Source organism: Crassostrea angulata, chromosome 4, assembly GCF_025612915.1.
Source record: "Crassostrea angulata isolate pt1a10 chromosome 4, ASM2561291v2, whole genome shotgun sequence".
Classification (NCBI taxonomy): Eukaryota; Metazoa; Mollusca; class Bivalvia; order Ostreida; family Ostreidae; genus Magallana; species Magallana angulata.
Window position 1 is genome coordinate 27,489,435 of NC_069114.1, and position 138,593 is coordinate 27,628,027.

The 138,593-nt window shown below is 34.8% G+C and overlaps 5 protein-coding genes across 12 annotated transcripts; 3 read left to right on the top strand and 2 right to left on the bottom strand.

Annotated features, from left to right (window-relative positions):
• Positions 1–1,654: 1,654 nt before the first annotated feature.
• Positions 1,655–44,552, bottom strand: LOC128179726 (disks large homolog 1-like). The gene is made up of 25 exons (XM_052847270.1): positions 44,312–44,552; positions 43,471–43,602; positions 40,240–40,376; positions 39,642–39,761; positions 33,748–33,780; positions 33,515–33,562; positions 32,320–32,444; positions 26,280–26,382; positions 24,263–24,329; positions 23,043–23,179; positions 22,629–22,770; positions 21,666–21,822; positions 11,972–12,128; positions 11,021–11,123; positions 10,379–10,481; positions 10,033–10,209; positions 9,676–9,739; positions 9,362–9,488; positions 7,789–7,815; positions 7,299–7,346; positions 7,113–7,214; positions 6,715–6,887; positions 5,945–6,054; positions 4,741–4,832; positions 1,655–4,047 (listed from the first exon to the last, which is right to left on the bottom strand). The coding sequence occupies exons 1-25, from the start codon at positions 44,328–44,330 to the stop codon at positions 3,941–3,943; spliced, it is 2,610 nt and encodes an 869-aa protein (XP_052703230.1). The 5' UTR covers positions 44,331–44,552; the 3' UTR covers positions 1,655–3,940.
• A 2,399-nt stretch (positions 44,553–46,951) lies between these two features.
• LOC128179952 (kinase non-catalytic C-lobe domain-containing protein 1-like) lies at positions 46,952–83,650 on the top strand. Of its 8 annotated transcripts, none has more exons than XM_052847655.1 (23): positions 46,952–47,012; positions 59,201–59,583; positions 66,641–66,696; positions 67,894–68,134; positions 68,849–69,621; positions 70,192–70,306; positions 70,609–70,745; positions 71,130–71,288; positions 71,653–71,736; positions 72,264–73,896; positions 74,172–74,319; positions 74,495–75,356; positions 75,671–75,803; positions 76,136–76,424; positions 76,723–76,833; positions 77,061–77,205; positions 77,501–77,644; positions 77,955–77,981; positions 79,028–79,341; positions 79,620–79,773; positions 80,054–80,236; positions 80,535–80,692; positions 81,856–83,650. In XM_052847655.1, exons 2-23 carry the CDS (start codon positions 59,283–59,285, stop codon positions 82,085–82,087), a joined length of 6,399 nt encoding a protein of 2,132 aa, XP_052703615.1. In that variant the 5' UTR covers positions 46,952–47,012; positions 59,201–59,282; the 3' UTR covers positions 82,088–83,650. The 8 variants fall into 8 exon arrangements, with proteins under 8 accessions (XP_052703615.1, XP_052703611.1, XP_052703613.1 ...); XM_052847651.1 differs by lacking the exon at positions 46,952–47,012 and adding an exon at positions 52,198–52,422; XM_052847653.1 differs by lacking the exon at positions 46,952–47,012 and adding an exon at positions 52,198–52,418.
• Positions 83,651–84,544: 894 nt separating this feature from the next.
• Positions 84,545–92,372, top strand: LOC128181751 (tetraspanin-33-like). The gene is made up of 7 exons (XM_052850267.1): positions 84,545–85,068; positions 87,358–87,546; positions 87,783–87,971; positions 88,756–88,890; positions 89,217–89,267; positions 90,723–90,839; positions 91,528–92,372. The coding sequence occupies exons 1-7, from the start codon at positions 84,985–84,987 to the stop codon at positions 91,603–91,605; spliced, it is 843 nt and encodes a 280-aa protein (XP_052706227.1). The 5' UTR covers positions 84,545–84,984; the 3' UTR covers positions 91,606–92,372.
• A 2,133-nt stretch (positions 92,373–94,505) lies between these two features.
• LOC128181254 (ceruloplasmin-like) lies at positions 94,506–105,453 on the top strand. Its single transcript, XM_052849588.1, has 16 exons — positions 94,506–94,762; positions 95,122–95,327; positions 95,997–96,185; positions 97,535–97,657; positions 97,824–99,203; positions 100,487–100,745; positions 100,927–101,030; positions 101,124–101,229; positions 101,502–101,731; positions 102,117–102,298; positions 102,554–102,821; positions 103,242–103,407; positions 103,760–103,920; positions 104,079–104,230; positions 104,417–104,651; positions 105,011–105,453. The coding sequence occupies exons 1-16, from the start codon at positions 94,638–94,640 to the stop codon at positions 105,319–105,321; spliced, it is 4,197 nt and encodes a 1,398-aa protein (XP_052705548.1). The 5' UTR covers positions 94,506–94,637; the 3' UTR covers positions 105,322–105,453.
• Positions 105,454–105,639: 186 nt separating this feature from the next.
• On the bottom strand, positions 105,640–121,516 carry LOC128181525 (nuclear pore complex protein Nup107-like). Its single transcript, XM_052849952.1, has 27 exons — positions 121,399–121,516; positions 121,144–121,199; positions 118,730–118,827; positions 118,224–118,298; positions 117,907–117,995; positions 117,551–117,613; positions 117,064–117,136; positions 116,621–116,780; positions 115,986–116,115; positions 115,622–115,705; positions 115,260–115,351; positions 114,870–114,945; positions 112,881–112,994; positions 112,477–112,647; positions 111,992–112,194; positions 111,636–111,678; positions 111,454–111,523; positions 111,196–111,314; positions 110,825–110,960; positions 110,342–110,505; positions 109,876–109,978; positions 109,267–109,355; positions 109,065–109,136; positions 108,561–108,734; positions 106,698–106,766; positions 106,249–106,413; positions 105,640–105,921 (listed from the first exon to the last, which is right to left on the bottom strand). The coding sequence occupies exons 1-27, from the start codon at positions 121,411–121,413 to the stop codon at positions 105,817–105,819; spliced, it is 2,808 nt and encodes a 935-aa protein (XP_052705912.1). The 5' UTR covers positions 121,414–121,516; the 3' UTR covers positions 105,640–105,816.
• Positions 121,517–138,593: the final 17,077 nt, after the last annotated feature.

Here is a 138,593-nt window from a genome sequence, read left to right on the forward strand (position 1 = left end):
CATGCACAATGGCTTTTGAATTTAATCTCCTCGCAAAGCATGATGCTTTGACAGGATGTTTGCAGGTGTACACATACACATATTTGTTTTCTGTGTGTACAAGTGACATATACTAGCATGTACCAGTTTATGATTTGAGAAACATGTTTCCATGCATTTATGCATATTGGGATAGTTAAACAAGATAAAGGGTGATACATGTAACTCAGTCTTTTTAATTGTTTTTAAATTCTCAAAACACACGTAGAGACAAGGCAGGGACGTATACATACTATTATGCTGTTCAATATATGTCTCTGGGTGAGGATGGGGGGGGGGGGGTGTCCATACCCCAAGTGGAACAAGTACCACTAAAAGTAGGCAGTCTGTTGTTGACCAGACACTGCATTGGTCGGAAGGAAATAGAAACTTATAAATAATACTGTAATAACAAAGTTAACGCTTACGTTCTTGAGGGATCATAGCTCATCAGAGACAATGCCACTGTCATTGCATCCTTGAACTTCAGTCCTTATTGGCTCGGGCTTGTAATTATAGAACCATTAATTTAACGCTAGGAGCTAGTTTCCATCAACTTATTTTTTTTTTTATTAAATAATTACTTAATCTACACATCATACGTGTACATTTCACACAATTACATAGTACACACGTCACAGTACCAGTGTCCTTGTGCTCATCAACTGGTAAAATATAGACTGGTTTTACTGTTGCTAAAGCAGCTAAACTGGCAGTTTACCATATTCAAGTAATATAAAATGATACTTTATAGTATATTCAAAACTAGAGTTAAACCATGCAGGTACTTTACATGATGGGTAGTGTTTAATAAAATTTCTGAAATCTTTAGATGGCCATTAATTTGATGCCTCTAAATTCCAGACAAGGTTATTTTGTTTTATAGATAAGAAAACAGTATGCATTTTTGCATAATGTTCTTTCAAAAAATTCCAATCGATGAAGCTGCTTTCAACTGGTATCGGGACATATTTATGCATAATCATTACAGAGTTATCTATATTGGTGAATTTAGAAAGGGTATAAAATGGACTTTTTTCCAAAAAATCTTCTATGGCTTCTGCAACACTTTGATCCATCTAAGGCAAACTGTTGTACAAACTCTTCCATCTTATTAATTTTATTTCGATCAAAAATTGGTGGGGAAAAAATTATTTTCAAATTCCCTTTAATCTGAGATGGGAGGTATGACTGCTCACCTCAACATTGCTACATCTATAAATTGCATGTCAAATTTAACCCAATTTGCTTTCACACACAAAGGCTTCCCAAATTTGTTCATGATGCTTTGATAGGATGTTCGCAGGTGTGCACTTATTTGTTTTCTTTTTCTGTGTGTACAAGTAACAAATACATGCATGTTCATGATTTGACCAAAATAATTCAAACCTTCCTCCTATAAAACCATGAAACTGTCAACTGGTATTCACAACAAAACTCATGTGCAATTCATCAGGAAATCAGCAGCTGTTACTAATGTGGAAATATATATATTCCTACATCCAAGAGATGACATTTCACCATGCCAATTTATAACTCCATTTTATGGACAAATCAAGTTGAAGGCCAAGCACAAGTACAATGGCCTCAAAGTCAGCCTTCTAGTTACCAGGCATGAAAGAATAACAAACTCTAGTTTTTTAACAAGTATTTTTTTTTTTAATTTATATTAATGATATACTATTTTTCCTTGGTAAATGACTCCTGAATTAAGTCAATCTTATCAATTGACAAGCATATTGTCTATTATCAATTTATCAAATATACATGCACAATGGAAAGCAAGCAAATCTTCATATCTTGTAAAAAATAAAATACAGATTTGTTTGTTTACAAGTTAAAATAAAAAAAAATTTAACAAGACAGTAGATCAACTTGGTGGTTGCATTGCTTATTCTATCAAAGTGGCTTAATTTCCTGTTATGTTACAATAAATCCAATTATCAATTCCAGATATGCAACTTTTGAAATACACAATACAATACTTATTATCTTTCTTAAAACCTCATTAGATTCGCCGTTTAATGAGATCTTTTGAGGAATTTATGTGATTTAAGTTAATTAAAATCGATAAAATTGAATCCCAAGTTCACTGAGGAGAACAGTATGTGCTATTATAAATTAATATAAGTTATGATAAATTGATTTTGAAAAATTGAGAAAACAAATCTACATCTAAATGTGATCAAAATGTTTCATAATGAGAGCATGACGTAGTTCAATGTACATTAAAAAAAAAAATGACCAACAGCAGAAGTTTGGAGTTATGGATGATAACGACAACAGACTTTTTTTTGGATAAAACTTGTCAGACACTTGTAGAATACTGCGATCTCACCAATGGGAAAATGAATGATTTTACAACACAGACAGATCCTAATGGCAAGACAAAATATTCACTCAAAATATTCTTCCAAATACCGTGTATTTTACTAAATTGAAATATATTTTGAAACCCTAGTCTAGTCTAAAATAAGAATATGGAAAACTAGTAAACTTTTTACAGTATTTCAGAATATCCCCCCTTCTAATTATAACAATATGGCAGCCAGCTGCGAAAAGGAATACATGGGTTACAGAATTGGATAGCTATAAAAAGAAACGGGAAAGATATAATATTTCCAGTGCATTTCTAGTTGTAACAGGATAACATAAAACCCCGACCCATTACTTTACATAAGAGGTGTGCTTGGGACTGGGTATTTTTTTCATTTTCATATAACCCCCTCCCCCTTTTAGAATCCGCAACAAACAGTTGGATGACCAAGATCTGACCATCCTTTGGTGGAAGGAGGCAAGCGAGGTAGAAAAATGAAGCTACAAAATTAAAAAAAAAAAAAAAAAAAAAAAAAAATAGCGAAAGAAAAAAAAAATAACAACAGGGCTGTGAGTGGTCTCCCCTCGACATTAAATGCCCAAGATATGCAAACATACATTGATTTGTTTAGAAAAAAAAAGAATTAATAGCTTTGCTCTTCTCGTACATAAACACCCCCAGCACTTTTGTTTATAGTTCATCCCCCTACTCCCAACAATAGATACAACAACGCTTTAATTATAAAATCATTCGAAATAACAGATAATTCAAAAGCTGCTACATTAAAAAAAACCAATAGCCTTTGTACAGAGGAGTGTGGTCTACCTTGGAATACTTGGGGAATGTTGATTTCAATAACCGTCTATTATAATCAGTTACAAGAAGCTCGCCTTGACAGGCCTGGGTACTGTACAGCTGATAACACTGGAAGCTAACACAAAGTACAGATATATACTGCATCGTGGTCAGTGCTACGGTACATATAAAATGTTGTCAGTAAAATATGTCTAAATCAACGGGGGTAACATGAACATCTTCACCATAAAATCACTTTATATATATTACAATATTAAAATTCTCCAAGGTATTATTCAATAATCAATCTTCCTATCATAATATGTATATATATATATACAAATTCTATCACAATTGGCAACACTTGATTATCAACATTCTGTTAAAAATTCAGTATCAATCAATACTTGATTAAGTTCCTGCAATATCTTTCCTTATATACCTGATTATTGAATTAACCACCCAAAAATTTGCTTGCTCAACCCTTTTGATTATTTCAAATAAGACCCTTTACAAGACATTTGGCTTTCGTTTCCATACAATCAATGGCCACTCTGACCTAATCGCACATGAACAAAGTCACACAGGTGAAATGCATGATCGAAGATGAAAAAATAATGATACATTCACAGTAAAAAACATAAACTCCAATAAATAAATCTATTGCCTGCCCAGGTTTGTAGATAAGTTCCCCTTGGCCTGCTTCGTCACACACGATTTGGTAAGAATGTCACAGTTCAATGGCAGTTAGACTATCACTGAGCAAGGGCTGATCTGCAACAGTTTCCACTCGACGATCCGCTTGACCGCTCATAACTTCTCCTTGGCTGGTACCCAGATGGTGGGACCAGACTGGTCACGGATCACTTCCTTCACCTTTGCATAGATCTCGTTCGCCGTATCCCCCTGCACAACAGCTGAAAAAGAAATCACTGCTCTCAAACCATGGCATTCAAGTATTTCTATGTAAAAATTTTTTTTGCTGTTTAGTTATTCTGTAGAATTAACGTACAACACTAGAAAATGTAGCCTTAACGCTGACATAATGTTATTTACTTGTGAAATATTAAGCAATATATCCCTGACAAAGATGATGTAATTAATAAGTTAATGATACAATTTTCCCCTCAAAATCCCTGACATTATAATTTGCAAGTCAAATAATAAATACATTGCAGCCTTCACCAAGTTGGTAGTGTTATTATCTTAAACCTTATATCTGGGGCATTTTTTATGTGTTGCAAATTTTGAAAAAAAAAAAAAAATGGTGAATTTTAACAGCACACAATCTCTAACATAATTTCTGCATAATTTTTTAATCTGCTTTATAAAAAAGATTGCACATAAAGTGAAAAATTGAACATTGCAGAAACAAAAAGATGTCATCTAAGGATGCATGACAATGTAATTTACCAGTAAGTACAGTTGAACTTTGATATCTCAAACACTGATACCTCGAATACAATGGATATATTGAAGTGATTTTTAAGTCCCAACAACTTATTTTTTAAAGTATTTTACCCTCAATATCTCAAATACTCGGATATCTCGAAGTTTTTAAACAGTCCCATCTAGTTCGAGATAACAAAGTTTGACTGTATTTAAATTACCAGTAAAGTATTCTCCGAACTCTTGCTCCAATTTCATGGTTCTTTCATATGTCAACCTTGCTTGTTCTTCTGTTATTCTCTTGTTCATATCCCTAAAATATACAAGTCCAAATTAATAAATAATGATGGTATAAAACGACACGAAAGTGAGAGAAAAAAAGAGGGAGAGAGAGAGCATCAATAAAAAGATATATAAAAGCATAATAAACATCATCCAAAATAAATCTCCATCCATACCATGTTAAGAAGTACATATTAATGAATGAAGCTCAAACTTCATGCAACACCCATACCAAGTTACAACCATTTAAGCCAAAAAAAACTCTAATAACAACAAAGATAATCTAATTTCTACAATTTGTTGTTCATTAACCAGTAAAAATAAGTCAGTTCAGAAATTTTCTTTACATCTAATCCCAACACAACAGGTTAGGCCATTTGTTTGGTTTTTTTTCTAGGAGTGAAGATTTTAAGAACCAACAGTGTTACATGAAGCCAAAACCATTATGTCGGCTTTTGTGGATAATGGTTTACCTATGATCACATTGATACAAATGGACTGACGTTAATACAAATGTTAAATGCATATTATTAATTTCATGGACTTTTAGAAAACACACAGAACATATACACTGGATAATGTGTATTTAGAAAATGATAATTCTGTGTATCAATATTGGATGCTATGAGAGTAAGCAGATCAAGACTGGATACCAAAGATGCTTTTTCAAAATTTCCAACATCTTTAAGATCTTCTTGGTAACAAAATTTGAACTTGAAAAATAATGAAAATGCATATGTACATGGCATTTAAAAGGTATGAAATATACCATTGAAAACTGTTTTTTTTAACTCCACTTTTTAAAAGCTTTACTCATGATTTGGAAAGAGTTTTACAGTGTGTTAAAAGTATCACTCCAAACAAAGGATCAACAGTGAGAGAAGTAAACTGCCATGCATACCAAATGTTTTCTTTCCTGTTGAAAATATGTACATATCCTCAATATTTACTCTCTTTTTTTTTTTACCATGAGAAATTCCGACACCACTGATTTAAATGTATAGAAAGCCAATGGAATACTTTTTAAGAAATATTTATTCTTCTTCCGTTCTTAGAGCTCAGAGAGTCTAAGCATGCAAGAGATGAGAGAGTCTAACATACAAACAAGTATATTGTATGATGTGGTATTGTTGAAGTACTTACATAATGGATTCTATGGACTTTGGTTTGATAAGTATGGCGACAGGGTATAGTCCTGCTACTTGTAGCCTCTTAATGGCATTGCCGCTCACATCGAGGATGCAGTGCTTTCCCTGTAAGAAAATCGACAAAAAGTTAATATTCATGACTCTAAATTGGAACAATTATTACAATTAAGTAACAAAAATTTTGGCTCATGAAACAGATTTATTCTAATGTAAGCATGGAGTATGTTAGAGTTGAAAATTCTGAACATTTTTTTTTAAAACCAAACTGGACTATCTAATTTTAAATCTAGTCAATGTGATGTAATTATCAATGTGAATGACCTGTGCCTCTTATTTCTGGAAAATAAAGTCAATTCTGAATTATCATATCCCATCTTTGGTTTTTCAACATTTTGGCACAGTGAACGTGTATTTCATTCTCTTTTTGTATAAAATATTCATAATGCTAGCTCCCATTGTCTGTACAGTTGCAGATCACACAACCTTTAAACCTAATACTGTGGAATCATTAATTTTCAAGGATTGCTGAATTTCACAGGTTGTGGGGACATAACTTCGTGTATTTTCTTATACATACAAAAGGAAGAATGACTTAATAACCAAAATCTAAAAATTCGTGGATGATGTTAATTAGTGGTTAAGAGGTACCCACAAATTCCACGAAAATTGAGCCACCATGAAATCTAATGATTCCACAGCACATGCCCAGATCATGACGTCAGACAACAATTCTACCTAAGACCAGCTCCCTTTTCCACCACCCACCTTCTCTGCAACTTCTTTGACAGAAGCTACACTGGTTCCGTACAAGTTCTCATTGTACTGTCCTGCTTCAATGAACAAGTGATTCTGGATGTCACGCTCCATTTGTTCCCGCGAGTCCACAAAGTGGTAGTCTCTGCCGTCTGCCTCATAGTCACGCCTGGGTCGTGTTGTATCTATACAATGGAAAATCACATTAAGACCTCAACTCCACTATTCAAACATATAACAATGCTCATAAGTCTTCTATTTTCCCTCATATTTAACACTTAGGTTTAAATTTTTTTTTTCTGGTTGAATCCTTAGTACTGTTAAATGCTTCTTAAATATAGGAAATTAACTGCTTATATTGTACATTTGGCTTCTTCGTTCGGAAAACCTTACAAAAACCCAATACTTACGAGGGACACAACTTCCGAATTTGTCTGGGAATTCTGAGATGAGGTCATCATTGATTCTGTCCTTCAGCGGTCCCAAGATGATGACTGGTCGGGTGTACTTTACTGTAAACACAAGGAAAAGCAGGTTATATATCTGACTGATAATAGCTTCAAATCGGAGATTAATCAAGAGGTAAAGTTACTTACATTCCTGTTGAACAACAGCTTCATAGGAAAGGATTGGTTCATCACCACCTAATAAAGTAAAATATTAATATTAATAATGACTTACAAACATAATGTTGTATTGTTGATGTTATTTGTATACTGTATATAAGGTTACTTTTGGGGGGTTTTGAAACAATGTGAAATTCACTATTTTCACAAAATGCTCCTTTTATCAAATTATTTTTCTTTTTTCAATGTCAAGAGAGAGCAAAAATTCCGAAAATGAATAAGCCAGTCTCATTTTAAATATGCCCACTAACAATAGCAGCAAATGGAATGACAAATTAACAGATGCAAACTTTCCCAATATACAGTATCTAGCATTTGAGATATAAATTTTCATTAAAAAAAAATTTATGTTTATCATAAATATGTTTGTTTTGCAGATTTATCAGGAAAATAGTTACAGTTGTTGATTAAAACAAAATCAATGGCTGTTAACAGACAGACAGACAACTGTTGTACTTACGATAGCTAGCCTCACTGTCGGCACCACCTGAGAACAAAATCAAACTAGGGTCAACACTCCATGCACAATATTACAGAACGACAGAAATAGCATGCAGGTTACCAGGCAACACATGGTTGCTAGGCAGCATTGAAATCAAATTAATGCTTGAAAAAATTCACAAACTTATTATTAATGAAAACTATCAATTCAAATACAAAAGAAAACTTAAATTATTAATGATTATCGTCTATACTGATGGAAAACTACAAACACATATATCATAAAAACTATTTTGAGCGAGTAAAAAAGCTTAAATCAATGAAGTATGAAGTGAACGCAGGGTTTTGATCTTTCTTAGTTTATCACCACTACGTGTGTGTGTGTGTGGCTAACTGATAAATTAAGAGCTATTTCCTTCCACAAGAGCTTCTTGCTTACAAAATAAAAATATCAAGACTTTTACTACTAACATCAACCTTTTGGAACTTTAACAAAAAAATTGTCAAACTTTTGTACATCTCAGAAATATCGATAACATGTCAAAGTATTTTAAAAGTGCGAGGCAGATAATTGAGAAAATGTATAATGATGACTTCTAGCCTAAAACATAATACATGTATAATACACTCCAATATGTTCTTTTGCAGTTAAAATATAGTCAAATAATATAAAATAAGTGGTATTTTCCATTGCACCATACTGATTTAAGGATGATAAGTGCTCATCATCCAATTCCCCATTCTAATACGAGTGATTATCATACGAGTTCCCCATACTTATGTAAGAGTAAATGATTGTTTATTGGTTAGTGTTTATCACTAGAGTTTCCCCATAATAATGTACGGTTAGTGCTTCTCATCTGAATAGCAGTTTTATTGAGTGTAGCATAGTTTTATCAAAGACAAACCTACAGAAGCTAACACAGCTACAACAAAATCATTGATGTAAATTGATTTCATTTTCGTATTCATTAATTTGTGGGTTTTTTTCAATTAAATGTTACTTTCTTTCATACATGTATAATTTTGGAAGAGTTCAAAAAGAAAAACATGAAAAGTGGATTTAAAAAGGACACATTATAATTAACATCAATGATTTTATAATAGATTAAAGTTCAACATAGATTTCCTGATACAGATCAGGAAATGACTCAAAATAGCAAAAAATTCACAACAGTGATGTAAAATGCACCAGAGATTGTCTGGAAATAGACAGTTGACTTGAGTACATTTTACACGTCTACTCAACACTGATAGTACTAAAGGCAGAACGTTTTACAGAAGCAAAGCAAGAAAACAGTAACTACACAAAAAAATTACCTTCAGCTACAATGAAAACAACAGAGAAACAAAATTACTGTCACTGCAAAAATCATCTATAATAATCTCTACATTTTTCTGACCATCACTAGAAAGAGGGAGGAAAAACAAATCCGTTATACACTAAAAGGTCTTCTATATTGAATTTTAAAAATCTATCATGGTTTAACACTGGGATAAAAAATCTTCAAATATTTGGGAGGATCGAGAGAAAAGTTGGTTGTGGGGTGGACCCCAGACATGCATTTGCTACCCTACGGTTAATTACTTACGCTCATCAGCACTGATATCCTCGCCCACTGCATGGTCCTTGCTCTTCATGAAGGGGAACCGTTTGGAGAATGAGAAATTCTTCTTTTTCTTCTCATTTGCATTCATATGTTGCACATTTCCATTTGTCTGTGAGCAAAAAATGGAAGATGATTGTACAGGCAATTTCCTTTTTTCTCTTTAAACTGAGACATTTAACATATACAGAATCCAGAGTTGTGGGATATGCATTCAATCATCTACTGTTAAATGTAATCTCATGGAGATTGCTTGATGATAATTGAAATTCTATGCCGTGAATATAAATATCCTTTACCTTTTCACTTGTTTTGCCAGTAAACTTGACATTTTTTAACCTTGCTCTTTCTTTTCGGTCTACCCTGTAAAAATATAATAAAACATGATTAATATCAAACTTTCATCCATGATAGAATATAAATGGAGCAGTGATTTATAGGAAAAAACAAATCCACAAAACTCAAATCTCAAGGCTTGACAATGGAAGAGTACTTTGTAATATAACAAAATTTGGTACATTTTTTCCAAAGTACAAAACCCCAAATTTATATCATGTGAAAAGTATGGCATTGGTATGATAACAACAAAGAAATTGAGGCAATGATGCACAGTCAGACCCAACCAATGAACTTGATGCTATGTGACTTGTACGTACCGTTTTTTGCTTGGAATGATTCCCATTCCCTCCTCCTCCCCGTCGGGCGTCACATATCGGGCCTGCCACCATTCATCGTCGCTTGCGTTTGTTACGTGAAGAATATCCCCATATTTAAAAGCTAAGCCTTTACTGGGCAAACCGCTGTCTTTTGTTGGTTCGTAATCGAACAATGCTCTGTAATAAAAATTAACTCAATTTTATAAGGGTTACTCAGATATACTAACATCTAATGTATTGTTTTTAATGTGGACATACGGGTAGCGGTAAATGTAGAAATAAAAAGCTTTCAGCTATCAATCTTTAAAATCAATCAATACTACAAGAGCTGACCTTTGGACCTTACCTGACATAGAGAGTCCTCTTTTGGGTGGTGCGTAAACTGCCTGTGCTTGTATTCATCATCTGCTCTCGCAGGTCCTGTATTTTGGCCTCAAATCTGTTGTATTCTGTGTAGAACAAATTCAAGCAACATCATGAACATTCTAAATATTCTGAATGTTTACAAATAGTGTTCAATAAATGATGTAGCGAAATTTGTAGCATTCTTCATTTGACTTCATATTTTCAACTAATTTGTTGAGCTGTGTTTTTTAGTATTCAAGGTAATAGTCAATGAATATAGGAACGAAATCTTGTAGTATTCTTCAGAGATTCACATTATCTGTTGGACTGTACTTGAAGTATCCAGTGGGATACTTTCTACACTGTTATTGAGACCGTAGGAAACAGTTTACCATCAGGTATTATCTGTTGTACTATACTTAAAGTATTCAGTAGGATAGTTTCTAATTGCTATTGAGACCGTAGGAGACAGCTTACCATCAGTTATCTATTTGACAGTACTTAAAGTATTCAGTAGGATAGTTTCTAATTGCTATTGAGACCGCAGGAAACAGTTTACCATCAGGTATTATCTGTTGTACTGTACTTAAAGTATTCAGTAGGATAGTTTCTAATTGCTATTGAGACCGTGGAAACAGTTTACCATCAGGTCTATATTGGACCACCAGTTCCACCGTGTCTCCCGCCGTCTTTAGGGCACCTGCTGCCTCCTCGTGGGTGGCCAGGAGCAGATCTTTCCCATTCACCTAAAACATAGTCCAAACAGTTAACCACTCACTGATACACAGTCAAAACAGCCTAAACAGAGAGTCTATTAAACAGTCAATACTGACTCACAGATAGCCTAAAAAGTCAACCACTGACATATAACATTAACTGTCAACAATCAACAGATGCTTTAACAGTCAATTACTGACTGACAGCCTAAACTGTCAACTACTGACAGAGAGTTTATGAAACAAGTCAATGACAGATAGCCTAAACAGTCAACAACTGACAGATAGTCTAACAGTCAACCACTGACAGATAGCCTAAACTGTCAACAATTCACATATAGCCATGAGAGTCAATTACTGACTGACAGCCTAAATTGTCAACTACTACCAAGTAATCTTAACAGTCAACCAAAGAGACAGTATAAACTGTCAACCACTGAAAGATAGTCTAAACTGTTAACTAAGCAAAATATAAATGTAGAATTTATCAAGATATATATGTTTGTTTTGAAGCAACACCTGTGATATTCATTAATCATTTCCAAATACATGCATATCATTTTATTGAAAAAACTGTCATGATCATGTGCTTCTTATCTAGGCTGCATATTTCAATACAGCTTTACACATTCATAAAATTGCCAAAGAATAAATGGTTTGAAATGTTCTGCTGAGAAATGCTTTCCTGTGCATTAAATTCGTAATGCCATGATAAAATTGCATTTAAATCACAACCAGTTACTGTGTCAAAGTATCTTATTTCAAAACTTGTTTTTGACCTCCTAATGCATTTGCATTATTTAACACCACAGAACTGGGCCATTTTATTTTCAGTCAACATTTTGACCAGCCCTGTGGGGTATATGGAGATGACCTACAGACAAGATCTGGTCGCCCCTCCGTAGTTCCCCGCTAAGGTCCGCTGGTGCACCAGCCAGGATGAAGGACACAAATATCCCCTCCCCATTCTCCCCTCCAACGATGTTGAAGCCAAGACCAGTTGACCCTTTCTTTAGAATTATTTTCCTTGGATCCCTGAAATATAAAGAAAAACAATTCAGATGAGTTTTCACCAAACCAAATATCAACCAAATGTGATGCTGCTGTGTGCATTGGACTTGTTTTGGGGTTTTTTCTGAACCATCTGACTTTACATGATTCCCTATCTTGGGGAACAACATGCGTTTCTGTGATACAACACATCTCTCCAGGAAATCGCCCCTAAAGATCTCGCATTACACTCACAACCCAAATCTTTCTAACAGGAGCTTCTTGTGGAGAAATGAATGAAAACAAAACTACAGCTGTACAGTTTGTAGTAACAAACTTGTGTACTGTACTACATCAAACACAGCTCTTTTTATGTGCTTTCTCAGCTAACAACTTGTTCGGTGGGTGCAACAAGTAGTGTTAGCTGGGAGGGTTGATATAAACTCTAGTGCAGCCTCCTCCCCCGTCCTGCACTTTCTACTCTGGGAAGTAGGTGACTCATTAATTAAGGGCTTCTTCTAAACATTAAAGATTTCTCTGATACAGAGTAGTTTACATGAGCAGATTGAGAGAGATCAGTCAGCATCAAAGCAATGGAAACACGAAAAACACTCCAAGTCACTGACCCACAGCTTCCACACACAGACAGGTGGGGGGATCAAGGGATCTCAGGGGTGTGAGAGAAACTGGGTGAAAACATACCAGGGGGTCTCTTCAACTGTCTAATTGGTTAAAATGGGAGAAGCAACTTCAGTCTTTAAATTGAAGTCATCTGCCAAAAAGAAATGGGCCATTATCAGGCGAATGTTAAGATTGTACGATTACAAATACCAGCAGAGTGTTCAAGATTGATTCAACATAGGTTAAGTACCTGACCTAAACTTGCCTGTGAACTCCACCTAATTTATGCATCCTTGTGTACAATTCATTAGCATCAGTTCAAGTGTTTACTTCTCAAGTTGTTCTTACTTATAGGAAAAAAAATTTAGTGCCCTTATACTACATCTAAACAAAAACTACCATATATCTATAGCTGCAGTTTACACAACACTCAAACAACAAAATAGACTGCCATTTATTAGCAAGGCCATTTCTAAATCTCCATGTGGAGGACTTGTTTTTCCGAAAGTACCACTATGAATGAAATTAAAAAAAAAAACACTGCAGGAAATGATGATAAATACTCCAAATAAAACCATCACAATAACAATTTCCTAGCATTTTTTTCCCTATTAAATTCAATTCCATTCCGTAATACATAATGTACCAATTAAACATAACCAATGTTGTGCTTTGCTCTGTCAGGAACTTGTGCTATCAACATAGGAACCAAACAGACTGAAGGACAGCTCTACCTTTGGGTTTGAGGTACCACCTATGGGTATCTGGAACAACCTTTTAGGTATTAGGTGCCACCTTTTGGGCATTTTTAGGCCCGGGTCTTTATCGGAACATCACAGTCAGAGTATACACAGCTCTGGCACTGTGAGGTGTTGCAAGCTGGCAATAGACATAGCTCCACAGAGAATACACTCATCAATAAGTAATACTCCCATTGGCTGATGAGTGGATAACGGCCAAAACAGTTTTACAATGATCAATGTAAATTACATTATCACGCAACCAAAATAGTCTAGTAAATTGTACTCTCTAACGGTTTTCCCTTTATTTAACATGAAGCATTCTGCCAAATAGAAGTAGTTGAAAGTCTTTACATTTGTAGGCAATATAGTAAAGATGACTTCCTTATTGGAAAGAATCTTGCAAATAAATAATAACAGACAGCTAGGCTTTGTAAGTGTCACTTCACAGTGTATTGTTATTTTACTGGCACATCAACTCTTTGATGTAGACATAGAATAAACATATTTATGGACCCCAGAGGCAACAACTGACATCAAATTATTGAAAAAGAAACACAGTTACTGTATAATTTAAGGCTTGTTCTTGATTTAGAAAAAAACCCTTAAATTTAACCCAAAACAGGCCCTTATACATTAAACACTCAAACAAATACAACTCTCTGCTTTGCATCAAGATCTATATTCATGTCAAGTATCTGGTGACCTCTCTCCTGCTAAATTACACTAAATTCCCACAATTTGCTACTTTCAGTTCCCACAGCAGTAATAAACATCTATAAATACCATCTGTTTCCATGTTCCTATATACAAACTGACTTCTAAATTCCCAGTGTTATGATCTAGGTTAATTTATATATAACTCTCTCCCTAGTTCCTTAACATGCAAGCAGGCAACACAACCTTATAAGAATATACCCTCTCTTTGTGTGCATTAATTAGCATAGTTCATGAATTAGTTCACTCTTAACTGGGGGGTAGTTTCGGCCATGTCTTATTTTACTCCCCTCAGCTGCCATCCCCCATGCCTACCTGCTGATGTGAGGATCATAGAAGTACGGGTCTTTACGCTGTCCTTTCTGCTTCAACATTCCGAAACTAAATAGGCACAAATTCACTTGGCGTTCAGTTCTCTCATGTTTGAAAATTTCACTTGGCACAAATCCTTCTATGTCACTACTTTCCCACCGTAAAAACTAGCTTCACACAGATGAATCTCTTTTTTTAAATGTAGAACATCCTTTTACATATCATTAGGAATGTGATGTATTCCATGACTTCAAACGCTCTGCTGACCAAGACATCACATCCTTTCGACTCCAGCAAGGTTAACAAAACACAAATATTCTGTGTGGAGTAAGATGCAGCCGAACAGTTTATCTGTCCAGTTTATTTACAAGACGGCCACTGTTAGCTGACCTAAATACCAGCTCAGACAACAATGCTTAATTCTGAAGATTTAAATTAAACACAGTCCTTGTTATATGGCACCCTAAGATTAAGTGTCTACACTGCACAGCTTAGATCAATACAGTTCCCATTCAAGTGGTTTTCTTTATCAGGCAAAAGCTTGAAATGGGGCTCCACAAAGGAGAAAGGATTTAAATTTCAATGAATAAATTCATTTGTTTACAATTTCTCACAGCCATTATACGGTTGAAGAACACTGATCCTTATCTTGACTCATGTGCACAACCACTTCCCAGTAAATGGGCATATACAATAACAATAAAAAAGTGCACACACTCTTACAGACATTTACATAATTTAAAAAAAAAAATTAGGGACCATCTCAAAAATGGTTTTGTAACATTTACAGGGAAAAATGCATGTCAAATTACATGATATATGGTGACAGATTACTGTTACACAAAAGTAATGGATATAAAACTATTTAAATATGTATTGGATGGTGGATTTTTTAAAGATGTTTCAAATTGTCGGGCATTTTATTTTTTAAATTAATCTAAAAATATACATTTTACCTTGCATATAAAAACACAATTCCAGGAGAAACCATGCAGTTCTAGTGACCATATGGTGCTTTTATTAAGTCATATTTAAAAAAAAAAAATTATGGATGTACTTTTTCTTTTATTGTATAAATGATCAAATTCTGATCAACTAGACCCTTGATGTGGAATGCAGTAAAACCGTATATAGATAACAGTGGTCAGAAGTGAGAGATAAATGTGTCACACAAATGGAAACCCAATCTGACTGAGACTGATCGACTGATTCAAAACCCAGTAAAGTCAGTGCCTTGTAAGCATGTCAAATCAAAATCAATAAGAGTCGGCTGGACTGATAGAGGCGGATGTATAAATGGATTCTGTCACCACTGGATATATGTCTCCATGGCGCTACGGTCTGGCTCTGTCAATTGTCACACCCTGGAAGCCGTAATAGTGGTAATCTTATACCTGTCATCTAGCAACAGAGAGAGAGAGAGAGAGAGAGAGAGAGAGAGAGAGAGAGAGATGGCCGTCTCCAGAATGTACCATACATCACCCAGATTACTGCATTCTGACACCTATATCAAAGCCAGCTAATGGTCACCACATGCAGCAAACAACTGATAACTGAATGTTTGAAAAAAGCCAACAATGAAGTAATCAATATGTTCAAAGTATTTCGCTGCCAGCTAGTGAAACTAGGGATATATTTCTTATCTGACAGAGAACAAAACTCCTAGTGCACCAAAGCTCTGGGTTATGAAGCATCTAAATTATTGATAAAGGTATAATTGTCAGGAGTTCTGTTGAGAGAATCTGAAGTTGTACTATATTTAGGGGGGGGTAGTAACTGATACTGAAGAGAGTGATCAGTGTCCAGCAAGATATCCATAAAACACAACTCACAGAATACAACACCTGATAAGTAGAAAGGAAATGGCAGTAAGTATAATTACTGTGAGAGTAATAGTAACTAAATGTAATTATTGAGAGTGGAATAGTAACTGATACTGAAGAAAGTGGTCAGTCTCCAGCAAGATACCAATAAAACACACAACTCACAGAATAAAACTGATACAGTCAGAAAGAAATGATAGTAAGTATATTAATTACTATGAAAGTGTCATAATAACTGTTGTTATACTTCATGTTAAATACTGAAATCTGATTGGTTAAGACGCAGTTAATAATATTTACTATTACCCTCAGCGTTAGCAACGCACTTGGCAACGGGTAACATTAAAACATAGGTAATCATAGATTACTAAGCTCACCGAGACGGAGCATCACCCTTATGAGACATCACCTTCATAAGACCACCTTTATCATTTTATATGAAAATCATACTTTATGATCTTGGATATTCATGGATTCTGTTTTGACAAAATATCGTATATCATCTGATAAATTTTTTTATGATAATCATATGTTAATATGTTAATCAATACAATAATATAAAATTAAATATTGCATCATGTCATATTTCTAATATAATATATATCATATAATAAATAAAATACCGTAATAAACAATAATAAGATTTGATATTGTAACGTATGATATGACATTGTATTGTGTTATACCTTATTGTATTTGATCACATAATACAATATCATAAAATATAATACAATATAGTATCATATTACAATACCATATTACATAATACATCATAACACTGAAACATGATATTATATTGTATAATATAGAATGATATTGTATTGAATGACACTGAAACATATTTGATACATTATATGATATTATATCATATAATACAATATAATTTGTTTCCAACATTGTATCTTATCAAATGATACAATATTATGTGATATGGTAAAATATTATAAAAAATATTTTTAAATTATACATATTGCATCATATGACACAATAAAATATATTACAATATCATATAATACAATTTCATGTGATATGATAATATATCATATAAACCAATATCATATCATACAATATCGTATGATACAATATTATATAATATTACAATATCATATAATACAATTTCATGTGATATAATTCTATATTACTGAAACCAATATCATATTATACAATATTGTATGATACAATATTATAGAATATACAATATTGTATCATAGGATACAATATAATATTTTGCAATATCTTATGTAATTGTATCATGTGATAAAATAATAAATTAAAAATACAATATAATATTATACAATATTGTATCATAATATACAATACTATACATAACAATATCATGATACATAATCATATCATAAAATATCAAAAAAATTGATACAATATCATATCGTATCGTATAACTTTTTATAATATAACATATGATATCATATTGTATCATATCAAACAGTATTGTTTCATATCATTCAATACTTTATCATAGGAATCATGTTATATCATTTATCAACAAACACATCTATCTATCGAGCTGGTTTGAGTGAGGTAGGAGATTTCTTTAGCATCCTTGATAATGGAGATGAGGCTCTGCTTCTGAAGCAACCTCTGCATTTAATTTATAATAAAGTTAAATCAACTATGCAAGCCATCATCTATAAAACATGTGACCTGTTCCAAAAAACTAAACCTCATCCAGCATCTGAAACCTATGGCTCAGATTCAGCATTCAAGCCCATCAGCTGCATTTGTATCATAAGACGCATCATCCATGCAATTTTGGTGAAGTTTGGACCAGTAATAACTAAGATATCATCATCAGAGGGCACTAGCAATTAAAACTTTAACTTCCTCCAGCATCCGCAACCTATGGCTCAGATTCAGCATCCATGCCTGTCAGGTGCATCTGTATCATAAGACAAACCATCCATTCAAGTTTGGTGAAGTTAGGACCAGTAATAACTAAGATTTATTTTTTAGCATCCTTGATAATGGAGAACAAGCTCTGCATCTGAAGCTACCTCTGCGATTCATTCATATTACAGTTAAATCAACTATGCAAGTTTGAAATAGTACTATCATCTATTAAACATGTGACCTGTTCCCAAAAACTTAACTTTATCCAGCATCCGAAACCAGACTATGCATTCAAGCCTGTCAGGTGCATCAGTATCATAAGACACACCATCCATGGAAGTCTGGTGAAGTAAGGACAAGTAATAACTAAGATATCATCATCAGAGGGCACCTGTTTCAAAAACTTTATCTAACTAGCTCTTAAAACCTTAACCTCCTCCAGCATCCGAAACCTATTGCTCAGATTCAGCATTCAAGCTTGTCAGGTGCATCAGTATCATAAGACACACCATCCATACAAGTTTGGTGAAGTTAGGACCAGTAGTAACTAAGATATAATCATCAGAGGGCACCTGCAACAAAAACTTAACCAGCTCTAAAAACCTTAACCTCTTCCAGCATTCGAAACCTATTGCTCAGATTCAGCATTCAAGCTTGTCAGGTGCATCAGTATCATAAGACGCACCATCCATACAAGTTTGGTGAAGTTAGGACCAGTAGTAACTAAGATTAATCATCAGAGGGCACCTGCAACAAAAACTTTAACCAGCTCTAAAAACCTTAACCTCTTCCAGCATCCGAAACCTATTGCTCAGATTCAGCATTCAAGCTTGTCAGGTGCATCAGTATCATAAGACGCACCATCCATACAAGTTTGGTGAAGTTAGGACCAGTAGTAACTAAGATTAATCATCAGAGGGCACCTGCAACAAAAACTTTTACCAGCTCTAAAAACCTTAACCTCTTCCAGCATCCGAAACCTATTGCTCAGATTCAGCATTCAAGCTTGTCAGGTTCATCAGTATCATAAGACGCATCATCCATACAAGTTTGGTGAAGTTAGGACCAGTAGTAACTTAGATATTGCTATCAATGGACACCAGCAACAAAAACTTTAACCTGCTCCAAAAACCTTAACCTCCTCCAGCATCCGAAACCTATAGCTCAGATTCAGCACTCAAGCCTGTCTGGTGCATCAGTATCATAAGGCACACCATCCATGCAAGTTTGGTGAAGTACAGACCAGCAGTAACTAAGATAGTGCTATCAAAGGGCACCTGCAACAAAAACTTTAACCTGGTCCAACAACCTTAACCTCCTCCAGCATCTGAAATTTAGGACCCAGATTCAGCATCCAAGTCTTTCAAGTCCATAAGTAGGTCCAGATGCATCATCCATGCAAGTTTGGTGAAGATAGGACAAGTAATAGCTTAGATACAGGACCTGCAACAAAAACTTTAACCAGGTCCGGACGCCGACGCCACCGCCGACGCCGACGCCGAGGGTATAGCATAAGCTCTCCTTGACTTCGTCTCGGTGAGCTAAAAATGTTACATGCGCGAAAATTATGCACGAACAGTTCGCTGTAGAATTCACGTTAATCCTATATAAAAGCAGTAAAATTTTCTTAAAAATTTTAAAAAAGACATTCAGTATAACAAAATAAATAGTGCCTGTTTGGGAGAATAACAGTTTAAATTGACACCCCTCGAAAACCATTGTCAACCTCCGCTTCGCGTCGGTTGACAATGGTTTTCTCGGGGTGTCAATTTCAACTGTTACCCTCCCAAACAGGCACTATTTATATAATACTGAAGAAAGTGATCAGTCTCCAGCAAGAGATATCAATAAACCACAAACAACTCACAGAATTCACCTGGATCAGTAAAAAGAAATAGCAGTAAGTAGTAAGAAACGAATGGTAGTAAGTGTATATTACTGTGAGATCGATCCAGCTTCAAGTCTGAATGAGCAGAGCCTGGTAAAACATCCACTCATCTCCCTGCTTATATGGTCTACTTTAGGATTTTCAAGAGCATGTTTATGATAGCTTCAGCTGAGATAGGATTTTGGTCGGCCACTATATAGAGTCACTACTGGTCTTTGGCTCATAGAATAGTGACATAGTAGCTGTACTAGATGTAATGTAACACCAGAAGTAGTTCAAGGAGGCTAGGATCAAATGTCAACAACAGGGAAATTTTTGTTTTCAATTGTCAAAAGAAAAACTCGTATCATTTTCATATTCTGCTTTAAATAACTAACAAAAGGTCAACTGTTTTTTTTTCCAAAAAAAAAAATCGCAAATACATGGGTATTCCCAGCTCCTAGCTCACAAAATACACAGAATACATTAACAAATGAAAGTTCGAGCACAATTTTATGAAATCCGCCTAAGTCAGTCTAGTGACTTGGAGTCAGTTTCAGGTCTCCATTGCTTAGAATCATATGCGTTAAGAAATCTATGAAGTTTTCTGAAAGTTTACAGAAGAAAACAGCTCAAACACCCATAAGCTTTGAGGTCTTAGTATACCAAGCTGTCTTGGTACCAATTTGAGCAGGTTACCTGTGGTTTAAAGGCATCCTGTCCCCCCAACTCTCCACAAACATGGGGGTAAGAACTCCAAGTAATCACTCACATCAGAAGCCCAATAACATTAAACATCAGATCAGAAAGAGTGAGCTACAATCGGGTGTAGAAGATATTGGAGCCCATTTTTTTTCTGTGCATATTTATAATATGTGACCTTTGTGATCTGAGGAAGATGGCTAGTATGTTATATAACAGGTCTATAAAGCGAGCAACATCCTGTTACTCTGTCAACCACCAAAGTTTTTCCTGTCTACAGGATATTGTGTGGAGAGTTCAGTATTCATTGAACTCTGATGAAACACAACTATTAATAGTACACCAGGTTTAATGAGACTGCATGAGTTGTCCTTCTTGCCATGAAAATTAGATAAACTATTAGAGCTTGTATTTTTCTTTCTCTTCTCTTTTATATACTGAACTTATCCTGATATTTTTCAGAGTCAACAGAACAATTTATATAATAAATGGTTTGCATAGCCATTACTTTCAACATTCAATTTCAAGAGAAGTACCAGATATTCTAATTGATTACAACTAGTACAATATCAGACTTTAAGACTTTTAATAGTTTTTTTGTTGAGACTATTTTGTTATTTTGTGGGTTAAAACGGCTGTGAACCCACTGTGTTGAGACTTTTGTCACTCTGTGTAATAAGACTATTGGCAGTAAATATTGCATGTAATGTTTGATACTCTTTACAAGGTTATTTTCGTCCATTGTAATTTTTGCACTTTTATACTTGCAAACAGTTTCGCCTCGTCTTGAATTCCCCAAGACACAGTTTAAAGAGAAATAATTTGAGACATTAGAATTTGCCCAGTCTCAAATTCGCCACTGACAACGAGGGTGAAAGGGGTGAAAATAAAACAAGGGCGAAAATTTCCCTGTATGCAGTAGTCTGATTGTTAATTCATTTAGAAGTCCTACCTCCCAGGGTCCTCATTAGCGTAGGTATTCTCTGAATGCAGGGAAACATTTGTGGGTTTGTCTGGACTTGAACGTCTGAAATCTGGACTTGAACGTATGAAAGTATCTGGACTTGAGGTTGGCGCAACCACAGCGACATTCTCTACTTTTCTAGCAGCTGAAAAATTAAATAACATGTCTGTTATCAATATCATTTCCATGAAAGAATAAGTACATTGCATGGCTGGTGGAAAAATTTGCTTACTTATAAATGAAAGGGGAATGGAGAACTACCTACCATTGGTTTTAGATCAGAGTCATTTGATACTTTGTATAAATGGTTGGCAAGCATTTCACCATGAAAATAGATCATATTTCATGAAACTACATTAGGCTGGTAATTACAAACCCATCAGCATTTATAATTAATATGCTTCTAGAGAATTTTAAAAAAAATATTGTATGAATATTCCATGCAATAACTGAGGTAGATAGATGTCAGTCAAAGTGATACAATGAGGCACTGCTTTATTTCACACTGTATTTTGTATCAAATCCTATCTCTATGGAAGTTGTTGGTGAGCAAATTTAGAGGGACAGAGGTTACAGTGGAGTCCCTGCTCAAAAGGCTTGCAGGGACAGTAAAAAAAGACTTAGGGTGGTGGAGAGACTTACAGGAGGGGGGATGGGGGAGAAACTTATAGAGGACAGAAAGTTACAAGAGGAAGAGAGACTTACATGAGAAACATACAAGAGTGGAGAGACATACAGGGGGGAGAGATTTACAGAGTGGTGAAGAAACTTACAGGGGTTCAAAGACTTACATAAAAAGAAATTTACAGGGGGTAGAAAAACTTACAAGGGGTAGAGACTAAAAGCCGACAGAAAAACTTAGAGTGAGAAAATAAGGGGAGAGCAGTCACTTACAGGGGTCACAGACCTTACAGAAGCTTACATGGTAAGGGGGTGAGTAGAGAGACTTACATGGGGGTGTTCCCTGATCCTGACTGACATTGTCTGGTATGTAGGATGGCTTGGCAATGGTCAAGTTCACAACCTCCTGTGTGGCCTTCAGTGCAGCCACAGCTTCCTCGTGTGTCACATTGTCAAGGTTTGCTTCATTCACCTGTAGCAGATTGGGTCATATTTATCTAATTATACATTTTTTGCTTGATTCAATGCAAATATTATTGTTTTATAGTTTTCATCTTGGTAAACAACTCTTAATGTTTTGAGAGTCTAGTTGGTTTAATGTTTTAATGGAATTTTTCTTTACTAAAGGATAGTTTATGGCAAAAAAATCATCTCTAAACTTTAAGGTAGATTTGACGGGTGATTTACTGATCACCTAGCCTCGTAATAATTATCATCTTTAAATGTCCCTCTGATTCCACTTACAGCAATAAGCCTGTCCCCCACGGCTAGCCGTCCGTCCTGTTCTGCAGCCCCTCCCTCAATGATTTTGGTGACAAAAATACCATTGTCACCTGGAATGTGTTGATTTCCGATACCCCCTGCTATGCTGAATCCAAGGCCTGCAGTAAAGACAAGAAAGTACCATGCAGTGTTGAGGCATGCAGAGAATGGTTAGGGGTAGTGAGTTGTGTTTACAGGGCTCTCAAATGTCCATGCCTGGGGTTGTTGAAGGCTTTATTCCTGATTACCACCTTCAAGTCACTTTTATTTTTTAAACCAAAGTAAATGGGTTCATTTAAGTTGGTATTGGACACCTTTATGTGGTTAAGAGTGGTACCTACGAATCTGTAAGTCATGAGTTTGAATCCTTCCTGGGGCTTTTATTATTTTCACCTTTCCAAGTTTTCAAAAACATATTTTTTAATCAAGTACTGTGGAATCATTAAAATTCGTGGTGGCTCAATTTTCGTGGAAATCGTGGGAAGCCCTCTCCCAGGAATTTAAATCTTCAACGAAAACAATTTTAGAAAGAGATATCTTTGTTACTGAAACAGTAGGCTACGCATCCACGAAATTACATCCCCTCGAATGAGCAAAAAAGTCATAATACACGAAAATTGGTCCCCACGTATTTAAATGATTCTACTGTATTGTAAATCTGAAAATTCTAAAAATTCTAAAATGGTGAGAGTATTTTGATTATTAAGTATTTTTACCCACATCAATATCGTCAGGTGTCCTTTACCACTCTAAACCCTAATCGTCACTAACCCCCTCCCTCCCCCTCCAAAAAAAACCCCCACTATCCCCTACCCAATTTTGAAAGACGTAACTGAAATAAAGTTACTAACAAAACTTCAACCTGCCAATAAAATAAATTTTCCAATGTTTACCAAAATGTTTCTAATATTTTTAAAATTGACAACTCTTGCCCAGTGTAGTGTGAGAGCCCTGGTTTATTTAACTTTCCATTGCATTCAAATAGGAAAAGTCTGAAAATCTGATAATGAGTGATTACCATTTGTACTGATGAAAGCATTCTGAAAAAACATGTATACAACAATTTACAGTTTTATCCAATGTACATGGAAATAGAAACAAAAATAGAGGTTGATTTTCCCTGACTTTAAATCAAAGATCAAATCTTACAAATCATGTGCATCTCCCTTAAACATTTATTCTAATTAACATACATTAATTACCTTTATTGGATTTAATGAGTTGAATTTCTAAAACATTCTCTGTTGGTGCTTTCAGCCTTTTCACATGCTGAAAAACATAAAAATATAACACTCAGTTTTAAACAGTTTGTCTACAGAGGTACAACTGATCCTTTTATCTATCCCCTAAAATAAAACAGTGGCTATGTCTCTGATCCATTAATAGCAAACTGTCGTGTATTTTATACCTTTTCAAGCCTGAAATCAATACGACAAAAGAAAAAACTTTAAACAAGAAAAAACAGAAACCTTTAAAGATTCAGTTGACATAAAAACAAAAAGAAAGTACTTTATATAACAAGAACCTGTATCAAATATTGGTAATGAAATCTGTGACAGATGGGTGTGCATCATAAGATGCAGACACGCTGGAGGCTGACAAACTAAACTACAGTATACCAAATACAGGTGGTACCAAACCTCACTTTGTATAAGGACTGTAACCATCGTTAATTACAAAGTTGATTACGATTGGTTGGTTCAATGAAAAGACCAACGAATTGAACCCCCTACAATAACCGTCCGGTAGGATATTAACATTGCACAATTTAATAAAACAGACCCGACTTAATTACACACCAAGCCCACATGTCCCTCTCTCACAGCAGTGGCAGATTGAGTTATCTTCCAATATGTTTTTTATTTTATTAGTATCCACAGTATCAATTATAAGATGACCTTATCTCTTCATATTTACTATCGATCATTCACGGAACCTCCCTTCAACCACAAACTTTGGAGATTTTTTTTTTTTTTTTTGGTTATTGTTGTTTCGGTTTTCCTCATTATCTGCACTTAAGTCATGGTTTAACACATCTTCATAATAGCAATGCCTGAATGGGTAGATTGACATCTGTCTTCTGTTTTGTTGTCACTTTCAACTTCTTTATTGCTTACAAAAATTGATAAGTTAAAAGACACTAACTTAAAAAGCAATAATTTGCTATTATGAAGATAATGAAATTGTCTCCGTGTTTTGAATTAATTTTTTTTTTATCTGACCTTGAGTGCAAATTGAATATTTGTCGTACTGATGATATTGTGTACTCGGTGCAGATCGGTTTGTTTGTCATTTTTCAAGCATAGCTGCCAAAACATGATGCATTATTAAGTGTGATATTTGTCTTTGTGCTGATAGCTCAGGGCACGGTCCTTTTGGTCTACTTAGGAAACCCAATAGATGATGATTTCTATGACTATCCCTACAAATGCCAGATACTCTTATTATAATGGTAAATGTCTGTTGATTTTGATAAAATGAGTGAGTAATTCATATGTTAACTTAGAACTTAATAATTTATTGTGATTTTGGTTTTTTATTTACTTCTCTCTTACTTTCTCTCCCCTCTGGGAGGAGGGGGTCCTGAAAATACCGGTAAATCCTTTTTGCCTCCTCTCAACAACAGATGTCACACATTAAATTTAGTCCCAATGAGCTTAATATTATCTGAGGAGACATCAGAACAGTAACAACATACATTTATTTTGACCTTGACCTTTCTCAATGACCTAGAACCTTACACACAAGTACTTGAAAGCTACAGGACCACCAAAGAAGCATTCTGTTTTTCATCTGGTTCAAAAGTTTGACACAAATGACAAAAATAGAGTTAAAAACACAATAACTCAGATCCCCATAAAAATCAACCATCATCAAAAAATGAACTATAAATGATTGTGTAAATCTAGGAAAGTATATTCTTGATAAAAGCAAGGATTTTCTGTCTCAAAAAAGTTTTAATTCTATGACTCTCTATCTATTACCAATGAGTCAACAAAGGTAGGAGTGGATGGGTGTCAAAGCATTAGAATTCTCAGATCCTGGGTAAAAACAAAGATAAGGAGTGTGTTTCTAGACCTACATTGGTCAGACCTGATGGTTGACATTGTAGAGGAGATCGCCGACTCTTGATAGGAGCAATTTCAGACTAATTTGACCTGAGAATTTGAAAAGGTGAGGTAATTACACCAGGGTTCTCAGTAGCAACTGAGTACGTACCAGCACTACCCGGGTACCAGCCTGCTTGAGCGCGTCCACTGCCTCGGAGTGTGTGGCCTCTGACACATCGACCTCATTGACCTTCACAATGATGTCATTGATTCTGAAATACAAACCAAGTTGATTAATTTACTAATCATGATTCCTATGAATAACATAATAATGCTAACACATACAATGTATTGGTTTTTGGGAGGTCTGAAATACTATTCTAGCCCATTACATATGATTACTTAAGAAGTACTGGTTCTGGGGTGGGGGTCCCAAATAGTTTATTCAATAACTTAAAACCATGATAATCTTATTAATAAGTAATGTAATATTGATATAGTAAAAAGTACTGGTTCTTGGAGAGAGAAAAAACAGTTTTCCCATTAAAAAGTTACTTTAAGCAAAGTCATTTCCATGATGTCAAAAATGGAAATTATTCTAGAAAAACAAATGGTCTGACATTAGGAAAATGGCCTTTCATCAAATGGTTTGTCACCTCATGGAATAGAAAACATTAAAAAAAAAAAGCTATCTAATTTTTTTCTTAACAACCAATCATCTATCTGTTCGAGCAATAGTGTTTTTCGGTCAACACCATCATCTTACAAAAACATGCAACCCAAGTCGAGAACTAACTTGTGAAAAACTCTTCACAACATTAATTTCGGTTCACAGAATGACAGACAACAAGAGATGTGTACCTGTGCATCTGTATTATATACAGCTCAGCAGAACTATTACAGGTAAAGATTTGATCTCCTGGAAAGATGTACATACTGTCCCCGAGAAATTCAGGTAAAAATCACAGAACGATCAGTTTGTCCCTCTGTCTATTCCCAGGTAAAAAAGTTTCATGACAAAGTCAGTTGCACAGCTACATCACCAAGCAAAAAGGCAAACAGCCGACAGCATGAACGAGACTGTTTGCGCTAAACTTCCTCCAAACTCCGGAAAATCTGGAAGTCCTTTGACACTTCTATCGTTTAATCATCACAGCATGTTCCATTGATTAATATCAATTCATATCCCCTTTTTTTATATTTCTGCACAATTGATACGAACAGCAAGATTCATACAGCGCAAAATAATGAAAAAAATTTGCCTATGTTGCATAATTCCATTAATATCTATACAGTTGACAATAAATCTCCTTTCACTTTACACAAAGTCCCTAATATATATCTGTCTATTGACTTAAATTACTAGGCCTCAACCTTTCTTGAAACCACTAGGTTGCAAAGGGAGGGAGCATCCATGCAGTCTGCTTGATTGACAAGCATTAGTGACTGTGTTTTTGCGTTGCCTGCAGAAGAGCTCTCAATAATTAATAAGAACTAAACAAATCCCTCGTCATTACGTTTGGCTACCTCTTTTGTAGTCCGCCATTGAACAATTAAATGACACCAATCAGTGTGAACAAGAGCAGCCACTTTCCTTTTTTTATGGAGAAGAAATCCGACCCATCTCTGTTGTTTTAACACCTTCCTCAACCGAGGCATCTACATCTAAAGTCAGCTTTACACCTCGCAGAAAAGATGGCACTAAAAGTAATGAGAGTTTATAGTCAGCCTTGGCACCAGAGTTTTTACAGATTTTGGTAGCTAGGTCATAAAAGTAAAACGTATCACCGACTCTGATGATTGTTGGGAGCAGTCAGTTTGTCACCACCAGGACGTCAGAATTACTCCATTGGATGCGGTTCCGTGTTGGGTGCAGGAAGATCGTCACCAAGAGACAGATTGATCTCCATAGCAAATAACAAGGTATACCATGTTCTGCATCCACATCAAAAAAACACTTTCTTCTGGCATTTCACTTGGATACTTAACTACACCGTTGAATGCCCTTCACAACATTGGATGAGAAAAAAAATTCTACTTTATCGTCACTGAAATGTCTTCCTGACAACTGAGCAAAAAAAAAAATGCAACTGAACAAGCAAGAAAAGCCTCAAAACATCCAACTGTCCTTGGACATCTAGATTGAGCAACTTCTGTGATTGTTTCATTGAAGCAATCTCAATATATTCAGCAGGCTTTAAAAAGGAAATGATTGCCATCCTTAACACACTTGATTTATCATTCTGGCTCTGCAAAATGTCCCAAAACTTCGTGGAAACTGACAATACATCAGTTTTTGGATCTTAAACATAATCATTTAGCTCTCAATGACTAAAATCATGGCCAAAAAATACTTTACACAAAGAAAACGAATCTGAGAATTTTTTTTTTTATATAATTGAAAAAGAAAAAATACTGGAGGAATATCTGTGGATAATTAAATTTCTCTGTTAAATGGATGATGATATTAGCATTGATTATTTGCAACTTCTTTGCATTGAAGTCATTAAAAGGACCGAATTCTCTGAAATCTTGATGTGGGTTGGAATTTCCTGATTCCAAAGTTATAGTCAAACTCCAAGAGAATTAGAGACACCGAATTGTAAGGAGCCAATGGCAATCTGGAGAGGCTCGCAATTCCCAAACCCGAAATCTGAGTCAACACAGCTTCAAACCAAAGTCAACAAGATGAAAGGGATGACAATTGGCTAGTTTTGGGGAATGGTACTCCTAGTTAATGGATTTGTTAAATAATTCATCCACAATCAATTATCTTGTGTAAATGGAGACTAACTTTTCTGCTTTGGAAAGCAGGAAAAATATAGATTTATTCGCCAACAAAAAAAAACTTTTAGATATGTTGATATTCATTTGACAACATCATACATAAACCAGGATAGTCCTCGCACAATGTCAATTTTGGGCAGAATTATCTCGTCAGCCAATGAAGGTGCTTTGCCCTGCTCAACAAGGAAAAGGCAGCCCAACAGTGTACTTAATTTTTTAATGTACAGATATGATTTATGAACTAATTGTAAAGCAAGTTAAATGGCTGTGCATCCCAACCCAATACAGTTAGAGCCTATCAGTGTGATTGGAACCCCCTATTGATTCTCCCCAGTTTCTCTCCAGTGTTCCATTAATTAGGTTATCTGTGCCACCAGAAAAAACAGTTTTTACATCGAAGACCTTTGCCTTGGAATCATGTTTGATAAAATAAAGAAGGCCAAAATACAATCATAGAGAGTTTGTAGATGTCTTAACAGTCTTATTTCCCCTGGGGGGCTCTGAGAACAAGATCACCAAAATGGGGAGGGGGGGGGTTCCAAATACAATGTTTTATGTTTATAGAAGAATAGAAGAGAGTGGGATTTATAAAAAAAATAATCAAATTTTCATATAACCCATGTATAAATTAAATTCTTTTAAAGGGGCATGGTCACCATTTTGGTCAAAAATTATGTTTTGGATTTTAATGTTTACAATGCTTCAGTAAGGCATTTTTAATAAGCAACCAAAATTCGAGTATCATTTGATGAGTTATAAGCTAGTTACAGAACTTACAATTCTTCGCTATGTAAATAAAGCTTTTGTTTACATTTTGAATGTTGAAGTGAAAATTCCAGTTTTACACCTAAAATGAATGTATTAATCGTTGGGAACTGTTTATTTATGCTTAAAATGAATAACAAGATAGACAAACTAGCTTGAAATTTTTTTTTTATCGGTATATTGAACCTATCAAAACAAAAACAGGGCACGAGCCTTGTTTACATTACGAAGAATTGTGAGCCCTGTATCTGGCTTAAAGGGGAAGGAAACTAAAAATATGTTGTACAATAAATCAATTAATTATCATCTACTTTAATTGTAAATCGTATTTATTTTCATTAAAAACCCCGGAACAATGAATAAATCAAGAAAATCGCCCGCTTAATTTAAATTTCCCGCCGCCATGAGGGCTGCCATTGAACTTTAATCTATGACGTCACACCATCTTTTCCAGTTTGTCTTATCAACATAACATCAGTATATTCGCTCTAAATGACAAGTTCTGGAAATTTGAAACAATATTGATTTGAGACCGTTCTTTTACCTTTGCAAACTACAAACTAGCGTAAAATAGAGCATGTTCGTTGAAATCTAAAAGCGGAGGTTAGTGTCGGAGAAATCTCCGTGTAAATGTGGAAATTGTCAACAGATGCCAAGTATCATAGGAAATGGCTGCCGTCGTTATTTCGACATGGTAAATTCCGACTTTAAAGAATGAATATTAAACATCCCGATTACAATTATAACATTTATTCAGTTAACGAAGAACTTGACTTGGAATAAAAAATTTAATCGAGGTCGTTTTCAACTTTGAATGATAGCAGATTAACAGCTGTCATTTACTTATGAAAATGCATATATTTATGCATACAATGATACAAGTATTTATTCTTTAGATTGACGTGTGAACTCAAACATTATCAATTTTGTTTAGTCGATTTTTTCAGTAACAGAAAGGCATCAACCAGCTTTCAGAGCACTGTGTACATTCATTTGTATATGTAAACCAAACCGGAATAGATGGTGTGACGTCAAAATAATTTTTTTTTTGGTTTTTAATACAAAAGAGTTCTACATCATGTCAGCCTCCAGTAAATACGATTTCTCCAACTTCAAACGTTCATTAAAGCTTAATTACGTATTTTATTTTCAAAAGAGCATGACCACATGTGATAATTTACACCACTTTATTAAAATAAATAAATTATGTTTTTGACTTTTCTTCCCCTTTAAAACTCAACGACTGGCACCCAAATTTCATTTGATCATTGGAAATGCATTCCTAAAGCATTACAAATAATAAAAACAGAAAAATAAAATTTGACCAAAATCGTGACCATGCCCCTTTAAAGGTTTTAAATCTAAAATGTGTTAGCTATTTTGATAATTTTAAGATTTTAAAAAATTCAATACTTGTCCAAAAATGTATAAGCTTGGTCAGAGAATGAATAATTTTTCAAAATAAATGTTATTAAAAAAAACCCTAACAACTTTCTTTTACATCATACAAATTAAGAAGTCTTGTTCTGGCATATTAAGTGTTATGAAATGACCCTATAATGTGCTGATTTAATGGAGTTTCCATCACATCATTTAAAATTGTTCTGCTTAACAAGAGACAAATTTTGTTTTTCAATTAGTCAACTTACAAACATGAACAGGCAGGGAAGAAATACAACATGGCTTTTAGTTATCTTAACTGACAAAGACATCAAAATCATACTGAAAATACCCCCCCCCCCCCCACCAAAAAAAAAAAATCTTGGAGCAAAGATCTGTCCCAGCTCATTGTTTAACATGTTCTCACTTCATAAAACTCGAATTCTTTAGTTCTCCTTGGAAGTATCAAATATGACATTTTACGACCTGCTGTTACATGGGGTTTCAAGGAATAAACTAATCAAATTGTGGCCTAACTTGATAGCAAGTGCATTGATCTAGTATCTGAGCCTGCAGCATGAAGATGTGCAGGCTTGCGGAGAATCTGTGTAGGATCGTGGCTTTATGAATGTTCCATCATCACAGATCTGTGTTCTATGCTTACAGTACCAGCACTTCTCTTGCATGATGCACTGTACTTTTGATCACAGAATTCATCAACCCTATTGCATGCTAAACATTGATACAGAAAAGTGATAAAAAAGGGGGCAACATATTCTGAAGTGTACTCTCACATTATTTCAAATAAGGTACAACGAAGACTAAATAAGTATATAAGCATTGGTATCAAATACTTATTCCTTTTTTTGGTTAGCCCAAAATTTCTAACATTCTGTAACATTTCTCTCCAAAATCTGGATTCTCTTCATCTCCATTGCATCATACTTAATTTGCTTACAATTTTTATAGGATCCAATCTTGTCACATAGCCCACTACACAAAACTTTGCAGAATTAGTGACAATATGAGATTCCTGTTTTATTTTATTTTTCTATTCAGAATAAAAATTAAAAAATTTAACGTTTCAATATATTGTAACCAATAAGAATTTTTTTCCTCCAATAGTTTATTGTTGCATAACAAGTTAGATAATCCAGACATTACCAAATCAGCTTCAACAAATCAAATAGAACTATCCTGGAATCTTCAAACACTGTTAGACTTCCTGCAAAATTGTTCACACATTTACTTCCCTGTAAGATGATGTATACACTTACTTCAGTCTCCCGTCCTCGGCAGCAGCACCCCCGGGGATGATCTTGGTGATGAAGATGCTAGGGTCCTCCCCAATATGAGGATTGTCTGCCCCTCCAGCAATGCTGAACCCAAGCCCTGTGTTCCCCTGAAAGACATGGTAAGGAGTCTAATGAATATGGGGATAAATTGGAATATGAGCTATGTTTGTGACTGACTCTCTGTGACCCCCCCCCCCCCTTTTCCCATGAGACTATAATGAAAAGGGTTAAACTGTTTAAAAAGAAACTGATCAGACAAACATAGAGGTCACTAGATACCTAGTATATCTTTCAATTTCAGGGCTGCTTAAACCTCTACGTTTGACCTTATTATCTATAATAGGGGAACCTATTTATCAATAGCTTAAAGTCTTTCAAGCAAGAGTTCTCAAAAAATTAACTCTGACATCCTCATTTGTCAAGAGTTATTTAACACATAACCTTTGACTCCAAAAATAAAATGAGTTATTCAACACATGACCTTTGACCCTACAAATAAAAGGGTACCAGTGAGCCAAGGTTGATGTCTGTTAAGCAAAGGATAGTAAATTAACTGAGTGAACGTTTTTTTAATTCAAAAGGGTTACATACCTTCTTCTTAGGGAATACAAATTAATTAGATTTTCTGCCTGTCAAGCAGGTGGTTAAGTTTTTAAATGAACAATACTTTGTCTTTTAATCAACATCCAGAGTACTTTGACCCTTTACTTTTGACCTTGAGACCTTAAAATTCTTGAGAGGTCATCTACTTCTTATGGAATACATGCACAAGTTTAGTGAAGGGTTAGAATAGGAAAATTGATCTCTCTTAAGCAAATGGTTTTCAAATGTTGAATGGACAAAGCTTAGACTATCATCTGATGTCCTGAGTAATTGGACCCATGACCTTGACCCTGGACCTTACATCAATTGGGGGGGGGGGGGGGGGGGGGTTGTAAAAAGAACCCTGAAATTGTGTACAGTGTAGAGAGTCTTTAGAAAAACTCATCTTTACAATTAAAAGGCTATTGAAAGACAAAGTGATATTGAATTGGAAGCTAATGTGAAGAAAATAATTCTGTTCTTTACAATCAGTTAGTGTAAATACATCAATAGAAAGAAATCAACTAAATACAGTAAAAGAGTTTGCCTTATCTGATCAACTAACCAAACATCTTTTACAGATGACAACACCTACCCTAAATAATGGAATGGTTTCAAACTCCCACTCTGGCTCTCCATTTATCTAAAAATAGAACAAAAATTGAAAATATCAACACTCAAACATTCAAAATTGGCTAATACGTTTTACAAACTTTAATCAGATAGAATATCTGCAATGATTTTCTGACAGCAAATTGAACAAAGAATCTGACAGAAATCAATATTGACACTTTTATTACAATACAAAAATCAAGAAAGCTGTCTTACATAATCGGATTCTCCACCCTCGGATCCTTGTGGCTGAAAGAACAACATAGCACGAGTTTATAAACACATCTACCGGTACAACCAGAAAAGTGGCATGCAATGCCAAGAGCCTGAAGACTTAACTCAGCACACAACAGTGAACTAAGATGAAGAAATCAGGCAAAATGATCTTATTTTTATGACTGAAGAAAGAAAAAAAACTTTAAGAAAAAAAACTTGCTACAGAATAGGGTGGATATGGATGAACTTGGTTTGAGCCCATGACTGTTGTCTCTACAATCTCAGAAGACAGCGAGTCTCTTATATAATATGCACATGTTGAGAATATATCATACAAATATGAAATACTATGTGCTATTTCGGGGGGAAGAGATACAAAACCTATGAATAATTAACAGGGAACCATTAGCTCTGGAGCCCTCTTTGACACCCAAGAGCTGGCTCATCCATAAAGCCTTTTGCAGATTTCTTCATTCCCTTGATAATGATGGAATTAAATACAACTCAAGATGTAGCTATATTTTTGGGTATCGTCACCTCGCTTTCTGTTTGCCACCTTCCCACATTTCAGAATTCCCCCGTGGTGACTTCTAATTCCAGTAAAAAGTCTGTTTACAGTTAGCATGAGTTGATTTCACATGACCTTGCATCAATGGTCCAAATACTTACCAAACAAGATATCAGTCTTGTTACACAATACATTGGTGTATACCATTTTTATAATACTAGCACATGTATACAAGATATTATCATAGACTAAGTTAATTTGATGGTGAAATTCAATATGGAGAATGTCAGTATACATTAAGGAGATGTTCCATAACTCCCTTAAGGTAGAAGTTTATTGTTAATATATGGCAAAGACAAAAGGGCAATCTAATCTACCGTAACTTGCAAAATATAATATGCAGTTGCATATAAAACCTAAAATTTAATGAAAATTGAAGTTTGGGTTCATAATATGCACTAAGACTTTTGACCACTATGTCATGGTAATTCTGGAAAAAGTCTATGAGGAAATTTTTTTGGTACTGAAAATTTCACATTCACAATGTGATGTTTCTGAGGCAGATTCTGCATAGCAGTAATCTTCAAACAGCTCAAATAGGGTGAACCATTGCAGACAACAGGTCTTCACTCGAGGTGTTACATTTCTTTGCTCCAAGGGTACATTTATGTCCGAGATAATCAACATGATAAGTGGCAAGCGCACCTGTGACACTGTACAACATTGGCTTCAATAGGGCCACACAGGTGTTAAAAATAACAGTAAAACAAATCTTCAAGAGTTGTTTTATTCTAGTAATTAGTGATTAATTATGTACTTAAATTACTTATTAACTTCAAAAAAATGTGGTAGCTAGGCTAAAAGGCCTGCAATCGGATTAATAACATCTGTAATGGCAGCGTACATCCGGATGGTGAATGCACTGCTTTGATTGGTGAATAAACAGTTTACATTTATTTTAAATAGCCATTTTCATACAATTTATTTATCAACAGATTAAGAGCAAAACATTTTCTGCGAAATATGCCCCCCCCCCCCCATCTAAATTTTTTAATTGCTAAAAAATGCAATAAACAAATAGAAGTAAAGTTTCAGTGGCATTTAACAGTGTAAAAGGCTAAGTACATATACTATTTACGATATCCAATATTTTACCTGTTAAAAATTCATTAGGGTGTATAATATGTACCCCTCTCTCACTTAGAAATTTTATAGAATAAAAGTGTGCATTACATTCTGCAAATTACGATAATTCAATTTAATATAATCTCTCTCTCTCTCCTCTCTCTCTCTCTCTCTCTCTCTCTCTCTCAACATTTCTCATATAAGCTAAGCTATTTGACGGAATTCTATAATCCTGTTTACATCCATTTTTCACCTGTGTTTACTTTCATGCATCTACATACAATAAATAGACCAATCCGTCGGTTTACATTTATCTAATTGAGTGGATGAAGATAATCCTAAACACATTTTCTGCCAATAGAAAAAATTTCTCACACGAATCTAAAAATATATGACAAGTTATTTTTTTTTATCAGTGTTTGACGAAGTCCTCAAGTCTACCAGTTTGCAATTGACAGTCAGATGACAAAGAATTACCATGTAATTATCTCCTACTTAAATCTCAACTCGATCATGTTTATGTCCCATCTAAAACTCTTTGAAAAGAAATGTGGTCTTTCCATTTTCTAATTGCTTTTGGTCCTACGCGTATCATATAAAGCAAAAAATATTGTGGAAACAAAGACATTTTACATTCAAGTCAGTTTGCCAAGGGGCAAAATTCATGAGTTCCTACTGAGAGTGCAAAGTGAAACTCAGAAAAATGTGTTCCGATTCGTTACAATGCCTGAATAATGTTCTGGACTAAGGGACACTAAACAGACACACGACAAAGAGTACCAGGAAAAGTGTATTCTGGGAACTGACGATGAGCAGTAATCACATTGACCAAATATTAATTGCTTTGCCCCTGAGTTTGAGCAGGTCATGATCAATAGCATGAACCTCTTCTGCCGAGAAAATGTCTTAATCAATACAATAAAGCATTGAAGGGTGCATGTTAACAAATTAATTTAATTCCAACTCTGAAACCAAAAATAGTTCCACAGATCAAGATTAATACCATAAATTCTGCAAGATTTATAGAAGGATTGGTTCGATCATCATCATGAAACCCGAATTAAGGTCAAATAGATATTTCAAATATATATTGCAAGATCAAAGCAGACGTTCTGCACCTTAAAAATCTACATAACATTTACCCAGATCTGTCCTTGTCCATCCTGCTCATACATAATCATATCCACATACTTCTTGAAACTGACCGATCGCACTCTATGACCACTGCGGAAATGCCACCAAGAGAACATGATGGGTGACCATGACCCCTCGCATCTACCACCATTCCCTGGTAACTCTTAGCAGTCCATCTCACACTTCTATCTCACCTCAGCAGACGTGATGTAAAACCCAACAGAGATACTACAACAACAGGCACCGCGTGAAGTAGGTAGTCGGAGGTTTTCATGAGGTGACACACATCAATATCATCTTATCCCTCCTCCAGCATTCCAGCACCACATTTACGCTGTCGACTGCTGTTATTTATGTCAACATGCACAAAAACCCTCTTTTTCAGAATCCCAGAAAATCTCATCAGCAGCTGCACACAAAATGACATCACATCTTTCACGGTCCTATTATTGTAGGCGATCACTAACAGCATCCCCCGAGCCTGTTTTGAGACCAACAATGACGGGGACACTGAATTATGAGCTCAATACCGAGAGAGAGAGAGAGTTAAGGTAGTCCACTTTTCCTTCTGGTTACCCCTGAAGTATCTGTCTGGTGCCTGATTCTGGCAAATATCCTGATTCATTCATTAAAGGAGCGACATCTTCAATGTTCTATCAAATAACTGATTGTCAGATGCCATGTATAATAAACCTTGTCTTTTTAATCTCCACGATGATCAAAGATGAAATTGTTTCAGACCCACATTTGCTTAACATTGATTTTTCTCTTTTACAAAAAAAAAAATAATAATAAATTATTATATCTTTGCTGGTATCAGTAAATTAATTGAATAAAACTCTGACAATTTTGATAAGAATACTTCATGTATTATAAGGCTCCATTTGCATGCTCGTTTCCATGACAACCACCATAAACTAATCGAATCGACTGCCATTGGTCCAGGAGGGGTCAGAACCTTAGGGAGGCACATCACGAGAGCACGGTGAAAATTCACAACCCATCCTGACAGACTCTTATGGACAATCATTGGGGAGGGAGCTAAGTTTGAAAGCAATCATCAAAGTCTGTCACCAAAAACTATCACCTGCCTGGGAGGGAAAATTTCCCCTAAGACAACCCTCAAGTATCACCTGCAAGGGAGGAAAGTTTGAGAAAATTTCCCCCAAGACAATGGAGGCGACTCATTACTACCAAAAACAAAATATCAAAAAATGACGGAGGTGAAATCTGACTCCTATGTTTCATGATTGTCACCTATTTAATATATCAGCAAGGCTGACTATATATAATTTACACAGAAGGCACACCACGAACTCCTACAGGTCTCAATAAAATCTTCAATAAATGCCACACTCAACCAGAAAAGTTTTCATCATAGCAAATCATATGTTCATCGTCAACTCCAAATTCTGTACCTAAATGAAAAAAACAACCCTGTTCCTCCTGAGGGTATTATCATAAAAGACACGAAAGTGCACATTTATTGCCTTCCTTAATTGTTTTCCATTGTAATAAAATCTCAGATACAGTGATCATAAAACATCATAAAAGAAAAAGAAGCTCATCAAAATAATGTATATAAATGAATTCAATGAACAATGGGCAATTTACACTCTTATATATATGTTCATTAAAAAAAGAATGGCTCTTGAAACTGAATTCTGGGTAAATATTCAGAGAGACAGCAGCCGGCAGTATTTTGGCTCCTCCTGTATTCATGCTATCTACTCATCCATCATGCTGGTAATCATAGTGTATCAAGAGAAGAGAAACTTTATATGACTACGAGAAAGACAACTGGCGGACATTAGTGCTGTATCAAAATCATGTAATATATTGTCAACTTTGTATAAGAGGACAGGATAAATAATTCCAACCCTTTTTCATCCTAAAATAAGTTTCCTAGTTCCACTATATGGTCTGATTTTGTGAGTTTGGGGAATTTAAGTCACACGAATGGCCTGCAAAACACATCCTCATGGTAAAAAGTAAGGGGGTGGTTGAATTTTGAAATATTGTGACAACGTCCATTAGCTGGGAAGGGGCGACATAAGCAATGGCTAGAAATCCGAGTCCTGATCAATACTCAGTGTCCACAGGACGACAATCCGAGCCCAACATTTGTGGCCATTAAGACACTCAGGGAAACAAGTCTTTTTACACTAATGGAATCCTGTGTACAAGCCTAATGAATTGTTAAAAGAGTTTCTGACCACTGATGACAAGTGTGAACCCGGTTTCTTGATCACTTTTATCACTTTTTGCTGTTTGCACTGAAGCATTGAATCTGAAATCATTTCCTTTCTTCCTAATCCTCAAGAGTCTTTATGGCTCTCACATTCAATAATCCAACAATGGATAACATTGCTGGAGTCAAATAATACAAAAAGTATTATTACTTTACCTCTTTATGCCAAGATTAAAACAGTCAATATGTAAAACACATTCTCTAGCATTAATTCAGATATTTAAAAATGTATCCATCTTACAAACAAAAGAAAATTAAGAGAAAAATATGTGCCGTATTATGTCCATCTTAAATTTTTTTTGATCTATGTATTGCAATTTTTAACTCAACTTAAATTTTCAACTTTATGTTCTAACAACTTAAACTCAATAACAATAATACGAAAAGAAATGCATTGTTTTTTTATACTTCAATTTGAAAGCGGCCCTTTTTTAACCTCCTCCCCATCTTCAAGCTGGCCCAGGAACCATCAGACCATGCTAGACAACAGACCCCCATGCTCTATGATATTGAGACACACACTTGTCCCATAAGATGGATGTTAATTACAAAATCAATGACCAGTTAGAGGCCTTAATCAATTATCCAGCATGTCTGCTTCTCTATAATGTGTAATAATACTTAATTCTGACTTAAGCACTCCCTTCTTCAACACAACCAAGAAGAAGCTCAGCTACTATGTGATATCAAGGCTTTTGACAGCAAAAATAACCCATAATTGTTAGAGGAAAAGGAAGATAATCCACAACTGATCAGATTTCAAAACTATAAAAATAATTTGATTTGAAGGTAATTAGTGCCCCTTCCCCTGTCCAAAACTAGTTATCAAAGTTATGTTGTTGAATGTGACCTGTGACAATTTTAGGGTAGACTTACTGGAGGGGGTAAAGTATCTACATCGTCGTCGGCACTGATAATGTGAGCTTTGGTGTGCGTGTCATTTCTGAGCTCTGGAGGAGGGGGAGGTAACTCTTCATCCACGGGAGCCACAGACTTCTATAAAACAACAGAAAAATTTAAAATCTCACAAATACAGTATACAGGGTTATTTTTGCCATGTGTTATGTTTGCCCTCCTACACTTGCAAACAGTTTCTTTCCATCTTAAATTCTCCCAGACATATTTGTGTTTAAAGATTGATAATTTGAAACATTGTAATTTTCCCAATCTTAAATTCGCCCGCTGACAACGAAGGCGAAAGGAGCGAAAATAAATCAGGGGTGCATATTTTCCCGTATATGGTACTGTATATACATTCAAAAACATCACTAAATGCTTTGTACTCACAAAATTTTATCTTGAATCCTCTTCATATATATAATTAATCATATATATAATTAATCATTTATATAATAAATCATTTAACAATAAATAATTCATGAAAGTCATGTTTTTCTCTACTGCAATATTTCTCATTAGAACGGCTTGTGTAGTTGGGTACACCGCCACTGTGTTGTGACTGTCTGATGATTACCTCTATTTTGGGCTGTGTCACGGTGGTGATAGGTGGCTCCCTCTCCCACTTACTGGCAATCTGTAGTGTCTCTAACGTTTTCTGTTGTGTGGATTTACTTTCATCTAGAAGTGTGAACTCATAGAATTCCTGTATGTCTGTTCGGAGAAAAAAATAAAAGCAGGGATGGAATTTTGGTTTACATCTTAGAATTAATACACAAAACCTTTTCTTTACCTATTCTATCAGCAAGTAAATATTAATGATAATTTTGTGTTATTATTGGTATCTTTAATCAATACATGATAATTTAAGCCAATGAAAGGCTAAGCTAGCAATATTATAACTACAATGTATGAACATCGATGGCCAGTTTGAAAGTTTTATGTCCACTTCCAATATGTATGACCATGCAGCATTTCAATCCACATATTAATCTTTTTCTCAATATGCCTAGTCTTTAGACCTTTCGAATGACTATGTAAACATTGGAGGGACAAATAAATGTATACAAATCCTGCATTGTGCAGTAATAGTGTAAGACACATCAGACAGGTCTGTCCCCCAGCCCCCCCCCCCCCCCCTCCTCCAACTTCCACTCACTACACTGATAAGATTTATGGCCTAGCTGAGAGAACTTGACAATCTGAACTGTCAACAGAGAATGTCCATGCACTTATCTGGGTCTCCTCAGGTCAGCTACACAGGTAAACACAGGTAGTGTCGTCAAATAAGACAATGATTTATTTTGTCCCCAGACCCCACCGCTAGAGATTACAGAGTTATCTCTCACTCACAGATCACAACCCAGTGTTTGGTGTGCATTAAAACATTGTAATATTGATTTCCTCAGGGGTAAAATGCTTGTCTATCAAATTTAGGCAGTGGGTTTTTTTTTTAAATCACCTCAACAAAAAAATAAATGTTCTGAAAAAAAGAGTATTTACTTCTACCTCTTAAAAAAATCCACAAAATAAAGTGTTTCTAATTTGACCCACACTATTATTTTCTCTGGCTGGCTGCACAGCCAACAGATAGAACACAGTTACCATGACCTTCATTCTGTCATTGAGGTAATACTAAACCTTCCAGTGTATGGGGCATACCTGAATAAACCTCAGTACAACTACAGGTAGCTTAAATCAAACCAAATTAAATTTAAATTCATGGTCAACAAACCAGCATCTTTGAACATTTTCAAAGATACATACCGGTAGTTTCTACACACAGAAAAGAATACACAACATGAACTGAAGAATCTTGGACCAAGCATATTTTTGTTAGCAATGAAATATGTGTAACCTGATTACTAATGTGTATAAACTATTAGGTTAAAAATTCCTGTTAATCAAGACTCTTGATCAATACAGCACATTCGATCTACCTCACTACCCAGCAAGCAGACATACAATTGTCGGGGTACCTAATCTTTTGTGTACAACTGTTTAGCCCACTTCATCATTCTTATCTCCCTTACATCTTTGAGCTTTGAATTTAGTTCGAAAAATGTATTTTTCATTTTGAAACTGAGATGTAATTTGCAGACCAGACTTAATCAGGCAAATCATGTTTGAAGCCTACGCACACACCATCTGCGTTCAATAACCTTATTCTAAATCTATGGTCCATTCCATATTCCACATACCATATACATGTACTTCTAAACTGCATATATACTTTAAGTGGCGTGTACTGTTAGTAAATGTACTAAGATCTTAACCCTTTAACCATGTAAAGAGATAAAGTACTAGAAATCTCTTAAAGCTTATTATCTGACAAATAACAAGAAAGCAATTATACAAAATGAAGCACAATATTCCAACTTCATTTTCAATTTACTGGTGGCGAGAACTTCACACGTCTGGTAAAAGGCCAGAAAGACAGACTGAGACAAATACTAATAAGATGTTCACCTCAAACAAACACCTGAAACCTTTGTACACCAAATAGTCAACAGCAGTGGAAATAATGCAAATATGGTCTTAAATCAGGACAGGTTACCGTTGAACAATTACATTCACAATAGAAATAATAGTAGGAAGAAAATTTGACGACACACAAAGGTAATACATCTTGAGTGCATGGTAATTTGTGCTCATTATATTTACACACATTCCTGAACAAAATAACCTGACATACCAACTCAACTTAAAACAAAAACAATTTTCGGAACTGGCCCACATCAAATCTTGTTGTAAATTTATCAATGCCTTTGCCAGGCTTACTCAATTATGAAAACTGTCTTAAGAAAATAAAGGGTAGTTCCTCTGTGTCATTTACTTCCTCTGATTTCACTATTTGAAGATCAAGCTATCTTAGCACCATAATTAGGACAAGGCCAATTTTTTTACAGTTGTGTTTTAAATCTAAATGAACAGATACCCATTACCCAGTTCTCTACCTTAATCTATGTAGATTTGAAAGGGAGGGTGTTGGTGCGTGTGTTGTGAACCATTAAATTGAATTATTGACATCATTTTATGATTATCATATTCAAATCTGAGTTTCCAATTTGTACTGGTCCACTAATCTATCCGTATGGTCTGTAGAGGAGCACTCTCAAGAAAAAGTCTCTTGCATAATTAATAATAACAAAATAATGTCAAGAATGTATGAATTCAGTTTTACAGTAGTACACTACCTCATTGGTATCAACTATATACATTTGATTTTATAGTTTTTAGCTGTGAAAGTTGCTTTTATATATAGACAGAACAAACACCAAGAGCCTACATATTGCATTTTGCTTTTCAGATATTGTATCATATCAATTTTATTTGTTCAATGCACAGCCCTACGTTGTCAATCAATCATAAAACTGAATCATATTTTGCAAAAATTTACACCGGAAATCTGGGTAGTTTAGCAAATCTTAGATACAATAGAAATAATTAGGAGAAATGATGTATATGTGTTTCAAAAGATTTGATCATTACATATCACTACAAGAATTCAATATAACATCCAACTGAAATTCAATCCCACATTTAAGCAATTTAGGGGGTCGACAATTCAATATGAACAGAATCAAAAGCTTCCTGGACTTGACTCTCAGTTTCACAAGGAATGTGAATAATGAATGACAAATAACTCCTTCCTATAAGAAAGCTGGCAATTCATGTAGACCTACTGAGTAAAGCCTGGAATAGCTTTGTACACCCAAAGCTGAAAATTCATCTAAGCCTACCAAATAAAGTGCCAAGACAATTCAACATTTGTACACCCCGAAGCTGAAAAATTAAATCTACTTACCAAGTAAAGCCTGGAAGAGCTTGCTTTTGAATATTTTGATGACACGTTCTATGGCTATCTTGAGCTGTTTGTCCTGTGGCTGGGTGAGTCTGGAGTGGTAGTCCTCCAACAGCTCCAAGGCCCGATGAGCATCTGAAGAAGAATATGCCATATACACTACATATTGTGGAATAATATATCTAATATTATCATAATAGACATGATTTATAATGAAGGATGTAGTAGGCATGTAAAACTAGGAAAAAATACACCAAATATAATCTTGAAAATAATGTGTTAGAAAATTACTCTGATGATTTTAATCAAGAGTGTGTTTTTCTATGGAAGAAATGGAAATAGAAAGAGATTTTCAAATACTACCCAAGTTGAAAAATGTACACAAATACGAGCACTCACTGATGATCTTGAATGAATGAAATTGAATACTGCCGACTAATTCTAATCACCACATAATATAATGCAAATGTGCTTTTTACATGGTGGGACCCCAACATGGTCTCAAATTTCCTTTGACATAGCTCATATGGCATTTTTGCTGGGTTAATAAATTGGCTGTAATGTTGTTAATTTATTTCAACCATTAATAAATACTTTTGTGCCACATAGATAGGCTAATATATTTTTACCAATGAGTCAACCACTGTCAACAGTCGTTTAGCAATTAGTACCCACACCTTATAAATTCTAAGCGATTCTAAAGTGGTTCAAGTTGTTTCAATAGTACATTTAACCACTTAAGGAATGAAGTAGCATTTAAGCACGTGCTAGCTGTGGGTTCTAGTGGCTAGTTACACGAACGCTGTAGATGTAAACAACAACAGTGTGACAACATTGTACAAACCTTGTTTTCGGACCGGCATGGTGTTTTGGAGGGGTTGTCCTCGAAGCCTGGCCTTGCAAAGCACCTGTTTTCGGATCTAAAAGGCTTGGTGAATCTGGGAGTCGTGCAGAATGATTTGGCGATGTGCAACGAGCGCGGGAAATGAGTTAAACATCCAAGGAAGTCACACAGGAAACGATGAGATGCGTATTTACCATAAAGATGGCGGATTACTCGAAATAATTGTCACGTGACACAGGGAGACGTCATTATTTCAAATATATCTTACATTTAGAAACTCTCTCGGATTTTTCCTAGAAGATGTAATAAGTTATGAATTTTCAGATTCTGAGTACAAAAATATGCCCATTTACCAATAAATGATAAACATGTGGTCATTGTTACAAAGATGATATTTACATACCCATTGAGCACTCCCTTTAAATTTTGAATAGGTGTGACAGGTGGCATTTGACCTGCTGATAAATTCCTGTCATAGCTGATGACAATGTTGCAAAAACTCATATGATACTGTAAATATTTTTTAACGAAACACACAGATAATGGAGAAACATGAATTTTATTTTATGAATTATATTTTAATTTGCTTCAAAAATCGTATTTAAACACGTGTTATTTTCGGCACAGTTGATTTATATTCAAAATAATTTTTCTGTTTTAAAAGGGAAATGAACATCCGTGCAATGCACATACCAACCATGCATGGAGTTATTTTTTTTCTGGAGGGGAAGTCCGGTTGATAATTTTGCTCTCCCTCACCCCCGGGATGGGTGGGGGTGCGGGGGGGGGGGGGGTATGTGCCGCGTCTATCATTGGTACTTTTACCACCAGATTAGATGCGCACATGCAAAGTCTTTTAATTAAGCGTTAAATTTTCCTCAAATTTATTCTACCAATAAAAAAATTAAGCATTTTGGATACATATTTAAAAAATGTAGCTGCTGTATTAATTTACACGTACTTGCCGTCAAATGCAGAGAATTAAAAATCTATAAAAAGACACTGAATATAAAGACAAATGATATAGTAATTTTGGCAAAATGAAACATAAATCTCCAATAATGCGAAATTTATAATTCGTTTGGGGGGGGGGGGGGGATAGGGATGGTGGTGGACGGGTAAGTATAACAAATAGCACTGTCGGAAACCTACGGTCAGTCTCACGTAAGCGTATGTGAGACTTGCCGTGGGTTTCTGACGATGAACAAATAGGGCTCATCACAACTTTTTACTGCGTACACAATGTCTTTTTAGCATTTGTACATATGTATAGATATATTCTGACAAAAATATTAACAAATGGAGAATTTAACGGAGAAGGGGTGGGGGGGGGGGTGGTGGTAAAAATTTCAACGTCTCATCAAAAGTTTCTCGGATTCGCAGAGCATCATATTTCTTCCCTGTTTTTTTTTTAATATTTGTTTTGTTTAAAAAAGATATTAAAGCACTTTTGTCCGCCTAGTTACCTTCACTGGTGAACATTGTACTTTTACAGTACTAATGACCACAATAGGTTCGTTCTAGATGTGCAAATAAACTTCATCAAAGTCCAGTCTTAGTACAAGAGAGGGGGGGGGGGGGCTTATTATAATATAGCAAAATTAACTTTTAATACAATTTATTATGTGATTTTTTAGGTTTGTCTCAAATATGGGAGTGGGGTTACTAATTCAATTCAATGGTTTATTGACATCACCATGTTGGCATACAGTCAAAATAAAATCAAATGACAGACAAAAGAAAATTATAACATAAAAGCTACAGCATGCAAGACAGTTTTATACAATAGTTCATAGTCCTTGAAACTGTTTTCTCTGCATAAAACATTTATCTAAATAGATACATAGACGTTTTGTAGTATTATAATCACATGGAATAACAATTTTTTTTATGGGATTAATACCACAGTACAATTTATCATTGAAAATATCACAATAATGAAATCAAAGATTGTCATACACAGGACAGTAAAGTACAAAATGTTTTTCATTTTCGACATATAATTTACAAGCATAGCATAAACGTTTTTCCTTTGGGATAATTGGTTTACAATATCTACCTGTTTCAATGAAGTTTCAATGAATAGTGAATGTGCACTTCATCTTGTTAGCTGGGATCATTCATGCTTTTCCAAGGAAAACTCTGCTATTACATGTAAGAAAAAGGTCGGTTGTCAAATTTTGAGACCATGCAGAGGTTTTTTTTATTTTTCCAAAAAAAAAAGTATGTTAAATCCGAATTAGAATAGATGAAATGTAACAACTTTTGGTTTGGTAAACAACTTTTTTTTTATAACCATACTATAACGGAGATCAATCCCTCAGTATATCCAAAACTTTGGGGGGGGGGGGGGGTCAATCTAACATAGGAAAATCTGTTAACCAAAAGTTGTTGCATTTAAAATATAATCGACATGAATGCGTATGCATATCACCCCCCCCCCCCATTTTTCGCACTTTAAATTTATATCTCATTTAGGCTATTTTAGCCCATACGGGATGTTATATCCCATTTGGGCGATTGGTGCCTACTACATGTAATAAGAATTCCGCAAAAATATTCCGGATATTTCGTGTTTGGTTCTTCATTTTCTCTTCAGAATCTTTGAAAGATGGCGGCAAATGGGTACAACAGATTGTTAAATTTGTTGGTTTTATGCATTCCTTCAAATTGGCATGATTTGCATAATTAAGCTAAGCAGGTATCGGATACCATGATATCTTATTGCATAATGTAAACTGTTTTTCTTGAATTTACACCATCTCTCTTCCTCTGAGGATGAATTTTGAAAAAAGAAGAAATTTAACGTTGGTGCCATCAGTCATTTGGTTGTTCGGGTTATACTATAGGTGGCCAAACGCCTGTATTTTGCGTACAAAACAGGAGTAATTTTTGTTCCTTTCGGGTAAAGATTTTAAGGGGAAAACTCGCATCATGTTAACCCGCCTTCCTGAGTACTGCACAGGCGCTTGTATCGTACAGGAGGCCTATTAAGTAATAACTGTGGTACTCTGGAGTCTGAGTTTTATGAATAATGCAGCTAAAGTAAAAAATTAACACACCTCCAAAACTAGTAGAGGATTCATTATTTTTATTTTTGCTCTATTAGACCCTTTTGATAATGATACGATATTGTTTACTCCAAGCTTCGTACATAAACTTTTTTTGAAAATTCTAGATGTTGTGCAATTATTGTGGTCATAAATGTGCAGTCTTTAAAAAAACTGATAAAAGGTGAGAATCAAATGCATCCATCTGATCTTTTATTTCGTAAAATTGAACAACGCCCTATTTCAATACCAAAGATGATCATTTTTATTATAGTCTGTCCCAAGATATTTTTGCCGCATATTTTCTTAAATTATTCAATACTTATAAATACCTCTTGGTTCAGACAATGTTTATTCAATAGTATGAAAAAATCCCAAGATTTCCCCTTTGAAACGCCCCCTCTAGCTTGTCGGGTATCAGTACACGGCTAAAAATAAAAAGTCTACGAGGTTTTTCCATTGCCAAGGAGATGAAGACGCCCGGATGATAACGTTGAAAAATTGCGCGAGGTGTCCCGAGTATTTCCGAATGGAGAAAAGATGTCAACATTCCCCATTATAAATCTCCGTAGGAAATCTGTTTTCGTTCCTGTGAATTTTTACGAGGGAAAAATGATAATGTGTGAATGAAGTTATCTTGGGAATTTTCCCTTTCATCGATTTTAATTGCACTTTAGTCACAGGTATGTGTATTTTTATTAAAAACCGTTCAAATATGCAGCATAAATATCTTGGGACAGACTATAGGATTGGTATTGTATTATTTATTACTTAGAACCATATGGTTCATAGGTTTAACTAAGCAACTACAATCATGTACATCAAAATCATTTTAGGGGGCAGTGGTGGTTATTGAAACTTGATTATGTACATTTTAAACTTATTCTGCATTGTGCATCTCCATACAATTCTTTTTGAATTCAGAAACCTTGCTTAAAATATATATATTTAATACTGTAGCCAGTTCGATTTTCAGTGTAAATAGAAACATATTGTGTGCAACAGGCTTAGCCTGAATTATAGCTGCATATGGTAAAGCAATTAAATATATTGATTGAAACCTTTGCCAAATGATAAGTATAAGCAGTGCCTTCCCACAACCCCCCTCCCCTTAGCAATAAATGTCTCACTTGTTAATTCTTTGTTGATTAATTACATCAAAGAAAATAAAAATCCTCTTTTTATACATAAAAAAATAAATTAAAATATTACACTTGCAAAATGAATTCAAAATACATGTATGGATGATTATGAATTTCTTCTCCGTTTCTCTAGTTGTTATTAGAGTTGCCTCCCTTTTGTCATTTGTTGGATAAGCAGATCAGGAATGAAAATGTGAAAATCAAATTGAAATAGTGAGACTTCATGTAAATTTGAATTAAAAAGATATATTTATATTTTGGGTGTGGATCATACACTTGAAGGATTATGTAGCAGTGATTGGTTGAGAAAAAAAAGTCTAATATTTAATTTATAAGTATTAAATCATAACTTAGATTCTAGTCTATAGTGTGTGGAATGAATGAATTTATAGGGAGGGTACAGACCTATATCAATCTAATTGGATATTTGCAGTTTACATAATTATATATTTAAAGGTTACCAGAGTCACTCATGTGACCTTTTGCTATCTGTCCATCTTTGTATGTTGTTTTTCGGTCGTAAACTTTTGGACATATTCTTCTCTGGAACCACTGAACCAATTTCAACCAACTTTGGCATGTAACATCTATGGGTAAAGGAGAGTAAAAATAACAATCATGTCCCCTGTCTCCCCAGGCCGGAGGGATGGGGCTAAAAATATCAAATTTGATGCTGTCTTTAAAAAATCTTCTTCTTTTCTCGTGGACATCATTGAGCAGTCAAACTGCTGGGATGATTGTAATAAGCATTGAGCTCTCTACAAAATTGTGAAATTCATGGCCCTGGGGCCATGTGTTCTGGCGCTAGATTCGGGCCAATGATTATGTAGTGGAAATCAGGCTTGAGGTAATGCTAAATGTAATGCATTGCAATGCATTACATGTTTTCAAAGTAATGCTAGTAATGTGTAATGCCACAAAATTAGCATTACAAGTACGTGTAATGGTAATGTAATTCATTACTTTCCAAAATCTAGTGTAATGCTGGCATTACATGGCATTACTTTGCATTATTATGCTTATTTATGCATGTTCACTTTAAAAAATGTGATGAATAAATGAATAGTTGAAATAGAATTTGATTAAATTTATTTTTAAAGAAGAAAGAAATAATTATTGAGATAAAAATGTTTTAATTGTATTATTAAAAAGATTTTTAAAGATTTATTTTTGAATTGTTATAATTTTACTAAATATATCAGCACAATTTCATTACATTTTCAAGAGTTTTGTTATTAAGAGTTTTAATCGTTTAAACAATTTACTCTAATTAGTCTGCACTTCAATAAGAAATGTATGAACAACACACTATGCCCCCCAGGATAATCTAAGTATCAAAACAACCTATTGTTATAAGAAGTGCACCCCAATCCCCTTCCCTTCACTATGTCCCAATAGAATAGGAGACAGACATGCACCTTTAAAAGCAAAATAAATGCACTGTCCATCCATGATGAAAATCAATATCACTTCCAGTATCATAACCCATTTGAAAATATTTTTACTTACTTATTCTCTCTCTCTCTCTCTCTCTCTCTCTCTCTCTCTCTCTCTCTCTCTCTTTCGTATATTTAGTACATTGTACATTAGTTTGGACTGATAGAAAATACAAGATTCATGTATTTTTTCTATTATTGCACTTAATATATCCTAAGAAAGAGATCGTCAAACAGTACTTTTCAGTCCAAGCTTCGACTGCTCCTGTAAAACATTTATTTAGTATAGCTGGGAAGATTTTCAAACTAACAGGATGCAGTTAAAAGATGAACCCTTTAAAACTTCGATCAAAAAGTGCAACAACAATCTTTTGTCTTAAAGTGTCCTCAGAAGAAAGAAATATGATTAAAATACCGTATCTTAAGATATATAACTGGGAAAAACCATCTGTTTATGAATTTATACAATTAAGTGTCCAAAATTATAAAGATTTGTTTAATCTGGGGAAATATCTCTATTTAGCTTTTGATACCGCAACATTATTCCATAAATTGTTTTTTGTTATGCATGTAATTCTGTGTCTCTATTTCGTATCCTACATTGTATCATGCCAAATGTCTATAAATATCATTTTACTAATGTAATATGTTGTTCATAATGCCACAAGATGATTATATATTGAGCAAATAAAGAATAACTCTTGTATAGTCATTGAATTTGAACCTGATACTGATTGAACATGAACTTGTAGATATTTTAAAGAGTGTTTTATATTTGAAACATTTGCAAAAACTCTTTATTAGCTTTACTTTTTAAAACAAAGTAATGGTAATGGTAATGCATTACTTTACTCATGAAATGATAATGTAATGCATTACTTCAAGAAAATCATGTAATGGTAATGGTAATTTAATGCCCAAATTCATGAAGTAATGGTAATGTAATGCATTACTTTACAATGTAATTCGCCCCAAGCCTGGTGGAAATGCATGTTTTCTTTAAAAATCTTCTCTTCTGCTCCTTGGTATTTAGCCAATGAACATACTTATATGTACATACTTATGATGAGGAAGAATGCTTCTTCCAAAGTTATGAATTTCATGGCCCCTGGGTTAAGGTTCAGGTGTTAGGACAGAGCTCTAATTAATTATAAAAAAAAATGCATTAAATTTCAAAAATCTTCTCCTCAGCTCTGGGATATTAAGCAGATGAAATAAGTACCGCTACATAGTAATGATGATGAAGAATGCCTCTTCCAAAATTGTGAATTTCATGGCCCCTCTATAAGGGTTAGGGGTTCTTGTGCTATGGTGGGGCTCTAATAATTATATGCTAGTAAAAATGCATTAATTCTGTGAAAATCTTCTCCCTTGCTCCTGAATATTAAGCAAATGATTAAAAAGTACACAGTTATCATGAGGAAGAGTGCCTTTTTCAAAATTGTGAAAGTCATGGCCCCTGGGTCAGGTGTTCTGGTGTTATGGTGTGGCTATAAATAAATGCAGTGATATTTTGAAAATCTTCTCTGCTCTTTGGTATTAATCCCATAAACTAAATACATTGTTATGATGAGGAATTGTGCCTCTTCCAAAATTAAGAATTTTATGGCCCCTGGGTCAGGGTTTCTAATGATTAATAGGGTAGGATGGTGTAAATTTTACGGAATATATATTTGTGCTTAATATTTGTTCAATTCTGTCAGTGTATGTTATGCTACAATTTTGAAAGAATTTAGAAAGATTATTGGATGAAACACTCCAGCAAATTAAAAAAAATGATTTCATGAGCCATGTAATTATGATGCACATGAGTAAACATTGCAAAAGCCACACTGCAGTTACTCAGGTGACCGATTAGGCCCTTGGGCCTCTTGTTTATTTTAAGGTTGATATTTTAATAAGGGGTTAATAAGGTATGATTGAAGCTTCTTTTCTGCCACAATACATTGGAAATCATTGATATGATTCTTATATTTTTTTATTTCAGAAACAAGACAGGTGACCAAGATTTCTTCAGAAATAGAAAAACAGCCATAATAATTTAAAGAAAATATTCTTGAAATTATATCATTTTTTTTTTATGTTATTTTATGCTTGAATTGAACTTAAATGGTCATTAAGAAATGCCTCTAGGGGTATCATATTGTATGCAATAATTTGATGTATTTACTTTATCCTCATATAAATTTTTCAAATGTTTAGTACATGTATTCTGAAAAAAATTAACAAATTCATGAAATTGAATTTTATTACAGTAATTCAATCTTGTGTAGCAAGGTTAATGGATATACTTAATAAAATTTCTGAATAGGAATATTCATTACAAAATGTTATTTAATACAAATAGGTTCTGTGTTGTTATCTTTTAATTTAATTATTTACTTTCAGAAGCACACAATACAAGCATGGAGGTGGTATCTTATTGACATAAGCTTAGGGCATTAGTCTGAAATAAATTGCACAATGAAGTGGAGAATGTGTAAGTAAGTAAAATACCCAATAGGTTTTTGTTGATGATTTGTAAATGGCTTTCCCTGCCCGTAATGCCAATTTGAATTGTCGATCTATCAGCTGCCTTCCAAATCATATTCACCAAAGACATTTAAATCTTGCCATGACTTGCATTCACATAAGCGTGTACTGAACAGGTAAAAGGCTTTTTTTTAAATTCAATTCAGCCCAGTAGTGTGTGCTACGTTTAAAGTATTTTAAACCCAGGATATGCCCTTACCACTAATTATGACTACCTGTTCCACATAAACACCGGGTATATCCTAAACTTGGACGGCTGTCAACTTACGACATACGGGTAATTATTTTGGAAGGATTCTATGTATAGGACGACGTTTTACGTGTAGTTTGTAAGCATTCTTCAGACTGCTGTTTCTTTGTAGTGAAATTTCTTCCTCGGATTTATAAGCGAAAACTCCGCAGGTAAATGGGAACGAAATTTTCTATCACTCCATCTTTTGATTATCTGTTAAGATTTGATCCCCGTGTATTATTAATGTAATTAAGAAGGCTATAGCTATCTTTTCCTTTAGGGGAACCCATGTTTCTGGACATGGGAATTTGATAGGTAATCAATATTTCATAGAGTTGATTGTATTCGGCATAACACTTTTGTTACCTCGGCTCTATTTGTCTGTGCCATCGTTTGAATGGATTCTGCTGAGCATTGGTTCTGCTTGGAGATATTCTCCAATGGAGAATATATTTTTTTTCATAATGGTGTGTAAAGTTTTCCAGCTGATTGCAGCTATTGTTTGTGAGGATTTATAACCCATTTGTGTACCTGTGTTTTTTAATTGATTGTCCCTCTGAAGAGGAATGAAATTGATTCATTAAGTGTAATTATTTTTAATTGTGTCTGTACTGGAAGGTGTGTAAATCAGCATGTCTCCATTTAAAGCAAAATTTCTGTTTGAACAGGTTGGGTAACACAACAAAATTTTTGGTATAATGTTTTCCCATTGAATTTCGAACCTGTCAATAGGTGAACTCAAGTAATCCTTTAAATATTGAGGGATGTTTTGAATAATTTAAGGCAGAACAATAATAATACCCCCATCCCCAGCGGATTCAAGAAAAAAAATGCTAACTCTGAGGATCACCCCCATTGTAACTTAAGTACCCAGTTTGCTGAATCCAAGGTAAATCTTCTGAACAAATGTGGCCATGCTCTGTAAGAAAACACAAGATAGATTTGTCAATATAAGTAAATTCCTGGAGTTTCAGTCACTTTAAAGGCCTGTCGTTATCTTTGGGGACTGTCTGAACACATGGACCTCTATCTGGCATTATGCCTTTTTTTAAGGCAGGGTAATGGTTAGAACACTGTCTGACAGTGTTGGTGTTGATTATTGGTGTATTATCACTCCTGCATGTGTCACTTTCTGTTCCTTTAGATAGTTAATCTCCAAAATGACAAATTTTCAGAGATAAATATAATAACTTATTAACTAATCCTCTGATATTTTTCATTATATGGTATAACTTTAGGGTATTCTGAATCAGTGCTGTATGTCTTACTTTATATTTCATTTCTAATAAGTTTTCTGCAAAAGATTAATTTATGGCTTTAATTTATTCTATTCCTTCACATAGCCTGTTATAATGCAATCTATGCTTCTAAGTTGCTGGTTTTTTCCTGGTAATTTTCATGGAGAAAAAGTCATAGTTTTTGTCCCAAAAATTTCATATTTTGGACATTGTCTTTATTAATACCTGGTATATAATTTTTTCGGTTAATTAATATCTTACTTTGATGAAAATTTCATTTTGTGGATGATCACAGCAGAAAATGTTTTTGTTATTTTTATCCTTGACCCTAGATCTGTCTATTTTTTTCGGTAATTAAACTTCAAGAGAATTTTTTTTCATGGTTTTATTACCTCTTTAGGTTTGTTGAATTATTTTATATTATATTTTTTTCTGTAATTAAACTTCAAGAGAATTTTTTTTATGGTTTTATTACCTCTTTAGGTGTTGTTGAATAATTTGTACCTCTTAAAATCCTGGACCGATTTAATTGTTTGATTTCTGATTCATTGCATTAATGATGGATCGTGAAGTGTGTGTTCAAAGTGTTCTAAACAAAAACCTGTATATGTAATTGCATACACATAGCTACTTGAAACTTTTTGATGAAGCTAGATTTATTTCATAAGACAGATTGAAGGTTATCAATCACTACCGGAAAATCTCACTTTATAGAGTTTGAATATTGAAGATTAAAAACATGTAAAATTAGTTAAGTTCTATTATAATTCATGTATTGTATGCTTGACCTGAAATGAGTTGTTTATCTATAAGAGGGATATATATTATGATACCTGAAGACAAAAATCCTTTTACCTGTTAATTAAGTCAGTCTAGCAATGATTTAGTAAGGCAAGTTTGATGTAAATGTTGTTTTGGTCAATATATGTGTAAGTAATGTATACTCATGTCCGTCTTTTCCAATCCGTCAAGCAAATAAATAAACACATACATAGCTGGACATTCTGACTCACAGACTGAATGACCTGAAGAAATTCATGAGATACAAGAGGTTGTTTGTTAGTGTAATGACAGGCTTCATTACACACTGATTGTGAATTCACTGTACAGACTACAGAATGCTGACCGGGTGATTCAGCATCATGTGAGATTCTCCTATTAATTAAGAATATCATTGGAATCTCATAATTTTGATGTGTTAGAATTTTTATTGGTGGGAAGATTATTGTTAATATCGATATACTTGTGAATGTTGTTATCAATAATTATGCTGAGACGGGTGAAAATCATTAATTTTATAGTACAATCTGATCTTTTAGAAGTAATTTATATGTAAATTAGTCAGCAGGTGACTATTTTTTTGATTACATGTATTTTCTTAAATTCTCTTCTGTTCAGCATAACTTACCCTGTTATGCATAGAACCTATTTCACATCATTTTGAAAAGTTGAACTAGAAATAAGACTTGTATTTACTGTTTACAAATATTTAGCAAACCAATATATGTATAATAATGACTGTGTAAATCCATGGACTGATTTTATACGACATATTTTAGACTCATGTGGGTTCTCTAATATCTGGACAGAACAATGTACTGCAATAGTTAATGATAAGTGGATTTCTGCCGCCATCAAACAAAGATTGCAGGACCAGTTCATTCAGAAATGGGCAAAAGATATAGATAATTCATCTAAAGGTCAAATATATAAAATTTATAAACAAAAGTTTGGTTTTGAAAAATACTTAGGCATTCTTACTAAAAAAATTTGGAAACCACTTATTAAATTCAGAACAGCAAATCACCGTTTACCGATTGAAACCGGTAGATGGTATGGAATTCCTGTAAATGACAGAAGCTGCACACTCTGTAATAGTGGTAAATTAGCGGACGAATACCATTTTATTCTTGAATGTAAATTTTTCTTAACTTTACGTAAGCAATTTCTATGTACCAAGTATTTTCAAAAACCAAGTACATTAAAATTTAGGGAACTGCTGATGACAACGAACATCAAAACATTGAAAAAATTAAGCTCTTTTATATTGAATATCCAAGAGCAATTCTGCTGTCCAGCCTAAACTATATTAGCATTTATTATTATTATTACTCTCCGCGTATTGAACACCAATGAAACATTGTATTAAATTTTTATATGATGATCTATTTTTTTTTTCTACCACTTTTTGTATTATTACTATTTTTTTTTTCTCTTACTTACTTATGCTTACTAACACATGTAATACTATGTTGTATTATAATTTATATATAATTTATTAGACCCTTGACATCACAATTTAATGTAAATATGTTATTGTACCTCATGTACCATTGTATGATAATGGTTTGAGAGAATAAATTGAATTGAATTGAATTGAAAATGTTGTTAGAGGATAGCTTTATATACGATGAATGGTATTCTAGCTGAATGTAATTACTCTTAGCTAGGTGGCTTTGAATCAAGATATGTTCATTTAATATAAGATGTACTGGTATCAAGCTTTGAAAAGAACTTCAATTAGATTTGACTGCATGGTGAAAATATCATGACGGCATGCAATAAATGTTAATATCTTTTATGGCAGGACTTTGAAATCGTCCAACAATTAACTTTTTATCAGAAATAGCAGGGAGTCATCTAACAACAAGGGTTTTCAGATAGATATGGCATGGAAATGCACTTTGTATGAATAATTGACGTACATGTATTGCAGGATATATAACAGCCTATATAAAAAGCCCCTTGCATCACTTAGCTACTAGGTACCCAATGAGGGACTAGCATAAAACAGGAGAGCCTTGCTGACAAATGATATATATCTCTATCAGTCCAAGTAGTACTTGAGAATGGTGTGATTGGACCGTCAGTACCAGAACTGTAGGTACCCTAGCAGTGGAGTCGAAGTTACCCGGGCACTTGTCACGAGGGTTATATCTTGATCGCTGCGCTCCTCTCGTGATGAAGTAGGCTTGTATGGGACTCTCTCTCACATCAATGAGTCTGATATAATGTTGCATTGTTCTCATTGTTTAACGTACAGATAGTCAACAAAGGTGTTTATGGGAAGGTCAAGTTAAGGTACTCTGTGCGCATTATGTAATTTTTTTCGGTGTTGTAACTCCAGGTTATTTTTTTGCATCATAATTTCAAGTTATTTATTTTAAGTGATATGACTGACAATCTGCTGTTAAAGTACTTCGAGTTTTCTTGAGATTTCTCATGGTCATTCTCTTTACAAGGGATAGCAGCTAGCTAGGAAGAAGCTGGGGGAGAGGGTTGGGGATCAAGATATTGGATATCATTTGAAATATTCATAAAAGGAAATAGTATAAGAATATACGGTAGTTGTCTCTAGAAATTTACTGCTGTACTTAAAAATTTAGAGGTCTCGCATTGTATTTATATGGCAAATAAAGTGACATTTACACACCATTGTGATGTTTGGTATTATGTGTTTGTTTTGGTTGTGTATTTGAACAACAGTCCTTTTTGACAATTTGTACTTTAAGTGGTATATACATGCTTAGTACTCTTAGGAATTATTCTATCAAAATACAAGAATTTAAAACTTTATGGATTATCATATACATGTGAAATGTGTTGTATCAATTAAAACATCGGACTGAACATGTACCTTTAAAGAAAAAATTCAGAAATAGTTTTTGAATTAGTGTGTCATAAACCAAATGGATGGAGATTGCCAAATTTAGGTATTTAGTACAATGCACAAGCACCTTGGTTGACTGTGGACAAATTCTGACCAGGATTATTTCTTGCTGTGTGATTTGGCACCGTAATGGAGTGAAGTTGGTGCAAACTGGATTGACTTATCAAAGTAGATTTTCTGGCGTGTCATGGTTTAATCTTGTTTTTAAACATGAGAATCTTTGACATTGTAGAATAACATAACCTATTCTTGTTTGCTTTGATTATATTAGGGTGAAGCAAGGCTGTAGTATGTTTCAGTACAGTATCATTCTCTTGTATACAAAGTTTTGAATGTATTGCAATTACCTTGTCAGGTAAACAGTTGGGAATAGCTACCCCCAGAGATACTACTAAATATAGGGAAATATTTGCCCCCGTTTTATTTTCGCTCCTTTTACCCTTGTTGTCAGCGGGCAAATTTAAGACTCGGCGAATCCCAAAGTCTCAAATTATTTCAGAGTAGTGATTTTTAATTAATAGCAATGTAAGCAGTTGTCTGTAAACATTTTCATTCAATCTGTTGACCCCTCGTCCCCTTTTGAGTATAGCGTGGTCATTGAGCAATGGTTTGTCTTGATGTCATTATTTCCCCTAGAAAATTAGGAGACATCTTGGGGACAGTGTGTTGTCATTGTGTACTTGACAATGCAAAGAACCTGCTTGTTGTGAAAAGATTATCACCAATCAGGGTTAGGCAAGGCTGCGGTATGTTTCAGGACAGTATCTCTTGTGTACTAAGTCGGGAATACACAATTGCCTTGTCAGGTAAACAGTTGGGGATATAGCTACCCCGAGAGATATACTTTTACGGTCAATTAACATCAGTTTGACATAAATGCGGTGCTTTTCTACGGCAGTGAATTACCAGGCGTTGCTGATATATGACTCCAACAATGTTCATGTTTTTATGAGGAGGAATCGTAGTGGAAGTCTTTTCATCCTTATAGTATGCCTTGTCATAAATTTTAATTCTGCAGGCTTTTAGTTGCATGTTGATAATGGGATTTAACTTTCCATAGGAGATATTCGAAGCACAAAAGATTGCATTTCAATTTCTATTTCAGCTAGAAATTGGTTTTGATATTGGAAGTGCCCGGATATTTTGTTTGACTTGGTGAAGATTAAGTGATAGGTATATATTTGTCAGGTAGATAGATTGCAGAGATCTCTTTTCTTTAGAGTCCAAACAACTTTGTGGAAGATTAAGTTTCTAACTTCTGTGTGTTTTGAAAATAAACATTTGTTTAAAAGCTATTCACAAAATGTTTTATTTTCGTTTAAAAGATTTTGTAAAGAGTAAGGATACACAATAAGCACTTACTATGTGCACTTTAAAAAGCTCGATTTAACATTTTCTTCTAACTCCTTAAGAGAATTCTATTTACAGTACTATTATTACTTGAGAGGACTGTTTTCTACCTTAAGGTTACACATGGATCTGCGCGACTGCCCAAAAACCTGTAATACTCTTAAAACCACTCTAATCTGTTGTTCTTTAATTGGCAAGTTTTTCTCATACGTTTTTTTTGGGGTCTGATTTTTTTTTAGGTGTGACAAAACTGTGAGGATGTCTTCCTGTCGTGTGAGGAATGGATAGACACAGTCTGGATTCAGGACCGCCAGCCTCACTATGGATGTGATGGAGGAGGAGGAGGAATACACCCCCCAGGAATACAGGGACTATCTGGATGAGGAAGAGGAAGAGTTGCCTCCCCTGAATGAGGGGGATGAAGCGATAAGCTTGTATGACATCTTGGTGGAGCGAGATAAGTCCCTGACAGAGGAGGAGTTATGGGCCCTTTGTCGCGAGTGCTGCCTTGTTCTGGAAGTGGTCAACAATTCTCCAGAGATGTTTCAGACCCTGTGTGTGACTCCGGACACAGTGGCCTTTGATGGAGCTGGGAATGTGTGCTTTCTGGATCTGGATAGAGGTTTGTGTACTTTGTATAAAAATAATTGTGTAAATGTCTATGTCTGTTTTCTTGATTCATGATCGAAACATTTTCCCTCTTGTGTAAGCGCATATTGTGTATCCTCTTTATTTACACGAATATACCTCAACTTCTTGTTGCCCCTTGAGGGTCTTTGATTGATTATTGAAAGTTTAATTAAACATAAACCCCACCCTATTCCACCCCCCCCCCAAAAAAAATTAACCCATAAAACAAAAAAAAACCCTACCCTACCTGAATCTGGATAGAGGTTTGTAAATATCTCAACACAAACCCCATCCCATCCTATTCCCCCATCCCCAGCACATACTTATATAAACTTTTCTTTTGACCCTTAAATTTTTGTTCTTTCTAGAATTCTTAGAGGATTGGTCAGTGTACCGTAGGTTTGCCTGTCAAAGCATTGGTCACTGAATGGGGTGGTGGTGTTAGTTTGGTCTGATATGATAATGCCATCGATGCCTCCTACAGGGCCTCTTAGTTCCCCAAACAGAGCAGGCAGCCCCTCATTGTCCGGAGTTGTTTACGGACATTTATATAGTGACTAGTTTACACGCTGTGTTCATCAATCAGAATTAAGTTGTATAGATCCATTCTTGTTCCAGATAAGATTTTTAAATGTAGACTCATTGTTATCAGATTGCTTAAAAGGTTCTGAGGACCCCACAAAATGTTAAGTAGTAAGCTCGAATCAGTCTCAAGTGCTTCAAAGACTATGTAGGGGATTATGGAAAGAGAACTGTACTCATTTGCATTGCCAAACACAACGTTCATATTTACAAATTTGATATTTTAGAGGTCATGTCAATATCCAGGCAAGGCTGATATTCGATTATCAAATCTTATATTTTTTGGTCCCCTCAAGAGATCATTTCAATATCCAAGGCTGGTACTTACTTTTTTAAGTTTCATATTTTTTTGTCCGGCCCATGCAAGATATGTATTTGGAGGTATGGTTTTTTCTTGGTCAATCTGTCCTAGTAAATTGTTCCTTGAACTCTTCCTGTGGATGGTGCTTTATGGTTATGAAATGTTCTTTATGAATGGCAATAAGGGATCCAAAAGGTCACCCTTGTAAACACTGATAATGTGTAAAATTTTGTAAAGATGAGTGAGAAAGTGTGTTTCTGCAAATATTGGAAATTCAAACAATTCCTACAAAATGTTTTAAGTTTTTTTTGGGGGGGGGGGGACAAAAGAAAAAAAGAAAGAGCTATCATTGTGTCCACCAAAGCACTATATTTCTCCAGTTTCGGCAATGAGTTTATTTACAGCCGGATTGTCATTTTGTATAGACTGAAATCTAAGACAATGTTTCAAATGCACTATCATATAACAATGCAGTGTTTTTGTAGAATTTCAAAAAAAGTATTTGTGCATCATATTGTAACTTTATTTTTGTGGAAATGTAGAATCATTTGCAGCAAAGTGATCTGCTGAAAATATATGAAATTTAACATCTATAATGATAAAATGATGACAAGTAACTCCTAAGTGTTTCGAATTTTCAATTATCCTCAGACTGTTGGGTAATTATATCAAATTATCTTCCTGCAAATTCTAGGATGGGCTGAATTTTCCCTTGGATTATCAATTGCATTTCCCATAAAAAAAGCAGCAACAGATCAGGAATTCTGGTTCTGATTTTCTTTGGTTAGAGGGTCCTTCTGAAAACAATGGTATATTGAACTGAATTGTAGGCAACTGTCTCTTAACTTAATTGTCTCTGCAGGTATTTCTGTTTTAATGGCAGGTGACATTGATTTTGGTTTTATGTCAATGTGACAATCACGCAATATAGCTTTTACACCATGTTCAAGATCATTTCTCATTATGTATCTAATATATATCATCTTGTCTCATGTAGTCATGATGTATGTAAAATATATCATGTCTCATTATGTGTTTAAAATATATCATCATTTCTCATTTTGTATCTAAAATATATCATTTCTCATGATATATATCTGGAAATATATCATCATGTTTCATGATGTATCTAAAATATATCATCATGTCTCATGATGAATCTAAAATATATCATCATGTCTCATTATATATCTAAAATATATCTTAAGTCACTTACTTCATACCACTAGCACTAAATATACATGCATACTCATTTGAAAAGTGAGTTACTTGTATAACCTACCGAAACAATCTCATGTTATACTTAAAGGAAACATGAATTTGTAATTATTTTCTTTAGAAGCATACAAGTAAAGTTCATGTATTGTACAGTGAGATTATTTCACAAACATATGTTGTTCATATTTCAAGCAATTCAAGTTTGAATAAAGAAAAAGAGAATGAAAGTTTTTTGGGTCTATATGTTTGTGAAATAAAGTTTTACAATCTCTTCTCAAGAGACGCATATATTTCACACTGGCTTTTCAGAGAATGAGATTAAAGTATCCGCTTAATTGAAAATTCCTGTAGAATTTCAGATTTAGGGAACAGTCATTTAATTATTTTCTTTTCTTCGACAAATAGCAAATTCTCATTTAAGGAATTTTCAGAAAGGTCCAAAGCAAACACCTTGTCAGATATCCCGATTAAAAGACCAAGTCAAAAACATATTATTCAAATGAACCTTCAGAAAAAATCACTATTGATATTTATATATCGGAAATTAAATTCTAAGGGTGACGCGTTGTATATTTAATGTGTTCCGTTTGATGAAAAATAGTATGGAGTCTGTTTAAATAGACCTTGCCTTAATCATTGAAGTCAGTCCTGAGTGATAAATTGTAACTTGATAGATAGGTCTTGAAGTGCCTTTAACTGTTTATTGCAAAGAAATACTTGTGAAACGGGACCAAGAAATGAACTACATGTAAATTGTATCTTTTTCCAACTTAACCTTTTGAATTCAAAAGCGTTTGTTTACACAAGTTTTTATTTCAAAAGCAATTGACAGCTAAAATGAAAAGGGGAAGATCAGAATTAGATATAAGTTATTTAGTCAACATGCTCTGCTATATACAAAAAGACACCTGTTTTCCAAATCCTGCTAAAAACCTAGTAACTTTTAGCTTAAGTGCTCAATTTTACACAAACACATTTTAGGCACAATGGTAAATATATAATCTTACATCAATTTCCAATGAACATGTAAGGTACTGTAGCACTAAATTGAAGATTATATGGTTGTCTAACAAATTTTGGGCTTTAATTGTCAATTTTAACACTGAACAATTTCATGTCATGTCTATAGGTATCTTAGTTAATCAGATATTTCCTACACATACTTAGTCTGTTAGCTTAATGATCTTGATTTGTTTGTTGTATACTCTTGGAACATGTACTGCAAGGCTGCAAAAATTGCATAGCAGACAAGTTTTTTTTATCAAAGATATAATCATAATGGCATTCATTGATTTATCAACAATATATTTCCAATATTAAGCACATTCAATGAATTGTTAACTACCAAAGTACCTTGAAACATGGAAGAAATTTGATCAAATAGATAACAATGCTTAACTTATCCCCATGAAAAAAATCAATGATTCCAGAAGTCAACTGACCAAGTTTTAAGATAAGACTTCTCTTGAAAAGTCTTTTGCAAAGTTACACATGGGGTATCTTGGTTTTGTCAGACACTGAGGGCCATTAAATATTAATGTTATTCAAGAAAGAATTGAATGATGCTGGCAAAAATATGCTAAATATGCAAATGTTTAAAAATGTACTGGGTTCATCTTTTAAAAAAAATTTACAATTGTGTAGAAGTCCACATTGTCTTGCATGACTCGGTATCATTTGGTACCTTGGCATCTGAGATATTCCTGCAGAATTATGGTTTGTGTAGCAAACAAAAGCAAGATGATCGAGTGTAATGTCTATAAATAATTCATGGAAATTCTTAATAGACGTTATATCTACCAACCAGTGTAGCATGTCATTGTTTATAGACCTAATTTTACCTATTTATGCATGGGCGACTCTTTTGCAAGTATATTATATACATTTTTTCCCCTCACATATATCAGTAAATAAAAGCCAGTCAATTAAAAAAAAAAAAAAACATTTTCATAACAACTATTGAATACTTGATAATCATTTTAATTTAGGTTTATACTAATGTTTTGCCCAGTCTGTTTCATCCTTTATGTGCATGCTTGCAGATTGAGTACTGTGGTTTCATCAATATTCGTTGAATACCAATTTTCGTGGATTTCGTTGTTAAGTTGATCCACGAAATTAAGTGTTCATTGAAGTTCAATATCAACTAACATTTTGTATTGATAGGATCATTGGCAACGAAATTACGTATCCTTGAAACTGTGGTTTTCAGAAAATCCACGAAAATTGATACCCACGAAAATTAATGAAACCACAGTAGTCTGTCAAATACCCAAATTCATATTTTACATGGACTGGTATATATTTTCCTCACTAGCATCTGTCCCAAATATGCAAGTAAAGAAGTAGTTAATATGATGACAAATGTTTTTCACCCTGTCCATTCAAGCGTGACAATTAATTCAGTTCTTTTCTGTGATTATTAAACCCTCAATATTTGGATTAATGATTCTGTTATTGTGTGCGTGAAATCTGATAAAGAATGCCTGATGACTGTAAAATTATTTTATTGTTGATTTTAATCGCCTGAAAATTAGGCCATTGCATTGATTGCCTACGCGAGATAGGACTGGTCGGGAAGCTTATTAAATGCTTCTGTTGTAGAAGTGACTTACAAAACTATATAATAATAAACGTTGAGAAATATCAAGCAATTCTAGACTGGTGAATTTTGACAAGAGAAATCAGTAGCAAGTTCTTGAAAAGACTATTTTATTTCATGCCAATAATGAACTTTATGTTGTATTAAATGTTGATTAGATCCCAATGCATTATATAGACAATGGCTGCATGTTGAGCATCAAGAATCGGCCTTGGTCAGTTGCCATGCCTTGACAGTGCAGATCTGAGAATCTTTTCAGATCTTAGATCTTGCTAATGCAGTAATAAAATAGCAGAACATTCAAATGATTGATATAAACCTTATGGCAAAAATATGAACGAAAATGATAATGTCACAAGACAAGCCAGATAATGTAGAAAACATTGAGACATTAACAATTACCTCAAGCAAAAAGTGCATGCAATCAATGTTAAGAAAGTTTTTGAGAAATGCAGGGAAACAATTGAGTTAATTTATTTTGATTTTTTTTGTGTGTGCACCCTCTCACCATTTATTTCATTTATCATTTGAAACAGAGTTATCTTTCTTGAAATGAATGTTTGTGATTTAAAAGAATTAAAGTGGTATGGGACACCTCCATATTTTGACATACCAATACTCCCTATCGAAATCAAGAATAAAATCAAGCATAATTTTGTATAAAAAAATGTTCTCTAATTATAAATGTTATCTTTTGGCAAAGCTCAATGGGTTATAGTGTTAACTACAAAACTGTATTAATTAAGTAATGAGTTCAAATCTTGCTGGGCCTTTCCAAAATTTAAAAAACTGGGTTTTTTTCCCCCCAAATATTGTAAAATTTGAAAACTGTAAAACGGTGAAAGTATTTTGATTGTAATGTACTTTTATCCCCAATAACGATAGATGTACTACCTAACCACCTTAATATTTGAAATTGTTTTTGATTTCTTTACTAGCTGTAAATTTGAAATTTTTCACTTGTTTTAATAACAACATTGTGCAAGTACTTTAGTTGATAAATCAGATATGAGGTAGCATATCAGGTTTTCCTTCTTTTCTTGAATCACAATATGGGTGGCGTCAGCTCTTTACAGATATCGCCTTCATTTAGAAAGACATTTTGCCCGGAAAGAACACAGGTACAATGTAAAGAGTTCATGCGAATATGATGACCGGGAGGATTTTCCTTAAGTCTGTCTATTCAGATTCAAATTGAATATATCTTTGAAAGTTTTGTTTAAAAACTTTTGTCCATTGTTGGGCCAGTTAATACAGACTCTTTTTACCTCGCGTTTACACGAACAGAAGGGGGTCAACGTTGAGCTATCTTTTCATGTAGATCCTGGCACGCCTCCATGCAAAATGGAAAAATAAAAGGTTTTTTTGTTTTATTATAAGAGAATGCGTATTAAAACAGTAGGGGTGAAATTGTGGAGCGTCTTTGTTTGGAGGCACTGGTGTGAGGATAGGACAATATTGGTATATCCCTTAAGCTGATTGTAGTCGTCTGTAGATATCACTCGCAGTATGACCCAAACTGTATGTTTTTGTACACCTGACTGGTATATATATACCTGATTATTAAACGTTGTACCAAAACAACCGTTAGTTGTGAAAACTTTGGTAAAGGATTTCTGACATAAGACTCACTTACAAAGGTAATTATTTGGGCAATTTTGTTCTAGCAGAGTGCCTCTACTTATGTACCATATAGTTCACTTGAAAGATTCACATATTGATTTCTTGCAAATGGAAATGTTTTTGTTTTAAGTCTGCAATGCCGTGAATACTGCAATATCTAATGACCTTTGGTGAAATCTATAATTTTTCATTGGAGGTCTGTAATACATGTAATTAAAATTACTGACTTTTAATGACTGTATAATGTATATTTGATATTTAAAAACACATAAGATCTTCAACAATTTTTAAAAGTTTTGTTTTCCTAGCTAGGATCTACTTGAAAACTGCATTCATTTTGTATTCTCTCAAAATCATTGTCTACCAATTGAATTAATGGCTACATGAAAACTTAATTTAAATTTATCTTGACCTGCCGCCTTTCTGTTATCAAAATCCTTAACCCTTTAATTGTTGTATAAGACATTTTATACGACTTGCTTACAATGTTAGACAACATCTTGAAACAAAAATTACAACCATTTTGACACTGTTTGTACATTTGTGACCCCCCTAAATGAAGACATTGATCAGTTTGGAGTATCTTTAAGGATCACAGAAGGGGGCAATATATGACACTAAGCCATGCACAAGTTCAGCCAGATCACTTCAAGTAGAATTACTCCATATTTTGTTTGATATTTTTTGCAGGTATCATTTATAGATTGTTGTTTCTGATTACAGATCCAGAGCCCCTATATATACCGCCAGAGTACGACAATGTTGGGAACTCAATTAAGGTAATTCTCTACCGTTACTGATATTAGGAAATCTTTGTGCATTGGTAAGTTCCTATTCTTAATAGGGAATATAAAATATAGCAGAAAAAATGGATTTTTAAATATTTTGAGAAACGGATCAATTTTTTACCAATACCTCGAGAGGATTTTTTTTGTGCATCAATAATGTTAGGTAAATTTTAAGTATTTCACGTATCAAAGCAATAAGGTATATAATTTTCGTAGAAGTTAAATTGTAAGATGAGATATACCAATTTTCTGAGCTTATAATTTTGTAAATAGTTATTCATTAAATTAACCAAAATAATCCTCTGTGAAAATATTTCTACATATATACATACAGTATGTAGGGGAAAATAAAAGTTATTTTTTTATGTGAAGTTCCTATAAAAAGAAAACTCAGCAGTTCTTGTCTAGGCAATGGGTTTTTGGGGAGAATCAATGATTGGTACTTTAAAATTTTGACTTCTAAGCATTTCAAACTTTAAAACTCCACACCAAGAATATTGACTAAAGTTGTTCTCCCAATGGGAATGTACAATAATTACAACACGCCTATGTGTGCTAAAATTTGTCATATAAAAATATTTTTGTTGCCTTTTATTCCTGAACAAATATCCGATAGGAAACACTTTTCGGTACAGCTCAATGTGAATTGTTTGCCCAGTATGGAATAGAAACAGTGATTAGTAGAAGAAAGGTATTTCTGTGAAGTCTGGACAAAGTGAATCAATTTTGATGATCCTGGGATTTAGATATTGATTAAAATATCATCAGACATTGGTGAAAGTAGATAAATCTTGTGGGCAGGTTGGTAGGTTGGTATTTTCTTCATCTCTCTTTTATGAAGTAAATTCAGGAATTTCTAGATTAAAACATTGTGAAACATTCATTTGATAAACATTGAAAGGAAAGAGTGAACTTACATGCTTAACTACAAAGGTTTTATGTTTTGCTATGATAAGGTTAGATACATGGGATAGTTTTTAACAGTAAGGATGTGATATACCTTAAGGTTTTCCCCATGCTTAGGATTTGAATCCATGCAACAGTTAAGTTTTATATGGCTTTTATAAGGTATTTAGCTCCTGTACATGCAACTTCTGTCAGCTAATATAGTGAAACAATGCTATTACCAGTAGATAAAGATTATAAATTTTTGCCACTAGTTTCTAGTCTTCTCTGATTTCTTGACAGTCCCACTTGTTTTCCCTTGGGATGACCCTGCTCTATGCTGCAGAATACAATGGAGAACCCAACCAGGAGATTTGTCTGGAACTGCGGGAACTGTTCGGATGTATGACATCGGAGCACCTGGACACTCGTCCAGACTTGGAGTCCATCATCACTCAATGTGAGGAAGAGTTGTGCGGGAAATCGTCTCAGGAGATCTGCTGTGGGATTGGAGGATTTGCTGCACCATTCACTCCAGCTCCTGGTGGGTGTCTTCTAATTAATCTTTTTAAAAAATACTGTAAACCGAGAAATTTTCGCCCCCATTTTATTTCCGCCCTTTTTGCCCTCGTCATCGTACAAATTTAAGACTAGCAAATTCCGATATCTCAAATTATCTTTCTTTTATTACAATTGTGTCTGGGCAAATTCAAGAGTCGGCCAAACTGTTTGCAAGTGTAAAGGGGAAAAAATTACAATTACTTTGTAGACAGATTTCATCAATGAGGAACATTTTTGTAAAATTGAGCATTAATATATTCAGTTTTGAATAAGGAGTTTTGAATGAAAATCCAGTTAGACTTTTTCGTACTAATATATGAAGGGGCATTGAAAGTATTGTCATTCACATACCGGTATCTATGGACATATCAGTATTTTAATTTAAAGAATTAACACCTTTGTAATGTGGCGATTAGAAATAACTTCTTGGATTGCCTTTATGTAATTGATGTAATTAATGGACAATGAAATTAAACGATTTAAAACCCTCCTCCATTAAAACCTGTACCGGTACTTCCAAGAGATGGAGTATAAGTGGTTTTTTCTGGTAGCATGACACAATTCTTATACTGATAGCCAGTATTTTAACTCTTCAAAAATGGTATTAGAAATTGAATGGGTCAAGTAGTGAATGTTCATAAAATTGAGCTTTGTTTGAATTTTTTTTTAACCATATGTGCATTTTTTTTTTTGGCAGATGTATCATCTGTTGTGAACTATACAGATATAACTGAGGGTCTCAACAGCTACTTAAATACCCAGTCTCTGATCATACCAAGCACAGACCCAGAACAACAGGAAGAACCCCAGCAACACTCCACCCCTACTGGATCTCCCTCAGGGAAACAGGAAGAAACTGGATCCGTGGATGACCCGGAGGAAGATATCGAGAACTCAGAAGACGTAGAAAACGAAGAAGACATGCCAGTCCGTGGAATGTTGACGGGAATGCCCCTCCCCACAGGGAACAGGGAGAGGAAAAATCCACCCCGGGGCTCCAATAAACAAGCATTTAATTTTAGTTCAAATTTAATTTCAAATAGTACCAGTGATAAGTTGTCCAAGGATGTTAACTTAAATGTGAATGAACCAGAGGAGATGTTGAGTGATTCTAGATTAAGTGAGGATGAACCCAAAGTGACAGTAACAGCTGAAATCAAATCTTCTGTGTCGCCCGACAAACCAAAGCCACCACTGCCAAGGAAACCTAGCCTAAAAGACCCGCCTGTTGTAAAGGCGGAGAGTGTCCTAGAATTGATGGATGTTGGGATGCCAACTGACATTAACAAGATGAAAAGTGGGGCTAGTTCCTCTACCCCTAAGACGGGTCCAGTGGAGGCCTTTACTGAAAACAAGGAACCCCAGGGTGAATCCTTGATGGATGTTTCTAGTTCATCCTCTGTGAAGCGGACCGAATCGTCCGAGACAAGTGGTTCTGAAACAAAGCCAAAGCGGTCAAAGAAAAAACAGGTATGTTTTCATTTGGTGTTTTGAGGCTAATGTTCATTACACTGTGCAAGTATTATTTCAATGATTCAGCGACCGTTTGTCTGACAGTTGGCATATAGATATTAAGTTTACCCAGCATTAGTTGTGTTTATAGAAGTCTTTAGCTGGATATCAATTGATCAGCAGTGGGATTAAATATAAATGTACATATTGCTGTGTGTTCACCGAGTTTGAAGAAGGGTTAGCATTTATGTGTAAAACTCCAGACCTCCATTGTCACACAACACTTGTGGACCCATTTTCTTGTTAAGCATTTACTAGCCTAAAAAATGATAAATGATCTCACTATAGACTGTAATTACAAATAAATAGCACATTACCTCTGATAAGGAAGGGATCAAGGCGACTGATTTATTCTGTTTTATACAGAATTCATGGTTTTCCTTTTTTTCCCTTTTTTTGACCCTTGAACTGTTTTTATGTGAATTTTACCATTTTGTATGATACAAAGGAACTTGCATTAAATGAATTAATTGGTCATATGATCAAATTATATCTTGGCTGATTTACCCTTATTGTTGATTTGATCAGGGTCTGACTATAAATGAGGTTCTTGACTCCCTCAATCGAGAGCTGACAGAGGAGGAATTGTGGGCCGTGTGTCGGGAGGGAATGATAGCGCTACAGCGCAAAAAGAAGCACTTACGTGAGTATAGAAAACCCAGCAGAAACTCACCTCGACCTTTAAAATTAAGAGATTTTCCCCAAATGCTAGAATGAATCCACAAAGAGTCACGAAATACCAAATATTCAGTAAAACTTAATTGGGTATGACAATAATAGATATGCAAGCATTTGGATCTGTTGTTAAAAAATGCTAATATGATTTTTCAGCAATAAAATCATGAACCTAATCTGAACTAAACAGGGGAACTCAAAGTTTCACCGATTTGCTGAAAATGTATAATACTTGATGTAGAATACAGTATGGTTTCTTTCATTTTTTAGCGGCATACATCTCACCAGATACATTGGTCCTCAGAGAAAATGGTAACTTGTCCTTCAAAGCAATTCCTGAGGATAAACCACTGGAGGTTATCTTCATGGCACCGGAACTACAGCAAAAGGGGAAGCTCTCGGACAAGGTAGCACTAACATTGGAAATAGCTGTCAGAACATCACAGTGATGCAATTTCATGGATTTTATAGATAGCTTTCACCCATGAATAAACATCCTCTGCAAATTATGACACATAGTCTTTATTTATAACACATGCAAGCGAATCAATAAAATTTCAACCCAACGAACATTTAAAAACATTAACAATTCACAAACATCAATTGTCCCGAACAATTTTAAATGATTGACAGCATCTAAAGCTGTAAATTGATTTAGACAGTTTGACATAGCCAAACCAAAAGATGTCTTAATGGCTTCAGTTAATCTAGATTTACAAATTACACATGTAAATTTTAAAAATGAAATAAGATGGGAATGCAAATTTTTCTATATGTTTATTTATTTGTAGACCTGTCTATATGGACTTGGAGTAACTCTTCGATGCGCAGGAGGTAAAAAGTACTCACCCATATCAGCAATGACTGTGTCGGAGGAGTTCAAATCCCTTCTGGAGGAGTTGGTTAAATCAGATCCTGCTGAGAGGCCTTCTCTTGAGACTGCCCGACTTGTAAGAGACAACATTGCTCTCAAGACTCATTAAAAATATATCTCATAAATTACCGTATCTCATAGTTTATTATCTATGAGATAAAGCAAGTCTCTGTAGTACTACCTAGTATTTAAAATTTACTTTTAAAAGGATATCAGTTAATAATAGTTGATATTTATTTTTAAAAAATTGAAAGGAATATAATGCCCCAAGTAAATAACCAAAAAAAAAAACCTGAAAATTTATTATTTCATTTTGCGTATATATAATCTTTGATATGTGTACCCTCATAGAATATATTTCCTTCTTTTTGATTTTACTTCATTAAATGTAAAAGAGCCGCTGACATGTTTTAAGGGATCCCATCCTTTCTTCATTTCAGAAATGTGATAATAATGAAGGGGGAAACAGTCTTCCATCGAACATTACCTGCAAAAATCTCTTCCATGAATCCTTCACCAAAATGGTTTGTAATACTTTATTTCCATTCTGTATATAGATATCCACTTATTTATTTGTTTAATAGTACATGTATTCTTCTTTGTCCAATGAGTTGCTGTAGCGAATGCTTTTGATGTTTTAGATGAGTAAGATCATGTGGTATATGTATGTAAATCGGCTTGTTGACCAGGTGAGCCGAGTGGATCTCAAGGCACTGAGTGACCACAGCTTCACAAGACTTCACTTGCGTTGTCAATCACATAACTCAATAATGACTATATTCCTCTAACAATTGACCAGAAAGCAGCCCAAACTATCTATATTAGATATTAAGACATCTCCAACATTGCACTTATTTTTCTTTTAAAATCCACATGATTGTGTCTTTTGAAATTCACTGTCAAAGCATAATCCACTTAATGTATAAGTCTTTGCAAATGTGTCACAGATTTGTATATAACAGCCTTTCTCATGAAATGAATGTAGCATTTGTAAATGCACAAGTAAACCATGAACAGTACCTGGATACCTAATTGAATGTTATTGTTACAGATGAATCTAACAAATAATGGAACAAAAGAGCTGGAGGCAGCGGAAGAATCAGTACCTGAGAAACCAATGGAAATGCCAAAACCCAAACCTAAACCTCCCCCCAAACCACCAAGTCCCATGTTGTCTGCCTTCCGCCCAATCAAAGGCCCTGTTATAAAACCTCAGATTGGGTCCTCCTCATCAGTATTTGCTCCTGTGGCGGTGAAACCCGAGGGTAAAGTTGGAATGCCTTCAGCCTTTACCTCATCGGCGACTCACTTCAAGCCCATCATCCTCCATAAGACTGGAACCTCGCCACCAGTGGAAGAGAAGAAGGTGGAAGAGAAGAAGGTGGAAGAGAAGAGAGTGGAAGATGTGAAGGAACAGGATGGAGATAATGACAAAGAAGTCGTCAGGAAACTGAAAGAACTGAAGAAGAATCTAATGAAACATAGGCAGCCTGTGAAAGAATCGGAGGTGGAAGAAAAAGAGAACCAAAAGGAACCACAAGTTACATCTGTAAAGTCTTCCAGTGATATTAAGAAGGATTTGGCAGAGGAGACTGTCAAAACAAAAGCTGGTAACACAGGTTCCTTGGACAATCTGCTTTCAGAACTCCAGAAACAGGGAGGTGTATCTGACACACAGTCATTAGCTGCAGCTATTGCACAACATCTGGCCAAAAGTTTACATGGAGGGCAGCAGCAGACAAATGATCAACAAGGGCAGGGACAAATGTTAGGAAGGCAAAGCCATATGGCAACAGCAACAGCTCCCAACATGAATCAAATGTTTAACATGCAATTAAATCAACAGATGTCAAATTTCCCACCCCAGTACCAGCAGCAGTTGATGGGTCAGACCATGACCCTGCCTCCTATGGGTCAGTTTGGGGGAGCAATGATGCCAGGGTACCCAATGCAAGTCCAGCTTCAACAGGACCCAAGGACTGGATTGTTCCAGATTGTTCCAGTTAGCATGGTAACTGTGAGCTCAGCTCCAGGTAGTCAAGCCAACTCGGATGAGTTCACCAATATGGAGGATACTACTCGGATGAGTGATCCTGGCAGGAGTCCAAAGCCTAGACCAAGGCGGTCTGGTAACGATGCATCCAACAGTCCCACTACTTTGCCAAAACAGAAACAAGGCAGACATGGAAGAACTGCCAAAGATCTAGTGCAAAAGACAGCAAACATTAGGTCTAAGAACCTCCAACAACAAAACATGCCAAGTATTTCTAGTCTTTCAGGTCCAAAGGATTACGACTCAAAGCAATGGTCTTCCAACCAAGACTCAGAAAAACTTTCTAGTCAAAACAAGGCATTTAACGGGGAGGGCGAGCTTCCCTCTGGTCAGTATAACTCCCTCCCCAGGCGGCAAAGTGTTCCACACAACTCGGCGGACTATCTCTTGCACCCCCAGTCCCAGAGAATCAGGTCCAACACCTCCTCCCCCTCCCCTTCCAAGGACAGTGGGGTGAGTGGGGTGAACGGTGTGTATAAACCCCCAGACCCGGGCAGCCTGATGGAGCGACTGCTGAACAGTAACACCAGCCTGACCCAGCAGCAGAAGATGGGGCGCCTAGTTCACCTGCTGAGGGAGGAGTTTGCTTTTGATGGCTACATGGAGAATGGAGTGGAGGACATCAACATGGGTAGGTCCCCTATGTTCAATATCTAATTGATCAGAAATACTGTTTGCAAGGTTACCATTATGATTTGGAGGTTGTTTTAACTTTCACCAAATGGTATTGAAAAATTATTAATTTGTCTAAAGTACATAGTTCATTACAATATATGGCTGCCTTCTTTGAGGGGAAATCCATGAAAATAACCATACATGCAGTGATAGTATCTGATTAAAACTTTAGGTAAAATATGGGTATATGCTACCTATATGCTTGATAAAAATTGGATGTTTTATTTTTAGCTGAGTATGTTATGTCCCTTGGGAGCCTGAAGTGGGAGACATTTTCGAGTGCCATTACTGAGAAATATTCAGATATGTACTGGAAAGTGGACCTGTTGGTGTCTTTGTTTGAGGCAGTCAACGGAATCAAACCAGCCATCCTCAATCAGTAAGTTTTCTTTTTTGAGATATTGCTCATTTATGAGACAGCTTAATTTGTTTATAGATTTATAAAAATTAAAGATGCTTGTTAATGTTAAAACTTTGATTTCCAATAAATACTAATGAAAGAATCAATGCAATTGAGATGTAAAATTCATGAATATTAATTTCTATCTTTTCAGGTCCAGCATGCCAAACAGGAATTCCATGCCACCACCTGACACAAGATTCAAACATGCTGATGACCCAGATGGCTCATCCTCAAGCATGTCTGAAGCCAATCAGGAGCACCCTTACAGAAAAAACAGGACCGACAAAGCTTTCAGTAACAGGGCTGGTGATAGGCTGGGAAGTCGACCACAGTCTGTGAATGTTTTACAAGCAAACTACGATACCTCAGATTCTACGGACAACGAGAAGATGGAAAGTAGACGAAGGCATCGTAGGAAACATATGGAAAAAGCAAAAAGTTCTTCCATGCACAACCTTGCCTCACATGCTAAAGGCTTCTCTGTTGCTTCAGATGGTGACAACGGTTTCCCTGGAGGAGATACATGTATTCCCAATATTAATGCTCAAACTGCCACTGCTGAAGATCAAAATACTCAAGACGTTAACCGACGCTTATCCTTACCTCATAACGGACTCTCCCCACGTGATTCATTTCAGTCCAGTTCTGGTGCAAGTCCTCGCGGATCTCATGTTCAGCCAAATCATTTAAATGACACTCCCACAAAAGATAGGTCCTCAGATGGTGGCCAAGACAGCCCTCACTTAATTCATGTTCAGAGCCAGAAATCGGACATTTCTCAACACTACCGCAAGAACCGGAATGCTGCGGTGGAGGGTAGTTTGTCATCTCGCAGTAGCAGCATATCAGATGTTCGCGGCCCCACTAAACTCACCCGCCACCTGTCTCAACTCTCGCTGAGCGAGGAGAAGCAAGAGACACTGACCCCATTCAAGCGGAACCACATCCTGTTTCATTACGCCATGATGCAGCTCAACATGTCTAAGGACCTGGAGAAATTCCTCCAAGATATTGTAAGTCTGATGAAATGAAATTTGTGATAAACACAAATAGCAAGTTTGAAAATTTTAAGATATTGAATGGTTTTTATGGGATTCTTTGACTATTTTGTGAAGGGTTATTTTTGCTGATTTTTTTTCTATTAACAAATAACACAGGTTTAAGGTTTTTTTCTATTCACCAAAGGAGTATAAAGAAATGTATTGTTTTTAATATAAATTTGCCCATGGACAGTAAGGGTAAATGATGCAATAATTACCAGTAAATAAGGTAGGAAATATTTTTCTCTATGTGGTAAAACTATTTTATTTATTTGACTTTATGGCAGGATGAGGAAAATGCGGAACGTCTCCAAATACAGCTTGCAAGCCTAGACCAGCAAATCATGATGGAAAGAAGAACAAAGAGAAAAACACAAGTCTTCTTCAATAAAATATCAGACAGTCACAAAAATGCAAAAGGTGAAGAATATTTAAATACACATGTATGTACCTGTATAATCTGTTAGATCTCGAATATTTCTTAAGAATTAATTTTCCATTTATTTCCCTGTATTGAAAAAATTCTTGGTTCTCATGTACCGTACATTGAATGGAATGATGTGGTACATTACATTTAATTGTTCTTGAATAAGATGTGTACCATGAATCTTTCATTGTGAATCACAAAAATTTTATATCACTAAAATTGATAAGATAATAGTAGGCTCTATTGTGTACCAATAGAGCATAAGTTGTGAGTTTTAGAGCTGACATTGTTTACTAATAAGGCTTATGTTTTGCATAATTAACAGACCAGAAAACAACAGTGTCCAAGGACCTGGAGGAGATGAGTCAGAAGATCCGGTACCTACAGCTGTGTAGGAGCCACATTGAGATGCTACAGACAGAGCTGGCCAGCATCAACCCCACCTTCCTCTTCTCTCTCAGTGCCGGGGTGGGGGAGGCCCCTCTCAGGCTGAAGCCCCAGTGTGACAACCCCCTGCTACAGTTCCAGACCTTCAGGGAGCCGCAGACGGGCTGTGAGATCCAGGTGGTGCAGGCTGGGACAGTGGAGGGCCTCATATCTTACCTGTTTGCTTCGTAAGTACCGGGTATAGGTCTTCCGATGTTAATGAATGCTTGATATCTCATATCTTACTTGTTTGCTTGGTAAGTACAGCCTTATTGGGCCTTTACATTAAGACAAGCTTACTTTTGATCTCATTCTTAAAATCACTTTTCCTCTAAATATTCCTTTAATAAAAGTGAGACTTTATGAAATTTGAGCCCATTTTAGCCTGAAAGCCATATCATTTTCCTGGCCACAGTATAATGTGTATCTTTTCAGTATTTCTCTGTTATGATTGGCCTTTGTCTATTAGTAAATTTGTTTTTACAGGACTGCATTAAGTTTTGGATATGTCCACCAGTTCTTTTTTGGTTTCCGATACTTTGTCAGCCCAGCTTCTCTCATGGACTTCTTGACGTCAAGATTTGCTGCCATCTCCAGGTATAAAACAGAGTTAGGCTTTATATTGTTCACATAAATCAAAGAGAAGGTCTTCCAATTTGTTAGGATAACAAAGTACTCAAATCCTTTCCGTGTTAAATATCAATTTTATCACAAAGATTTTCAGAATGATAAGAATTTAGAATAATAGTTGTTGAAAAATTGCAACAGTATGGTTTGTAAACAACAAAATCTTTGGGAAAAAACTATGAGAATTTTTTTTACAGGAGCAAAGCCCGAGAGACAAATTTACAGAGGTTACAGAGAAGGGTGGTGGATCTACTCCATTTCTGGGTGGAGGGCTTTTATCCTGTAGACTTTGAGGACAACGAGGACCTGATTAATTCCCTGCAGTTCTTCTTGGAGGAACAAGTAAAATATTGAGGGGTTTTTGTGGGGCCGTAGACTTCATTCTCAGTGTTGTATAAATCATCTTACAATTCTTCTTAGAGCAATTACAAATAAAATTGAAAACATATCAGATCCATACATATTAATATCTTGCAAATTTTTTTTCTGAGGAATGTACCATATTAACATATGAAAACATATCTAAACGAACTAGTTTAGATCTGTCAAAATTTTATATCTATCCTAGTTTTTGTTCACCAATTTAATACATTGTACTAAAATTGCAATAGGTCAGCTTAGTCTTGTCTTGTTTTAGGACATTGCGACATTTTCTGAAGAAGGCAAGAAACTGCAGGAGTTACTTGGCCTGTGTATGGAGGGCAATAGTCGTGACCTGCTGACCAGCGGTATTGTGGGAGAAAACGTCCACGTTTATAAACAGAATGGATCTACAAAGAAGGTTAGAAAAGATCTCCTCTTATATTGTAATAATCAGAAGATTCATTTATGTGGAGAAAAATATTAAACTAGAGTAATTATAAACATTTATATACACTACATGTATATTACAGACTTATATATTGTAATACATGTATTTGGCATCTTTCTGTTTATAATCTTCATAAATTCTGCAGATTTTTTTTTCTTCTCGTTAGCAATACGAGAACATATATATAGCACACATTCTCATAAAAAATGTTATTTCATTCATTGAAACTTGAGCAACATTTTTTTTTTTAATTTTGTGTTGTGACGTGCTCTCTTGATAGATCTCACTGGCTGACAAAATCCGCGAGGTAATCATATCCCATCATGCTTCTTCCATGTCATTGTTTGTAATCCATCATTCTGTATGCCTCATCATTCTTTACAGTAGATAGGCCGGTTATCCTTTTGTTGGCATTTCATTTATTATTAAACCTACTCCATTACAAAGTTGTCAATTTTACACTGCATGACTTCATGTTTTAACGTAATACTTTCCAACGTAATACGTTCTTTGCAACGAATAAAGGTACTTGTACATGAAAACCACTACATCATTTTTTTAAGAATTAAACAAAATCCCAAGTTTTGTTTTTTTCATTTGAATGAATTTCTGTTATTTTTATATGATTTCCCATTGTTTGCCACGTTGTGTGTCACATAATTTTAAAGAAAAAAAACTTCTCCTTCCTCTGATTTAATAAAACAATTCAATAATATTGAATACTAGTATTCTTGCAAATTTTTTAAGAAATCCCAAATGTTTATCATGTATAATGTAATTAAAGCTAGAAAGCCAGTTGAAAGTAATTTTTTTTATGATTAAATATTCCATCATTTTTTTATTATTAAATCTGTTGGTAGACATACTGAGATTACTGTACTAAATATTTAACATTTACATATTTTTTATAACATTAAAATTTCTAATCTATAGTATAGAAATAATGAAATTTACCATAGAAGTGGTTTTCTTTTTAGAAACTTCATACTTCTAAACTAATTAATTTTTTCTGGAAAAAAAATCAAGGTTGCTCCGGAATTTTCATTTCATTTTAATGTTAACTCATTTAAAGATGCTGCATATATTACATGTACATCAATTACTTGAGAATCGAAGGTAATCAATTTTGCAATGTATACAGTACATATACCTATGGCTAGAACTCATTTATCAGGTATGGTACCAGGGACTCCCCGTATCTAGATCTTACAGGTGCAGGATTAGAGTTTTCTCTCCTCTCTATTTGTACTTTTGATGTTCAAGAGATCCATGCTTTGTAATACACAAAGATCCATTTGAACAACATAAAGAACAGCTTGATTCATTCAAAATAATCAATTTATGGTATTTCAGTGGGACACTCTAAAAACTGTGACGAACAAAGGCACTCGCAAAGACCCTGCATGCATGAAGTCCGGGTTTTCTGTGTGTTTGGAGAAACGCAGAAACAGTCACCACATGGAGGAGGTGTACTTTCCGAAAACGGCGCGACGGACGGATGCCTTCACACTGGCGGACTACACCTCACAGTGTGTAGCTGAACAGCTGACCCTGATAGAACAGGGCATCTTCCAGATGACCCACCCCGTTCACTACCTGAACTCCAAGGCCTTGGGGGTCAGTGTGGCCCTCACCATGTCAGGGGCTCGCACCCCCTCCATCATGAGGTCAGCGATTTGTGTGCCGCTAGCGATTTTATATTACCGTATTTAATACAAAACGGCAAAATGAAGTACCGGTATTTGTGTAACATAAGAAATCTACATTACAATTAGATTATTAATATTTGGAATGCTGTTTAATACAATGAATGTGACACATGTTCTGCATATTTATAGTTGTGAATGAATTGATCAGCTAAACTTCAAAAATTTGGTTTATCGCGAATTTGGTTTGCTTTTGCCTTTGCATTTCTAAATTACAATGATGTTTTTGATATTTTTAGGTTAAATAACATGGAGGAAGCTGCTGCACCAAATGGAAACAGCTTATTTGTGTCAGAGATCTCAGACGATCCTGCTATAGAGAGGATGATTGACCACTCGCGAGATATCTCACACTGGGTAGCTGCCGAGATAGTCAGCTGTAGCTCATCCAAGGTAATAGAAATCTCAGTATTTTAAAATTGGTGTCTCAGCATTAAAGTAATTTGTCATTTAAGACTATAAAGAATAAAAAAAATTGTTACACTTGAATACTCATATCAATTACAAATTGAACAATTCAATCAAAAATAACATGCACCAAATCATGCTATATTTACAGTTGGTTCATTAACCTAAAAATCAGCTAGAATTTCAATAACATTTACAAACATGTATATGCAAGCTGTTGCATTTGCAAAAAATGAACTGCAATTAAAAACATTGTTTTTTGCAGAGCCAGGTTGCTGTTCTTAGCAAGTTCCTGCATGCTGCTCAGCTGTGTAAGGAAATGAGGAACTATGCGACCTGTCTGGCTATAGCTGATGGTCTGGAGAATATCATCATCAAGCAACTCCCTGCCTGGAAGAATCTTCCCACTAAGTCCTATGCTGTCATGGAGGATCTCAAATCTGTCCGGGTATGAATTAATTAAGACTCTAAGAGTGGAAAGTGGTGGAAAGAGAAAGAGAAGGGGAGGGGGTCTTGTATTTGTCATAGATAAAAAAAAAAATCCTAGCACTAAATTGTGTCTTGAAGGCTCTAGGCAAAACATTTGTATTCTTGTCTAAGGTTTTCAAACTTAATGGGATTCATTTGAGTTAAGGTCCTAGAAGTATCATACTACCGGTAAATAAATGGAATACTACCGGTTAATAAAATGGAGTACACGGCTGTTAAAGTTTTAATTCTTGACATCATTGCAATGTGTTTTTCAGATGTTTCTCAAGAATGATGCCATGTCTTTGATGAAGCATGCAGACAGCCATTTGTATCCCACAATTCCCTCTGCTCTGTTGTTCCTGTTACATGTTCAGCAGCAGGAAATTGGCAGCTTCAAGCTGGCCAATGACATGGTCAAATGGAGCAAAATCAGGTAGGTGCAACTCCAAATCCCACTTTCAGATTCATGGAAATATCTGTCATATGTCACTTACCGTATCTGGTAAATTCCAAGATAAATTGATCCTGATGTGTGTCCTTTCATTAATGATTGCATATTAAGTGAGTAATGACTTAACTTTGCTATTAATCAGTGACAAACTGGTTCATGTTAACTAATTATAACCCCGCTCTGAAGGAAAGGGGGGAGGCGGTACAGTAAAACACGCTTATAACAAAGTCCCAGGGACGGCCAATTTAACTTCGTTATAAGCGTAATTCGTTATATCCGTGAAGTTTACAACATGAAATAGAGACTTGGGGAATGAAATTCACTTCGCTGTAAGCGTCAATTCATTATATGCGTGTTCGCTATAACCGTGTTTTACTGTATATTGTTTTACCCTTGTGTGTCTGTCCATCCATCTATTTGTCCGTAACAAATTTCTGTCACATTTTTCTCGGAATCTATGAGTCCCAGATGCTTGAAATTTAACACACTCTTTGTTTAGGTATGCCATATGGTGGGATTCATTTTTTTTTACCAATCAGACATCAACTTCCTGTCAAATGATTTTTTATAATAAATTATGATTATTTTTATTCCAAATTTTTTAACAAATTTAACAAGATTTTTCAGCAACTACAAGTGCAGAGGCTTTAAATTTTAATACACTCTTTATTAAGACATGCCATTTTGTAGGATTCATTTTTGTACAGATGAGATGTCAACTTCCTGTCAATAACAACTTTGTTTCTTTTAAGCTTGAATTTTTTAACATATTATTATCATCAAAGTTTTATCGCAACTAGAAGTTGCAGAGGCTCGAAATTTTAACACACTCTTTATTTAGGCATGCCATATTGTAGGATTCATTTTTGTACAAATTAGATGTCAACTTCCTGTTAATAACAATTTTGTTTACTCTTAGCTTAAATTTTTAAACATAATTTTGTCAAAGTTTCTCGGCAACTATTAATAGCAGATACTTGGAATTTTGAACACATTCTTTTTTAAGCAATTTTTAAATGTCTTACAGTGGGTTAACTTTCTGTTGACGACTTCGTTATCTTGCTCATATGATATCTTGTTTTGTCTCATAGCAAATGATATTATGAATGTGCTCATTTTTTATGATCACAACATCTCCTTTTCAGGTCCATTGCCCAGACAGTAGACCAGATTCGCATCTTCAAGGACCAGATGTACGGGTTTGAAGCCGACTATGAAATGCAGGACACGCTGATGCAGAGGGTGCGAGAGTTCAGTTCTCAGGATATCCAGTCCATCGCTGCCCAACACGACACCAACTACCACAAGATGCCCAGCGGCGGTGGCGGTATTACTGCCGCCTTCCGCAAAATGAAGGGAAAGTTTCAGTCCAAGTAGACTAGGAGAGATAATATAGCTGTACTGGTAGAACCTGGGAAGGGTATATTTAGGGCAAGAGTGTGTAGTTTGAGCTGTACCGTAGACCAGTCCACCTTATAATGTGGCCCTCCATTGATTGTGGAACTTGACAAAGACCAGGAACTTGTTTGAACTTTTATATCGCTGTTTTATGTAAATTGGTAACACCTTAAGGAAATGATTTGGATGTCTGGTGACGAGAGACAAGATTAGGAGACAGATTTAAACATTTAAAAGTGCAGCGTTAGTCAGATCTTATAGAAATGTACAATTTCAATCAAATGGAAATTTTCTTTGTATATTGTAGTGATATTACAAATTTTGACTTTTACACAGTTAGTGTTGATGTAAATAAAAATTTATGTTGTAGAATTTACTAATTAATTGATGTATAGATCTGAGTGAATATTAGTTAACGACTGCTATTATGTCTTGCCCTATTTTATTCACCATAAATGTATACACTTTTGTGCCAAAGTAATTTTGTGACTTAATTTTGCAATAACTGCTTTTCATTCCAATTTCATGTCAGTAGAATTAATGCAATAATTTCATTCTTATTCAGTGGAAAAAAAATCAAAATGATATTGCATCAAATTAAAACACATAGCTGAAATAGAATATTTTTTTTAATCTCTAGTTTACTATTAAGGAATAATTTTTCAATTTAATTTATTTTAAAAAAAAAAACGTTATTGACACACTTTACCAAAGAGTAAAGGAGATATGTTTAAAGGAGTAAGATTGTTTTATTTTTACTCTTGGATACTAGCACTTACAATAGCAACTCCTTACTGGGGAAAAGAAAAACAAAAAAATACAAAGTGCCTTGTATGGAGAGAATATAAATGTTTGTTCATCAAATTTTTTACAATGTCATTTTTTTTTATCTTCATGAAAATCACATTCTACAGGGTTTTTTCTTCTTCCAAAGTCGGGATTTTTTTTTTATTGATAAGTGCTTTCCTGTAGGTTAGACACATTTACGCCCATATAGGTAATTATATGTTGTTATACAAGGCACAAAAAAAGAGTTCATTTATGTGTCTGTTGTCAGTGTCAACTCCCGTCCACTGAATGTTAATTACGCCTACACGGACACTGATGTCCTTGAAATATGTATTCTATAGCCATCTGTGATAACAAACTGAGTGACTATTTATACCATGTACTTATATCCATACATTTCATTTTTTATTTTTTTGTAGAAACATACACCTTATTTATATATCTGTTTACATGATTTTTTGTTTGCATATTTTAATGATGGTTCGATTGTGATATTGCATATATCTGTATTAATACGTTGAATTCCAGGATATATACGTGTACATATCATTTTTATTATAATTTTGTTTCCTTTCTAACTGTGTACTCCAAAATATATATTACAATGTTCTTATCGGAAAAATGTTTGTATGTGGTTGAGTTATGTAAAGTTTAAACTTTTATACATAATATATACACGTAATATATGAGCATTTATATCATCACTCATGTTGAAACTGAAAATAACAGTAAAAATAAATGTGATTAAATGTGCTTAGAAAATTATTTTTTCTCTTTAAACATAATGCACGGTTCAAAACGAGGGGGGGGGGGTTGTTCCAACATTTTTAATTCACACAGTTATCAAAAGTGGTACGGTATTTATCCCTTTGACAACCCCCACCCCCACCCCCGGAAAAATTTTCTGGTTCTGTGCATGTTGAACAGAGCATCAATGATTGAGGGCCAAATTGTTTATCTATTACATGAATAAGTAACGTAACATTTGGAAGGTCCTGGTGTGATTCATGACACATTCATGTGTCAATGTGGTGAGTTAGCCAGAGATGTACATCGAGTTAATTGTGTACAAACAGCTGATCAGCATGTGTTGATGATATGTTTCTGAACAATTTCTGTTCGGACCCCCCCCCCCCCCCCCCAGCGCAGGGGAAAAGAGGGGGTAAAAAAAACAAAGTCATATCTACGGGTCCTTCGTCGCGTGAATTATATAACCATTCTTCATGGAGATAATTGTTTTCTTAAGAATTCTTGGAAACTGGTTTAAAATCCTATGACGTATTTTTTTTTTTGTAGTTCACATGACATATCGCTTTTGATTGGGCTTCAATTCCCTGTGCTCGTTAGATTAATTTACTTCATAATGATTATACAAAGGATCTTTGGGAAAATGTCGATCCGCCCCCTATATATATAATCATAAGATAATTGATAAGGCTAATCTTGGCTTCTTGTAATGAAGGACTCCTGTGTAAAATGACCGGCGTGAACCAGTGCATGCACTTCTCGCGATGATTAATTAATGTACATAATACTTTAAGACCACAATCTGGGCGAGTAGCACAGGATTGACACATCCGTCTATACTGTGTAGAAAGACAGTCTATTGATCTATAAACTCGTCCTTTTTTTGCTATTAAAAAAGAAATGAGCATCATTTCGGAGGATATATCCTTCTGTGTGTGTGGTTTTTTTTTACTGATTAATCAATAATTTGCCAAGAGTGAAAATTTATGGAGAAGATAAACCCCTATGGATAGATATAGATCTCTACAGATGTACGTGAGCTATTGGCCCTCAGGCTTGTGAAAGTATCCTTATCAATAAAACACGCGTGTGTGTTGGGGTCTGTGTCATTTTGTGTTACAATAACAGAGTGTGTGTAGTAGCAGAAAAACACAGTTTTAAAAGCACTTACTCTCGCAAAAACGGAGAAATTAATTTCGTGATGGAAGTGGCAACTACACTCGAGTAATCGGTATTCAGTATGTGTAATGTATATGTACACCGTACAGTGTTTGTTTTAGGATCTGGCTTCGTGTGTATGGAAGTAAGGATTTAAACATAAGGATATTTTTAACTTTAAAATGGCGCCGGGTAGAAGAAGGGATCGAAGCTCCGTGAACCCGTGTCTGAAATACTTCATTTTCTTGTTTAATTTCGTCTTCCTGGTAAGTTGACCGCGGGAAATCATGGTATTTGTTTTGACTGTTAGTGTTTTCTGTTCCGTTAGAATAACTCTAGTATTCAGTGAATTTAGCAAGTTATTGTGTTGTAACGATAGGCATTGTGATTGTGAAAGTAGCTCGACTCTGTATAGCCAAACTGGGGTCGTAGATCTAATCCATGGTTGGTCCCAGCAGCAAATCTTCACGTTTCGTATCAATGTTATTTTATCTCTCTGGCTTTGAAAATAGGTTCACTCATCATGTTTACGATAAGGAAAGATATATTGATGTTCATTCAAACTTAGTCTCTTCCCTATTTTATAATTACCCTTCAATAAAATTTCAATATTGCAATGAGAGAGAGAGAGAGAGAGAGAGAGAGAGAGAGGGAGGGGTATGCATTAGTGGTTGTGTTGTATACAAAACGGTGGAAATTGTGTGAACGTATTGAAGAACCACGCCCTGATAACAAACGTTATAAATCGATATTTCTATCCCCACGTAGACTGCTATAGCTAGAATACATACTACATATATATACTAATACTGTTTTGTAACTTGACTGCATGATGAAGGATTTATGTGACTAATATTACCACTATCTAACATTGCTAACTAAACTTAGTGTATAATCTTCTTATACATGATTTTATTTTGTGAAAATATCTTTTTATCCGTGCATGTATATGTTTATATTAAGATGGTATGTAGGTACAAGTTTACTTCCTTTTCTATTTCTAGTCACGTGACGGCGTCTAAATTGTTATAAAAGTCACGACTGTGTAAATTTACCTGGCCCGAGGGATATACCCCTATATTGTTACAACGCAAGTTCATCATCACCTGACGCGGCATTTAACCATAAAAACCGACCTACCATCCGTAATAAAACTTTATACCATTAGGCCCAGTTATTTATATCATCAACAGTGATTATTGTAATACAAGAAGTCTTCTAAAAGACCCACACCCCAAGTTGATACCATTTAGTGGCTTTACCGTGCAACATCTAGTCTAGATATTTCAAAATTAATGTCCTGCGGGTTTTAAAAATATACAGCTATATATTCAGTTACTACTTTTTTTTTATCAAGCATATTCAAGTAAGAAAAAGATGAAATCGGGAAGGGGGAAGGGGGAGGGCTCTTGAAGATTGTTACTTATGATATAACAGTTAACTTTAGTACACAGTTAAAAAAATTATGTTCAGATTTAACAAAAATTACTTCCTAGATATGTCTCTGCAGATATGTTTATTTTACTTAAAAGTGGATGAAGTATTAACTCATATTGTGAATGTTAAGAGAGAAAAATCAAGACGCTTATCTAAATTTTAGTGAGTTGGATAAATGGAAAGATTATTATATCGTATATGAAATCAGCAACGCTACAATGCACATGCCATAAATTATTCATTAAACAATCAATGATCATCATGTGATATTAACAATATTGTAATTCTTTAAAAAAATACGTTATTAACAATAGAGGGTCTGGGAACTATTGAAAACGAAACAGCGAGAAATTCAAGAAGAAAAAATGTGGCATGCAATAAACACAGAGAGTACCGCGGGAGGGTGCGTGTGCATAGTCGATAAAAAAGGAGGGACTCTAAGTAGTAAATCCAATTTATTATAGAGTACGTAAACATTTTTCAACAGATTGTAAAATTGCATATTATAAGGTTTGCAAAAGCAATAGAACAATGATACAGGCTGTTTAGCTTTCGGTCAATGTCCACGCAATTACATTTTTTTACTTGATTTATTTGCGAATTGATAAGGAACACCAATTTCTCCTCTGTCTCTTTAGTTCGGTTACATAAAAACATAGAAAATGTTTTCATACATCATAAACTGATTTGCTGCCACGTTTTGTGTATTGAAAAACATGTTGATGTTATTATGCATCTTTTAATATTTTATGAATGGAGAAAGGCGAAACACATATGTTAGTAAGGTTTTTACAGTGGAGGATTTTCTATAGAAGTATTGAGCATGAAATCCATCTACAAATTATAGCCTTTTTTGACGAATGACTTGGTATTGTTTTTGCGAGTCGGTTAAATACAGTTTAAGCAATTCCTTAAGCAAGTATATATGCATTTTATTGACCCGAGTAAGAAAAATTGGATTCGAACATGTCAGTTTCGTCTAATTGCCTGTGATTTTTCCTGTAATAAAAAAAAGGAATTATTATAACATAATTTAAAATCAATAGCTATGTTTACGAATGTTTCAAAAACCACCAATACACAATTTCTGAAATTTTCTTGAATTTTTCCTGTTTTAGTTGATTGGAGTGGCCACGGTCGGATTAACGTCCTGGATTATCCACGAGAAGGATAAAAAGATTACCTCCTTTATCGATGTAGTGCTGGACCCTTCTCTCTTACTTCTCATCGCAGGATGTATCGCAACCCTCATCTCTTTCCTGGGGGCCATAGGGGCCCTCAGAGAGCACCAATCCATGCTCACAGCGGTAAGATTTTATGGGAACGCGCCTGCGCTCTTGACAGCGCTTATATCTGTCCAAAAACGAGAATACTGTTAATATTACATGATATTGTTTTCTCTACATATATATCGTATTATCAAAACTTTGATACGTAATAAAACTCATAGAATTGAATTAATAAAACCAGCATCGAAGTAATTAAAAACTGGTAATTAAAAAATGACGCTTGGTTTGAAATAACAAAAAAATTTCTTCTGCAGTACTCCCATTTGGTGACACTTTTTATCTTCATCCAAGTTATCGGTGTGGTGTTCGTTTTCCTGTTTTATTACGACAAAAGTATATTCATCAGCCTTAAAATATATCCAGACGACCTCTTTAAGGACGCCATAGTCAGGTATCGGGATGACCCGGATCAACAAGACTTTATAGACGGCTGGCAAAAAGAGGTACTGTAAGGTTTCATTTGATAGCGAACAAAAAAAATGTTCTTTCTGTAGGGATTCTATGAACTGTTCTGGTTGTAACATTTTTCACTGAAATGATAAGCCTTATGTTGTACAGTGATTGTGCTACAGTTTTTGTACATTTCATTTGATAGATAAATTGCCGTAATTTGTACCTTGATTCTATACAAATTGTTGCCCGTTACAAAAATGTTCCTCCTTTAGGGATTCTATAAACTGTTCAGATTGTAACATTTTTCATTGAAATGATAAGCCTTTTGTTCTACAATGATTGTGCTAGAGTTTTTGTACATTTCATTTGATAGATAAATTGCTGTAATTTGTACCTTGATCCTACACAAAGTGTTTCCCGTCCGTAACAAACCGATATTAAGGCTTCGTTCCCCTTATGGCTTCATTACTTTCTTTACGCTTCTTAAAGTAACTGAATAATTCTAGTTATTTCACCGACTAGATTCTCTAGAATTTTGATAAATCAATAATGTATAAGTATTTACCGTTTTGGTACACCGATGGCCTTGCAAATACCGGAGTTTTAGTTTTAGTGAATTGTGTACAACGTTACTTCTTGTACACAATATTGTTAGTCCGAAAACTTATTAAATACACTGTACTCTTCTTGTTGAAATGATTCATTGTATATATATAATATAGACGAACCGCAATGACGATTTTTTTGTTGTTTGATTTTTTGTGTGTTTTGACTGTTAATTGAGATAACGCTTTCTTTTGTGTGGTACATAGGATGATTTCCGTTGTTTTGCAGATGGACTGTTGCGGCTTTAGCGATGACGACGAAGGTTACAAAGCCTGGAATAACAACATTTACTATAACTGCACAGACGAAAATAAGAGCGCCGAGAAGTGCGCAGTGCCCTGGTCATGTTGTGTCCTCAAAGACGTAAGGGGCCTTCATTCAATATATGCTGTGTCCTCTAAGACTTAAGGGACCACATATAAGATTTATATGAATTGCAATTGGAAAGATAATTTTTTTAGCAGTTTATTTGGTTATAAACCAGCGTCATTTTAAACTTGTTTTGATGCAGGAAAAAAGATAGTTACACCTTACCGAAAGTCCAAGGTCTTGTTTAAAAAAATGATTCTATTACCATAAACTTTAAAAACATTACCCGTTGAACATGTACGTTATATTTAGCTAAGTGCGTGAATTTGGTACAAATCTACATCATGTACATTAAGTGTGGCAATGTTTTTCTCTTCTAGGGGGACCGGCTTAATTTACTTTGTGGCAACGGGGCGTTGGAACAAACAAGTGTAAGTAGATGCTTGTAAAGGCAAGTGATTATGGCTCATATAGTGTAGTATTAATGCAAAAATAGCTAACTAAGTTTAAAAAGAAATTCGTTAAGCGTATACCATGTTTGACGGAAATTATTATTATTCTAAAGGGGCATGGTCACGATTTTGGTCAAAAATTATTTTTTCGATTTTAATGTTTACAATGCATCAGTAAAGCATTTGTAATAGGTAATCAAAATTTGAGTGTCATTTGTTGAGTTATAAGCGAGTTACAAAGATCACAATTCTTCGCTAATGTAAACAAAGCTTTTGTTTACATTTGGGACGTTTAAGTAAAAATACCAGTTTTAGACCTAAAATGAATGTGTTAATCATTAGGAACTGTTTATTTATGCTTAAAATGAATAAGAAGATAGATAAATCAGCTTGAAAAAGATTTTTTACTGGTATATTGAACCTACGTAAACAAAAATAGGGCACGAGCCTTGTTTACATGATGAAGAATTGTGAGCCCTGTATCTTGCTTAAAACTCACTGACTGGCACCCAAATTAGATTTGATTATTAGGAATACATTTCTAGAGCATTGTATATAATAAAAACAGATAAATAAAATTTGATCGAAATCGTGACCATGCCCCTTTAAAATAACTTAGGGTATATTATGTTTAACGCATTTCTTATAGTATTAATTCAAAAATAGCTTACTACTAAAGCTTGAGAAGAAATTCGTTCAGCGTATAAATACTTTGTTTGACGGAAATTTAAGTGTATATTATGTTTAACACATCTCTTAGAAAATCCGTTTAGCTTAAAGTTAAAACCGTACCATGTTTGACGGAAATAATTATTTTCTAAAATAACTAAGCCTATATCATATTTATCTCTTAGAATTTAAAATTTGATAAACTTTGATTTAAATGGACGTGTTCACTTTTGATTTCGGTCTCACTTGAACAGAAAGAACGCATAGCGGAGGACTGAGATTAAGATCAGGGATGAACCCATCTGAATTTTATGACAATAAGAGCTTTATATACATGTATATATATATATATATATATATATATATATATATATATATATATATATATATATATATATATATATATATATATATATATATTTTTTTACATTTTCCAGTGTCTTTGCCTGTGATAACACTACGTATCGATTTTGTACTATAAAACCCATAACTTCAAATGACGCCAAATTGAGGCGCCAGCGGGGTTTGCTTATATATATTTAAATATTTCATCGTACAATGGCACACAATTATATAAATATAAGTAATAAGGAATCATTCTTTGAATATTATGAGGTGATAATTTCGGTCGGTGCGTGATCAAATCTATCATAAAGCCCTTCGGGCTTTATTGGATTTGATCACACCCCGACCAAAATTATCGCCTCATAATTCTCAAAGAATGATTCCTTATTACTTATATAAATCTCTCTCTTTCGTCCACAGTCTACTCTACTGAACAACCAGATCTACACGAGGGGGTGTCTGAAGGCGGTCAGGGAGTGGGTGGGCTCCAACCTGTTTGTGTTCGGCTGTATTGTCATAGGTGTACTCATTCCACAGGTGGGTTGATTTAACAGGTGCTGTATTCCATAGGTAGTGTCGTAATTTTGATTATACAGGTAGAACCGTTTTAACATGAGCTTGGACTTTGTGTAGTTGTGTCAAACAGCAATGTGACGTAGGCCTGTCTATTTCATTGCTGGCCACTCAGCCAAAGCTCAGTGAAATCAACAAGATTTGTCTGGCTTTTGAGATAAGATTACGCAATCGGTGTATATTTCGCTTGAAACCGCGTCATATTTAACTTGTTTTGACGCAAGAAATAGATAGCTACGTCCAACCGAAAGTCCAAGGTCTTGTTAAAATGGTTCTATTTTGTATATATCAGTATTTTACATAGAAGGAATTGCCAATCTTTCGATATATGGAAGTTACAACCAGGATTTTGAAGTTTGAGGTCAACCTGAGCGTTTAGTGTCTCAATCAATTTAATAATTTTAATATAGATCGTTATAGAATAGGTTGCATTATTCTTAAACAGCTTAGATTTGTCAGTAATAACATGAAAATCAACAGGTTTTCTCAGGAAATAGCAAACAATGCTCATTTGATGTACATGTATTTAATGTATGTATGTGATTAAATCTCGTTGTTTATTGATTTCGCAGATGAGTTATTTGAATTAAAACGTACATTTACCAAAAAAATGAAAACTTTATCTAACGTGAGGTATTTATTGATTTCGCAGATGATGTCCATTTGTTTTGCTAGAAACCTCAACGATCAAATTGCTATACAGATATCCAAATGGCAGTACCAGCGGTGATTAATATGTGACGTAACCTTAGCTACCGGAAACATACATTCATCGGAAGAATCAGACAATGTGATGATTACCAAAAAGTCCCAAACTTCTCGCTATTGAGATTTTTAAACTCATTATTATACATTGTACATGATGTATTACCCATATATACAGTGTTTATGCATTAACCCCGACGATCCAATGCGGCCATTTTAACGAAGAGTTGCATAGATATTCTCTTTTGAGAAGTGGACAGACACGGATGTAGGCTATGCCTGTCCAATTCTCGAAAGAGAATATTGCATAGAGACTGTGATGATGCGATTTTTGTTCTACAATCAAACCAATTCACGTGTTTGCTCATGGTGTGCAATATTTTGTGACTATATAGGCTAGAAATAAACAGATTTTCGTGTGTATACAGATACTGTGGCATACTAGTAAAGCATAGTTACGAAACACACACAAAAAAAAGTATTGCGTTCATAGAAATTTCAGAGGTTGAATATCATTTCTTTGACTTTCATTAAATTTCTCTTGCAAGATCACAGAAGCTAGAATATTTCATTATTTATTTACGAATGGCTTAATTGTTTTTTTGTCCATCAGCATTTAAATCACTGCTTACAGGATTATAGGTTATAATTTTAAAAGCCATTGGAGGTGTTTTTTTTTTATTTTGTGTGCGTAATGTCAAAATTTACACCATTATATACGCATTTACACATATCAGTAAATTTTGAAATGTATTTTCTTTGCTTTTTATTAAAATAAATGTTTTAAATACATGTGTTTGATTCATTGATTTATGATATTTCTAAATAATCGATAATGAATAGTGGATGTAGAGCCACTGGGCTACTAGTATGTTTTTTTTCTTCTCCGGGTGCAGAGATGTGAAAAAATTATTTTCTAAATAATAAATGAGTTAATATAAAAAGTTTGCTTTATTTGCTCCCTGGACTCTTAATTTCGGCATCGATCTTAGGTTTCAACAGACCTATTTTCGCGGATTTTTTACCCTATTGGATAAATTGCGGAAACTGTCATGTGGCAGTAAATACAACATGACAATGACATGTAAATTTTATATTTACTGCCACCCGGTAAATTCAAAAATTACAGCTTAACAAATCTGTGCCTGGACTTCACAGGATGTAGCAGATTTCGCATCCAGCACACTTTGTTCGTTGAATTTGATGGGTTCCATAAAGTAGAAAATATTAATTTAAAAAGAACCCCTACCGGGTTGCAACGTTCCTACAGGTTTGACCCGAGTTTTTGATATATTCCTCCTCTCGGTCAAACTCGGGGATTTGAGAATTTTTGAGGTAAATTTGTACATGTAGCTGCAATATAATTGGTAATAGATACAACTATACTTGTCAAACTCAATACATGTAGCTACTTTTCAAACTCAATACATGTAACTACTTGTCAAACTCAATACATGCAACTTCTTTCCAAACTCAATACATGTAACTACTTGCCAAACTCAATACATGTAAGTACTTGTCAAACTCAATACATGTAACTACTTGTCAAACTCAATACATGTAACTACTTGTCAAACTCAATACATGTAACTACTTGCCAAACTCAATACATGTAACTACTTGTCAAACTCAATACATGCACATTGTAACTACTTGCCAAACTCAATACATGTAACTACTGTTGTTATGCATGGTCACTTGCTGATAAATTTTACTTTGATCCTTTGAACATGACATTTTTAGTAAGTATAAGGTTGCTGTAATGGATTCTAATTATAGTGAATCTTCATGTCCTGGTTTGCATTGATAACCTTAAAATTGCTGCCGACCACAGCCAAGTGTTGTGTTACATCCATTGATGGTAGTTCCTAGCAGTCAACAACATAAATACCACCATTTACCACATCCCGAAAATAAGGAAACGCAATCTAGATGGAATCGCAGAATTTAATGAAAAACTGATAAAACTGTATAAGACAGTATAAATGTACATACACAATATTTCAACATTTTTTACCTGGCAAGGTAATACTTTCTTTGCATATTTCAATAGGCTGTATAATGAATTACAGATGTATTAATTTTGAGTGGGTTTGAACCATTATTTAAAAAGTTATAGGCATTTTTTAAAAGGTGCTAAACTGCATTTTCGAGATTTGAAAGTTTGAATCAACATGTACTGTAAATGCTTGCAAGTTTTAATGGCCTTGAATTGTTAGTAAAAACATGAAAAAGGGGATTGTGATTAATTTCAGGAAAGATTTGCTTTTATATATGAAATCAGAAGAGGATTTATGTGATGTATGATTGGGGAGCAGTCGTCGGTATGTGTTAGCTCATGAATACGGCAAGAAAAATATATTCGCAACATATCTAGATTTTAGTTCAGTTTGATCGTGTACATATTGATCTTCAAATTCAAACAACAATTACATTAATTAAACATTAAATGAATCAAGAGTGGAAAAACCTTAGAAGTAGTCTACTCGCGTCTGCAAAAAATTACCGCTCTTGACCACACGGAGAGATTGCTCAAAATAAAGGATAAATGTACACAACAAAATCTTCGAATTATGTGTAACTACAGCTTCAGCAACAGTAAAGCAGAAACCTTAGAATGAAAAACTCAAATATAACTATTTATGATGTCAAAAAGGATGGAGTCAGGTTTTGCTTGCAGTTAATAAAAAAAAAAAAACAAGATTTCTTTTGATTTTTTTAAAAACATTCTTTGTAAGTAAAGCCAATAGTGGTATCTGCATATCGTCTACATTTGAGTTTACATGCATGTAAGCATTCTAAAATATTTTTCTTCAAATAATTATGTTTTCGCAGGAAGTTAATTCTTTAAAGGGCTTACACCAGCGGATATCCTCACAGCAATGTTGAGGAAGATAATTGTATTTTGTTGAACAGACTCTGCACCCTCCTCGATAAGTAAATATTTTGTTTATCTTGGAGGAAACTTTCTCTCACTTCACTCGCTTCCTGAGACCGACTTTAAGTATAGGGGTGAGCCATAATAAAGGTCCATGTCCATTGTTAAATAAATAAAATATGGATATTGTTTGGAGCAGTGTTCTGTGTTTATCGGCCATCATAACAATCTCTCAAGGTAAAGAGGTAGATCTCTATGTAGGTATAGATGAGGTGGAGTGGACATACAAACAGACGGACAATAGGTAAGTGTATCCAACCTATTTCTAAAAATTAAAAAAGGCTCTGTAAGAATTTTGTAAATTTTGACATTTTCATAAGTAATCAATCAAGTTGGCGAATCCCCTTTAAAAAGATGGCACAATATTTAAAAAAAAAACTGAAATAAAAAAAGGAGAAAGAGTTTAATTCTTAGAATGTAGTTCAATTTCCAAAGGCTGGTTTAGTTGAAGCTTTACGAGAAAAATCTGTTGGGTGGTTAAAAAATGTAAAACGTGATTCAAGATTTCTCCATGATATGGCAATGCCTGGTAGAATAAATACATGTATACTGCATACATAAGTACTTGATATAAGCTTTAACACATCTGAATCTGTTTTTCAGTGATGTCGTGTTTAGGAAAGCAGTCTATCAAGAATACACAGACCAATCATTCTCGAACAGAAAACCCGTGACGTCACAACAAGGACTTCTTGGTCCTGTGTTGAGGGCATCTGTTGGGGAAACCTTAAAGATACACGTCAGGAACAACGCTAAACGCCCGTTCTCTTTCTACACTGACGGTCTCAAAACCCAAAAGAATATAACAGGTACAGATACCCGAAGGGGGGGGGGGGGTGTGGGGGAGTGAGGGTAGTGTGGTGTGGGGGTAGATACTAGTATGTAACTTTTGTTTTATGATGATCATGTCTCACTGGAAACTAAAGTTGTCATTCAAAACTGGCGTATAGTCAGTAATGTACATTGAGCAAGAAGCGTTTTCATGTATTTCTTTTCTGCTATATTTTTTTGGTCATAATATATATATTTATGCATTATTGAAACGTTAAATTAAGCCTGACGCACGCCTTAATTACAACAAGCAATAGTGCTTTTTCAAAGTTAAACAATAATCACTACACATACAAAAACTCAAAACAACCAAGTTGCGATTACATAACAATGAAATGAAAAATGCACAATGACAACCTTGTTACTTGTATTCAGAAATGACACCCATATATGATATGTATATCTATTTGACGGTTTTGTTTAAATCAAATGACAAAATAATTCAATGAGCAAATTATAGAAAGGATTGGGGTGATTCAAGAAATCCAGCTTTGAATGTCGTACCTGGTCTTATTTAGGAAAAATTATGTCCAAATAAAATAGAATTTTGTCAGATAAATTATGAAACATAACTTTGGTATCGAAACAATAAAATCCTTTGCTCTATACTACATGCATATTAACATCCCATCTTTTATATGACCCAGGTTCCGCCACTTTGGGTAGTCCTGTGAACCCTGGTTCCACCTTGACCTACATCTACATCGTGACCGACAATGGTCCTAGGTCAGGGTCATCCGCTGGGGATTGTGTGACGTCACTGTATTATTCTGATGTCAACTTCCTGCAGGACACCAACTCTGGGTTGGTGGGGATGCTGATCGTCTGTCAGCCAGGTATAGATAATTAGTAGATGTAATAATTATGAATGAATCTCTGTAACTATATAATTTATTGCATTTTTAGGTTATTGACTGTACCCCGTATTCTTAATGTTTAATTTTTAAAAGAATTTTTGTATGTAAAGAGAAACTAAAGGGGGAATCGAATTAAGGGTCACCGACACCCCGTGACTTTTACTTTTTAAGACAGTACGTCACAACATAGCAATATTAACCCATTGTGAAACTGGTTGTGTCACCAGAGGTTGGTGTCCATCTTTGTAGCGCTTTGGGTATATATTAAGGTCCCGACTTCGAATATGAATAGCAGATTTATGATTTTATAAACAGCAATATATTTTAAAAAGGTGACCCCCCCCCCAAAAAAAAAATTCATTTTTTCTGTAATTTTCTATTATAATGCACTGGTATGCCCGAATTCCATATGTATGCGAGACCTTTGTAGGGGAAATGCATGGAGGACCCTTAATGAATGGGGTGTTGGTCGTTTGTAATCAGTGTATAGGTAATTAATGAGTACATTGTACTTTATCTAGTTAGAAAGAAAAATACAGACATTAAACAGTTCATCTACTGCCTGCTTTAATACATGTATACAATCTTATCATAATGCAGTTATAGGAGTCATAAGATACACAATATAGATAGATATGAATTGGAATTACTAATATTTCTTTTATCTTGTGTATATTTTTTTTTACTTTATTGTCTCGAAATATTTCTTATATTCAAGATTGTCGTGTTTTTAATAAAATGATTATAATAGGAAATGTTAACATTTTTATTAATCCTTCTTGTGTGTGTAGTGATTGTATACAAATTGATAAAAACAATCATGTGAATAGTTTGATCATGAATGAACCAAACGGGCGACAACTTGTTTTTCTGTTGTGTACACCGTCGGACGAGCAATGCTATTTTTAGAGAAATACGTCAGATGACAACACGGGTATTGCATCACGGATTGAAAGAGAAAATAGCCGTGGTATATAAACAAAACCCGATGAGAGGTCTCCATACCTTGAACTTATAACTGAGGGTGTCAGAGGTAAGAATGCACAACAACACGATATATCGTTATATAGAATTTATTTTGAATATTGATCAGATTGAGAAAGAGGGGTGGGAAGGGGCGGGACCGCCATCATTAATATTTTAGCATACTCTTAATAATAAATTACGCATTCTATGATATATTGATATGCTAGTATTTTGCAATCTATTGTGAATGATATTGTTTATTTCTTGTCTTCAGACTCGTCTCTGCACGAATTTTATTTGTACTTCCGGGCGAACTTCTCTGTCGACTATGGCGGGAAATACAAAGGTCCAAGAAATTGAAGTTAGTGCCATAAAAGCCGAGTTCGATGGAACTTGTCGGATTATAAAGGATTTAGGCGAGTTCACTCACGTTCTTACCCTACAACCTAGCGGAAAGGACATCATTTACAAGTTTCAAATGACAGGTACTTAATTATGTTGATAGCATCCTCATATTTTTCAAATTAAATAAATCATTTATGTACCCTCTTGCGATAATGCTTTGTATTTTAAAATGCTCTAAAAATTAGAATACTCAATATACCTTTGAATGTGTAATAAAATTTACACAACTGCTGTTGTGTCTTACAGGGAAATACCCTAACGCCAAACCAAACGTGATAATCCGGTGTCCGGCCCTAACAGAGGGGGAGATTGAGGAGATGGTTAAATGCATGGACACTGAGGCGGACGGAACACCAATGATACAGACAATGCTAACCAAAGCTGAACAGTACCTCAGTGCCAACAACATAAACTCTAGCAGCAAACCCAAATCAGGATCGGGCGGGAACCACGAAAATAATGGCCGCAAGAACAAAGAGAAGCGGAAGAAACGGAAAGAGAAACAAGAGGAAGAGGAAGTGAAGGATGAAAAGAAAGCTTCCATGAAGACAGCTGATGACGTCATCAAGCGCATCCAATGGGACGCTGAGCTGCCTCAAGACGAGTTTTTGGTGGGCTATATAGATAGGTTCCTTGGAATCCAGGAAAAATACTTCACTTCTTTCAGCTGGGAAGACATTGCTAGTGTTGATTATAGCGTGTTGGCTGTACCTAAACATAGAATCGAGTATTTTAAGTATAAGGATATCAAAGTTTGGGATAAGCCCCGAAGAATTGATAACGTATTTGGCTCGACTGGGAGTAAGACTACAATTTATGACGTAATCGCTAATTACGAGAAAAATAATCCTGGCAGTACTAAACAAGACAATGGAAATTATGAAGATTCCGATGATGATAGCGATGATGGAATATCGGTAACTATTGATGGCGGCGCATCGAATTCGCAGATGTACAATGATGATGAGGACGATGATGATGATGACCAAGCAGCTGGCTTTGATAAGGAATTGTGTGATGATGGCTATGATAAATATTGGAGAAACAAAGAAAGACCAAACTATTTCTTGGCTGTCCGAATAACGGACCCGGACGTAGCTCAAACAACAGAGGGTATTCAGGATACCATATTGGAACACGAGCCTCGTTTTGAGAGTTGCTGCATGCCTCTTCATTGCCTTCACATGACTCTGTGCACGATAGGTTTAGACACACCTGAACAAGTGGAACATTGCGTTTCAGTTCTGAATCGCTTAAAACCGGAACTGGCTTCCATGGCACCAAAGAATATTCCTATAATTTTGAAAGGAATCAGTCATTTTTTCAACCGGGCTCTGTACGCTAAAATCGAAGGTGCTAAGGAATTGTATGAATTTGTGGACCACATAAAACTGTGTTTCAAGAACGAGGGCATTGAGATAAGAGACAATCACGAATTTGTCCCACACATGACAATTATTAAAGTGACTCGGCCGGTGGGCAATTCCACGGGACAGAAATATATCCCGCCTTGGCTCTACTCCCACAAAACGGATGTGGACTTTGGCCAGCAGGTGCTAGACAATATCTACCTGTGTAAGATGACGCACGAACGGAGAGAGGACGGGTTCTACGTGACGCCAGCTTGTTTAACTTTCTAAGTCAAACAAAAAATATGAGATTAACTAAATTTAATTTATTGTCGATAATTTGATGTTATTGAATTTCAATATATTTTTAATAAATTAAATCAAATAAAATATGTTCCTTTTTGTTTTTTGTACATTCAAGGTTTTTACCCATAAATAGATTACTTTTGAACACTTTGTTCTCGCTTTATTGTTACAATTTAATATTTCCGTGTTTTACAAAATTTACCATCACGAGAACTGTTGTATTAAGATCCCTTGAGAATATTTACAGAATATTTACAGAATAGATTCTTAAATTAGTTTAATAAGTCCAAAATCATGTTCAACTGTTTGTGCGCAAATGCGGCAATAAACAAACAGGTTTTTTTGTTCGGAACTGTAGCACCGCTGGCCGTCAACACGAATTCCCGTTGAGCTACTGATCTCCAATTACTGAAAGACGAAATATGTCTCGGGTAAGTTCAGTAATACCCCATATCATTGGCTCCAAGGTGGGGGGATTTCGGTGGTCGGAGCCCCCCTCCCTTTTCTCTAAGACGTGATTTAAAAAAAAATTGTAATGCTTATTTAATGCCGATTTTTACCAACTTTTATCTTAATACTATAATTATCCCAAATAAATACATGTACCTTAAAAATCACGTATTTAAAGAATTTTGTACAACGAATCGTAATTTGTTTGTAATGAAAAAAAAGCTATCGATTTTTTTTTACCGAAGTAAAGTACTCCCCTTCACCAAAGCAAAAACGCTCAACAATGGGTAAATAAAAATTGGCAGGACTTAATGCAGTGCACTGTGATGTTGAAAAAGATACTGACAAGATGAAATGTTTGTTAATTAATTATATGTATCGCATGAAAAACGTTAAAAAAAAGTCCTTGTTTTTTTTAAAAATACTCAATTTTTAATAACTGTTGGCCACCTAATTTCTAGAACTTTTCTCGTTTTCATGAATGTTTATTGCTATCAACTAACGAATGTGAAAATAAATTTCTAGTTTTTATGGCATGAAAATAGCTCTGAATGAATATAGGCTCACATTCGTAAACTGTAACGCAATATTGGTAAGGTAACTTCTCAAGAGTGTGAATTTAAGGAACCAATCAGAATAGGACACAGGTTATTTTCAAGGTCAAGAAAAATTCAGGGAGTTGGCCAACGCTCACGTTTGAGTAAGCGAAACTGACAGTGGGTTTCCGACAATGACAGCAAAACTGTCTCTGTACACATGAATACGAAAGCATAGAGTTAAAACGTTTATTTTTACTACATTTAGATGAAAAGGTCAAGAGTACTATTTTCCTCCACTTCGGAACATTTTACGAGGAGGAGAGTTGGTACAGTTCCGCCAATCTTAGTGCAAGTCTTCGCCAGACGACATTTTCAACCATTAATGGCTACACAGGTGGAAATCTGCCAGATATTGAAGTCTGTTTGGACAGAAATGTTCGTCTGCATATGACGTCACTTGGAGGTCAAAACGACATACATACAGTGGTTCTATATGGACACCAATTTGAAGTCAAAAGTCAACGGTAAATATTGGAAGCATGTACTGAGTACTGTACATATATTGTCTCTTCTTTCTAGCTGCAAAACTGTAGCTCCATGCATTTGACATTAGGGTTGACGGACCGTATAACCGAATTTTCAGTGGAGCTACCGTTCTGCAGCTAACTTCTTTCCCGCTGATGACCAATGTTTTATCACCTACAGATTCGATTCTTTGAGTCTCTATCCTGGTGCGGCGGTCCAGGCAAACTTTAAGACATTAGAGGAAGGAACATGGCAACTGACCACTCAACACACATCGGATAATCGTAAGCATAATCAAACAATAAAGTTCAATATAAACTATGTAAAAAAAAATAATGATGTGAATGTTGATACCACTCACTTTTCTATTGTTACAGTTCATGGGCGTGTAATTGTGTCACCATGCAACTCTACACGTCCGGCCCAGCAACTCTCGGGCAACATCCGGTACTACTACATAGCAGCAGAGAGAGAACAGGGCGGGTAATGAACGATTTAATACATATTTTATCCCACTATACATAATCTACACAAGTAAGACTAATAGGGATACATGTGTATATAATAGGATAGTTCCATGTGTTTGAACCCTTTTGAAAATGGAAGTTGTGATTGAATTCTAATGCTCTTCTCTTTTATCTTACTTTTTCTACTTATTTATACAGCACTTGTATTATTCATACCTGTACCTCTTAATCATAATGGAACAACACACATATGTTAATCTTTCATTTGGTTAAACCCCCCTTTTGTAGAAGCACGCCAGGACCAATCGTATTTCAAGAGTACACAGGTCCAACGTTCAAAACAAAGAAACCAAGCAACCTCCAAATCAACGGGAGACTGGGCCCTCTGATCTACGCAGAAACCAAAGACATGGTCAAGGTGGTGTTCTATAACCGGGCGGACCGGAACCTGACGCTGTATCCCCACGGACTCCGGGTCGGCAAGATGTTTGAGGGGGTTCTGTATGATGACGTCGCAGGTTGGTTCCGGTGTTGGAACTCTTCCGTGTAGTAAAAGTTTCCTATGTATAGGAAAGATCAATAATCGATGCTATACCGAATTGCAATTATCTCACTTAAATAGAGATTTTTTCACATATGGTACTTGAGATTGGAATTTTCGTAATTTGTATTTCGTCCTTAAAAAAAAACAACAAAGTCAGAACATGCAGAATAATTAAAACCATTGTCATTCTAAAATGGATTGCTTTTATTATGCATGGATAGTAATTTCCTTGATTAAAGTTATTTAGTCTGCTTGAGTGAAAATCATCTCTTAAAAATTGAAATGACTTAGTCACTGACGATTTTTCCTCATCATTTTTTGTTCCATGCTGTAGTTCAACCAAACTCAATTTTCCCAAGGTAAAGGCGCCGTACCACCAAACAGGATCAAGACCTACTTCTGGAGTGTACCGGAAGAGGTGTCCGTCTCCCTGTTTGACGACGACTGTTTGGTCCGCCATTACACCTCTGGCATTGGCCATGGCGACGATTCTTTCCTGTTTGGCCCTTTGAAAATCTGCTTTGATGGGTTTTCCCAAATAGTTTAGTAATAATATTCTGAGTAGCTATTTCTTTATTGTATTGGCAAATGAATTCTAAATGAATTAAGTGAGTACATGCATGTAAGTAAATAAGTTATTAAGTTAATATCTGAACTAAGTAAATTAACGAATTTGCATAGATATTTTAAAATGATTTTTAATGTCTTAATTAAATAGGTGAAAACATCAAATGGCTTTGGAAAGTCTTTTTCGTAGAATATTAAACTCTTGCATATCGTGGTCTTTATAATTAAGGTATCAACGGAGAAGGAGCTATTCGTCATACACACTAAAACTTCTACCGACATCGAAAGCATAAATGGCGTCCCCTCGGAATCCCTGATCCCCGGCCCCGTGTGTCTGAAAGAGCGCCTGACCTTTCACCTGATGACGTATGGTACAAGAGAACCCCAGAGCTTCGTCGTTGGAGGCGGCGTCATCAGACAGAAAGGTCACGTGCTCAATGTGTTGGCAGCAGAAGAGAATTCCATGTCATCTTACAAAGTGACTTTTGTGAAAACAGGTACAAAGAGGTCATCATTTAAAAGGCATTTTACCTTACAACACAATGAATTTTTGTAATAACGTATGTGGTGTTATTTAGCGCAACATGTCGCATATCATGCGCGGATTTAGAAGGGGGCGGGGCAGATACCCCTCCATTTGCAAAATTCAAATTTCTTTAAATTACAATATAAAATTACCATATATATGCCTAAGACACCCCATGGCAAACTTAAATTAACGTCGGACACCCCCCCCCCCCCCCGGGGGAAAAAGTTCTATATCCGCGTATATAATTATTCCATGTATTAGAATTCACTCCACACATAAACTACGGGCTTTAAGATGAAGATTAAAATGTTCAAAAGATTTTTCAGTAGCTTTTTTCTGTAAAATAATCCATGGCAATATATGACGATGTAACACTCTTTTCAAACAGGTAACTGGTCTGTGAGAAGTTTCCGGAATGAAAATGTTTCTTTCATTTTCTCCGTTGACGATTGTGGGGAGACCATAGATTTTGTATACAGTAGCAAGGAATACTCTAGTTTTATTGCAATCGGAGCCGACAAATGGAGCTATTCCAAAGTCACAGATTGGGCAAGGTAATTCACCAAAGATATTCAGTCAAACTTTATTATCTCAAACTAGATAGGACTGTTTAAAAACTTCGAGATATCCGAGTATCCGAGATATCGAGGGTAAAATACTTACAAACGAGTGGTTTGGTTAACAAATCACTTCGACTTATCCAATATATTTGGGATATTAGTGTTCGAAATATCGCAATTCAACTGTATCTATATTCCTTGTATCAACCTTTCTTTTGCATCGGACTAAAATGCCTTTTTAATTATTAATTTAACAGCCCGACATATTTCTGTAGACAGTCAGTGGAATAATAATAATGTCTTTCTCTTTGACATAACAATATCTGCTTATTTGCGTGTATTTCAGCAAATTGCCCGGATTTCAAATGGGACCAGCCTTCCAGAAGGCGATGTTTCAAGAATATTATAGTAACTTCTTTTATTTCCCGAAGACTCCACCAAATGCTGCTGACAAGATGCTACATGGACCACAGCTATATGCTAAAGTGGGAGACAAGATCAAATTAGGTACTAGTAAAGAAAATTTTAAAACCCCACCCAGTAAACCTCTAATTGTCCACGAAAGAGAGAGAGGGAGAGAGAGAGAGAGAGAGAGAGAGAGAGAGAGAGAGAGAGACTATATATAGCCAGTAAAATAAACAGGTTTCTCTCTATCACATTTTCAGACATAAAGAATAAAGAAAAGCGACAACATTCTCTACACGTGGATGGACTCAGTGACCAAACAAACATCGCTCCTGATGGCTCTCTGCAGATTACTTGGGAGATAAATGAAGCCATTGGGCCAGGGAGCGCAGACCCATCATGTATAATGAAGGTATAAAACAATATATGGAGCAGTTGCTCAGATTCATTCATGTAACCTTCAAATTCCATGGGAAACAGTTTTTAAAACTTCTACAATATTATAACATAAGTGAATCATTTTTTCGAATGCCTCTTGAGTTTGGAAGGAAGGTATCTCTCTCTGTCTCTATGTGAATCTGATATTTCCTATTCTCAGCCCTATTACTCAAGGACCAGCCAACGAGACATTCCGTCCGGACTGTTTGGGCCCCTGATCATCTGTTCCCCCACGGTGCCCAATGATGTGGTGGGGTCCAACCTTCAGCAAAAGGTGTTCATTGTAGGCAGTGTGGACGAGACTCAGAGCTGGTACCTGGAGGATAATCTGAAGACATACACTGGGATTGTCGACACCGATGATCCGAGATTTGCGGAAGCCAACGCCATTAGAGGCAAGTGTAGCTACATCAGTTTTCCACAATTTTTTAAGTGATTTTTAAAAAATCCTTGAAAAATAATTTTGGCACATTCTTCCTGATATTTTTTTTTCATTTTCTAACCACATTTTCAAAAAGAAGGAAGACTTGAGTACTCCCCAACTCCCCATTGTTTACATTAGTTACAAAGCTGGAGTTCTGAATACATTCATTGCAAGTCATGATGGTGAAAAACGCCATCTTCTCTGCGTGTACTCCCTTTTAGTGGTCTCAACCAGACTACATGTAGTACCGATAATATTCATGCACATCTAGATAAAATGAATGTTGGAGGAAAAACTATCTATTAAACACTGATTTTATTATACTTTCAGCTGTCAACGGATATTCAGACGGTTCGATGAAGAATATGACAGTCCCTATGGGTGAAGATGTGTACTTCCACTTCCTCAATGTCGGCAATGACCTCCTCACCATCCACATGTACGGACTTAACACCAGCGTCTCACCTCAGACCAGGGTGGGGCTAAGCACCGTCACCCTGTATCCCTGGGACTCCAAGTCGATAGTGACCCGGTTTGACACCCCAGGGTCGTTCCAGTATGAGGAGCTGACCAGTCAAGGACACACCACCCGAATCTACGGCTTCTACACGGTGCTGAGCAACACCAAAACAACAGAGTAGACCTGTGCCTTTATTTTTTTTTCCCCTCCAGATTCATGAAGTTTTTTTAATCTGATGCGTCATTATTAGTATCATTTTAATAGTATAAACTATAGAAAATATTAATTTAATAAATGAAACGAAAAATTGAAATTGTATTTGTTTTCTATATGAAACCCACTTGAATGGTGAAGCCCATCACAAAATCAGAGAAGCTGAGCAGGCTGCATTTTGAAATAAAAATTAATTTCAAGTATTTAAACTCATTCTTATCGGAAGAATTCTATCTACAGGTAATCCCATTCCTGATGTCATTTCAATACAATACCAATACAAAACTTATGTTTTAACCTGTTTTATTTTCTTACATTCATGTATCAAAACTATAACTTGACAACACACTTATGGCCTTCCTCCTCTCAGTTTATGTTACAAAACACTAATGATCCATGATTGAATGACAACATACTCCCAATGCATATTTCCCAGTCTATTTCATGTCACTGCCCACGTGGCTCATTCTATTTCGTAGCCCAGTGGGTCTTTGTTCTGATTCAGAACAGCCACAGAAGATTCCCGCAATAGATGAAGCAGATGCTGCAACTCGTCCTGGCGGAAAACCTGCAACACAGAGCATGATTTACTCTTCACTTCTACAGCACTTTAACAACATCCATTGCAGCATCATAAAGATTTCCCATCATCTTTCATTGTATTTTTAACATTTAGACTCTATCAGTCAACACATCAATTACATTGTGTCGATTGTCATATAATGTTCATCTAACAGATTTTTTTCAACAACTTTCTATTTTACCATTTTATATCCATGAATCAGAAAATTTTGACAGATGAAAAATTCAACAACAATTCAATTAGAAAGAAGCAACATGACCCTCCCATCTTGTAAAAGGTGCATCAAGACATTGTTAAATGGAGCACACCCACCTTGTACAGTGTGAACTGCTCGGACGCCACGTGGTCAGCGATCTGTAGACACGCCCCATACTGCTCCGTCTTGTGCAGAATGTCGTGTAACAGGAAACACAGTCGCGGGATCGTCAGCTGTCGTAACGATTCCAGCTGCTGCTTCCTACCAGAGTCTGAGTCGTCCTACAAAATAATGGAAGACTTACCATACTTCACATTCATTAAACACATTTTCAGTTCAAAATACATGCACTGGTATTAGGGACTTCAGAATTTCCATGGTTGGTTGATTTAATATTCAACAAATACCTTAAATAATCTTAATCTTCAATCATTGGAAAACAATTTGCACACTGACTTGAAGCTCTTGAAAAGTTCTTTGTCCGGTGAAATCAAAACTGCTTTGTATTTTTCATTTGAAATTTACATTATTCCAAAGAATTAATGAACATCAAATAAATGGCTACCTCTCTCTGGTCAACCATCCATCCTCCATTGGCAAACAACAGGACATTGTATATCAGTTTGGTTGTGTTCTGAAAAAGATATTTATCTGTATGCAATTATTTGAAAACTAGAACTGTCCTAATGGGACTAATACCCCCGCTAGGCTAATTTCAAATGGGACAAATAATTGAATTGAATAATAATTAAGGTTTGGAACACATACAAAAAAAAAATTCTAGAATTGTAAAAAAAAAAAAAAATAGTTAACAAAGAAAAATTAAAATCAAAATTGTCAGATTTTTAATGTAAATACATATCTATAACAGTAATACATTTACAAATGTATGTATTTGATGATATATTTTTTTAATTTAATTGATTTAAAGAAAAACCAACAAAATGACAATAACCCCTCCCTTTGCAGTGAATAGAAATACCGGTAGCCAAGCAATGCTCTTCTGTTGATAAAACTTTCAATATCTTTCTAATAAGAGTCTTGACAGATGCAATTAGTTGTTTCAAATTTTCCTCACTTTCTCCTATGGCACAATTGAACTCCATATCAGAAAATTGATCCCATAGGACTATGACTTTCTTTGATGAGCTTGTTAAATTTAATAAACTCCCAAAACATTACCATAATTACCATACTATGTAAAAATATGTAAAAAAGAAAATTTAATATTACAAACAATTTTAAAATTGCCAAAACACTACAATCATATCAGTAATTTTGAATTTCATTTAAATTAATGCCCAATAGGGTCACTTCATCAAATTACTTGACAAATAAATTTAAACAACCTCTAAAAATAGTTTAACTTCTTTATTAATAATTATATTATTTATTTATAATGATAGACCTTTTGGTTTACATGAAACAGTTTTAAAATAGCCCCAAAACCATCACCCATTTTACAGATTATCAATTTCCCCTAAACACATGCTCCATCTGAGCCATGGCTCAGATAATGGCTCCCTTGGGACAAATGAATTCAGCCACACTTGTCTTTGATGTTCTCATTAGCTCCTAAGAATTTATCATTGACAAACAAAAACTTTGCATTGTCAGTTGATAGAATACTTATAAAAAATAATTTTTTTTTATTAATTAAGACATAAAGACAAAAAACTCCATCTGGATGTATTTATATAAATATATTTTAGAGTGTTTTCTATTAATTAATTATTAAAATCTGTAAGGATTACCTCCCTTACTTTTCAACATTAGTGTACAATATATAGAATAAGGAAAATGAATACTGTCATAAAATCATTAAATCTTGTCTGATCTTAAAAAAAATTGCAGGTGCACATCTTCAGATGGTGTTCAACATATGTACAAATTTTCAAACTGTTCCATGCAGTAATAAAAAATTCTATAGGGGGGACAAAGTTGCGTCTACAGACAGACGGACAGACAGACAGACGGACAGACAGACAGACGGACAGACGGACAGGGTGAAACCAATATACCCCCCTAAACTTCGTTTGCGGGGGTATAATGATTGGTGGGTATCAATTGAGTGAGACAGATTAGCATACAAAGTACTCTAAATTCCTATTAAATGTGAGGAATTTATATCTTCGTAAAATTGCGAGAAGCAACCATTGCGGTTTAAAGCTCTGCCTTTACTTTCGGAGAGTTGAGAACTATAAAAAATTTGGATAAATGTTCCTCTTTCATGATTTTATATTCTTGCAATTTGATACAAAACCGCTGGATCACGGAATAAAGTACTCACATAATATAAGGAATTTACAGTATAAGGCATTAATGAACAAATCACAACTGCTCATATATGGTAAACCAACTTATATTGCCATGTCCTTAAACTAATGACTGTCTGGAGTACCCCACCACCACTACACTTGGTACAGACCTCAGTTTGAGCCAGAAGGCCGCGCTGCCACCGCTCCAGTTCCTGGTCGTACTGCTTCAGGCGGTGCTCGAACGCCACTTTCTCTGTGAAGGATGCAGCATGGGGAGCTGATGGTTCCGCCGGCTTTGTGTGGTGGAACTTGTTGAACCATTCATTGAAACCATCCATGGCATCCTGAAAGAAATCAAAACATCTTTTTGTACATATCATATCAAACTAATTACACAGTCACACTCAAACTTAGTATGTTTATAAATAAAAAATTTCCTTAATGCATCTATATTTTTTTCTCCTTTTAGCAGACAAACTCCTTCATTTATTTGTTTTGTGGTTGTATAATTGTATTGTACCTCACGTACCATCTTCTAGTATAGCACGGTGTGAGTGGTGTGAATTTTCAAATATGGAATCATATTTTTTTTATGAATGAAGGGTTACTTACATGTGTCAGCTAACTAAAAAGATTTTTCTTACCAATTTGGGTTGAGAGACAGAGGAACTTACCAGGTAGGCCTTTGTACACAGGTATTCACGAATGGCATTCTCATCATCTGCTGAAAGCTCATCTGTTCCAGTCTACAAACGATAAGAATGGAGGAATCAATAAACTGGCATGTTGTACACTTCCTAATTTGTTAATATATGTGTACATGTATTTCACTTAATGTGTCTGTAGTAGTATTTTTATAGCTTCATGTGACCCTACCTGTAGATGCCAGTTTCTGTAGATGATGTCTATTGAATCTACTGGCAGTTTGTTGAACACTTCTCTGGCGGCTGTCAATTTCTGAACAGCTGAAAAAAATTCAAATATTGGTCAATATATATATATTTCAAAGGATTCACAGAACTATATACAAGTTTTGTAACCTTATCTGCCAGTATTGTTGTATGTCTAATAGATGTAAATTCATTTTCATAGAACATGCATTCAAAGTAGGTACTTGCTTTTTAGTAGCCTATAAATTTAAAACAGTCAGCAGAACAAAATGTTCATAAAAAAATTTCAGCAATGTTAGAAAGGAATTTAATTTACTTAGTGCACAAGAACTTCTTGTTTTCTTCCATAAACATATAATGAAAAACAGTTTAACTTTATGCATTTTGACTCATTTTGCAGGTATCAAAATTGCCAAAATTAAAGTTACTGTCAAGCTTGTGTACAGGGTATACATGCATAGTGGAAAATTTTATAATCATCAAAATTAAATGCCAAAATAAGTTAACCTTACTCTTCTCAATTTGTTCAGTTTTTCGCATTCAAAAAATAACCTGTTTTATGTTATAAAGATACATTCACAAGATTGCTACTCACCAATGAAAGTCCGCATGACAGCGTTGGCCTGTTTCATTGCCTCAGCCCTCTGAGCTGTATCAAACACCAGCCAATCAATGGCTGCAATCTTCGTCTTGTCCTCCTGAATGAAAAAATCAGTATACACATACCTAAATAAAAATGCCTACCCTTCTAAAAAATTGCAGGTCTGTGCCAGGTCAACTCATATCTGAATCATGAGAACTTCTTATGTGTGTACAGTACAGTTATTGTATACATTTCTTATAGATAACTTTTTATAAATTGCTGATTAGATGATTGACTTTTATTGTACAAGGGAAAAATTTATTCACAAGAACTTGTGCAATGCAATATCTGTAATATTCTCCTTTATAAAAATTGATTGAACAAGTACATCAGCACTCATCAACCATGTTACTTTTTCTCCGCGGAAGTCAGGCAGGTTCCTACATTGACCTTGACCTCAGTGTGACCTTTGACCTACCTCTGTCACCGTGACATCCAGACTAAGCCCCTCCCCCGCTGCCAGCCCTCCGCCACTCTTGTTGCGGATGTTCTCCACCACGGTCTTGGTGATTTGTGGGATATCCAGACACACCTCCTCCGCCAGCTGGAGACACATCTGCTTCTCATCCACATCCGTGATTCCTGCAATTCAGATGGTATCAGAAGCGATAGTTATTCAATTCATTTCTACACTACCTCTACTGTATTATAAAATTTTTCCTCACTTTCTAAAAGAGTTAATAAATCTTTTTAATATTTGCTAGACAATAGAATTATTCCAATTCTTGTAAGTTTCATTGATTTAATACAGAAACTGAATTGCAACAATGGACATATTTATGGACAACAATGCAAAGATGAACATTGGATACATTTCATAATAAATTTAACTGATGAATAGAGATATTTCATACTAGGCTAATCATGTATAGAAAGTGATATAAATTTTCGGCGGCCTTACCTTCCAGGAAGAGTGCGTACCAGTGAACCTGTGCGGCAGGCGGTAGTTTGGACACGTAGAAGGAGACCAGTTCCTTGTGGTCCTCCTCTATCAGATATTTAACATAGGCCTCCAATACCACATTACACTTATCCTCCTGCAACAAATTTTTAGGGTCAGTGAATAAGATGAATTCCAAAAAAATTACTTGCAAGTTACACCAAATACTTCATTCGAACAACAGGCCTAAAACCTGAAATTTTTATCTTGCACAATTGGTTATCTTAATCTTGGTCTGGTTATTAATAGATTTATCACTGCAAGTTAAAGCTCTACTTCCAAATATTAACACCCCATTCTTGACTTGTGAAATCTTACAAAAGAACACTCACATTCACTCGATGCTGCGTGCTTCTGAGGAATAGTACCACATGAGCCATGAAGCGGATTAAATGCTGCGGTAAGGTGTTTTCCTGTCCTCTTATCCATTGGGCCATCACATCTAGAAGTTCTGTATGAAAAAACACCAGAAACCATGTAATTACAAAGACTGTAATAAAATTAAATTAAATACTTATCTGTGATTATAAAGCTTTCCATATGATTTCAATGCTATGTAAAGCAGTTCAGCAGGTCACAATGCTACTCACTTTCCACATCACCTAGAATGACCCACTTCTGGATCACATGGTAGAAATCTTGAGACTCTCTCTGAACATTCTGAAAATGATGTAAACTAGCATTAATAACCTATAGTTGTTTATCAACATGAATCAAAATGTAATGTTCATGTATACTGAAAACATTAAGAAATTTTTTAAGTACAACCTACCTCATTGGCTTCGATGCGATTAAAGATGGATTCTGGGTCAGACCTTCAATTGTTTAAACAAGAAAATAAAATAAGTTAACATTCAGTCAGTATCTTTCATACAATTTCTGCTTAAGAAACCTGTACAAGAACTTCATGAACTAAACAAGTTTTGTGAAATGGTATTTATATGGTGGCTATGTGTATTTAGGTAAATTTCAATACATAAATTCTGAAGAGTTGTTTGTAGATAGGCATAAATGTGATATGATTCCAGTTTAGGCAAAAATGTACTAACAAACTTTTCGTATTAACAAACTGTTATTGGCTTCAATGTTATTGACATACGGATGTAGACTTCAATGAAAATGACATACGGTTGATCCCAGTACTCCTGAGAAATGTCCAGACTTTTGTCCACTGCACACATGGTCCTGATCTCCGTCTCGGCCCGGATGTCCACCAGGACCTTGTAATGGGCCCACACGTGGTCCGACCATGACTTACAGACGGGTAACATCGCCCGCAGGTTCCCACTCAGAGCACCGTACAGACTCTTCTCATACACATCGTACTTTGTCTAAAGATCCAAAAGTACCACATAATGCAAGTGTTGAGGTGTCTGTCCGTAAGATTTGAATTGTTCTCATTGACATACATGCATTCATATTGCTATTTTTATCAATTGTAAATAAAGACAATAATTCTTCAAAGACAGGTACAGTTTCTCCAAGTTGATGTATAAAATTGACAAATTTTTTAAAGATATGAACACTAAAGAGTTACCAGCAAACAAATTCTTAACAGTTTAACATTGTGTCAATCATCAGCCCTTCTTAGGAGACACTGCTGGAAGACTTACATCAGAGGCCATGGCCCAACACATGCTCTTCCAGACCACTCGGTACGGGTTCCCCACCACAGGGTCAATCTGTCCATTGGGTCCCTCAAAGTTTGGGTCATGGTACAGTCTCCACCCCTCCAGGGTAGCGGCTCTCCAGGCCTGACCGTGGCTCTTGCACACTTCCTGGGCCTATAACAGAGTTGGACAGTATCAATTATACTGACACTGTAAGTGTTTTATTTGCAGCAAAAAAATACTCAATATAATTTTTTTTTTTACACTAAGCTGTTTCAAAAATCAGATAAGTTTTTAGTAATATGCACAGAATGCTTTTGTCAGCATCTTACACAACAAATTATTATTCATGTAATATCAGTAAGTTCACAGAAAAGTCATGACAGTAACTTTTGAATCATCCTGACCTTCTCTATCTGTCCAGCTCGCAGACAGATGAACAAGTACTGTAGAAGCCGCCCCTCATCCTCCTGATCTAGGTCATCCAGCATCTTCTTCTGACGGAACGGGGCATCTGGGTCCTGTAACATCAAATATGATCGACTAAATAAATATATTTTCTCTTTTTAATGCCCTATTTTATCGGCTAAGAGCATTACTTTATAAAATAAATTATCAAACTTTTTTTTATTAATGTTACAATTACTTGCACTTAAAACGTATCAATTTGTATGATATTGTGTTATTTTGTCTTTTATTATTTAGTAGCATAATTTGTCATCTATTCAGTACAAATACTTATTAAAAAAGAAATTGTAGTTTGAGAATTTTTAACCAAACAATGTTTATTTCAGGGTTGGAAATAAGAGCCCACCCGACCGCCTGAGACGGTCTGTTTCTTAGGCGGGCGGGGGCGAAACTTCAAAAGACAGCCCGGCGGTCGGGCTAATTTTAATAGCCAGTTCCTAGTTTAAAACCGACAATTTCTATTTTTAAGTTTATTTGCCTCATTCACAAAAAGTACAGACAATGTCGGTTGTTAGGTTTCGTTGAGAATTAGGTAAGCTCTACAAGTTGTAATCTATTCGCTCATTGGTCAGAATGATTGTTATAGCCAACCAGTGTATCGCAATACAATTTTGTTCGGCACTATTGCATTAGACGTAACATGCTAGATGATGCGCAATTTTTGAGTTTGTCGATTCCCAAAAAGCGTTCCTTGATTGGCGATAAGGGAAAAAAAAAGTATACAACCAAAACAAAAGACCCCGATGTACAGTTCCGGGATGGAAAGTAGAATTTGAATGGCTGATAAGTAATGAAACAAATGGGAAGCTCTATTGTAAACAATGTCGGCATGTCGAGGGTGGATAGGTTGTACACCACTATTATTTTTTACGATATATTCTTACCAAAATTACGCATATTTAGATGTGGGTAGTTGATTTTAAACAATCTTCTGGCGAAATCTCCCTTTACAACTTTTAAAACAATAATTCATAAACGATTTAGTAGCAAATAAACACAAAGACTCAAGAGTTTACTCGGAGATATCGAAGTTACTCATGTGGTTGAAAATCAAGTACAAGCATTTTCATCACATGTGCAAGTAACTGGCATACGAAAATCAAGTTACCTCGAATTTTTACAAAAGCGGAAAAATTATGTGTTTTAACCGGTTTTATCTCATTGACAATAGAGCCCTGTCACTGGCGGAAAACCCCTCAAAACAAACGAGAAATCTAGAATTACATGTATTTTGCTTTGACCATATTTTGAACCTACAGAAAAATAGTGTTGTGAGACCAAAACACAATTAGCAGTTAAATGGAGTGCATCTGACCGAATAAATAAATTTTTATCACATTTATTTACAGTTGTTTTAATTTAATCCCTTTCAATATTTGATATCATATTATTGTCAATCTTTGAAATTGTTTAGAAAGTTCATGATTATGACATTGTTAGCTGGCTTCTAAAAGAGGGTTTATAATTATATACATGTAGATGAATAGTTCATTTTTTAAGCATGTTAAACTTACCGGTAATAATAAGCATTCTTTGGGTTATGTTTAGATATGGTACTTGTTAAAGTTAAAGATTTCGAGGGGCCTGTGTTACAGATGTAAATATTAAGCTTTATGTATAGTTCATTCATAATAATGAACATTTTTATCAGGACTGGCAGATTTTGGGCAGGGCTGGTAACTTTTTAAAGTAGCCAGCCCTGTGGCTGGCTGCTATTTTTGGTGAATTTCCGACCCTGTTTATTTATGCATAAATTTGGTAGCTTTGCAATTCATTCTAAAAATTTTATAAAGAAGAGACAAATTATCTTCTCTTAGTCTATTAACTGCATAGGTAAAAAAACCATATGGTTTTATTATGACTTAAAACAGGTAGGTAATCAAATATTATAAGCCATTTTCTTGAAGCCTTCCATAAATGATACACACCATTTCAGTGACCAGGGGTCTCTCATTTCCATACGTCACCCCTCCTGACTTCTTCAGTTTGTGAAGTGTATTCTCCCTGCAAAATGGTGACCACAATGTATAGAACATAAAAATGAAGTTTTCGTCTTATCAAAAGATATCTTGGTTTAAGTTAAAAACCTAAATCTCTAAAAACATACAATTTGCCCTACAAAACATATTTCTTTAACACAATGATCAATTTGCCCCTGAACTCTACAAGTTATTACCTTTGACCTTTTAATCTATTGAGTTTTCATGTTGTTAAAATTCAAGAAAAAGACCAAAGATTAAACTTTACAAAAAAAAATACAAAAGAAACTGAACACTGAACAAATATATTTTGAATAATGTGGATGTATTTTGGCTTACCATGCAACTGCCCAGTCTGAGAAGAATTTCACATTGTCTCCATAGTTATCCATCACGTCATGGGCACATTTCTCTAACCAGTCTATCACCAACTGTAACAGATATATAGAGGGTCTCTGACAGTATATCTACACATTTACGATCAAAATGGCAAGAATGCTTTACGACTACAAATACTACAGCTTTCACATCCTCCCATCTTTTCTGATGCTGTAGTTTATCACATGATTCTATCAATATGGTCCATGTATATTTTCCTAGCTTTTATCAGATATAGTATGCATGAAGTTTAGCAACTGGCTCTTAATGATACAGTATATATCACCTGGCTCACACATTTAACGGAGCATACATGTATTTACCTGACTCTCCCTGATGGTGCTGTCTTTATCGAACAGCTTGGTGACTGCCTGCTGTTCACTCTGCTTCATGCTGGTCAGAGGACTCTGGTAACAATAAGAACAATATTGAAGATCATATTTCGAAATCTAAATGACTTACATTGTAAATAGTTAATTCATTCACTTTTTACATAAACCATTTAGATCGTCTTTTTTAACCCGTTAAATTAGCTATATACATCCAAAATGTTCTATGCATGTATTGTGAATCTTTATTTTAAAATTTTTAAAGATTACATTCCATAGTTCTTACAAGATTACATTCTATAGTTCTTACAAGATTACATTCCATAGTTCTTACAAGATTACATTCCATAGTTCTTACAATATCATCTACAGCCATCTGCATGTCCTGTAACTCTTTCTCCAAGCGATCATGAAACAAAACATTTATCAGCTGCCATGTATGTTTCTCCATTTCTAGCATGTGAAGCATGTTAAATGTTTTCTGGTATCTACAAAAGAAAAGGATGATGCTTACCACAAAAAGTTTATTTGTAAGATTTATAATAAATTTTCTGAATTGGAACTAGTTTTCTCAAAAGAACTTTAAAATTAAACCCTTTAATCTTTCTATAAAGCTCTGTAGATTAGTAATAATGATGTTTGAAACAACTGGACATGATACATGTACTAAACACTTGAAATAAAATCTCCCTAAGGAATTAAGATGCTTAGTAAATGTTTTTGATACTGCTAAATTTAATACTGTAAATTCCTTATTTTACGCGAGTACTTAATTCCGCAATTCCCTTGTTTTGTATCAAATAGTAAGAATATGAAATGGCGATGACCAATTTTTTGTTATAATTTCCTTTAGTTCAAAACTGGTTGAAAAATTAAAGCAAAATTTTAAAATCTGCGAGGGTTTTAATTCTTCGCGTTTAATTAGCAAACTGCAGTGCATTAGGTCTGCAGCTTAACTTCTCTGTGCGTATCTCTCTCTCAATTAAGACTTACTTGGGTTCGCTGCGGCTGGCGGCCCTGTTGACAAGCTTATACATGTAGACCACCTGTTCCTGACATACCCGCTCGTAGTCGGACAACAAATCAAACACCTGGGTCTCCGAGGGTCGGTCCTTCATACACTGCAGGAAGTCTCGGTACATCCCACGACAAGCTACAACGACGCAGCGTCAAGTTATTAAAATGATATATGACAAATTGTAACCATGGTACATGGAAAGATCAAATAACACAGTGTCAAATCAATGTCATGATATAAGACAAAGTGGCTACAATTACATTGCTTCAAATCATTGCGATATATAATATGCTACGACAACAACTTAAAATAATGCCACGATAAAAGCACTGCAAAATCAGATACAAAGACTTCTACTTTGATTAGGAAAAGTATAATAGAATAGGTTTTGAATATCTCTCTCTGTATATATACATACCAGATATTCCTGGATCCTCATCTAGAAGCAGAGCTACATTTGTTGTTGTGATTTCTTCTGTAAATTCTTCTCCCTGAAAACATATGACATCTTATTTAGCAAGTTGAGCCACATCTACAGTACCATGTATGCATAAGTAGAGCAATGTCATGCATGTATTGACTATTAGTAAAAAAGTATAACCTTATTGAGAAGACTACTTCATGCTTTACAAAGCTACATGTATGTCCAAACTTTTAATAATTATGATGCAAAAAAGAACACAACAGTTTAACACACTGACATGTGAGAAAGGAATTTTTTTAATGTCTGACATCATACTGACAAATAAATACAATTTTTTAAAAATCTAGTAATCAAATTTGCACTTACGGTACTAGTACACATATTTTGATGCTTTGACTTTTTTCATGAGAAATTCCTGTTAAGCACAATTGACTGTAAATTATTCTAATTGAAATGTGAGACAAAAAATCTCCAGACCTACCATGTTTGTTAGCATGGACTGCCCATACATCGTAGAACTTGCCATTTGTCTCCCAATTTGTGACTGAAAAAATTTGTATAGGCTTTAGTAAAATTTTCATTGTAACCGAAGAAATGAGGAAAAAAAAAAAGAATTATCTAGTGATGTACTGCATTCATTACTCCTGTATCATTTTTGCTCCTTTTTGCCCTGACTGACAATATACAAATTAAAAATGGCATGTTACTTCTCTTTATTAACCACTGTGTTACGACAAAGTCAGTACAAGGCAAAATCTTTGGTGAAAATAACATAAGGCAAAACTTACCCTGTCTACAGTTTTTTAGAAGTCTGAATTTCAAAAATTATGTGTTTACCTCATTCTGTGAGAACTGTTGCGTCCTTGATGGAGTAAACTGTACAGAGGTGTCATATTTGGAGCTTGGTGTGAGAGATTTTGGAGCATCTAATGAAAAATTTCAAATTGTTTTAATACGAAAATCATAATCAAGTAAGAGAATACATTAAAATCTATTGTCATAGGTTTGATCTAAATATTGTTTTTTTTAAATGAACCATACAATTAAAATTATCAATTAAATATTTAAATAACATTCACTTTATTTAAAAGTTTACGGTATACCATTAATTTACTCTTCAAATTCAAAAGGAATATATCTAAAAATCAACTCACAAGACGCCCGTCGTAGACCTCCCGTCCTTGACCGTAGGGACGGTGATGAGACGCTGTCATCAAGAATCTGTAAGGCTGTCAGGAAAATAACAAAATGCAAATAAATCCAAAGGCCACTTTGTTTGAACATTTTTAGGGTATATTTTAGAAATCTTAATTTGCATGATGTCACATGCAAATGATGAAATTCAATTTGATTTCAGAATCTACGACATGCACAGAAGTAAATGCAATATAATGTAGGTTTTACTTCAACCTGTTAAAAAACTTGAATATCAAATCAAGTCAAAGTTTTTCAATCAATTATGCACATGATTTTATGGTTCATTTATCAAAAATATTATTATACATTCAAATATACTACAATTTATCACTCTTACACATTAAACTTAAATAAAAGACTATGAATACATTTTTCATTACAAATTAAATTGAAATATAACATCAATGTTAATATACACCGTAATTTATTTGTATTAGTTGCAATGAATACAAACCAAACTTACATTTTTGTATATTAAGACTTCGTCTTTCAGAGTGCTTTCTTTTGTCATCACCTCGTAATGAGGAAACCTCTCTGCTGTCAAACTGCGATCTAATCCCCCTGTAATATGAAGAGCATTACATTTATGCTTGTTATAACATAGGAACTTACCGTAGTTTTAATCGATACATGTAATGATAATTAGCAAAGGTGAAAATGTAAAGCATGACAGTTTATTCCCCCTCGTTCAATTTGACAAAATATCCACTTTGTGCTCTTTGTGTTCAACAACAGACTTGGATAACAAAATCAATCTACTTTTGCAATGCATTGAATCTTGTTCATTGCATCAATTTTGGGTTCAATTGGTGATCAAACCAAACAGAGCTGATCTGTTTTATCAAGAAATGAACTGTAATATTATAGTGAAATTGGGTTTTATAATGTTTATGTTCCCCTCAAAACCTCTATATTCCTAACCTCTGACCCTGGTCTACCCCTTTACGGGGCATGCCACATGGCACCCAATATTTTTGCAGTCCATACCCATAATGTACTTTAGTGAAGACGCTTCTATATGTACTGTTCTATTATACATATGTGTTCATTGCTGGGACTAGCTCACTTTGCTGTCGTCTATGTAAAGTAGGACGCCAGCTATATTGTTATTTAATTGCACACTATTTTGTGTATCCTGCTTACTATAGTTACATTAATCTCAGCGAGATTCAGGCTATTTGTGACCTTAACTGGAACTCTTCAGCACTGGAGATGTGAATGAGTGTGTGGAAATGAATTGAAAAATAAATAAGTTCATATTTTGTGGGATATAAATCTTTTAACGGTAGGAACCTAACATTTTATGTTGATAGGGAGTTAAAGGGATGTTCAAAGTAAAAAGTTTAAGCTAGCAGATGATTTAATTCAGCGTATTTGTATCGTAACAACCGGCCGAAGTTCGGGCAAATTTTCCCGAATCACTTTATGTTGCACTGGTCTGAGATTCGGAAGAGACGTCCGTCAAAAAAATTTCAGTCTCGACGAATCTCGCTGAGATTATAGTTACATGACAGTATTGAATCCACTATGGTATTCAGAACCCATCAGCTTATTAGCAACTGGTAAAATCACTACCAATGTTAATTAAATGAATTTAATTTGAAAGAAAAAATTATTTATACATGCAAGCATATGGTTTTCTTTGAAAAACAAGTTAAGATCACAACCCCAAAGGACTAAGTGCGGTTTTATGCAATTTTTGCCCCCCAAAATCAAAGTTTTAGAAAGAGCTTAAAAATAAGATGAAAGATAGTTAAAATCATATTGGAAATAAAGGTGTAAAAGGTTATCACCACAGTGACGTCATAACGTAGAAATGACGTCATGAATATTGCATTATTTTGATAAATTGATGTTTTGTAGCAAAATATGGGTGTTTTCCGATGGTTTTTCGACTGGGAAACATCGGGCGCAGGCTTGCCCAAGTACCATATTTTAGTAAAATATGTATAACTATCTGAAGTAAAACATATGTTAAAATTGCACTTGAGCAGACCTGCGCTCTATACTTCCGAATGCAAAATATAGAGCAAAAATGAGAATATCTTCATTTGTTTGCAACTTTGCGGGAATTAGGTCATTTAGATGACGTCATAGATAAAAAGCGAGTGAGCAATAATGACTAAAATCAAGATTAAAGTTATAGGCATCCTCTTTACAATGATTTGCGAAGATTTCATTCTTATACGATACTATTTAAAAATTGGTTGAAATCGGGGGCAGATATTTGACCAAACCGCACATAGTCCTTTGTTTGACTATTAATAAGCTCTCATGTAGCTGCAGAACTGTAGCTCTCCGGGAAAAAAAATATTGACAGACCGGAGAGCTACAGGGCCACCCATTGAAAAAATTGTATATTTATTGCGCAGAAAAACGTGCACTAGTTTTCAATTGATTTACCTTATTTATAAGCAAATTCTGTAAAACAATTAGTACAATACCATTAAATTCTTCATGCAATTTACTATTGATATCGCCTTTTTATTTGCCTCAGACTTTCTCTGAAACACGCTACCGACCTCAGAAAATCAAGTATGTTGAATTTACATCGAGATCTCGAGTCGCCATTTTTACATGTAAACAAAGTACACCACATGAATTTACGGGACTGGTGATGGTGTTTAAAAGACTATCTGAGGCAAGTGAAGAGACGATATCAGTAGTAAATTTCATGAAGAATTTAATGGTACTAATTGTTTTTACAGAATTTGCGTATAAATAAGGTAAATTAGTCGAACACTAGCGCACGTTTTTTCTGCGCAATAAATATACAATTTTTTCAATGGGTGGCCCTGTAGCTCTCCGGTCTGTCAATATTTTTTTTCCCGGAGAGCTACAGTTCTGCAGCTAGCTCTCATGACATGTTATACGTACCCATTGAAAGAGAAACTTGCATCCGTAGCATTTGTAGAGGTGTCCCCAAGAAAACTCTGAAAAATATTTTAAACATAAAATAATGATAATTACGTTAGTTCAAAACGACAATTTCGTTGGGATCAGAGGGTTTTATTTTGAGGAAATTCGGTAAACTACAATTATTATTGATCAGCACATTTTAACATTAGCAGAGGTTAAAATGTAAAAAATAGAAACATTTCATGATAACATTCTTTTTTCAACAATTCATACCCTTCTTTGATCCATTTTTTAATTGATTATACTACTAATTAAACATATCTAATGATCCATTCCCGCGACTTCTCATGGTTGTGCTGGTTCTCTTTTTCTTCAGGACTAGCAAAGAGGTGGTGAATCAAATCGTCTCTATACAAGTTGGCTCCCCCGGGTAAAAAATCGCTTCTTTCAAGGAACTTCAGAACGAGTAACTAAGTTTGGTACAGTTTTACATCAATATGGTTATACATGATAGATCAAATTCAGGGAGATTTATAAAACAGTAACTTTAATATTACACTGTAAGACAGTATCCAAGGATCAATAAAAAAAAAAATCAACATCTTTAATTGTTTTTCATAAAATAGTTTCAATTGTGGTATTTAAGCTCCCTAGTGCAACTTACTGTACGTTATGTTTCTTTTGTATAAGCACAGACATAGATAACATGTTAATTATTTATGTCTCTGGTATAACATAAAAAAGAGTTTTGAGTAAATGCGTGTAACTTTATCTGGAAACCATGCAGTCTCAATATTTTGTGATTTTGTTGACAACTTTCACAGCACTTGTCAGTGGGTAAGCCACTAAGACATCACTATCTTGTATGTCAACATATTTGATAGAAAAACAACTTGCACACAAGGACATATACATGTATACGCCACTATAATTATTAGATTAGCATTCAAAAACTATAGTTCACAACCGTTAATATATGGTTTATGGTTTAAATAGAAAAATAGTCTATTTTCAAATCTAAATATATTAGGATTTTTTCTTGATTAAATAATGGTATGGTGGTCGCCCGCTTGGACACGTGGGTTTTCTCCGGGCACTCCGGCTTCCTCCCACATTAATGACCCCCTTGAGCTAACATCCGTGCCAACGAAAGATATTAATATAAGTTGTAGAACTTGTTTATCAATCGTTGTAAAATAAATAAAGCCCAGCTGTTTTTTTTTATTATTAAATAATAGGTAAAGGCTATATAAAGAAATCATGTCTATAATTTTAAGGCAGATCTGATGGGTAATTTGTTGACCATCCAGCCTCCTTAATTTTATAGAACAATAGATGCCATCCCTACATGTACTAGTATAACAACAACATCTCAAAGATCGGAAGTTCTCAACGACTACCCTGCACCAACCTCTCGGAGTTCTCATTTTAGGTTTTGAAATTATTTAGTTACAACAATGTTTACCATCTTCGTCATCCAGAATCTAGCGATATCTATACTTGATCAACACAGTTCCAAGTTGACATGTTCTTGCTTTATTGACTTTAGAAGCAACAAGTTAAGCGACGAAAGTAATCGAAAATGTCTATTGATATCGTGGTGGTTTTTTTCGGGGGGGGGGGGGGGGGGGCTTGTTTTGCAATAAAGTACATGTAATTACACTTTTGCATAATATTCGAATTTCTCTTTTGCGCAACAGGGAACTATGAGATAAACGTTGTCTCCAAGCTAGTACAGTACTGCAGGAGCGGCCTTCAGGGGGGCAATCGGGCCCCAAATATGAATTCTAGATTTTGAATTGCGAACTGCGTTCTAGATAGAACGCAGTTCACTATTCAATTGCATATAAGGCAATCGGGCCCAGATATGAATTCTAAATTTTGAATTGCGAACTGCGTTCTAGATAGAACGCAGTTCACTATTCAATTGCGAACTGCGAATATGAATTCTAAATTTTGAATTGCGAACTGCGTTCTACTATTCAATTGCGAACTGCGAACTGCGTTCTAAAAACTGATTGCAGCTTCCACAGAGTTCTACTTGGCGATTAACTGCGCTCTCTTCCGCCGAGCGCTCATGGCGTTCTAGGAGTTGTTACCGCGCGTCCACGGCGTGCTCTGCGCGCTGACTGCATGCGCAAGACGTTCTTTACTTCTTGGTAGGTTAATATTAATTTGTACAATTGTATGGGGAAAAACAAGAATTTACAACGAATAAATAAATAAATGAATAAAAAATTGTTCTGATTTTATGAAAAGGTACATTGTACTTGAAACATAACTACTTCTAACCAATTTGTGAAGGACTAGGACAAAACTCTTAGTAGTCAGGCAAGGGTTGTAAATACATATACAACTACTAATTCATACTAAGACTAACTGCCACTGTTTCTTCTAAAATTTAACTTACAGTAACAAGAACCACCACTATACTATTTGCCTTTTTGTTTTGGAGAGTTATCGTTCATATGTGGACCCAGAATGAGCACAATGAGTATTTAACTTTATTTACGTCATTTCTAAAATTTGATGGTGATTTGCACTAACTTCGATGAACGATAACTAGAAATGAGACAATCTTCTACATCTGAAGATAATATATTGTTTGGTCTATGTGATTTCACGTGAATTATGAAATACTGATGAGTAATTTAAAACTTTGTCAGCTAAGATTGTTTGTAACAGGTAAACACCTGTCTGAAAGGTAGATCTTTCTTTTGGTGAAGAGATTGAGTTAATAGCGTATTAACAAAGCCACTGTACAAGTCAAAATAAATTCACGACCAAAAACAACCTATAATATGAACCACTCCAGACGTATTTGTCAACCATTTTACATGGACAATACTTTGATGTATAGAATCATTATATCCTCTTTGAAAAGGTTATATAACTTATATAGCCATCACAAGTTATTGCAATGTTGCCGATTTGAGAGCTACATACTAAGTATTTTTCATGTAAGGACTACTCTGTTCGGAACGCCTATGTACTTGATTCACACAAGAATCTAGACAAGGTGTATATATATACATGCTAAGAAGAGGAGAATTGTGCATGTAAGTAAACACTATCTACTTGGTTTTTTTTGTGTTTTTGATAATTTTGAAGTGAATTACTGTACATTTTAGATTATTTAAAAATCTTCGAGACACATATTGGTGGATATCATTGATAATTCAATACTGGTCATGACATCCCAAGGTGTGTATAAACTTGGTACATATGATATAGTACTTTGTAGATAAATAGATCAATTCGTTTAATGTTAAAACTACAAAAGTTTGCATTAATGTCATATAGGACATTTGGACTAGACTTTTTGGGGCTTTTTTTTCTCAATAAAGAGAGTTGTGACTCAGATTAAAATCGTGTTTTTGTCATCTTTAAACATCCGGCGTCTCTTCTTTGTGATTGTTTAGATTGTAATTTTTCTTCCCGTGTGAATTTTAATCATGATGAATACTTGAATAAACACTGTATAATATTGTGATTTAAACTTGAGAGATCTGATGTACCTCTCAGGCTTTCAAAGAACTTCCTGGTAATCAAAGAATTTTCAAAAAAATCCCCCTGTTTCGTTTTCTACTTCTTTTCTTGGTACTTGTATATACCGGTATGCCGGAATATAAATGACTTGTCTATTTCGATAGTTTTTAGACGGTGGCTATTTATTAGACGGTGGCTATTTATAGCCACTGTCTATTGCTACGGTCCTGACCGGAAGGGTATTTCTCACGGGGACCCTAGCGGATAACGAACGATAACTCTGTTAGGTACATGTATGCAGTGTTTTATCTACGTGTCGATTTCAGTATGAGAACTCATTTTAATCTTATCAGATATTTTAAGCATTATAGCTGCTAATTATTTTGTACATACATTTAGATAATGTATGAAATTGTATTTTATTTTAAATGAGCCGTTACCCTATCTGCTTACGCGGTATTAATAATCATGATAAGGCTCAAACTGCCAGTTTTGACGTTTAACTCTGTATCAGGACTGCATATAAACTATATCACTGCGATAATTGGTCAAGAGATCTCACAATAATTGCTTCTTGTTTTTTATGATATAAATAATTGTCAGAAACACACTATTTAAACTGGTTTGCCATTTCATATTTCAGCAATTATGCTTCATCGATAAATTCAGCCATTTTCAACGCATTAGTTTTAGTTGAGCAGTATATTTTTTGTTGTTGTAGCTTATTCCAAAGAATTCACAACAGATACTGACAATGAATTTTACATAAATTACATATTATTGAACTTCAACCGATCAATGGCACAGTTTCTTCTACAAGTGTGCATGTGTTTTCAAACACACAAAAACTTTAAATTTACGATACAAATGTGTTAAATTTTAGACTGACCTGTGATTTACAATGTACCTTATTTTGTACCTCACTCAGTCTGTAGAAACATAAATTTTATTACAGGCACCTCAATATTCATCAGACAATATTTACTGCAGATGTTGACGCTTTACTTGCTGCTGACTTTCTCTCAAACACGCTAATCGACGTCGGATTGTAAAATTCACGTGCAAATCGAGTCGCCATTTTAAATGTTTATAAACTACATTTTACGATGTTTCAAAGATTTTTAGTTCAGATTTTTTTTTACATATGCTGTAAAACGTCTTATGGATTTCACGGCGTGTCAGCTCGTGTATCTCTAATTTGCAGCAAACGCTAGCTTTTTTGTGAGAAAAAACATGCGATATTCCATATACATTTATGGTACATAATGAACGGTAATGTAAGAGAGCATCTTTTCTTTGGTTTGGGGGCATTTTTTCACTAACAGATAATATTATTTACATATGTACGTAAACATCGCCCCGTTTGCTCTCAAATGATTCTTAATTCGCGAGTACAACTCTATTATGAACTTTCTTCGACATTTGTTTCCAAGTGTTAGCATCATTTTATCAACATGCATTTACAAATAGGCGGGCCTATATAAATGCGCCAGTTTGTTGCGACTCGCAATTGAAATACACACCGGTTAGAAAGTGTCATCACTTAACACAATGCTACATCGGCCGTAGCGTATACATTCATGCTATATTTGCGATAAATAATGAAACATGAAGGCAAAAAAATGTGCTTCATAGATGACTGTAGAATTCTGCTGAGCTACAGAAATAAAGCTTTCCGAAAATATTGCCGGGATTTGCGAACCCTAGATCTATTGTTTAGTACATGCAAAGAATAAAATCAAAGAAGATGGGCGAATAAGGCGTGTAAAATGACCATATGAGGACTGATTAGATAGATCAGATTAACTTCAATTCATTTTCTTTCATAGAGTGGGTCTGAGCTCAATATTTTTTTTTTACAGTCTAAATGTGGTTTAATGGAATTTAATAAACCGATTGGACTCAACAAAAATGTGGAGAGATGACCCACTACAGTTCAAAAATGTCATTTTGTAGCTCAACAATTGAAAGTTTTAGAAATATAATACAAGTCCGAAAATTCGTGGTCATTGTCTCATATAGCATTTAAACAACGCACTTTGTTGTGAATGAAATGGCTCAGTGGTTAGAGCACCAGCCATTAGGAAACTTTATAGAACTTGGGTTCGATACCACCAAAACTTAAAAATTTATTATTTTTTTCTTATCTTTTTGAAATATTTCAAACTGAATATAGTTAGAAATTACCATTTTGTAAACTTGTATAATAACATATCAAATATATTTAATTGAAAAAATGCTAAATTTGAAATTGTATTTTACAACTAAACCAAAAGGGCAGTTGCGCCATCTTACCCCCCCCCCCATCTTCTTTATATACACAGCTATACGGTCAGAAAAACGTGCGTTCAGCTTGAATTTTGTTTGTTTGGTGTTTTTTAAAACTTATTTTGTATAATTAATCAATATTTGTTGTAAGTTTACTAGAAAAGTTTAATGTATCAAGTAATTTATGCGTGTTAAAGTGTACTGAGAAGCGATAAAATATACATGTGACTTTCCCGAATTCATTCAAATGGTTTGAATAAATCTATAGCTAAATACAATAGAACAAATGTTTAAAACGTTGATTAATGAAACTGCCGCGACCGAATGCTGTATGATATTTTTTTAAATTTTCATTCACTTTCGTTGTGAGCAAATGGAAATAATCCCCTAAAGTCGAAGATAAAATATTGATTTACTCTTCTGTTTCATGATGACGTGCACTCCAAAAGCAATACCAGTTTTATCAGACAGGTTCTTGCAAACCCATTCCATTTTCTTTACACCTTAATGTATTAACTGACTATGAGGGGAAAAAAAGCAAATGTGATGATCCACAAGACTGCAACTTTTTCCCCGTGAAGAAAATGAGGGAAAATGCTGTCGAGAGGGACAATTAACATACTATATGTATGCCCAAATAGTTAGTAAAAATAAGTATTTTATCATACCAAAGCTTTATTTGTTCTCGTTACTTTGAGAAATCCACAATATATTTAAAGCACAATAGTCCAATCCACACTTTTCAAAAGTTGTTCCCATTTGCAGGGTCAACCCAAAGGTCAAAAAGGAAAAAACCAAAATTCCCCTTCTTCAAACAATCAAATATTTGGGCGTACTGTGATGAAATCGCTTTGGATTTGATTTATTCATTCAATATGTGGTGGCAACCATTCAAACGGGGTTTTAATGTCAACTGATATATATACAAACATATTGATACAAAATATAGATACAAACTTCTATACGACAAAGACTACTGTGATAAATCTTTGGGTCTTTCCCAAAAGATGACGACCAAGAGACACAGCATTTGTAAAGTGTAGAGTGAGATCACAGCTACGATTTCCACAGAGTTATCCATGTAGGAAACTCACGACTAGTTGTGCGAGTAAGCGTTAAGTATTAGTACATGAATGCGATACTGGCCGCGGTTTTCTACAAAAATAATTATCATACATCACTCATTGTTACATGTAATATGCCACTTTCAAACGACGCCACCGTCTAACAGTACTTTCAGTACTTTGATTTAAGTACCTTTGTACTATGTATACTTGTACATGTATGCTGAGTATTTATAAATGACTTGCTGCGATAATTACCATTTTTAATAGTATTCGTATGTAATATGTACATTCTGTGACATGCAGATAGATTTCCCTAATGGGTTTTCTTGGTAAGTTTGAACAGCGCATAATAAATTTTATAAGCTTTAAAAAACCACAACATACTTCCCAAATAATGTTGTATGTCTGTTTTATTTGTTAATCTAAAAAGCTTTCAGTGCCTTCGTGGTAATTTTACTGATGTCATCGCTTCCAGGTTACCGTTTTGTACATAGCTATGCACATGATGCATGCATTTGTCATAATAAAACAAAGCACAGCGTTCAAGAAAAGAAACAGTTATTATGAAAAGAAAGACTGAACAAGATAAGTTGAAAGGGTTTACTGTGTATATATCCTCTAATATATAGACACTAAGAGACTATATATAAGACAGGGTACGGAATAACCTGCATGGTTTGGGCCAATTCCAATGTTTTTAGATAACAGCTACACAAGTTATATGAAAACATCAATCATTTATTAGTATGACTCACATTCAGTGCAGGCACGTAGCATTGTTTCTGAAAGGGGGGGGGAGGGGTGCAGACTCATCCCAAAAATCTTGACACACACCAAAAAAAGGAAATTTGAAAATCTTCAAAAGCCTAATCGGAGGGGGGGTGGGGTGGGGGTAGTATTTCTATAACTTCAATTTAACTCCCAATTTCCTTATTTTCATACCAATTTTTTACATACCTCCAAGAAAGTGTGGGGGGGGGGGGGGGCAACTCAGTGATAATTCAATTTTTTATATGTAAATTTTATTTGTTGCTGCGAGAAAAAGTGGGGGGGGGGGCAGCCCCCCCCCCCCCCGACCTCCGATGCTACTTGCCTGCAGTAAACTGTTTTATTTTTTCTGATTAAAGAGTAAAAACAGATAATCATTATGAGAGAAGACATGTCAATGGATATAGAAAGTGTGCTGTTCATGTGAATATAACAGAAGACTCTGAGCCGTCGGATGTTTTCATGCTGACCTCGGCTCCCACACAAACTACTGATATAGAGTGAGATATCAAACATGTAGATTCTATATACATCTCCATATGGTACATTTTATCTGTAATTTGATAGAAGTATCGCTGGTGGAGGTAATCAAATATTCTTCGTGGCTCAAGTACTTTCGGTTTCGCAGAAAGAAAAACAAACGCGAAAGTGCACATGTTATCCAATAATGATATCAGGGATATAAAAAAAATACATTTGATAAAATTGATATGCTAAAAAAGCTGATACATGCAATAAAATATTTAAGTGACAGCGGTGAAACGTGGCAATAGTGTGCATCAGCATGCAGACCTACCACCGATCGAACACGTCACTACTTAAAGTAATATGACCAATGCTTAGCTGATGTCTATATGAACATGCCCGGGTGATTAATAGCTGGAAAGTAACATATGGATGACTGTTGGTAAATTACTGACGCGTCGGAAGACTCGTATGTTTCGGTTTTGATGAATCAATTCAATATATTCTATTTTTTTTTCTATTGCATAAAACATATATTACAACAAAATAACGTGTTTAAGGCCATTGTCAAAAATGGAAATGATAACAAAAGTGAGCACATTAAAGAAAAATAACACCCTAATATAAACTTTGAGAATAAAGAAAAAAAATGAAAGAAAATATTTTGAATCGGGCGTCAAATAGGAATTTTCTCAAAATGTTCAATCGCAATTCATTGATTGTTGTCACTTTTACATAGAGAAAGCTTTCAAAACAGTATTGATCATGTTTCAACATATACAGTTACATATACACAGTGCAACCGTTTATAATTTTGATATTCATCTTGATTTACAGACATTTGAACATTCGATAAGCAATGCGGACAACGCCATATCTTAAATTTAGACATATATGTAGTGGTACTTCCAGTATTTAAAATCGAAACACATATGGTGAACCTTTTTAACGCCCCGTCTCTTTTGCATCATCTCAAGCCACGCTACGTTTCCGTATGACTCTTTCCTACCTGCCATATGGGAGAGAATCGAACCAGTACTTATTGTTTTCGTTTTGACCTTTTGGGGATGCCAAACTTCCCTATCATTATGATTACATGAAATGCTACATACGAGAATCAATTAAAAAGACCAAGACAATGTCGCTGTTTTTCACCTTTCTGATTAAATAAGGACTTCCATGCTACACAAGCTTCGTAAGAGATAGAGAGAATGTGAGAACTATCTGTCATTTATAAATGGTTTTTCTTTAACGAAAAATAAGAAGAAATAAATTTAATATTTTGAATTCAAAACAATTGAAATTATTGCTTAATTGTGTTTACCTCTGGCGATTAATTAATGACTTTAAGTAAAAACGTTATGGCAAAAGGCCTTGTATATAAACCTCGTTTCCACTAGTAAGTGTCAAAAGTAGAGAATCAAGAACATTGATATTAATTGTGTCAGTTTTTAATAAAATCAAAAAAATTCTTACAGCTTTCTCTCATTATTCTCTCTCTCTCTCTCTCTCTCTCTCTCTCTCTCTCTCTCTCTCTCTCTCTCTCTCACACACACATAAAATATGCCTATGAGGTTATCTTAAAAAACTTCCCTTGCACGCGGAGTTTTGTTTTATTTCCTCCTTTTATTGGATTTCAGGGAATGATAAGGTAAACCGTGATTGGATCTACATAAAGAGCACATTCATGTTACGGGACAATATAAGGAGTCAGGAAGTTTTAACAGGGAAACAATTTCTTTAAAAAATCAAAACAAAACCACCCCCACCAAATGTATGGCGTGATTTCTTACTGTTATGTATTTCCCTGTTTTTTTAATAGTGTGTTTTATGACTAACACCTAACAACACAATATATCACATTCATTGCCAGTTTCTCTAATTCGAGTCTAATTATAGGACCATTTCCAAATGTTAAATAAATTAAAAAAAGGCCCCCAGTTTAATCCTAAATACTTATTGAAGGTATGAAAGCGCATTGATCTTGACATACGGTCTTAATTTCAGTCTAAGTGTTATCTCCTTTAAAGGGACCTCGGCACGATTTGAGATCAATTTTTTTCCATATCTAAAATGGTTAACTTGAGCGTTTTGAATGATTAACCATAATTTAATTGTTTGAAAATTTAAAGCTAGATACACTAATACAGAGGATACAAATTATCGAGTCTTATATTTGTTTAGAAACAATGTTAAGTAAACGAATTAACCATTTCTTTGACAAAAAATGCCTTGTAAACAAGGTTAACTGATTTAATGTATTTATAAATAATATTATCAACAGAAGAAAGCAACATTTGATTGAAACTTATACCAATAAAACACATATATGTAAACAATAACAAGGCTCGAGCTTTGTCTACAATATAAAAGAATTTCAAACTCTGTATCCTGCTTGCAACTAAATATTTGATTTTCAAACTTTGACATAGGATTAGAACCCATATTAACCACTGTGGACTTTAAAAATGGAAAAATAAAATTTTGAAAGTTTTGAGCTCAAATCGTGTCCATGTCCTTTTAATAAAGGTACATAGACACGATTGAAGCTCTAAGTTTTCTTATTTTATTTTTCAATGTCTAGAATGGTTATCTTTGAAATTTCAAATGCTTGACCAAAATTTGAAAGTCTGTATCTCATTTGTAGTTACAAGTGAGATACAGAGCTTATAATTGCTCGATATATGTTCTCATAGTCATATTTGTTTACAAGTAGATATTATCTTCATACACGCATCTTATGCTCGCAACAAACAATATAAACTGTTTCATTGAACATTTAGTTAGAAAAAAAAGCTAATACACAAAAAGGTTAGATTTGAATGAAACTTTTACGAATAAACATGTAGCACATGTATGCAAAAACAAAAATCTAGCTTTCTTTCTAAACAAATAATTATCGGTTGTTGCTCGACAAATGACATTAAAATTTTGAAAATATCCTCGTAATGTCTAACAATATTTAAAAATAAAGTGAAATAATATTATCTAACGCGTGTTTACTATATTAGCTGCAAAAGTGAAGCTTTGGAGGGAAATTCGGATGACCATACGTCAACCCGAATTTCCCTTAGAGCTTCAGGGTTTTTTTTTTACGATGTACTGTGAAAAAAAATCTCTTAAAAATGAATAAGATTTGAACTAAAATACGGATAATTATCCTAGTCTGAGAGGATCCGGGCCAAAAAATGCAGTGAAAGCTTTGATATACCGGTACTTGTAAACAAGTCATACAGAATTTAAAAGAAAAGCAACCATGCGCACACATTCACACACAACCTTTTACTTCAAATACTAATAATATATTCAGTGCACAAGGCGAGTTGATATAGAATAACTTTAAAATATATTATGCCTCATGTTTTTGATCACAGAACAAAATCATTTCTTGACGTGAATTCTTGAGATCACTCATTTGCAAAGCTATTAATTTCTTTGAAAGGGTTTTGAATGTAGGTATGCTCCGATACCGTTTTGTGAAAAGCTTTACCATCTAAATTTGTACTGTCAGAGCTTGACAGATTCCTAAATCGTTTTGAAATATTATTGTTAAATATTGGCAAAGACAAAATATTTGAAGTGTACTTAGTATTAGAAGCATGCAAACAGAGAATATTGGCAGCTAATAAATAATCCTACTGTGAATCACTGGGCATTGCTTTAGATAATGTAACTAAAATAAAAAAATATATTTTGTGTAGTAAAGGGGTTAGCAATATACAATAATTCAAGGGAGAATTGCATAACATTTGAGCAATGTCATATGCATGTAGTAAGTTTGAATTTGTTGAGAGGGCATAAATACATTTACATTTGTGTAAGATGACATCAATATTGTTTTAGCTACTATTTTGATAGCAAATCACTTACTTACATATATTTACATTTTCCAGTGTCTTTGCCTGTGATAACACTACGTATCGATTTTGTACTATATAACCCATAACTTCAAATGACGACAAATTGAGGCGCCCGCGGGATTTACTTATTTATATTTAAAAATTTAATCGTACGATGGCTTAAATTATATAAATAGATGTATAAGTAATATTAAAGGAATCATTCTTTGAATATTATGAGGTGATAATTTCGGTCGGGGTGTGATCAAATCTATCATAAAGCCCTTCGGGCTTTATTGGATTTGATCACGCTCCAACCGAAACTATCACCTCATAATACTCAAAGAATGATTTCTTATTCCCTAAGTATGTCAATTTTAAGGATCAAAGTGGTTTGAAGCATATATATCTTGATGTCATTGACAGCATTGAGCTGAGGAGATGTCGGAGTAGATTTGCAATACCTTGACATATTTACAAATAGAAGAGAGTAAAAATTAGGAAACTATTATGCATTAAATTGCGCATATCTTAAACATGCAGCCGGCTAGGAGATGAACTGTAAATGGGACAGATAAACTACGCTGTAGAATTGTAGCCGACGCATATCGTTACACTTTAATTTGAAGGGCATTTTCAAAACATGCTCTTAAAAATGCTTGTTCATAAATACTTGTATTACTATTTTAGACAATATACACTCATAAACAATCTTCAAATGTCAGACTGATCGCTAAACTAGATGTGATGTAACTTAAACAAACGTATCTGTCCTTCAAAATTGAAATCTCATTATCTCCTTTTTATCCTTTGAATGCATTTATATCAGTATCTCTTGCTTTTGTAATGTGTACTTACTAGTCTATTGTCATTCTGTGTCATTTGTAGACAATAAATGAACTTCGGGTATTAACAAATCATACTTGTAATTAACGTAAAATAGATTTTCGCTAATGCCAAATTTCTATGTATACGAATTGTTTTGCCAAGGCCATGCCATTGTATTCATATCATATCTATAAAATGCCGAAGATTACTACTACAGTAAATGGGTAATACTTGACCAATCATTGCAGCAACTCAAAGTCATGGTAAAAACCCACTGATACCTAGTACTTTACGAGATATCGGTGTAGCTTACTTAAAATTGAAAACAATATGAAGAAGTCTTCTTATGAATATCTTCGATATAATGCAGATAATTTTCTATGAAGTTGCTCGTGTGTTAAAATTGTAACCTTAGTCTAGGAGACGATGTGACAGATATGAACCATTCGGCTTTTTTCATCCCATTGCATACAACTTTAACACTCACTAAAAGTGACTTACAGGAACGAAAGATACCTATACCTCTCTCCAAAACTGACCAATTTAGTTGCGAAGTTAGTGCGAATACTATACTTTCATTATCCACAATCCATGCCCAGTTTAAGTTCCTTTACTGGAAAATTTCATATGATACAAACACCATAATATAACAAACCATAGTGGGTTTTTTAATCCACTAAAGGTCCAAACCTCTTGCCGGGTACCAAAGTCAGTACTGTGCAATAAAGAACCTTTTTCAAAAACAGCCATACCAGGTCATTTAGAAGCAACTTTTCGAATTGAATTGGTAGAATCATGGTCGTAGTATTGTATGAAACACTCAATTCCGATATTCAAAGATTTGGCAGGTGGAAATCTACAGCCTTTCTGAAATACATGATGATCTTGTGATTCATGGCTTCTCAACAACACTCGCGTAAAAATTCATAGTGAAGTGGTTAACTACAGACTCAAAAACGACCTGATCTACAACAACCCAGATCTTAGACAAGAGGCCAATTGGCCTTAACGGTCACCAGAGTAGCATACATCCCATACACAAACTTGTCACAGAGCCTCATATATGCATCTAATTAATTAGGATTCATACTGGAGTAGAACAATTATAAATTTGTAATGACGATCACATTTCAAAAAGAACTATGAAACCTATAATTTTGGTGAAAAACTAAGATCTGGTCCACAAAATCATGAATAATTCAGTTTTCCTTTCAGGTGTGTGGGAGTAAAGAAGATGATTTTTTAACGTTATATGCATTAACATCTATACATCCATTTTGGCCCTGTCCTAGAGTCAAATCCCATCCTTGAGGGGAAATGAAAATTAAAATTTCAGTAGAGGACTTCCTGGTAAACATAATTATTAGTCAGTTTTTTTAATACAGATGTGTGAGAATAGAGAAGAAAATTTTTAAACATTATATGCATTAATACTATATTGCCATATTGCGCCCCCCCATGTCCTGAACCCCTGACCAAGGGGCCATGAATTTCACAATTTAGGTAAAGGATATTGTGGATATCATAACCATGTATTCATTTTTTTGCCCACATGTGTGGGAGTAGAGAAGAAGATTTTTTAAGATTTAAAACAGTTTTACTATATGGCCATATTGGCCCCACCCTAGAGCCTGAACACCTAACAAAGGGGTAATTAATTTCACAATTTAAGTAGAGGCCATCATGGACATCATAACCATGTATTCAGTTTTTTGCTCACATGTGTGGGAGTAGAGAAGAAGATTTTTAAGATTTAAAACAATTTTACTACATGGCCATATTGGCCCCACCCTAGAGCCTAAACACCTAAAAAAGGAGTCATGAATTTTACAATTTTGGTAGAGGGCCTCATGGACATCATAACCATGCATTTAGTTTTTAACAAATATATATGGGAGTAGAGAAGAAGATTTTTTAAGATATAATACATTTTTATTATTTGGCCACAGTGGCCCACCCTAGAGCCTGAACCCCTGACCCAGGGGTAATGAATTTCACAATTTTGATAGAGGGCCTCATGGACATCATAATCATGCATTTAGTTTTTAACAAATATATATGGGAGTAGAGATGAAGATTTTCTAAGATATAATACATTTTTACTATTTGGCCACATTGGCCCCACCCTAGAGCCTTAACCCCTGACCCAGGGGTCATGAATTTCACAATTTTGATAGCGGGCCTCATGGACATCATTATCATGTATTTAGTTTTTAACAAATATATATGGTAGTAAAGAAGAAGATTTTCTAAGATTTAATACATTTGTAGTATATGGCCTTATTGGCCCCACCCTAGATCCAGAACCCCTGACCCTGGGGCCATAAATTTCACAATTTTGGTAGAGGCTTCATGGACATCATAACCATACAATCGGTTTTTTTCCTCACATGCGTTGGAGTAGAGAAGAAGATTTTTGAAAATTTGGCTTTTTTTTGCATATTTGGCACCCCAATTGTGGCAGAGCCATGAATTTCACAATTTAGATTCTTCTTACCATAGAGATGCTTCACACCAAAAATGGTAACGATTGGCCTGGTAGTTTTCAAGAAGAAGTTAAAAATGTAAACTTGTTAACGCACGACGCACAGACGCACGACGACGGACGAAAACCAATTGCAATAGGTCACCTGAGTGACTCAGGTGACCTAAAAATGCATGTTAGGATCCAGGTCGCGTAGAAGATCGTAGCAGCTACCTAGTCCTGCGGGTCTGCTTTGACCTTGCACGATATTTTAGCTTAGTATAATAAGAACTATGTTTATCTAACCAGGCAGCCAGGGTGGCAGCTACGACCTTGAAAGCAGCACTGGATTCCAATTTAGGTAGGAGAAGCAGCAAAACACAGACCCGGGGTATTATCTATTGAGATCAAGCCAGAACAGCTCCTGGACTTTTTATTAGACCTTTTTGCGGATCAAATTATGACAAATGAATCGAATGGAGGTCATGTTCATTTAAATTCAATATTTTGATTGTAAAGATAGACTGACAATGCGACCATATTATGCAAATATCTGTGTGTTCATCGTATTCAATTATACTAAATAGCAGAAGGATAAAACGTACATGTACGCTCAACTAGGATATTGGGGCACCCAAAAATAAATACATGCTTCAATTTCGAAAAATAAAAAGTTTCTCTTTCGTTTTATATTCATAATGTCGGGAATATCCTTCTACATTTAAAACACAGTAATCGCAATCGACTGAACAAGCAAAGCTTTATCTATCGCCAAATAGCAATCAATATGCTGAAGTTTTCAAGTTCAAGCAGCTGTTCGACTGTGACAATCTATCAATTGAATTGACTACTTCTGTTCGGTACTTTACGTGCAATCTAAAAGTCGACATAAAGAACCCTTTTATACAGCAATGCACACATATGCATTCAATCGATTTTTTGGTTATGTGAGCAAATAGACGTGCGCAGCCCTTTTACAGTTTTTTCTGCACATCATTTCAATATTAATTAACATGAATTTAAAATTCTCTGCAGAATCACACTGCAGATTTTTTTGCGCCTTATATTATATGTCGTAATACATTATTTATAGATATGGCCTTGTGGAAATTTTACACCATTTAAATATATATCAACGACAGGGGCATGCGCACAGAACGAATTTCGTCGCAAAAGCATAAACATCAGTATCAAATGTATGTTGAATTAACCTACTTAAAATTGGCATACACGACATTTAAGGAGACAGGACGCTATCGTCATTTGCATTTCATGTCGTAAAAACAAGAGGCCCATGGGCTTTAATTGTCACCTGAGTAGCAAACCCTGAAATGATACAGCAAGTGATTTGAAATATGTACTCTACTTAAAAGCAAAATGCAGAATGAGCAAGGATGTGTCACCATGAATTGAATGCCTTAGTTGCGGGCATATAAAATGAATTTTTGCCTATAAAAGTCATTAAATAGAGTTACTTTATAGAGATATCAAAGTAAATATTTGTAACAACCTTGCATGAAACACTTTAAGGCATCCTTTTTTAGACATTGCATCAATTTCATCCGAAGTTCTATGTCCATGAATGTGGTTGCCGTTAATTTTACAATATATCAGGTTCCGTCACTAAACACACATCAAAATTAATTAAATGTTGCTTCGGAGACGGAGTCAACTATCAGATTGCTGAAAAAAAATAGTAACACTGGACGACGATGGCTATTCTCAGCTACATGCAGAAATATAATTAGGTTGCCTGAGAGACTTTTGTTACCTGCAAATAGTAAACGAACATACAGCCACGTACGAACTGTAATAGATCTTCTGATATTGATAACTAATTATCAAGACCGTTGCTTTTTCCTGAGTTATTTTTGAACTGGCTATAAAACTTCGCAATTGAACAATTTCCCATTTTATGAGATCATCAGTGGTTTCTGTGACATCACAATAGCTACGTGATATTCAGAAATGTGAAATCATGTCTAAAGAGACAAGTGTAACAATTTTCGAAAGAAAGACAATGGGATCATTGCGTCTTGGCATCAGTCGCAGACACACACACGCATTTCAGGTACGTTAACTTCATAAAAGGCTCAGGAAAAAAAAATACTAGTAGCTTTTTGATCTGGACAAGGTTCTTTTAAATTATCATAAATCATAAAAAAGCATATACCAAAAAACTACAGAATCCATTGCAGCGTTTGTGTATAATCACTTTTCGAATTTAAATGAATTGATCTTGCATAAACAGGAGAGTGAGATGCAAAACTCAACATTAAC

Excerpts from the sequence above, each read along its gene's own strand:
- LOC128179726 (XM_052847270.1), bottom strand. Across the intron at positions 21,823-22,628 it reads GGATCAGGGAACACCCCCAT|CTGCTAGAAAAGTAGAGAAT; the intron begins GTAAGTCTCTCT and ends TTAATTTTTCAG. Across the intron at positions 6,888-7,112 it reads ATTCGGAAGTTGTGTCCCTC|ATACAACACGACCCAGGCGT; the intron begins GTAAGTATTGGG and ends TCCATTGTATAG.
- LOC128181751 (XM_052850267.1), top strand. The coding sequence starts at position 84,985 with ATGGCGCCGGGTAGAAGAAGGGATCGAAGCTCCGTGAACCCGTGTCTG. Across the intron at positions 85,069-87,357 it reads TGTTTAATTTCGTCTTCCTG|TTGATTGGAGTGGCCACGGT; the intron begins GTAAGTTGACCG and ends TTCCTGTTTTAG. Across the intron at positions 87,547-87,782 it reads ACCAATCCATGCTCACAGCG|TACTCCCATTTGGTGACACT; the intron begins GTAAGATTTTAT and ends TTTCTTCTGCAG.
- LOC128181254 (XM_052849588.1), top strand. The coding sequence starts at position 94,638 with ATGGATATTGTTTGGAGCAGTGTTCTGTGTTTATCGGCCATCATAACA. Across the intron at positions 101,230-101,501 it reads GCAGAGAGAGAACAGGGCGG|AAGCACGCCAGGACCAATCG; the intron begins GTAATGAACGAT and ends CCCCTTTTGTAG. Across the intron at positions 101,732-102,116 it reads TCTGTATGATGACGTCGCAG|GTAAAGGCGCCGTACCACCA; the intron begins GTTGGTTCCGGT and ends AATTTTCCCAAG.
- LOC128181525 (XM_052849952.1), bottom strand. Across the intron at positions 118,299-118,729 it reads AAGTCTTAATATACAAAAAT|CCTTACAGATTCTTGATGAC; the intron begins GTAAGTTTGGTT and ends TTTTCCTGACAG. Across the intron at positions 109,356-109,875 it reads TGTCATGCGGACTTTCATTG|CTGTTCAGAAATTGACAGCC; the intron begins GTGAGTAGCAAT and ends AATTTTTTTCAG.
- LOC128179952 (XM_052847655.1), top strand. The coding sequence starts at position 59,283 with ATGGATGTGATGGAGGAGGAGGAGGAATACACCCCCCAGGAATACAGG. Across the intron at positions 69,622-70,191 it reads AGCGGTCAAAGAAAAAACAG|GGTCTGACTATAAATGAGGT; the intron begins GTATGTTTTCAT and ends TGATTTGATCAG. Across the intron at positions 80,693-81,855 it reads GTCAAATGGAGCAAAATCAG|GTCCATTGCCCAGACAGTAG; the intron begins GTAGGTGCAACT and ends TCTCCTTTTCAG.